The following is a 132,592-nucleotide window of genomic DNA, read 5'->3' as shown; positions in this document are numbered from 1 at the left end:
CAATAGGCTGAATTTGGTCCACAGGACAGTTTTCCAACATGTTTTAAATGATCAGGTATATAGATGCTTCAAATCTAGTTTCATTACCACTGGGGACTGAGGGAAGATACATTGACAAATGACTAGCTTTCTTTGTCAAAGCATATTTACATTTCTGATATTTATAAAACAGTCAGACTAGCCAGATGTGGCAGCATACACCAGCTACTTGGGAGGCTGAGGCAGAAGGTTGATTGTAAGTTTAAGACCAGCCTGGTCAACTTAGCAAGACCCTGTCTCAAAATAAAATAAAAAGAGCTGTAGACAAAGCTCAGTAGTAGAGTCCTTGCCTAGCATACTACAGGTTCTAGGTTCAATCCCCAGTACCATGACAAAAAATAAAAAATAAAACTAAGACTACAACTTCTTTGACATCATATGGGAAATGTTCATAAATGGCAAATATGAAGTTTTAGGTATATTTTTAAACCTCTAAAAAATCTAATTTAGGCATGGAACAAAATCTGAAAGAATATAATAGGGATGTTGACTCTCTGGTGATTTGATTCTGGGTTGTTTTGTATACTTTATCTACCTATTTGAAGTTTCACAATTTTAATTAAATGAGCATATATTATTATTTAAGTACATACATTTTTGGAAAATTAAAAAAGCATTAATAATTTTAACTATCTTTTTATAACCTTATTCTTCTCCTAAAGTCATTTATGGCATAAAGATAAAATAAATAAAATACCTGTTAAAATTTCAGAGCTGTCACCTAATGCCAATTAGGATGGATACTATCAAAAATAATAAACAAATTGAAAATATTGCTTTGGCAAGGATGTGGAGACACTAGTGCACTTTGGAGTAAGATGTGTAGCCACTATGGAAAACAATATGGCAGTTCTTCAAAATAATTAAACATAGAATTATCACATGACCTAGCAATTTCACTTCTGGCTACATGCCCCCAAGAAATTGAAAGCAAGGACTTGAAAAGATACTTGTATAGTCAAGTTCATAGAAGTATTATTCATTTGTATTTCTAAGATTTTTTTTTTTTTTGGTATCAGGGATTGAGCCCAGGAGTGCTTTACCACTGAGCCATTTTCCCACCCGCTTTTTATATTTTATTTAGAGACAGAATCTCACTGAATTGCTTAGTGCCTCACTAAGTTGCTGAGGCTGGGGATAAACTTGCAAGTCTCCTACCTCAGCCTGCTGAGCTGCTGTGATTACAGAAGTGGGCCACCATACCTGGCAGAAACATTATTCATAATACCTAAAAGAAGCAACCCAAATATTCATTACTGGCTACATTGATAAAGAAAATATGATATATACATACAATGGAAAATTACTTGGTCTTAAAAAGGAAAGATTTCTGACACATGCTATAACATGGATGCCCCTGAGGACATTAGGCTAAGTGAAATAAGCCAGTCACAAAAGGACGAAGTCTGTATGATTCCATAAAGAGGTGGTTCTCGAGCAGTCATAAAGACAGGAAGAAGAATGGTGGTTGTCAGGGGCTCAGGGAAGAGAATGTGTAGTTAGTGTTCAATGGGTACAGAAATTCAGTTTACAAGATGAAAAACTTCTGGACGTGGATAATGGTGATGATTGTACAATAATGTCACCAAACTATATGTATACTTAGAAAAGATTAAGGTCATCAATAATCTTTTTACTACAATACTCTTTTTTCACAGCTGGAGAGACCTTAATTAAAATCACTGAGCTTAAATTCCTGTATAAAATTTCATTTCAAGTTTATTACAGTTTAATACTATATAAAAAGACCACTCTTGTTTTTCAGTTGTTAAGTGCAGAAATTAGATGCAACTTCTCATCACTGGTTTGGAGGCAAAGAGCTCCATAATTAAGAAAATAATTTTCTCACCAGTGGCTCTCAACAACGGGCCCTAGGCTCTATGGAGGAGATCCAAGTGGGAGAGCTGAAACTGTCACAGCCTCAGAGGAGCACCACTGCACTGTTGGGAAGGGATCAGGAATTTAAGAATGGCTGCCTCCATTCAGTAACAATCCAGCCTCACCAAGGATGCACCTGAGTCTTGTGACTTGCATGTTGGTGAAAACCTGTTGGTAATTAACTGAGCTTGGATTTTAAGTTGGATGTACCTGAAAACTAAAATATTCTTTGCACACTTGCATGCACAGAATTCTCTAGGACTGCAATGACCATATTCGAGGGACATTTACAATTTGCTTGTTGGGGAATTTTTCCAAAAGATGGTCAAAGTTTCAGGAAATCACATTACATATAGCAACATGGATGTGGCACACCTGAATCAGGCTGCATTTGCTGTCACACTCAACATGAGCCTACAGAGAGGGGCAGGCATTCTGATCACATTCTCTCTTCTAATATGATCATGCCCAAATGTTTACATATAAAATGCATATTAATTAAGCTATCTTCTTGTATTTATATATATATATGTATATGTGTATATATATATATATACACATATACATATATATATATCTTTTTGTTTTTGTTTATTTATTTGCTTGTTTGTTGGTGCTGGGGATTGAACCCAGAGGCTGCTTAACCACTGAGTCACATCTCAGCTCTTTTTTATATTTTATTTAGAGGCAGGGTCTCGCGGAGTTGCTTTGGGGCTTACTAAGTTGCTGAGGCTGGCCTTGAACTTGCAATCCTCCTGCCTCAGCCTCCCGAGCCTCTAGGATTACAGGTGTACACCACCTCAATCAGCTTGATATTTGATTTAATGTAGGGAACGTGTGTTTAAATTACAAGTAGATTTTAGATATGACTATGGATGGGTCCCTAATTGAAGAAATTAGACAATATAGACAATAACTCGGAAAGGTGAGTCCAAAAACAACTGAGGTTAGTTGGCTATCCTTCAGAAAGCATGGGATCTGAGATTAACAGGATATCCTTTGGAAGCCTGGGAACTGATTTGATCAGTTATTTAATAAACATTTGCCTAGTTCCTGAATTCTTGTTGTTGGTGACGTTCATCAGGGCTGAAGAGGAACGAGGTCCCTAAAAGGCAGTCCTGGCTTTCTAAGATAACTGTATTAGTCAGGCATCTGCAGAGGCACATAATGGCGTATGTACGTGGATATTTGCAGAAAAAGAGAGAATTGGTTTTAAGGAACTGGCTCAGGCAGTTGTGGAGTCTGGCATATCTGGAATCTGCAGAGCAGGTCTGCAGGCTGGAAGACGATGCTGTGCTTGAGTCTAAAGGCAGCCTCTGCCTTCTGGGGAGATCAGGCTTGTTCTCTCCAAGTCTTTAATTGGATGAGGCCCACACATTTTATGAAGGGTAATCTGCTTTACTCAAACTCTACGCATTTAAATGTTAATTGCACTTAAAATACATTTTCAGAGCAACATCTAGACAATGTTTGATTAAATATCTGGGTACCAGGGTCTAGCCATGTTGACACAAAATTAACTTTCACAATAAGCTCATGGAGCTTGAAGATTCAGGCCCTAAAATTGGGAATGTGTCCCTCTCAGGGTGGTACACAAGCCTCTAAGTTTCACTCAAGTTCTTCCAACTTGATTGGGGTGAGTTGATGCCGCAGTCTGGCTGGGCACAAAATAACCGAGCCGCCACGAGGCACTTGTAGGTTCAAACAGGAACCAATTTATTGCCCGAACTCTCACCGGCATTCCATGCGCACTCCCCGGGAACTCTCCCAGCCCTCAACAGGGCTCTGCAAGAATTCAACGGGAACTCAAAAGTAGCAGGCGCCCGAGGCAGCAAGAGCTGCCCTATTGCTGGACAGCAGGGGTCTATATACAACTGAATACACAGCCTGTTTCAATCCAGCATCATCCAGTTACAGCAATTATACACAGCTTAACTTAATTATCATCATCTTAATGGCTCACAGGCGTCACCTCTCAACCATTCCTTTTGGCAAAATGCCAGGAGCCATCCGGATTGCTGTGGCTCTCAACAAGTTGATACCTGAAAATCAATCTTCTTCTCTCATGTAAAGCATTTGACATGTGTTATTTCAATTCAATCCTTAAGTCCACCCCAATAGCGAAATATATTTTTAATCAAGTTTATGAGGAAATTGAGGCTAAATCATTTGGCCAAGGTCACAGAACAAGTAAGTAGAGGGGCTAGATCTCAGATGCCGGGCATGTGATTTCTGAAGCTGTTCTTCTATCCTCTGTTCTATGTCTCCTTCCAGCAAAACAAGAATGGGGCTCTTGTCAGAGTACTGTGTATAGAGGGGAGGGTCCTGGTCCAGAACTGGGAGGAGCAGGTGGGCTGGACCTGGAGCAAAGGCTACAGAGAGCCTGAGAAGAGAAAGATAAAGGGGGAGATGTTTTAATAGCTGCAGTAAGGGGGAAATTTGGCGGAAAAGAGAGGAATCTAAGTAGAAAGTATAGAAATTCCTTTGGGTGCAATTTTGAACAGAAAGCTTTTGCACCTCTTAAAAAGGAAATTTGCAAGATCTACATTATTTTCAAGACTTTTGGAGTCAGACTGCAGCTATGATTCCTTTTCTATTCTTTTTAATGAAACACAGGACACACAATGGGCCACAGCAAGGGTTGCGTTGTTTTTTATGATTTTATGTTTGTTTTTATGATTTCTTTTTCCCTTCACAGTCTCTCTGGATGCATTTCTTCCCTTCTACCCTCAAATTTTCTTTATCTTACTGCTGTGCATTACACTAAATCAGCATCTCTTCTGATTTTCCAGCATACAACCAATGTTATTCATATCAAACGTAATCCCTACATGTAATTCTTTCTCTTGGAAACTTTTAATAACCAACTCTGAATTGTTCAGCTGAGATCCAAGACTTCCCAGAACTGAGAACTCTGTGTCAGTCAAAAGTGTCCACCACACCTTGGGGTCCTAATCTGCACATCAGCTAACATCCTGTCTAAGCTCAAAGGATTCTTGCATCCTTTGCTCTTCAACTCCCAGGACAAGCTCCATAACGACATCTCTTGCTCATGCCATTTCAATCTGGAATTTCATCCCACTAGAATCCCATGCTTTTTTTTTTTCTGGATAAAAAAATCAAAGGAAGCACTTTCTTAACTTTTGGGGCTGTCATTAGCCTGTGGTTTTCAAAATGATTGTCTGTTTGCTACACTTGTGTCAAGAAAAGGGTTTAATTGGCTGCGAGCTCAATAAGAATAGGCAGTGGAATAGGTATGATGAAAGAAAGCAAATTGTCTGGCTCTTAGAGCATGTCTGTAATCCCAGCGGCTCAAGAGGCTGAGGCAGAAGGATCACGAGTTCAAAGCCAGCCTCAGCAAAATCAAGGCGCTAAGCAACTCATTGAGACTTTGTCTCTAAATAAAACACACACACACAAAAAAAACCAAAGGCTGGGGATGTAGCTCAGTGGTTAAGTGCCCCTGAGTTCAATCCCTGGTACCCTCTCTTTCCCAAAAAAAAGAAAGTCACCATTACTTGCATCCTTTAGCTATAAGACAGTGCACACATTTTAGCAGAGAACGGCACTATTAAAAATTTCCCAAGTGGTGGTGATATAAGAAAATTTTTTTAAAAAAATTCTGAAGTGGAGTTTAAAAGGGGGTTCTTGGTATGAGGTGTCTGTCTGGCCTTGGTCTTGGATATGGTGATGGCCTTTACTAACAAAAGTCATAGGATGGTGAATGGAAAAGAAAAAGAAGGGCTTATTTTTGGAGGATGCAGTTGTCTTCCAGAAGGCAGGGGGGTAACTCTCAAAACAATTAAATTAAATTTATAGTTACATGGGCAAAAGGGGGAAATTTAAATCTCACTGAGCCTACAGTACAGGGGGGAAAAAAAAAAAAAAGAAAGCCTTGTCTGACAAGGCAAAGGGAACCAAGACTGAGCATCCCCTCAACTCTCATTAACAACATCACCCCTACCACTACCACTGCCGCCACTTCTACTTCCACTCAAGTCAGCTTTCCAAAAGTTATAGTTTGGGGGCTGTTATGGTTTCGATGTGAAGTGTCCCCAAAAAAATTCATGTGAGACAATGCAGGAATTTTAAGAGGTTAAACGATTAGATCATGAAAGCTGTAACCTAATCAGTGGATTGACCCATTTGATAGGTTAGTAATTTAAATAGATTACTGGGTGGTAACTATAGGCAGGTGGATCATGGCTGGAGGAAGTGAGTCGCTGGGGTGTGCACCTGGGAACTATATATTTTGCACCTGGCTCCTCATCTGCTTTCTCTGCTTTCTGACTGCCATGACCTGAGCAGCTTTTCTCTGCCACAGCTTTCCACCATGATTTTCCACCTCATCTCAGACCCAGAGTGACGGAGTTGGCCAACTGTTGGGGACCGCAAATCAAGTCAAGATGGCGCCTGGCAGTTTGCCAGGAGGAGTGGTTTGTGAGGCAACGCCACCGAGCCATTAAGATGGTGGGGATTCTTTATTGGCTGACTGCTGAATCTAGATGATGCCAACTGAGTCAAGCTGTGTGTAATCAGTTAGGTATATATACCTCTGCTGTTCCGCCATAAAGCGGTTCCCGCTACCTTGGGTTCCCGCTCAGTTCCTGCTGAGTTCCTCCTCAATAAAGCAGTTGCCGCTTCAACCTTCAAGTTGCTTGTCACCTCCCGGTTATTTTGTCGAGCCAGACTACAGCAGCCAACCACAGACGCAACCTCTAAAACTGTGAACTTATCATAAGCTTTACCTCCTCTAAGTTGTTCTATTTTTTTGTGTGTGTGAGATGGATGTTATTTTTTTATTTATTTTAATTAGTTACACATGATAGTACAATGATCTTGATATATCATATATTTGAATCAGATGGGGTATAATTTCTCATTTTTCTGAGTGTACAGGTTGCAGAATCACATTGGTCATGCAGTCACGTATATACCCACAGCAATAATAATGTCTATTTTATTCTGCTGTCCTTACTTTTCTAAGTTGTTCTTGTTGGATATTTTGGCCACAGCAATGAAAGGCTGACTAACACAAGGGTTACAAGCAGGAACTAATGAATTTCAGGATCACATGCTTTATAAGGACTCTCATTAAAGAGAAAGGAAGAACGTGCCTCAGAGAAATTGTCTAATGTCACCACATGCAAGTTGTCCAGAAATACAAATAAGTCTCCATAGAGGTGACCAATGACTAAAGGACTCATGGAAGAATGTGCTCTTAAACAGTATGGGCTCCATACTGAACCAGCAGGCAGTTAATCAGATCAATGGCCATAGCCAATAGAGAGGGTGGAAACCTCCCTCACTAATGTAGGGTTCATCATATAAGGGAAGGCAAAGAGAGCCCAGATGGCTGGTTCTCTACCAGAAATTACATAAAGAAATATATCTTTTGTTATCCTCTCTTGTCTCTCCTTCTTCTGTCTACACCAACACCATACAGATATTCTCCATCTCATGCACAATTTCTGGAATCTCTATATCTCAAAAATAGTGGTATATAGACCACAATATGAAAATTAAGTTTCATCCTATGAATCAAAGATCAGAACACAGGTAAGACATAGTTTTAACCCTATACATCAAAGTCAGAGTTCCATTAAAACCGAATTGTGTTTAACTGTGGTAAAAATTCTGAATTTATACCAGGAAAGTATAAATTAGATATACAAGTGTCTCAAAATCATATCCTAAAGAAAATTCAATGAAAATGATTATCTTTGACCTGAAGGTCTAGGTTAATTGTCTTCCAACATTTAAAGGGATGTCATGAAGAAGAATTAGATTTAGTTTCTGTGTTTTCAGAAAACAAAGACTTGATGTGTGAAAGGTTAAAGAGATACGAGTTTGTCTTAATGGTACAGATGGAGGAACTTCCTAAGAAGATGGCCGCACCATGTGCCACTGTGAATGGTTCTCTTACTTGAAATATTCATGGAGTGACTGAATATTAATTCCCCAGGCTGGCGTACAGGGAATCCCAGAATAAGAGCAGAATTAATCCATTATTTCCACCGCTTTCCCAACTGCTAAGATTATTTTAATGATTTCTTATGTCATTTCATTTTTAACTTAGGTCCTCCTTATCAGTTTTCATATATATAAATTTTGTTCTTTCACTTAGTAGAAAACATCCACAGGAAAATCTTCCATATATTTAATGCATAATGGCAAACACACACAGATGATCACTGTATAATGAGTTTCAACAGATTATTATCCTGTGATCATAATAAATCATCAAGAATATCTGGCCTCATCCCTTTTCTGATATTTAAACTTCCTGTACACTATTTCTCTCAGATGATCCCCAGGTCCAACCTGAACATTGCTCATCCATGGTGAACTCATTCCCTCACAGAGAGCTCCACAACATTTTGGACAACCTGACCACAAATTTCTCTGTCTCGGTTGTATGTGGCTGAGTAACAACACCCAGAATTAATGTCTTCAAGTAACAGTGACTTTTATTTCTGTGGACCGGCTAGATGGTTCCTCTAAGTTGCCTGGAGTCAATTATATATTTATTTAAAACTGAAGGGATTATCTGGAGTTGGAAGATGCAAGATGGTCCAATGCACCTGTCTGGGAGGTGGCAGGTGGTGCTGGCTGTGGCCTGGAGCACTTTCTTGGTCACTTGGCCTCTAATCCTCCTCTACTTTAGACTGACTTCATTTCTTGTCTCAGGGCAACATTCCAAAAGAATGAAGCCAAAAACTGCGGGGCCTCTTGGGACCTCGGCTCCAGAACTCATACAGAATCATTGCTGTCACATTCTTTTGGTCAAAGTCACAGCAGTAGCTCAGACACAAAGGGCTAAAGAAAAAGCCTTCACTTCTGAGGAGGAGGAAAGGAAAAGCCACATTGCACGGGGACATTCATACTGGGATGGGTGAGATGGATAGCTGTTAAACAACCCTACAATATTCAAAGAGATTACGGAGAAAATTTCCTGCTTACGAAACTTTTTATTGGTCCTTGATCTTCAGTCAAGAACATATAAAATAAGGCACTAATTTTTTTCCCAAAAAGTATATATACAATTGTCTAAAGAGAGCAAAATAGAAATTATAAGTCTTTGTTCAACTTGACTTAACGACTTAAGAATTATAGAATAAGCCCCGAAATGTTTTTATTGAATAGGAAATTCTGCAGAGTGGAGCCTAGCAGTTTGTTTCAGTGAGCTCTCCAGGTGATTCTAATACATGCTAAAGTTTGAGAACCACAGATCTTGTCCCCTTTGCTCAATCATCTGTCCACAGTCCTTAAAAATACAATTTTTATAGTTTATCTGCTTGCTTTAATTTTTGCAGCAGAAGCCATGGCCTGCACTACTTAGTACATCCTGCACAAAAACAAGAGTTTCCTATACCTGTTCTTAGTTGTTAAGAAGGTAACAAACTGCAATATTGATATTTAATAGTCAATATTATCTCCCTTTTCATTATGACACCAAAGTGTTTTATTTCCTATTTTTTTAGGAAACTGTCTTGTCAACCATGCAGTTTTGGTGGTGTAAACTCAATCTTCAGCTCCACAAATGAACTCCGATTGGAATAACCAATCAGATCATTCCATCCACCCATCCACAGCAACTGGCTCCAGAGCAGGCATATATATTCACCAAATTCAGTGATACTTGAGAGTTTGTGGAGGAGAAATGGTTACTCCACTTCCACTGGTGTTGAAGGAATAAAGATATAAATTTAACACTTGACTTATTTTGAGTAAAATGCAGAACCTGAAACTATCCTTGGTCACTGTAAGCCCTGAGAATGAAGCCCATCCCAAAATACCCCTAAACAATGGAATCCAGATATGACAAGATGGCTGATGAAAGCCGCTCCTGAACTCTAATCTACCCTTGGAATTTTCGTGTGCAATTAGATCAATGCAATCAACCATCCTGGATTGCCTGGGACTGTGGAGTTTTCCAGGAAAAGGGATTTCAGAGCTAAACTCTGCAAGTCCTGGGCAAACTGGGACGGGCTGATCTCCCGAGATGCAAGAGATAGTTAGAATTATGATACCCCTTACATTTTATCATTGGGAATAAGGTGCAAAATGTCACTTCAAAAGAATAGTAGAGATGGGGCTAGGGTTATGGCTCAGGGGTAGAGCGCTCACCTTGCACCTGCAAGGCCCTGGGTTCGATCCTCAGCACCACATATAAATAAATAAAATAAAGTTATTGTGTCTAACTACAACTACAAAAAAATAAATATTAAAAAAAAGAATAGTAGAGACTTTTTGTGACTAGATTTTTGTCTTTAGATTTTGGTTTCATTTTGTTTCCTAGAAGCCTTTGGGAATGTGATGAACCTAAGTCACAAAATTTCCATTTTCTTTTGCAAAAGATTGTAATGTGGCTTTTAAACAGATTAAACTACAAAATATATTAATCTAAATCCTTTTATCAAAATGATGAATGAGTAGGAAAACATTTAAAGCATATCATTAACAGTTTTCTTGAAAAGTATTATAAGCAAGTTCAATTCCCTAGGAAGCATCCAACTAAGGATGGACAAAACAATTAATACTAATAATTTTAATAATAAATTTAATTTGCCTATCTCACAAAAGTCCTTTCAAAACGCATGAAGAAATGGTTATGAGGCACTATGGAAGTACTAGAAGTTGGGTCTACTTGTTAAAGTAAGGGTAAAGGATTATAATTTCAATTTTTACTCTGTTAGTTTATTTGGCTTGATTTTTATCTGCATGTGGATTTCATCTGCAAGGATTTAGATGTTAAGCAGGATAATATTCATGACCTATTGCATTTGTTTACAATAAAGAAAAAAACTAGGACTGTGCACTATCAATCACAAGATTATTTATAAATCACAGTCTGACACAGTCAGGCACTCTCCTTGTCTTGACCCCTGTGGTTTATAACACTACCTTTAAGAAGTCTTTTTGGAACCTGAAGAAAAAAAGTGCAATACAACTCAAAAATATCCAGTTGCAAAACCCATTATTTTAAGAGCATGATCCTAATATAGTAGCACAAAATAAACCCTTCCCTTTCCTTTTCTGTGACACGGTTGTCAGGTGCTTACCAGGGATGTTAATTTAGTCTATGACTACTTAAATGCCAGCTGAGCAAAAGAAACTGTAGTTCATTAAAATCCATTTCTCAGTTCAAACAACTGCCAACCATCCAAGCTGCCCCTGCAATTAAGGAAATGTAAAGTGATCCCCCACAGAGAGGAATGGAGTCCAGTCAAAAGCTAGGCCAGCAAATCATTTACTTCTTACTGCTTCCCAGAAAGGCTTCTGCAGGGGACAGGACCAGACCCTGCACTATGTAATAAATAGATGAAGATTTGTTTGTATCATGCATCTGTGTAATCACTACACGAAAGTAGTTTTTTTTTTTTCCTCCTAGACTGTACTAGATTCTGGATTCTGTCCAGATTCCATACACTTCCAATAATTCTACTGTAAGCAAGTTTTATATGATTGAGAAATCTCGAAGAGACTCTCAAGAATGTCACAACATCAGGCATATCAAGGACACCCAGGTTTACTTCTGAATCCCCTTCATTATAAATTCAAATAAGCCTCCGGCAGCTACAATTCTACTTTTCCATGCATTCTCATAACTGAACTATCAATTTCTTTGCACTTAAAGTAATTCCCTTTTTTGTCTTTCAGCAGGAGAAAATAGGAATTCTATATGCAATTATTGCAAGTGTTTATTCAAAAAGTCATTCATCTTATGTCCTCCTGAAAAAACATTCATAAAAAACCATACTACTGACGGCATTTTTACAAGTCCTTAATTTTAATACCTCTCTGAGTTGTTTGCTTGATTAGTTTCAGAGAAAATATGACAGCCTAAATTTAATTCATTGTCATTAATGACTCATTTTGCAACCTTGTTTAAATCAAATATTAACAAGCAAATACAAAGTTGTTCTCTCTCAAGTCTGGCAGTTTACAAGCTTGGAATCCATGAAATAATACAGAAAAGTGGAGTCATTTTTTGCATCATTAAATGAAATCTATGGGAGGCCATTGTTCTGAGCCCAATTCCTGCACTGGGCTCTAATAAAGCAGACCAAACTGAAGGGAGTAGATTGTTCCAGATGCCACAATATTATGTCAAACCTTAACATGGGCTGGTTTTCAAAAGAACAGGAGAACCACCGCAATCAATCAAAAGGGGCTGAGTCAACCTGAGCAGACACAGTAAGAAAGACTCTGCTGATTTAAACCTATAAAGAAAGTAAATCTGAAATGACCAATCTGCTTTTCAGTTTCCTGTTTCTGCTTTGTCAGCCTTTTTCTGCCTATAAAATCTACCTCCTCGGTTCAGCTATCAGAGCTCCTTCTCTGTTTCATAGTTGAGATACGGCCTGGTTCATGAATCACCAGTCAAAGCCAATTAGGTGTCTATAGCATGAATCACAGTTTACCAGGTCACTAGCTCTGTTCCAAACCCCCAAGTTCTCTCACTATCTTCTTTTGAACATCTCTACCTCTCCCTCTTCCTGCTAGACACACTGACGTACACACTCACCTATTATTTGAGAGATTGAAATCAACTGAACAAGAAAATTGGCTGCAGAAACTTAACTGGCTGATGCCTCCTTTCCTCCTCCTTCCGTCTCTGTATTATCTTTCAACTACCTACTGTGAAGAATTGATGCAAAAAACCAATACTTATTCAACAGGCTAAAAATTACAAAGCCCCACATAGATCCCACCGTCGATAGATCTCTTTGATTTCAAGTTGTAGAGAGAAATATCACAAAGAAAAACACAAACAATGAGAGTACATCAAAGCACCTGTGTCCATTGGAGAGGGGAAAAGGGAAACCTATTATTATAAGAAACAACCAAGAAGAAGAGAAATTGCAGCCAAAGCCATATACACAAGATAAATGTCTCTATCAGATAAACAGCTCTTTTGAATTCATAAACAAAACCTCAAGAATTTCATAGATGTAAACAAAAAAAAATGTTCACCTTAGTACCTTATGCATCTCTGAAGTACCATTTTATACTATTAAATTAGTTAAGAAAATGTATTGTAAATGCTGGTGGGACTTAGATAAAAGAGAAAATTTAATACCACTAAAAATTAGTATAAACTTCCAGAAAAGCAACATGATGAAAAATGTATCTGAAATTGTTAGAGCGTTCATATTGTTGAACCAGTAATGTAACTGAGTTGATACTAATTCTCTCTATATATTTTTTTATTTGTTCTACTTAGTTATACATGACAGCAGAATGCACTTTGATTCGTTGTATACAAATTGAGCACAACTTTTCATTTCTCTGGTTGTACACTATGTAGAGTCACACCATTTGTGCAATTATACATGTACCTAGGGTAATGATGACCTTCTAATTTCACCTTCTTTCCTACCCCCAGACCCCCTCCTGTCCCCTCACTCCCCTCTGCTCAACCCAAAATTCCTCCATTCTTCCCCTGCCCCCCATTATGGATCAGCACCCACATATCATGAAAAACATTTGACTTTGATCAATGCTAATTCTAAGGAAATGATTCAATAGAAGAAAAACTGGTGAAATGTGTTCACTTCAGAATTATTTTTACAACATTGCAAAGTATAACTATAAGCAAACAATTTAACAGAAGCAAAAACTATCTTAGAAGTTGCTCACTGCAGCCTTATGGAATAAAATTGCCTAGAATCCAATTAATACCTCAACATTATAAAAGCTATACATGCTAAACTCAAGGCCAACATCATTCTAAATGGAGAAAAATTGAAAGCATTCTCTCTAAAAACTGGAACAAGACAAGGATGCCCTCTTTCACCACTTCTTTTCAACATTGTCCTTAAAACTTATGTGATTACAAAACATATTAAATTATAGAAAAGAATTGTGCCTTTTTCCTTCAAATCTTCTTAGATTTTTTAACATTTCACTTAAAATAAAAATAATGGTCCCTTTTTGTGAGTACATGCCATAGGCTCTAAGCAAACACTTTCTAGTGAAAGCAAATTTTGTGGTATATTTATTGATCTTAAGAAATTTTTTTTAAAAAGCTCTTCATGGTCACTCTATGATTCATTTTTGGCTTCGTCACTAAGTTTTTGCCAGTGGAACTTTTATGAATTCCACTTCCACGTTAGCCCATAAAACCTGTCCACATGCAAATCTGTGTTGTCTCTTTAGCTAGAGTAGCTTGATACTGACAAGCACATCAGCCTTGGAAGCCATGTGTTGAAGAAGGTACAGTCATAAGGTAGAAGGAGTGGCTCCCCGAATCACTGTTTGGAGGGGAACTGCCTGGTCAATCATTATGAGTTTGTGTTCATCTGCTGAGATGTTTGGTTATATTGGTTAGAGTAGCTGGCTTCACTCTCTCTCTAATATCCCAGGACCAGGAAACAGGATGGAACCCAATCAGAAAAAATTCCAAATTTTAGTTTCTATGCAGATAACCCTCCAATTCTATTGTTTCTCTCCCAATATAAACTCTTCCATTCTCTTATCTTCCTTCTTCCTATTTAGATTTTATTTTTTATCTAAGAAAAAGTTAATAATTTTGATTTCCAATTAGCATGCCAATAAGCACTTGGAAATACCCTATTCAATATCATAAGGAAGAAGACTTATTACTGGACTAATCTGCAATCAGTTCCACCAGGAGGCAGGTGAGCTCCTTCACAGGTGCCGGTGAAGCCCAGGGAAGGGAGCCCTGGGAGCTAAAGACTGTGGGATGCACTCACATGCCAAAAATCTGTTTCCCATGTCTCTCGTGGTTCTAGAGCAAAGAACTTGAATTCAGTGTAGGTACCAAAATATTGGCTCAGAAAATTCCTGAAGTTCAAAGTTTCAAGAAAAGGACAAGAAGCAGCGTGTATTAGCTTTGTGTTTCTGGAACAAAATAGCTGAAAAAAAAAACTTAGAGAAGGAAAGATTTATTTTGCCTTAGAATTTTACAGGTTTCAGTCCATGGTCAGCTGGCACCATTGCTATAAGCCTGTTTGGAGAGCATCGGGGCAGAGAGGGCATGGCCCCACAGAGATGGGGGGGGCCAGGAAGCAGGGGAGACTAAGGTCAGAATCCAGTCCTCAACAGCACACCCCCAAGGACCCACTCCTTTACCCAGGTCTCACCTCCCACACTTTCCACCACATTCCAAAAGACAATTCAAATTATGAGTCATTCTATGGATTAATCCATGAATGAAGCCTAAGCCCCCATGATCTCATCACTTCTGAAATCACCATCTCTGAACATGGCTGCAATGGGGACCAAGCCTTCAACAGGAGTCTTTTGGGGGGATACCTCATATCCAAACAATAATGGAGTTATCAGATTTCTGGCCACTGCCACAAGATTGAATTGTCAGGGCATATGCTCCTCAGCAGGTATGACAATATGTAGAGGACACACTCTAGCTTTGGCCATCTCCTGGGCCACACAGGTATTCCTGATAAGCAGTATGCTCTTTCCTGCTGATTTGGAATCCCTGGCACAGAATTCTGGCAGCTATTAACAATCAGTGGATGGGTGAGATGAGAGGTGGCTGTCCCTGTTACAAAGGCTGGGTATTTTCTCTAAGAATCTTGGCGATTATAGTTTAAAGCTACTACTCTCTGACATCTGGAGGGCCTTTCGGAGTTCACAGAGTGATTTAAGTCTCTTAAAACAATGATAAAAGATCAAACATATGACCTTCTGAGCAGAAAAAATAATTTTTAAATTCTAAAAAATTGCAAATCATGCCATTAACTTTGCCTAATAACACAGAGCAGAAGTATGCAAATTTGAGTCTATAAATAAATTATCAATCCAATTAATTTAATCAGAAGCAAAAGTATTATTTACTTTTACATTTAACTTGTGACACTTGAGAGGTTTCTATAAAAACAACTATTAAATTGCACCTTATTAAAAGTAAACTCTAATATGACAACATTTGCTTTATACCTCCTATCTCATTATCTGGGCTCTGCCCAAATTTCGATCCACATCTTGCACTACTTCTCATAAGATACTTTGGATATCAGCCCATACAGATGTACATAAAATTTTGTCTCAATTCATTCCTGCTGCTGTAACAAAATGCCATAGACTGGATGATTCCTAAATCATTTCTCACAGTTCAGGAGACTGGAAAGTCCAAAAGATGCTGGCAGATTTGGTGTCTGGCAAATGTTCTGCTTACAAAATAGGGTGTTCTCAGAGCGACCTCACATGGTAGAAGGGGAAAAGAGGTTAATAAATAAATAAATAAGAGCACAAACTCACTCCATTAAGAACATTAATCCCATTTCAATCACCTTCCAAAGGACCCACTTTAAGAGGGTTTAAGTTCATCACCTTGGTTTTCAACTTCCAATGTATGAATTTTGAAGGGACACAGTCATTGAAACCATGAAACTTTCCTCTATCCAACTCTTTCAGAACCCTATGCCTTTGCTCAGGCTGCAGTTGCCTCTGCCCAACACACCCAGCCCCTAAGTAAACTTCACGTAATCCTCATAAGACTCAGTTCCAGCCTGCCCTTCTCTGCAGAGTTGTTCCTAAGTCGTTTGCTCCTCTCTTGTGTTCTAGCAGCGTGTTCAAAAAGCACTTGCCACATTAATTTTTAATCACAGGTTGATTTGTCTAAAAAATAAAAAGTTAAGCCTGGTGGTGCACACCTGTAATCCCAGCAATTTGGGAGGCTGAGGCAGGAGGATTATGAGTTCCAAGCCAGCTTCAGAAACTTAGCAAGGCCTTTAGCAATTTAGTGATATCCTGTCTCCAAATAAAATTTAAAAATAAATAAAAAGGCCTGGGATGTAGCTCAGTTGTTAAGCACCCTGGGGTTCAATGCCTGGTACCAAAATAAAGCTCATAAACCTCTCGTGGGCAGGAACAACTTTCCTCTTCACACGCCCTAGCACATTTAGTTGTCTAATAAAAGTTGTTATATGATCGAGTAAATTCTGCAGCTTAGAACTGTTTTGAAAAATGATGCCAAAACCACTTGCTCACCTAACCTGCACCTCTAAGGCTTTGATTTGCTAGAACACAGTGGTATGGTCACAAAATATCATAGAAATTAGATTCGTCAAGACAAGGATTTTCTTTGTCAGTTACAATGTATAAAAGTTTACCAGAAATTCCTAACAAGCTGCTGTGCTGTATGCCATAAGCAAGCATTAACTATGGGAATATCTAGTATATGCTTCCAGAATGCAACCTTCAGTTGATAGAGTTCATCCATTCATTCAATAAAGGTTTCAATACCTACTCTGGGCCAAGCGGTTCTATGTGTTGGAGACAGAATAGAATCCAAGAAAAAAAAGTTTAAAAAAAAAAAAGAAAAAGAAACCAGTAAGCTTCCTTTATTAGTTTTTCATCACTGTGACCAAAATATTTGATAAGAACAACTTAAAGGAGAAAACGTTTATTTTGGACTCAGAGTTTCGGAATCTCAGTCTGTGCCCATTGGACTCCATTGCTCTAAGCCTCAAATAAGGAAGAATATCATGGCAGAAACTTGTACAAAGGAAAGCTGCTCAGCTCATGGCAGTTGGGAAGCATAGAGAAAGAGACAGGACAGGCCCAAGGAGAGATACAGTCCCCAAGGCCATATCCCCTTGACCTACTTTATCCAGCCATGCTCCCACCTGCTCATTGTTACCACCCAGTAGTTCATTGTATTATTAATCCAGCAAATGGATTAATCCACTGATAAGATTATAGCCCTCATATCCAATCTTGTCCCAAACGTCGCACCCCTGAACCTTGCTGCATTGGGGACCACACTTTCAACACAAGAGTTTGGGGGGGGACATTCCAGATCCAACCTTAACACCTGCCCTCGCGGCATTTCCACTCTATAATAGATTTGTACTTTGTCAAGTTTTATTGAAAAGCTACAGAATGCAGTGGCAGGACAAGCCTTGCTATCTTTTAGCAACCCTCCCATGGTTGGAATTTTCCAGGAACAGAAAGCATAGATGAGGCTGCAGCAAAATAGCAGAGAAAAATAAGACAGGACAGTAGGGGAGAAACAGGCAAGGGGGAGGACTTGGTAGGCTACCTAGAGGGAACTCTGAGTTTTACTCTGATGTATGTGAGAAATCACTACAAGGTTTGGAGAGGAGGAGTGAGATTTCACTTTCTTTCTTTCCTGGGAGCCTGTACCAGGGATTGAACCCAGGGGCACTTAACTAGTGAGCCCGGACAGTTGGTCTTCTCCTCCCCTATGGATCCACAGCCCTTTGGGAGTCTGTTCAATGCAATGTGTCAATCAGTCATCTATGTATGTATTCCCATATCTTTTGACCAATGACCCACCACCTAAGAACATATAATTTGTCTTATAAACCACATCTTCACAGCATGCAACAGAGTGCTTCTCATGATCTGTCCCCAATAAATAAATACAGTGGGTTTTAATGGTATATGGCTGCTATAATGGGAATGGTTCTAATATTGAGAAAAGATTTGTGATTGGTTCTCCCATATACACAGGACACCCATACATGTTATTTTTTTCAAATGCATTTTTATAGTCTTTTATTATTATCTTAGTCCATTTAGAACCAAACTACCAACACAATGTACTTTAAAGGTCACATTCAGACACTGTCCATAAATACAAGCTTCTCTTGAGAAATAGTTAGAAAACATTGTAAAATAAATTAAATGCTTTGTTCCTCTGAGGCCAAGACTGTTTTCATTTTCTTGGGCAAATAAAAATATATTGATTTTTCTTTTTTATTTCTGGAAAAATAGAGCAACAGCTCTTTAAAACACACTAGGCAAACTGCTTATGTGCTGCAGACGCCAGATGTCTAAGGGCATTGAATTAGAAAAATTAGTACTATATCCCATCACTTAAGGAGATCTTAAGGGAAAACTGACAAATGTTGTGCTTTGGGAACTGGAGGCTAGCTAGTTATGTTCTGTTTAGCTCTAGAACTGCCTCCAGTACTCACTTCACTGCTGTATATTAACATTATTGGTATAAATGACTTTTTAAAAACTACATTATTGCCTCCAGAGCTTTACTGCACTCCTGTATATTAAAATTATTGTTACAGGGCTGGAGGTGTAGCTCAGTTGTAGAGCAAGAGCTTAGCATCTATGAGGCCCAGGGTTCAATCCCCAGCACTAATAATAAAATAGTTATTGGTGTAGCCTGGTGCAGTGGCACACGCCTGTAATCCCAGTGGCTTAGGAGGCTGAGGCAGAAGGATCATGAGTTCAAAGCCACTCAGCAGAAAGTGAGGCAGTAAGCAACTCAGTGAGAACCTGTCTCTGCATAGAATACAAAATAGGACTGGGGACATGGCTCAGCGGTCAAGTGCCCCTGAGTTCAATCCCCGTACCAAAAAATAAAAAGTTATTGGTGTAAATGTATGTTTTCACTAGATTATAAATTCCTTGAGGGTTAGAGTCCTCTAAATCCTCATTTATAAGTATAAATATGTTTTTCCTCCAAAATCGCAATTTCCTGGAGGGCAGGAAATATCCTTTCTTTATATTCCTCAGAGCTTTAACTTACCAGAGTTATGCACATAGCATTCACTCAAGAAATCCTAAATCCACCTCGCCCTTCGATGACCACTCATTTTGACTCCCCTTTTCTTTGCTAGAGGACACTGAAGCACCCAGTTACTGCCTCTGATTTAAAACCTTGTATCACTTGTAATATAAGTTCAGAAGCTGTACCAGTGATCTAAAATTATAGTAGTTTAATTTTCAAGGGTAAGCTTCCCAAGCCTTATTCCTAAATCTGTCCTACTTGCACAGGTGGCTCTGGGGTACCATGTGTGCTTGTGCAGGATGTGCACTGTACAATCCTGTGGGGCCCTATTCACACTGTGGTCTATGGGAATGACACCCACTGGGCTAACACAGTGTACCCCTACACAGCTGCGTTCAGCAACCCTGCAGCTATTTGCCAGAGGTGCCGAGCCACACCTCTTCATTCTACTGCTCTGCCTTTCCTGAGGAGTTCCAGGCTCTCTCATGTTCTAAGATGGATGGCTGCCATCACGTCCACATTCCAAGGAGAGCCTGGTTACTGGAAGCTGCATGTGTCATTTCTATTCACATTCCATTAGCTGGAACTTAGTCACACAGCCATGCCCAGCTGGAAAAGAGACTGGAAAAATATCTTTATTCTTAGTGCCAAGTGAAAACTGAAAGGTTCAATTACAATAAAAGTAGAGAACAGATCTGGGAGACAGCTGCAAGTCTCCATTACACACCAGAATGCTACCTTTCATTTGGTGAAGATTCTTTGAATTTCTGCAGTCTTTATTACAGCCATCTCTACTCTTTTTTTCTCTGATAGCAGGATGTCTCTCTTTTTTTATTTAGGGGGCAGGGGGTACTGGGGATTGAACTCAGGGGCATTCAATCCACTGAGCCACATCCCCAGCCCTATTTTGCTTAACGCCTCACTTTTGCTGAGGCTGGCTTTGAACTTGCGATCCTCCTGCCTCAAGCCTCCTGAGCCACTGGAATTACAGGCGTGCACCACTGCGCCTGGCCCCGCCCTTAATTTCATGTCTTTGCCTTAACTGTTCTTTACTCCCAGCTCAAAAATGCCCATTCCCTCATTCATTACCCAACTCCTTTTCCTTTCCATATATTAACTTATACTACCTAAATTTTTGTTTTAATGCAATATGCATAAGGTGAAATATATATGTCTTACAGATCCCACTGAATGAATTTTTATACCTGTATATAACTATTGTGGTAGGCAAAACTTTGGATGCCTGCCCTTCACCTCCTGGTGTCATGTCTGTGAATAGGTGACAACTAATGACTCCGTTGATGAGCTATAGCTGCTTTGAAGATGGACAGGCTCCCATGAGATGGAATGCTGTGACTTGGAACAGCCCAGAGCAGACAAGAGCAGCTCTGAACTGATACTCAGCAAGGAAATGGAGAGCCTTGCCTGAAGCTGCAAGAAACTGAAGTCCACCAAAACCCAGTATGAGTGTGGAACTGAACTTTTCCTCAGAGTCCCAAGGTCAGAGTCCAGGGCAACTGATGATGTCAGTCTTGTGAGTTCCTAAGCAGAAAAACCAGCTAAGCAATTAGACCCTCAGACCTACAGAACCATGAGACAATAAATTCATGTTGTTTTAAGCTACTAAATTTGTAGTCATCTGTTATGCTGCAAAAGAAAGCTGGGATATTCCTGAGATACTCCACATCAAGATTTGGAATGTCTCTAGCACATTATGCCTCCTTAGTCAATGATTCCCCCCGACCAAAGGTCACCATATTATGATTCCAGTCATCACAACTTACTTTTGCCTGCTTTTTGAGCTTTGTTTACCTGAACTCATACAGAATGTGCTTTCTTCTTTTTTTTTAGTACTGGGGGGTTGAACTCAGGGGCACCTAACCACTGAACCACATCCCCTGTCGTTTTTATATTTTGAGACACAGGGCCTCCCTAAGTTGATGAGGCTGGCTTTGAACTTGCAAACCTCCTGCCTCAGCCTCCTGCACTCCAGGATTATGGCCATGCACCACCATACCGTTTACTCTTTTTAGATGGTTGCGTTGTCTTCAGTTTGGGTTACAGTAAAGAATGCTGTTTTAAATATTCTTTTAAACATATTTTCGTGGACATATACACTGTTTCTCTTGGGTACATATCTAGGAACAGAACTGCTGGGTCTTGGGGCAGACACATCTATATAGTTATAACAGATGTTTCTAGTTTTCCAAACTCACCCTTCTACCAGACGTACACCGAGAGTTCCTGTTGTTCCACATCTTCACAGTAAATTTTAATTTTAGCCATTTTAGTTTTCATTTCTCTGATAGCTCATGATTTTGTAGATTTTCATATGCTTACTGAAATCTGCACATGCTCTTTTGTTGAACTCTTTTTCTCTTTGACTTTATAGTTCTTCCTTTTAGATAGGAGTCCCTTGTTGGGCTTATGTACTGCAGATATTCTCCCAAGTTGTAGAGAAAAGAAGTCTGCTAATAAACAGAAGTTCCTCATTTTAATAAAGCCCAATTTGTTTATTTCCTTTTGTGCCTAGTGTTGTGTTCTGCTTGAGAAATCTTTTTATGATCCTGAGGCCATAAAGATGTTCTCCGGTGTTTTCTTCTAGGAGTCTGATTTTTAATTTTCAAATTTAGGCCTTTGATTTATATCACATTAAATTTTGTGTATGACGTGAGATAGAAAATCAGGTTCATATTTTTTTCCCTACTAGATTAGCTAGTTGGTCCAGCACTGTTATTGAGAAGATCATCTTATTATAAATAAAACTTATAATAGTTTTATTCCAGATCCTTTTTGTCCATCTTTGCTCCAGTACCATAGTATCTTAATGGCTGAAGCATAAAATAAGGCTTGCTATTTGGTTAATCTTGTAAAATTCTAGAGACTTCTTCAAGATCATCATGACTATTCTTACCCTTATACCCTTCAATATAAATTGTAGAATCTAAAAATTTATATAAATAAAAAAGTGTTCCTGGGACTTCATTGAACCTATAGATCAACTTGAGGAGAACTCTCTTAACAATATTTGCCTCATCTATGAACATGTTCTATTTTATTTTTTTCCTATTTGTTTTCTCCATTTTAACTAATTTCTGTAGATTCTATGTAGAAATTTGCCTATCTTTTGTTTTACTGCAACAGTAAACAATATTTTTATATATCATTTTGGTTGCTGCTAATATATGGAACATACTTTTGTATTGACCTTGTATTCAGTAAACAGAATTTCTAAGTTCACTTCTTAGTGCTGTTATGAATTATCTACTATTTCTACATACACAGTATCATCTACAAATAATGACAGTTCTCTTTCTTCCTCATTCTTAGACTCCACCTCACACCTTACTGCATTAGTCAGGAGACCTCCTCAAGACTGACTTCAATAGAGAAAACACTTGTTACAAGAAGAGCAATCAGTATATCTCACTCTTCAGTATGATAGCTACTATAGACTCCGTAGAGATAATAGTTTAATAGATTAAGAAAATTCCCTTTTATTCTTTTGCAGAACAGGGAAACTCTATTCAAGAGTTTAAGGAAATGAGGTACTTTTGAGACATCCAGGATCCCTTTCTAACCTCTCTTGAGGCTTCTTCAGGTGCATATGGATTCAATATCCTCTCTTACAAACTCTGGGACTCAATCCTTAGAGTATAAATTTAAGATGTTTATCTTCATCTGTGATCACAATATTTTCGTTGATTATAAATTATTATTTTATAAACATTAATCTCCCCTTCCTTATTAAAACTTTAGATTTATAAGAACAATACATTGAAGTGGAGAAGCAGAAGTAGATAACAATATATTTCATGGAAAACACAGCTAGTGTAGAAAATGACCACCAAGGCAATTCAAATGTAAATTTATGCTGCTCATAATTAAATTATTATTAAATATTTTCTTTATACAATGTTTTAGGTTTAGTGTTGACTACAAGAAACGTATCAGTTCCTCACAGGCCATAAAGATTTCCTAGCACTAGGATTAAAAAAATAACAATACTCTTTAGCACTTGTTAAATGGGTCATGTAAAGAATACTATCCATAACTCTGGAGGAAATGCAGGAGATAGCCAGCAACTACTTTCTATAGTTTTTCTCAAGGTCAACAAGCAGCATGATTCCAAAGAAAATTTCATAAGCTCCCAAATATTTAATGACATTCTTCCCCTGATAGTCTACTAATGTTCCTCGTTGACCCACAAGGCAAGGGGAACCCCAAAACTTTCTTCAAATGCATTTGTAATTCCCTCAGCTGGTATTGCTTGTTTTAAATGAGTTGTGCAATAGATATTTTAGTTGTAATTAATTTCTGGCAAAATCTTCCTCACTTCTTGTGATTGATCAAAGATTATTTTAAGTTATTTATTACTCTTCCCCTTGAGAGTTAGCTTAATCACCCCTTCCTTTGAGTGTAGGCTGGCCCTGATCTGACTAATCAATAGCAAATGGCACAAGTGATTGAAGGCCAGTTTTAGGACTAAAATTTTTTTCAAAATACGTTTATTAGTGACTTATAATTATACATAATAATTGGATTCATCATGCCATATTTACACATGCACATATCATAATTTGATTAAGGGCACAAATATTTGTAAGGGAAGTTACCTCTTCCTCTTGGGATACAGTCTCTCAGAACCCACCCACTCTGCAGAAGCTCACGCCACACAAAAGTCATGTACAGGTAATCAGTAGCAAGTCCTAGCTGAACCCCCAGATGACAGCATTAAATGCCAGCCATGCATTCAAGTCACCATGATGGTTCTAGCCCAACTGAGTCCCCAGGAATTGAAGCCTCCTCTGCAATCACTTGGAGCAAGAACACCTTCCCAACTGGCCAATTCAATTTGGCAGGAGGATGTCGAGAGATCGTAAAAAGCAGGTTGTTTTAAGCTACAAAGTTTGGGGTGATTTCTTAATTCAGTCTATATAAATAATTCCCCACTCGTATTTCAGTTCATTGCCTGCAGTCCTGCTTCTGTCACGAACACTCCCAAGAACCTGTTCTGGTCGAGTCTGCAACTGAATCAAACACTGACAAACATAATACGCATCTTTCTGTTCTTGCCACAGTGAACTTCTTGCTGCATTTGATTACTGACCACTCCCTCTTAAAAAAATTCAATATGTTCACATGGTTCAAAACTAGGAAATTTAAAATGGTGTTAATAGTGAGAAGTCTCTTCTTGATTTTTTTTTCCATGCCTGGTCAATTCCTCTCCCAATCCCCCAACCCCGGAGGATTAATAACTATCATTTTTTTTAGGAGTCTACGTTTCTACATGTATACACAGACACACTTACATGTATATCTCTAAATATATGTACACATTATATGTAAAAGTGTGTATATGTTTTTTTCCCTTCCAGTTTTTAAACAAAACATCTTATATGCACTATTCTGTCCCCCCGTCTTTATTTTTTTGCCCTTAAGAACACATTTTTATACATAGTTTTAAATATAAGGAAATCAAATTTAAAACATTAAAAAGTTTTTACCATATTGATAGTTCCAGATTACAATGCTGTATGCCCCTGTGAAGATTTTTCTAAAACATATAGAGAATATCTTTCCTTCTCCCATAATAGTGATTGGACATCTACATAACCTTGATATGAAAAAATGACCTGAAATATACAATGCACAGCATTTCCTTCAGGTGGGAGAAGACAGAACATGTTCCATGAATGCTGTTAGAATAATGTGAGATCTCTGGAGGCAGAAATAAAAGCAGATCCCTGCCTTACACAACAAACACTCAAAAATTCAAATGAAAGAAAATTACACCAGACATAAAAGAATACAATAGAAGAAAGTGTACTTGTGATTTTGCATTGTCTAAGTCTTCATAAGCAAAACATAAAATCGGGGGAAAGACGGAAAATTCTGTACACAAAATCTTGAATGCCCTCTAAAACAAAAGGCATCATAAACAAAGCTGTATTTGAGCACCAGACAGAAAACACATGACAAAGAATGCACACACACAACTTACAGATGCACCTGTAAACCACTTAAAAAGACTTGAGATTCCAAGAGAACAGTAGGTAGACATTGTGGGTGAACAAATCACAAAAAACAAAAAGAAAAAAAGAAAAAAACACAAATAACCAATAAACATTAAAATTTGTTCAATTTTAATAATCAGATAAATACAGATTGGAAAATAATGAAAACATTTACATTGGTTAGTGTACTATGAAGAAATGTATTCCCATGCCTTGCTTGTAGGTTTGAACTGATACATCTTTTTTGGAGTATAGTTTAGCAGCGCCTATCAGAACTTAAAATATGTGTTCTACCAGTGTAACTCCACATCACATACAACCAGAAGAATGGGAAATTAGACTCCATGTATGTATAATATGTCAAAATCCATTTTACTGTCATGTGTAACTTACACACACTTACACACACACACACACACACACACACACACACATATCCACCTGTACAAAGTGATGAGATACTTTGCCTGTTAGTGAACTTGACACTGATTCAGTGTCAAAATGTTTATTTGTAATAATATATATCTCATTTTATTTTAAAACGATTTAAATAATAGATGGTTTAGTAATAATGTATTTCAGTGGTCAGATCAAAGTTATATTGATATGACTCTATCACCACCATTTTATAACACATGGCTATTTTTTGGGTACCTACCAATAAACCATAAGCAAAAATGCCTATCAATGGAGAAATACGTACTTTAATATTCTTCAACTGCATGTAATTACACATACGTACGTACATTAACCTCCAAGACACTGTGAGCAAAATAGTAAAATCATAAAGTATGCATAGATTAATCACATTTATTTAACCACCTGTGTGAGTGTGTTTCCACATAAGTATGTGGGTGAAGAGAAAGAGATGAAAGAGTTATTAATGCCCTAAGAATTAGGATGAAGAAAAGAATTAAAGAGCAACACTCAACTCTGTCATTCATCATTTGAATTTTGTTTTTTCTGACAGCCAATAGAAGCTCCAATGTTCCCACTAAAACCAGGGAACTTTCAAGCATATAACCACAACAGTCAGACCATTTGACTTTGTTCTAACCAATTTAATCATCTGGTGTTTCAGATTAGGGGCAAAAATGGTAATTTGAAATCTATATTGTACATACCATCAAGGATGAAAGGGATTTACATCTACTTTTTTAAAATGGGGTCTTTGTTGTTTTGTTTGGTACTGGGGAGTGAACCCAGGGGTGCTTTACCATTGAGCAACACGGCCAGCCCTTTTTATTTTTCATTTTGAGATAAGGTCTCCCTAAATCGCCGGGATAGCCTTGAACTTGCAATCCTCCTGCCTCAGCCTCCCGAGCAGCTGGAATCACAGATGTGCCCACCGCACCTAATAGGGCCTTTAGACAATAAGCTTAAGTATTTCAGAAAATCATCTTATTGTTAATGATGGTAAATTAATGAAGCAGTTCTGAACAAGATTATTTCAACATATTCTGATTAATGAACTTCTCATTTGAGAAACCTATAAAACTTTAATATTCTTCAATTAATACCATACACACAAATTATTAACAATATACAGACACATAAAAGGGTCTCCTATTGTAAAGAGCAGTCACACACTCCATTCCTGGGACTCCTGTCAGTGGAGCAAAGGCCCCTCTTCCCTCCCAGGGGAGCCACGATGTAAAACTCTCATTTGAAAAACAGTGAAAATCATGACCAGCAGATAACATATATATACAAAACGAGACCAACTTATAGGTAGATCCTTTCCACTATTCTACTAAATAAAGCTAGAGACTTGTAATTCAAGAAAAGGAAAAGACCTGGGCTTGGTGGTGCATGTCTGTAATTCCAGAAGCTTGGGAGGATGAGGCAGGGGAATCTTGAGTTCAAAGCCAGCCTCAACAATTTTTTTTTTTTTTTTGTACTAGGTATTGAACTCAGGGCACTCAACCACTGAGCCACATCCTCGGCTCTATTTTGTATTTTACTTAGAAACAAAGTCTCACTGAGTTGCTTAGCAGCCTCGCTTTTGCTGAGGTTGGCTTTGAACTCATGATCCTCCTACCTCAGCCTCCTGAGCTGCTGGGATTAGAGGTATGCACCACTGCATCCTGCCCAGCCTCAGCAATTTAGCAAGGCCCTATGCAACTCAGGACACCCTGTCTCTAAATAAAATATTAAAAAGGGCCCCTGGGTTCCAAAAACAAAAACAAAGATATGGAAAATAGTTAAAAATAGGCAATACTTCAAATTAATGGAAGTAGGAAATACAGCACAAAAACCTGTAAGCAAAACCATCCTCCATAACTGATGCTTAATTCTTCCCAAGAAATGGGTTTGATATGATTTAAGAAATCTCACCTGATAAAAGTTGTTATAAAATCATTAAAAGCAACAATGTCCTTAATAACAACTCATACTTATTGGGTACTTATGTCGGCCAACCTCTGTGATCCATATTTATAGATGGGTCCTGCTTGCTCCTCAGACAACTGCCTTCCCCACTTTACAGATGAGGGACTTGGAGGCTTAAAACAGTCGAGTACTTCTTCCTGAATCTTACACAAGTTTCACTCCCAAACCTCAGTACATCCCCATTCTAGGACTAAGCATGGTTAATGAGAAAATTTTTAAAAACCTGCCATCCAAACCTAATATCAACATCCTAAGATAGTTTATGGTTTTAAAATTTTGTTAGTGTTTCCCAAGAAATATAGCCATATACTTTTTTTGAGGGGTGGATGGAGTTGGGGATCAAACCCAGTATTACATGTACTCTACCACTAGGCTACACCCCCTACCCTAATTCATATATATGTATGTATTTTTCCCCCAGTACTGGGGATTGAACCTGAGGCACTTTACCACTGAACTACATCCCCAGACTTTTTAAATTTTATTTATTTAAGACAGGGTCTCACTATGTTGCCAAGGCTGACCTTAAACCTGTGATCCTCCTGCCTTAGCCTCCCAAGTTGGTGGAATTACAGAAATGTGCCCCCACATCTTGCTCATTATGTTAGGGAACATCAGCAAATTCAGAAAGTTAGGGGTTGTTATGTTTTCTCTCAAACGTAAAGCTAGAGAGGAAAAGGGAAAAGAAAGATGGCAGGAGTGAGACCTCATGAAAATGGAAGACCAGTAGAGGAAACGGATCAGGAGGAGAGAGGAGAGGTGAGAAAGGAGAGATCCTGGGGAAAAATACTGACCATATTATATTGTTGTTATGTACATGTACAAAAATTGTGTGCATGTAACAATGCATCCCACTATGTATAATTACAGTACAAAATTAAAAATATGAAAAGTTTAAAAATAGCAAAGAAAAAGCTACGTTCATATCTACCTTTTGCTACCAACCTGTTACTGTATTTTATACAACTTACTACAGACAGTATCACCTCTACTGCAATAAAACCTAATCTGAAATTGGGAACGTTCTGAAATTTTAAATTTTCATGAAAGATGTAAATTACTTTTAATGCCTTGAATTCAGTTTCTCTATAAAATATCTGATACGTTAATTTTGGAATTGAAAAATGCCAGATTTGGAAACTAATGCTTCATATACAAGTAATAAAGTTGTGGCATTGAGAAAGGTTGATGTCCCAAAATGCATGCTCTTTGAGCTGAAAACTGACATTTTCTCTTCCTGAGACTTAGCGTAAATTAATATTTCCACTTCCTCATTCTTCAGATTAATTTCTGTTCTAAGGGTTTTAATAAACTTCAGTTAAAGTTTAACTCAATAAAACCAGATCCTGAACACATTAATTTAGCCACAAATCTATTTTAATCAACATGTGATTAAATTTAAAATCATCCAGGAAAACAAATCATTACTTTGTCATGAATATTTCCCCCAAACAGAAGCATATACAATTCCCACAATCTTGAATACATTCTTCTAAGATGTGTGTCTCTTGGGGAAGGCTTATTTTTAAAAAAGTACTGGAAGTTCTATTCAATTAACAGTAGCCCTATACAAAAATCTGTTAACAGAACTTCATAATAATGTCCATTATTTCATGTTATTATTAAATCCAGTACAATATAAAAGCTGGCTGGAATTTACTATCGTTCTCTCTCTTATGCTTAAGTGAATGTGATAAGCTGTATGGGCATAAAATATACTGAAAGGGCACCTAAAAAAATATCTTACTTCATAGGATGTAAATATCACGTTTCTTATTTTTTATACGTATAAAACTATAGAGCTTGTTTTGATAAGAAACAAAAAGGAATGACTATAGAAATACTGACTCTTTTCAATTCTATTAGGTACACTGACGATGGCATTAGGAAGACATCATCTCTCCTGCCCTTGACCTTTCTCTGTTGCTGTTTCTTAAGGGTAAGACAACCAAACTGCCTGCAACAGGTGCCAAGTAAGTTGCTAAAAAATGTGGATTTCTCAGCCTCAGTCATTGGTCTAAAATCTTTAAGGGAAGGACGCTGGGGTTCTCAGATGACTCTTATAAAAGTGATGATCTGAAAACCACTTTTCTATAATCATTATCCTCAAAGTGAAGCCACAGAGTGTTGAGTGGTTTTAAAAATTATTTCAAATATTTGAATTGTATAAATTGCTTAAAAAATAAAGAGTAATTCAATATCATGAAACAAGAAATAAAAGAATTTTTACAGCAATCTCAATCTTGCATTGTATATAATTTCAGCAAGACAGAATAACATGGTAAGAGTATACAGCAACGTAGAACCAAATGTTGTAGTTAAAAATTTTTAAGCAAAACCAAAGTACATTAATTAATCACAGTCTAATCTAGTGGCATAAAAGTCAATATAAAGGTAGAGTTAATAATATGCCTGGAAACTGTGTATGTATAAAGAATTTAGTGCTTTTTAAGCACTAAAAAACAGATATTGATCTTCATGTATCTGAGCACAGACATACTAATCTAGTTTAAAAAATATCCTCATGTCCTACTTCACAAACAAACTCCTATAAATTAGAACAAAAACTTTCTAATATTAAAATACCTAGGAATTGGGGCTGGGGTTGTAGCTCAGTAGCTGAGCACTTACCTCACACATGTGAGGCACTGGGTTCAATCTTCAGCATCACATAAAAAAATAAATAAATAAAACAAAGCTATTGTGTCCATCTATAACTAAAATATTTTTTATTACCTAGGTATTACTCTGAAACCAAAATATTTTTTTTTAAATTCTACAACATCAAAGTCAGCTAATGTCTTTGTTCTTAGAAAATACACACTAAAAAAACTGGGGATTATGTTTTCAACTTGCTCTCGAATGGTTCAAAACATAGTTTGGAAAGAGAATGAGAGAATGCTACAGCAAACGTGTAAAGTGGTGGGGGAATTCAAGCAAAGTTCACTTCATAAAGGCTCTACTATTTTTGCAACTTTCTTTCGTTTAAAATTATTTCAAAACAAAAAGTGAACAAAAACAAAAAAAAAAACCCTTGTAACTGAAACACTAAAAATCTAAGATCTTTAAAATATACTTTTTAAGCTTCACATCTACAGGAATTACTTATGTCTACTTAAATATCTTATAAATTTAGACTAAAGTATGAACTGAATTTTTCATTCAATTCAATGCCTTCATACTAGAAACTACAAAGCTGTGTTGCTTTTTTCTCTCCACTCTGTGTGATCCAAATCTATATGAATATGAAAGAGAAATGTCTATAAGTGTTGCATATTTATTTGAAGAAATTTTCAGATGTTGCTTTTTATAGTTTTTTTTCCTTCCACGATCCCTTAATAATTTCTCAGTCTCATAATTTTTAATTGATTTTAAGTTGATTTGAAAGTGGTTCTAAGCCAGAATAGTGTTTAGTGTTATCCAGATACACATGTAATAAGAACCCCATCACCTCATACTATCAACACATTATATTTTGTTAAAAGCATTAATAATTATTTTGCAATATGATTTGCTAACTAATGTAACCTGGTAATTATATAAAGGTTTACTGTGTAGGGTAGAGGAGAGAAGATCGGAGGAAGATGTTAATTCCCTACAAAGGTAGCTGGCATAGAGTAGGCACAAAATAAATATTTGTGTGTGGGGGAAGGATTATTGAAAGATTTTATATTGCTTGCGATGTATCACTAGAAACCATGAGATACCAAAAAGATGATTAAAAGTCTAAGCATGCAAAAAAAAAAAAAAAAAGGGCTGGGGTTGTGGCTCACTGGTAGAGCCTTGAATGTGTGAGGCACTGGGTTCAATTCTCAGCACCATATATAAATAAAAAATAAAGATTTGTAAACAACTAAAATAAATAAAATTTTAAAAAACAAAAAACAAACCAAAAAAAAAGCTTTTAAAATCTATAGATGCCAAGTAACAAAGAAAGATTTTTGGTTGAAGTGATTTTCTTACATTTATTTTGGCATGCTTTTTTGTAGGTTAAAAGATCAGGGATGCACTCTATTAATATCAAATTAAAACATTAGAACATTTCAAAAATTGCATGATACAATATATCAAGCTGTAAGCTATGAAAAACTAAAAAACAACCAGAATTTTAGCAAATACCATCACCAAATACAATTGAAAGTTGCTAGTATCAAAATTTTTTGACATGTTTTCCAAATGCCACAGTCTACAGAAAATTGAATTCAAATTCTATTTGATTCAAGCCCTGACTTGATGATTGAAAGTTGTGAAGACTGGGAGAAATTCAAAAGGACATGCCATCATAGGAAACAATGCAAAGGAATTTCAAATACTTTTTCTTTTTAAAATCCAACTACCATTTAGCATTTTATCTTCTACACAAATGACAGTTTAGAATTGGCTGAATAGAGAAGATAACCAACTAAATCTAAAGTTCAGATATGTTTTAAGAATATTAACATAGGTCAGCAAATGGTTTCATGAATTTTCACTTTTATTAGTTAATCACAATTCCTCCTTCAAGATATTCCACAACTTAAGGGGGAAATGTATTATAATTGTTTGGGGACTACAGATGAATCAGTATAAATTTTAGGAGTCTGACTTAAAATATTTTTCACAAGACAAGCGCTTTTCATAAAATGAATACATGAATCTCTTAAGCTATGTTACTAAATGGGGGAAAATGAAAAATTCTTCCATATAAAAATTGAAGATGAAAACTCATCAAGCAGTATAAGACCAGAATGAACAGTAGCGTGTTGAGACTTAGTAAACTAGTATGTACTACTCATCACATTCAGCTGCAGAGGAAACATTAAAATGTAATGTAACAAAAGAAATAGCACCTTTGAAAAATCAAGTTATTTAAAATAAGTTTGCAAAACTATTCTGAACTCCAAACTCTACATGAAAAAAAAAATTGTTAAGGAGACAGTAACACACAATCAAGCTATTTTGAGAAGTGTAATGTTACATGTGGATTGTAAATGTAAACAATATAGAATATTAAAGCTAAAACCATATCTAGATATCCACAGTATGTAAAAAGTTCCTTTTCTTTTAGAGATGTATTTATTTCCTCTAAACTTGGGTCAGTAAATCTGCATACCATAATATGAGGGAAACTTTCAAAGGACCTACTTAAGAAGTGAAACAGTAGAGAGGTATGCTCAATGTATCTTTTCATTAAACACGAAGACAAGAGCTTTATTACAAGACTTTATGCTATTCAATGGAACTCAAAATAAAGTGAGTCTGTTTCAGGTCATAATTGGTAACTGAATCATGTAAGTACCACCAGGGATCATCAGAACATGATTTTTATAAAATAATTCCATGGGATAAAGCAGACTTTCTCAATCAGAGATCTGAGCACATCATGATCAGACATTGTAATTTTTTCCTACCATGGGGACAAAGTATATACTTACTTTTTCCTAACCTCTTAAAATCCTTCTAGTTGAAAAAGTCTTTTAAAGGTTCATTCAAATTAAAAAATGCTTAATAAGCAATCTGAATGGCCTAGAAATATTTTCAAAGACTATTTCCCAGGGCTGGGGATGTAGCTCAGTGGTAGAGCACTTGCTCAGCATGTATGAGGCCCCCAGTTCTATCCCCAACATTGCAAAAAAAGAAATTATCAAACTCTGATATCCACTTGAATATTTTTGATTTTTACACTGTTACATCAAAATTCTTACCATAGTAAATGATGTTCCCAATTGAAAATATTGTTATTAATCACAAATCCTTACTCATAACTTGAAAAAATAGATCATGAGTTCCAATATATTCTTAATAAGTTACTATAATTTTGTATCTACCTTCATTTATAAATACCACACAAATGTCACTGTAGGTATCTTAACGTTATATCATTAAACTAATCTGTAGAGATTGATTTTAAAAGCATTGAGCATAAGTTGCAAAAAAAAAAAAGTAAAGTAAAAAGCCCCCTGCCCCCAGGTAATACACCTAGTTATTTTCTAAATGATCAACATCTACCCAGGAGCTCATAATAACTATACAGTTTTTTCTAAAACAATAGACTTGGCACAATATGAAGACAAATATTGGCAAACACCATTAGTCTCAGGTTATATTTTAAGAAACAATAATACATTGCATGATATTTCATGAAGTTCTTTATTCTTGTTATTAAAAGTTGGACTCAAGTAATCCTGGTTATTCTGGAAAAGCACCTTGTTTGTAGGGATCATTTAATCATCCTTTTCTACAATCACCTCTCCATGAAGCACCTTTCTTCTTTGACGTAACATATGAAAATAGAGTTGTGGAAACACTTAATTGAAAAAAGAAAACAAAGAAAGATAAGCTATTGCTTTAAATTGTTTATGCCTGAAACCTGTTAAATGTGGCAGTGTTTGGAATAAAGCATGCTGTTTATCATTGCTAACCCCCTAACATTTATGAAGCTCTAGGCAAAAGTACTAACAGAGGTCTATGCACTACAGGTCTAAACATTTTAATGCAATAAACTTTTAAGAATGTTTTTGTTTGTTTTGCGTTTAGCAAACTTAAACATCTTGAGAAATACACCTTCTTAATGATCAGGAGGGCCAAGTCTGAATTTAGAATTCAGTAACACTTTGAAATGTCATGCAGGCTCTGCTGCTGCTCAAGCCATATTACCATTAACTGGATACTGGGGAAAGCAAGGGGGTAACAGTGCAGGAACACCTTCCTCAGCCCTCCTGAACTGGCTTGCATGGAAAAATCGGATACAGAATCAGGTGAAATGCTGGAAGACAACATTCTGACCATTAAGTACCTTCTGATTTTGGAAAAACTTCAAAGGTGGAGCACTCAAGGTGTTGTCCAAGTTTTATGCACAACCCTTTAAGTGATATTCTATAGATGAAAATTTCCTCTCTCCCTGCACTTACATCAGTCTATCATTTCACTGAGAAAGGGTACATAACAACCTTATTTTTTTCTCTTCTATTTCCTGCTAGTGACTATCAAAATCTGATCTAAAAATAGATCTTATTACTATTTAAATAAGATGTTTAAAGTCTCACCAATTTATTTCAACTACTGAAACATAATGAGAGGCTAGTAAAGAGGCTGAATTATTGAAAATATTTAAAGAAATATTTACTGTTTTCTAGTATACAGAGCAACACAAATAAGACTAAAAAAGTACTCCTAGATGATTTTTCCAAGTATGCTTAATGAACAGATACAAATGATCTTAAATTTTCTTGAATAGAATGTTTAGATTCAGGTACATCATTACAAATGTTTACAAACAGCATACTTTTCAAATGATTTTTCTTTAGAAAAATTTATTGTACAAAGCACATCTATTTTTAACTGATTCTGAAAAAGCAAATACTGTGTATTAATTTACTTACCTTTTTCTTCATAGCCAGTTAAAAAGTCATTCCCCCTTCAATTATTCTAAATTATAAACAAACATGGTACTGAGCAATTTTAATGTATTTTGAGCAGTCATTAGGTTATTATGACACCTTTCTAAAATTCTGCATAGCACGTGTTAAACACAAGTACTAATAAATATATACTTACGTGGTATATATGAGGCCATGGTTATGAGAAGAAAATAATAGTAGTCAAAAGAGACATTGTATTTGTTAGGAAGTCTTATTGAAAACATTCCCGTTTTCTTCACGTACGGCAGGGCAGCATATATTGTAAGAAGTTCACCAGCAACTCCAACAGGGTATAAGATGATAAAAAAATTATACCTGGAGAAAGGAAAAAACCTCAGAGAACTATTTTCCTGGAATAATTATTGGATTTTATAACATGATACTTTCAAAATGAATGCGTTTAAACATTGAGATTCTCCTACGATAACTTCACATTAGTAGGTCCATTTTTCTGCTTTAATCATTTGCTCATTAACTATCATCCTTTTTTTCTAATGGCAGTTTTCATTCTAAATAGCTAGATCTTCTTAGTAAAATAAGAAGAGAACTTACTTCACTCTATTGAAATAGTTTTATACTTTAAAAATTTTGGGGTTTTTTTTTTGAGACAGGATCATGCTATGTTGCCCTGCTTGGTCTCAAACTCCTGTGCTTAATGGCCCAGCTGGCCTCCACCAACTGGGTAGTTAGGATGACAGGTGTGCTCCCCTGTGGCTCACTATTCAGTCTTTTAATTATTGTAAAGGTGTTTTCTTTGGTGCATGGGATCATAAGGGACTGCTTTTTTGCCCCCCACGGCTGGTTATTTAGTGATCAAATGTTCAGTGGTTAAAAACGCTGGTTTTGATCCTAGTGTATCTAAACCTTAAAATGTCCACAGCAGTTATCTTTAAAAGGTATTTAGAAAACTAATTACTACTATAGAACTAATAATTCTACATAAGGCATCAGTTAACTACTAAGGAGTGTGTTGTCTCAAAATGCTCTCAGAATAAAAGAAGACAAATTACTATTCAAAGAAATACACAGTTCTTTTGCTTAAAAATAGAACTGGAAATTTCTATTCATACTCCAAAATCACCACTAGTTCATCTGTCCCCTGGCAAGGTCTCTAGCCCAGAGAGGGCCAGGCCTTGTTTACGAGGGGAACACCCTGTTTTCTCCTGGTCTCACACAGAAAGAGCCTAGGGGTTCCAAGACAATGACACTTCCACACTAAAGAAAGTATTCATTATACAGAAGTTACCATCGAAAAGTTAGGTCAAAATGTTGATGGAAAAAGAAATCAAGTCAATCTGTGTCTTATTTAATCACTGCTGGCATTTGGAAATATTTATAGAAGTTAAATTTGATGGGTTGAAGAGCGTGGAGACAACTTAAAAATCACCTGATTCCCCTGGACCACAAATATATGAGGATAAGAGATGCGAGAGAACAACACAATTATTTGCCAAAATGAATTTATGGTGAAAGAAAAAAGATTCCCTTTCCTCTACCCATTTATCCTCTCCTTGGTTTTAACCCTGCTTTCTTACTAGTCTTGTGTAGTTATCTGTGCAATATTTAAATCAATATTTTTCTATCTCAAGTTAACAAAATTATGTAACTGAAAATTTTATATTCTTTTCACAAGGAAAAAAAAAAACCCAAACTGATTGTTTTTTATTTTACGTGGCTCTCAAATGACTTTTTGGGTAACACTGTTTTTTAATAGAAAAAAAAATCACTCCTAGAGTACATTTCTTTAAAGCCTTAAAGACAGTGAAAATGTCTAATACAACTTCTGATTCTACTTGTACTTTAAAAAATAATTACATGTCACTAAGTTCTGAGGGTAGACTTACAGGAGAATTAACTATTCACATTCAGAAAGATATTAAACACTGAAGATTCCCAATTGTCACCTCAAATAGTTTAGAGGGAATGCACTTTTGAAATTAAAATGGAAGGGAATTTGAAAACATAACCCACTGTGCAATCATCTATTCTGTGAAGTTTTCCAAGAACACCCTTGACACATAAGCAGAATCAAAATACATTTAAATTATGTCTATAGGCCAAATAGGAAGCAATTTTTAAAGTGAAGTTTTATTTGAGAACAATAGCTTCCACATTTGAACTTAAGAACTATTATTATTTTAGATTACTGAAAGAGGTTGAAATATATTCAGACAGTGGAGATTTTTAAGATTTTTTTTGGACAGGAAATGTAATTATGATTGTGATTAAATGACAAGGATTATAATAGCTCATGCATTTCAAAGATGAAAGATTTTACATTGCATCTTTTTTAACATTAAGGCAACAGACACATTCTTTTCTAAACAGAAAATTTAGGCACACAGTGGCAGTTTTGTCTTTTCTAGAAAAGCAAGACATGCAAATGCATTGCAAAAGGCACAGAGACAAACCATCAAAGACGAATGTGCATGACCTGAGGAAAATGTACAAGGTTCATTGTCACCTTCTTCAAACAAATTTCGTAAATATAGCCAATGAAAAGAGACTATGCCATGAGTTAATATTTTTAAAGACACCAGGGATCCCAAAGACTATCATGCAAAATGGTATTGATATGCATTCTAAGTCCAACTACATTCAAAACTGCCAACCCTGTAAAAGGTTCAATCATTAAAAGTGGATATATTTTTATGTAGGACACTGATAAAATCAACCAGACATCTATAAATGGTAGAGTAACCTTCTTGTGACAGACAATATATTTAAGCTAAAAATATAATCTTAAAGAATTTTATTATATGTAAAGTGATAAATCACAAATGTCTAAAAAATAATATTTTTAAAAGTCTGAGAGACAATATAACAGAACATAATCCTTGATCAGATCAGTGGTCATCCTTGTATAGAGGGATTTTAAAGTTATTTCCTTTTTTTAAATTTATATATTCTAATTTATTATATTTGAACATGTATAATACAGGAGCTATTAAAAAAAAAGAGTAATCAATTAAGAAAAAGTGTTAGGCTCTTATGGGGATCTAAAACCAGTCTGAAACTAACAAATATTACAGTTTTTTTTTTTAAATAACAGAAATATAGTATTGGATATAGGTTGTCAAAGCATTACTTATACTATCAGAAGACTGGAAACAATCTAAATTGTTTAGAGAACTGGTTCACTTAGAATGAGAATTGGTTCATTAGAATATTAAAGAAAGAGATCAAAATTTACCTGTACTGATTTAAAAAAAAAAAAGAGCTCCAAGATATAAACAAAAACCAAGTATAGTATCACCCTACTTATGTTTTGAAAACTAACACCTGTGTTTTCATATTTTTTTTCTAAGAAAGTCTGGGTAATTCTGGTTTTTCCTTCTAAAGGCAGCCTGTGGGCTGGGTAGGAACTGAGCATGTTTATTCTGTATACTTCTGAGCTTTTTACAATGAAAACATTACTTTTATAGTTCAACAAATTAATTTAAAAATGAAAATATTTTTACCCCTGTCATACTCAGAGATGGGAGTACATCTTGCACTTATCACCTCCTGACTTATCACGAACCTATTAGTTTTTTAACTTTTTGTCTTCTTCATGAGAAGACACCTCTGGTTGTGTTTGGTTCATAGCTGCACATCAGGCGTGCAGCCAGCATATACCAGCTGTTATTATGTTATTGCTGCTATACACACAACAAAAAGAATGGAATGGACAAATCTATACTGGTTTGTGACTTGTTCTTCAAAGAGCAGTTTTGTTTCTAAATATCTTTGTAAAATATTAGTTGCCCAAAGAATTCAAAAAGAACAGGAGCTGGGTGTGGTGGTACACACCTGTAATCCCAGTGACTGGGGAGGCTGAGAAAGGAGTATCACAAGTTTTGAGGCTAGTATTAGTAACTTAGTGAGACTTTGATTCAAATATAAAAAGGAATGGAGATGTGGCTCAGTGGTAGAGCAACCCTGGGTTCAATCCCCAAGTAGCCCCCCCCCTAAAAAAAATCATCTTTTTAAAGATAATTAGCTATATCTTTGTTTTTAGAACTATTAGTTTAGGATAGATATATTTGGAACTCCTAAAATATAACTTTGGTTCACATTCTAAATAATACAAATTTCAAGTAAATGTCTGTCTCCACTATTTAGAACAAAAGAAAAAAAACAGGTACTGTTATATAAGACATTAAAAATTGTGGATGTCAGATTGAATATTAAAATGATTTAAATCAATCAGATAAAATACCACATATTTAGTACAGCTTTAATGTAATTCCAAAAGTACATATCATACTCTCAAAGAAAAATAAATGACTAGTTCTGAGATTACTTAAGGATTTATCTTCTTTCAATTTCACACAAAATGCATATTAACATGATTCACCTCTGATCATTAAATTAAGCTTCTAGAATACAAGTTATAACACTGCTAATAACTAGAACAACCGCATTCTGGCATCGTGAGCTGCAACACAAATTTTAATTCTCCAGTGTTAGCTCAGCACACAAAAAGCATGCACAGGATGGTGAAAAGCTAAACTGCAAGACATCGCCACCTGGCCCATTTAATGAAGTATGGCAAGTGGTCGAGAAGACTGAATGTGTAGAAGGAATAGCGAGTGATCTCAGTCACCGTCCACGACACCAGAAAAAGCACCACACTCTCCTCATTCTGGATCTGCAGAAGTACAGAGAAATCCAGTGTCGTTCAACCCTGAACTTACTTTTCAAAAATGAGATGCATCTTAATTATTTTGATTATTTATTGTGGTTTTTTTTATTAAAATGGACTTGGGGGGTAGGCAAATGCAACACAGAAAATTTAAGGCAGTTACCATCGTATAATTAGCTATTAACATGGAAGTTAAGTACTTCCTACTCACAGGAATGGTCAACTATTTACTGATTTTTCTCCCTCATCCTTCACTCCAGCCAGTAACTTCAACCATCATCTCCTTGAAAGCAGAATGGCAACAATCGGACTCTCCAATATTCTATTAGTCATCCAATCATAACATCACACATATTCTACTGTGATACTAACTCTGTAATCTGCCCCCGGGTCTTTGTCCTGATTACCACTATGTTAATTCAGCACCTTATCATTTCTTATGCAGACTACTGCAACCATCTCCTAAATAGTTTATCCTCTATTTTCCTCATGGATGAAAATTTTCTCTTAAAAACAAAACAAAGCAAACAAACAAAAAAGTCAGCTAAATCTTAATGATTTAAAAGCTTCACTGCTCCCCTGTTGCTAAATGGGGTAAAGGGATAAATCCTATAACCTTAAGCATAATATCTAGGGTCCCTTACAATCTGAGCTCAGAAACCTGTTCAGCTTCATCTACAATCATGCAATCTTCCCATCTGCTTCTCATTGTGGTAACACTAAACTTTGTGTAATTTCCAGAATATACTCTGAATATTTGGGTCTTTACACATTATTCCATCTGATTAGAATGTTTCCCATAGAAAATCTTTCCTCATCAGCTAAAAGATTATACTACCCTCTGGAAAACTTTCCTAAGTCTCTCCTCGCACCTGAGCAGTTACTTGCTCACCTTCCTTGTGCTCACAGTATCTTGTTTGTATTTGTATATAACACATGCCAATCTGTATTAAAATTTCTTCTGGCTAATTTTAAAGCACTTAACACTAATATAATTAAATAAGCATTTGTGTTACCACTTACTTAGCCTCTCTCTTAATTTGGGGGCTCACTGAGATGGGAACTATATTTGTGTTATAACAGCCATATCCCACAGTGTCAGGCATTGAACAGCTGCAGTTAGTACCTATTCCATGAGTCAATGCTTGTTGAACTGTGCCCCCCCCACTTCCCAATAGCCAGTACCTTGACAGCTTGTATTACCTTATTTATTTTTGTAAATCCAGAAATAAGAACTCTGCTAAGTGTACCAAATGTGTTCAATAAATGTTGGATTAATTAAGAAGTGGCTGATAGGTGCCAATGGAAAACTATTATGAGACAAAAAGAAAAAGTAATATTAAGGGGCAGATTCTCTAAATAAAAGGAAGGATCCTTTTTTTTTTCCTCTTTGGAACTTGCCACTCCATAGCAGCATCACTTTAATTCCTTCTCTCTCTAGTGCATGTTGGCTTTCCTATCTTTGTCTTTCTACTCCCTCATTCTTCAGATCCTCTGTGGCCTGGAAGAGAGAGTCTAGGCTGTCTTTTATTCTAATAATGTTGTATTCCTGCTTTTAAATTGGGAAGCAATCCGAATCAACGAAAAGGCTGCCTGCCTCTCCCTGTAGCCCATGCTCACAGCTATGGGTACTGCGGTCAGTGGTTAGAGACTGGGTGGATCCAGAAAGTGGAGTGAAAGACACCAGTCAAGAGGGCTAAAAGTGTGGAGTAGTAAAAGGGCGTAAGGTCAGAGATCTGTCCCCACGCAGACAGGCGGCCAGGGAGGCTAAGAGGAAATGGAGAGGAGGTTAGGTGTCAGTCTCAAAGCACAGAGGAGACTAGAAAGGCATCTGCAGAATGGAAAGGAGGCCAGAGATCTGTCCTCAAGTAGACAGTCGGCTACCAGGGCTGTCAAGAAGGTCAGAGGGGTCGAGCAGGGAAATGTTTCCGTAGTAGGTTTAAAAAGCCCAGTGTCTTGACAGCATCAGCCTGGTATTTGTTTTATCTAAAAAGACTTAAGCCATTAATTAGACTCAGTAATTAAGTCTGTCTCTTTTCATGCTTCCATAAATAATATTTTCTCCAAGTGTTTAGACCCTACCTTTTTAAAGATTATGCTTTAATTGACAAGTTAAAATGGCACGTATTTGGGCTGGGGCTGTAGCTCAGTGGTAGAGCGCTAGCCTAGCACGTGTGAGGTACTGAGTTTGATCCTTAGCTCCACATAAAGATAAATAAAAGTTAAAAGATACTATGTCCCTCTACAACTAAAAATAGATTTTTTAAAAAATTGCATATATTTACACTGTAAAACATGGTGTTTTAAAATACGTAGACGTTATGGAATGGCTAAAGCAAGCTAATTAACAAGTGTACTCCTTCATATATTTGGCATTTATATGTGGTGAGGACACTGAAAACCTACTGTTGTTAGAAATACCTTTTAATTAACTACATTTCCCATATTGTGCAACAGATCTCTTGAACTTATTCCTCTTGTTTAATTAAGATTTTGTACCCTTTGATTATTTTTTTTAAAAACAACCTCATTTTTAATTTAGTCTTTTCCATTTGTTCAGACCCACTACATTTACTTTTTGACTGTGCAAGAATACTAATGCTAACTGAGGAAAAATAAACTGTTTATACTGACAACTTCAATTATATAATCAAAGAGAATCACTTTAATAGAAAAAAAAACTTCAATAGAAAATTTTCACTTAGGTATCTGACAGAAGATGTTAATTTTAAAAGCCACTATAAACATCAGAGAAGAGTATATTATGGGTAAAAATGTCAATAATTTGCTTGTTTATTTTTCAAAGTCAGTCTATCACAGCACGAAAACAACATAGAATGATACTTGAATTTAAATCCAATTCTTTTTTGCCTAAATATTCTGCTTTCTGAAATATGCAAATGTTAATATTTTAGACATCTATTCACTGCAGGCTCAAGAACACAGCATGTTTATGTTACTCACCGGTTTTATACTGTGAGTAATAAGCCACACCATAAAGATTCTTGAACTCACTTGGACCCCAGTCACAAGCACAGAAGTAGGCACAATTCCTTGAAGAGAAAAACAAGTCAACTATTGCCCTAAAGACAATTCATAATGAAAAGATAAAATTAGAGTAAAAACTCACCAATTAAACAGTGGACTATCTGTAAGCAAATAAAAAAAATCAAAAGTCAATAATATAAAAATAACTCCCTTTCAACACTGGTATTAAACCAATCTGTAAGTGGTAATAGCAAAATAAGATTGACACTAATCAACAAAAATATTTTCAAAAAAATATTGGAAGATAGCAAAAATAGCATGATAGAAAACTTACCTCAAGCAAGGCAAATGTCTGGAAAAATTTAAGTGTCTTCTGAATACTTTTATATAAACCTCTGTGTGTTCCTTTTTCCATATAAAAACGTACCATGGCAATAGCTAGAACCAACCACCTAGAAAAAAAGTATTTTATAAAGTTCTATTAAATTCATACCACTGAATGTTCGGGGCAGCATTATCCACAACAGTTATAAAGCAGAAGCAACCCAAATGTCCATCAATTATTTATTATTCATTAATAATAATAATGATTAAGTATTCATCACTGAATGAATAAGCCATGGTCTATCCACACAATGGCATATTACTCAGCCTTAAAAAGGAAGGAAACTCTGACACATGCCATGATGTGGATGAACTATAAAGAAACAACAATAAGTGAAATATGCTAGGGGCACAGACAATGATAATGGCTGCATAACAATGTTAATATACTTAATGCCACTGAACTGCACATTTTAAAAAGGTAAGATGGTAAATGCTATACATATCTTACCACAATTTTTTTATTTGTTCTAATTATACATGACAGAAGAATGCACTTTGACATATCATACATAAATGGAGTATAACTTTCTTCTGGTTACACATGATGTAGAATCACACTGGTCACATAATCATCTATGCACATAGAGTAATAATGTCCAATTCATTCTGTTATCCTTTCTACCTCCATATCCCCCTCCCCTCCCTTCATTCCCCTCTGCCTAATCCAAAGTAACTCTGTTCTTCTCTAGCCCCATGTCCTACACTTATTGTGAATTAGTATCTACATATCAGAGAAAACATTCAGCTTTTGGTTTGGGGGGATTGGCTTATTTTGCTTAGCATGACAGTTTCTAGCTCCATCCATTCACTGGCAAATGCCATCATTTCATTCTTCTTTAAGGCTGAATAATATTCCATTGTGCATCTACACCACATTCTCTTTACCCATTCACCTACCAAAGGACACGTAAGTTGGTTCCATAGTTTAGCTATTGTAAGTTGAGGTGCTATAAACATTGATATGGCTGGATCACTGTAGTATGATGTTTTTAAGTCCTTTGGGTATAGACAAAGAAGTGGGATAGCTGGGTCAAATGGTGGTTCCATTCTAAGTTTTTCTAAGGAATCTCCATACTGCTTTCCAGAGTGGTTGCACCAATCTGCAGTTCTATCAGCAATGTATGAGTGTGCCTTTTCCCCCCATATCCTCTTCAACACTTATTGTTGCTTTTATTGCTGATAGCTGCCATTATGACTGGAGTGAGATGAAATCTTAAAGTAGTTTTGAGGGGCTGGGGCTCAGTGGTAGAATGCTCATCTAGCACATGCGAGGCCCTGGGTTCGAACCTCAGCACCACATATAAATAAAATAAAGGCATTGTGTCAACAACAAGAAGATATATATATATATATTGTTGTTGTTGACACAACAAAATATATATGTTTTTAAAAAGTAATTTTGATTTGCATTTCTCTAATTGTTAGAGTTGATGAACACTTTTTCATATATTTATTGATCAACTGTATTTCTTCTTTAATGAACACAAAAGCAGAAAAGGCATTATTATATTGATTCTGCAAGGGCAGGAATAGAACACATGAGACCAACCAGAGAAGACATTGTCCAGTGTATTTCTGGATTCAGAAAACAGTTTTATGTACCAAAAATGAGACTATCATATATCAGTTAATGAAATTATGTGAAGGTGTCATGAGGTAAAAATCTGTCAAAAGCTGCACTTGTGTGTATAAATACATATTTTATGCAACTATGTAATATATATACGGGTATAAGTAGAAATCTTGAATAAGAATCATCAGTTACTATTTACATAATTTTCACAGAATAAAAATAGATGCTATACCACAGAAAGGGTAGACAGAAGATCAGACATGGTCTACCTTCAAAAACTTTAAGAAACCTCCCAAAATACATTAACCCTCACTTTTCAGCTTACCTTCATTTATTAAATACAGATTCTGTTCCACGAATTTACTGTACTTAAAATATATGCCACACCTTGGCCATTAGCTTTCTCATACTTCTTCTCGCTATTCCTTGAATAACCAATGAGAAGTAATTTGTCTTTTCAGAGTTTCCCTTACAAACATTAAAGCATGCTGAAATTGAAAAAAGTTGCCTCATTTGTCCTGTTTTAAAAGTCTGAATAATACACCCATGAAAATGATGAGCTAGCCTAGTCCTGTAGATCAGTCTTCAAAGCGTCCAGTTGAACAGTTTTATGAATTATGAAATTATACAGTTTTTAAGTTTTTAACTAAACAACCCTCATACCATGGACAGACAGCTTAAAAGTTTCCTGCAAAAAACTCCTGGTTGAATGGAGTGAAGACACAATTCAACAGAACAGTAAGAACAGTAAGAAGATGGCGGGATGACACTCCCACTCCTAGCATTCCTCCTTAGCATATACCCAAGTAAGAGCAATGACTTTCTTATCAGATACAACAGGAAGTAAATGAAATGATCAGACATCTGAAATGCAGAAATATTGATAACAACGATAATAATAAGCATATCTCTTAGATTGCTTTCTATGTTCTAGACACTGTTACATATTCATAATTAATTCTATAATAACCATATCAGGTATTATCCTATTTTACTGCTGAGAACACAAAATCAGTCTGCTTGGACCTAAAACTACCAGCGTCTAAAACCATCAGAGGCTCTGCTTTTAAACACTATGTTGCATTGATCTGATTTTAAGTATGTACTATATCCTTAGATAGGAGCTGATCATAGTAATTCATACTTTAATTCATACTACTGATACATCATGAAAATTATATGGGGAGGTCTAGGCTCAAATATTTTAACTCATAGTATTCTGCTTTCAAAAAAAAGTTTGAAAACCACTCTTTCTGATGAGATAATCATCATCCAGAGACATTTAAGTTATTGACCCCTAGTCTTAGATTAAGTTAACCAACAAGGCTTCACTAAAACCCCTGAGGTCTCCAAACCGCCAGTCTTGTTCTTTTTCCATTATGCAACTGCTTCACTGGATTGCACTCTTGGATTCTTCTCATGTGAATGTCAACACCAAATTCAATGATGGGCTAATCCTAGAATGCTAACTTGAATGTTTTAGGTACCTTTCAGGCTTAAAATGTTAGGAGTTCATTAACCACAATCCCAAGTCTCTATGCTTCTGATAAGAAAACAAAAAGCTCAATGAGCTTAATAAACTTAAACATTTTCCCATACCCTTGTCCTTGTTTAGGCAAACTCAACTCAGATGTCTATAAAATATAAATCTGAGATATACTTATTAATTAAAAATTAATCTGATGATAAGAATTATGCTAAGTGAAAGGATTCACTGAAGAATTAATTTAAATGGCAAGTTTTCCAAATTTTTAACAGCATTATGCAAAAAAAAAAAAAACCCATGCATTCTAATGAAAAGTTTTACTGTTGTTCCATAGGTGGCAGTATTGTACCAATAAGCATAGCAATCGCTACACTGTTCAAAATAAATGACTATACTCCAGGGTTCAAAAAAGTCATGGAACTATCTATTCTAACTACTTCTCTCTTTTTCAGTAAATAAGGCCATGATCTACTCTAAACTAATTAGAACTCACATCCTAAATGCCCCCATCAAAAGGAATGACGAAGTTTTTCTAAGGATCCTACATTTAACTAACTTTGGACGTCCTTCATCTATCAGTTCAGTCATTTAATAAAACAAAAAAATTGAAAAGTAACTAGAATTTCTGACACTAGAAATTGTTTTCTGGGATGTTCTGTTCTGTTTTGTTTGTAAATATGTCACAGCTATTTATTACCTGAACCCAAATAGAGGCAATCAATCAGCCCTTGGTAAAATAGAATCTCTGGCAAAAAAATAAATAAATAAATAAATAAGTTTAATATAAAGATTTCTTGCTTGCTAAATTCATTCATTTATTCATTCATCTTTCAGATTCAACATTTCTTGCTAAGCTGGCACTGAGCTAGATGCTAGGGAACTAGAGATAAATAGGACTTAGTTTTTGTTTGGGGGAACTATTAAATTATTAAGTGAAGATAACAGAACAATGCTATCACAAGAAAAATGTGGCATAACTTACACAACACAGAGGCCTCGTTCTCAAGCCACTATGGCTACAATGACCCTCGGAGGCCTATTGAAGGGGCACGTCTTTCTTCCAGCTATCTTCCAGGGCTTTTTTTTTTCTTCTGAGATTTCTTGGAGACTGACCACCTGTTCCCTGAAAAACTTAGTCACCTATACTTATATCTCCTTTAAGAAAAAAATCTAACATTCTGTAAGCAGTTTCAAACATATAGAGAAAGGTAAAGAATGATATAACAAACCCCTCCATGTGCCCATGACCCAGCTTCAACAGTTAATATCTTATGGAAAATCTTGTTTCATCCAAATCTCCACTTCCTTCTCTTCCCTGATTATTTTGAAACAGATATCCAATATCCAATGATTTATAAATGTTTCATTATGTATCTCTAAAATGATTTTTGGGGAGGTACCAGGTTTTGAATCCAGTGGCATTTAACCACTGAGCCACATTCCCAGCTTTTTTTTATATTTTATTGAGATAAGTTCTCATTAAGTTGCTTAGGGCCTTGCTCAATTGCTAAGGCTGGCTTTGAACTTGTAATCCTTCTGCCTCAGCCTCCTGAGCCACTGGGGTTATACGCGTGTGCCACTCATGCCCGGCAGTGATATGATTATTTTAATAAGCAAAGCTATAATATTACTATATCTGATGTTAAAAAAAAATCAATGTCATAAAATATTAAGACAAGCTATAATTTTGATTGTTTCATAATCTTTTAAAATCATGACTGAAACAGGATTCCTATACTGTAATTATTGGTTAAGTCTCTCATGACTCCTTCAATAAGTTTCCCCTCTCCATCTTGCCTTCCCTCTTATCTCTTTTGCAGTTTATCTGTGAAACACTGGGTGGTTGTTCCTGAAGAGTTACTCTCAGCCTGGATTTTGCTAATTGGATACCCATGTGTCATTTTATTATGTTCTGTCTCTGTATTTCCTGTAAATTGGTAAGTAGTTATCTTGATCAGATTCATGTTTGATCCTCTGGCAAGGCTTTCAAAGGTTGTTTTGGTTCTTCTATATGGAGCACATAATTTCTTAATGTTCCTCTTTTTTTTTTGCAGTTACTGATGTGCATTGCCTTGATCCATCATTTCAACAGTTTTTGAAATATGATATTCTAATTTGTCATAACTTCTATGTTTCTCCTTTAAAGCAATCCTTTGGAGGAATGTATGAAAATGGTCTTCACTTTCACACATCTTTACTTTCATACATTGTTCATTAACACCCCTAACTTGCCTTTAGTACACTAAATCTGTACTTTCTTTTGCAGCCAACATATGAGTGTTTCCACTGAGAGCACACAGGCACTCATGCCAATAAAAAGTTCAGCCTAAAGGTTCAGAAAAAAAAAAGTCTGATAAGCTGGACTCAATTATGATTTAGACCACTTGTAGTTTGAGAGGCACAGCTAAGTAAATGAAAGTCAAGTCACAACTCAGAGAAAATATTTGAAAATCACCTGTCTGGCAAGGAACTAAATCTAGACTATATGAAGAACTCTTAAAAAAAATCAGCATGAGGAAATCAAACAATGCATTAAAGAAAAAAAACTGACAAAATAGTTGAACAGATACTAATACCCAAGAAGACATACAAATAGCAAGTAAGCACATAAAAAAGATATGCAGTATCATTAGTCACTAAGAAAATGAAAGCTAAAACCACAGTGAGACAATATACTTACTGGATGTCTAGAGTCACCATGACAGGCCATACCAAATGCTGGCAAAGATGTACAGCAACTGCAAGCCTTATTCATTGCCCAAAGGAAGGTAAAAATGGTACAACTCCCACCGAAAACAGTTCTGCAGTTGCTTAAGAAATTAAACATGTGACTATTACATGACACAGTCACTCCACTTACAGGTATTTATCCAAGAAAAATAAAAGCATATGTCCATATACTGACTTCATTCATGCATGTTCACAGCCTTAATTATGATTGCCCCAAAGTGGAAAGAACCCAAATGTCCATCAACAGATGAATAGATAAACAAATTGGGGTAAATCCACATAATCTATCCTCCCCAGCAATAAAAAATATCTAAAAGGCATATGTATTATGTAACACTTAATAAGTAGACTATAGAAATATTTTAAATAGTTTTCTTTTTTTGCAAAAAGTGTAATTTTAAACACCGGAGTCAGGAATTCATATTTTTAAACATTAAAATATTACGTTCCTGTGCATTAGGCACCTTGCTAAGAACCTCAATTCTATTCTCTTTATTCTTTGTAACAATTTTACAAAGTAGTTGTTTCATTCCAATTTTACAGATGAAAAAACTAAGGATCAGAGACGTTAACTTGCCCAAGGTAACCCAATTAACAAAACAGTGAAAAAAATCCTTTAATTGACACTGCCCAGTACTGCTGACAGATTAAAATTCAAACACACCAGCAAAATATCTGAGGCCCTGAGCAGTGGCCCAAGCTAGGTAGCTTGGGCCATCTGCACTTCCCATTCTACATGTCAGGCCTGTTTGGTTTTGCCTCAATGGATATCTAGCAACTTCACATCACTACCCTAATTCATGTTGTTTTCTCATTCACGCCAATTAAGTCCTACTTATCCTTCAAAGCTCAGTTTAAATGCTATGATCTCCTTCACAAAATTCTCTCTGATTCTCCTTCCCTAGGTCTGTCCTCTGACATCTTTGTCAAACACTTATCTCAGTCTATCCTTTTGTTGCAATCATTGTTTATATATAAATGCTTTGGGTTACACTTCAAGGATAGGCCTAGAATATTTATCTTATGTCCCCTACTTGACCTAGGCCAATGCATTTACACATATGGTCTCAAAAGTATTTTGTTGCTTTTTTTTTTAAGGAAACAGAGAAAGAATGAATATGAGAATTGCTCATCTGCCTAGTCAAGACCCCATTATGAGCAAGTACTATGAAAATCCTTCAGAGCTTGGTTTCCACTCCTGGGAACTTATCCAAAGCACTCAACAGTAACAATGTTGAATGTAGGAAATCCAATGTAGAAAAGGGAAAGAAACAAAAGCAAAATGCCATTAGGGACATGATTTAATCTGTCACTGTACATTAATGCTACATACTTATATAACTGTGAAAAGGTATAATTATAAAAACTATATAGAAACATTTGTTAAGTGCAAACAGGAGTATACACAATAGAGCAGCTATTGTAACAACAATGCCTTAAAATATGTATACATTCATTCATTCAATAAATATTTACTGAGTATTGCCTTAAGTTTATACTCCAATGGGGACAACAATAAGCAATGAAAAATTAGTAAAATATGTGGTACAGTTACAGGTTCATATATGGGATGGAGAAAAATAAAGTAGGCAAGGGAGAGGAGTATTAACATGTAGGTTGCTATCTGTATGAAGATGCCCAGGTAAAGCTTTCCTTAGTAGGGAGATTTGTAATTTGGAAGTTAGACACTCATATGAAAGGTGATAAGGAAAAACCGAAAAGTTTATGCTAGGCTTATAGAATTAGACAAGTTCTTTTTTACATTTATATAAATATTTGTTACATTTCTTAAATACTATTTTGTTTTCAAAGTTGTTACAAAAAATGAATAAGCACTCCAAAGTTCCACTGAAAGAGAAATATGTTAAGTGAAAAAAAGAACCACCCTCCATTAATCCTCTACTACTTCATTAAGTGGATTTATTTTTGTACCAATATTGACACCACCACTTCTCCAATCCGATTTACCACTAATCCCCAACATGATCCTCAGATTTAAGACAAGGTACCAGGCTTGCAACTCATGCTTATTTCTAGAATTCATCTAACTTGAAATGTCTACCTTCGGTGTATGAATGCAAATCCTATTCTTCAAATATCAATGCATGTAGAAAGTCTCCACTAAGTCTCTTAGGGATTACTCCACTTTGGTTACCCTGGCCTTATGAAAATGCCAAGGGACCTTCTTAGGCAGAGAACAGGTAAGTTTAGACTAAGCACTGGTTTGCAGGAGATGGTAGGGAAGACAGGAATGATGTATTAGAACGCAAAGAAGAAGGCATTTAATTCTGCCACAGGGGAGGCAGAAGACTTAGAATCTAACTACAAATAGGCTGACTTGGTTAGAAGACATGGGCAAAATAAGGAGAGCACCATGCAAAGAGAGAAGAAACTGGGCAAACATAGCAAGGACCACAAAAATGCTTGGTGCTTTGAGGAATAATAGAGATTTCAAATGTAAGAAGACTGCAGGGGAAATTGGGCTTGAGTGACAGCCTAAATCCCTTAGAGTGGAGGTATAAAGTCACTAAAGGCTGGTTTTTATTTATTCGTATTTATTCTTATTTCTTCTCACTGAAGGCTTTAAAATGCAATGTCTGAAATGGTAATCTGACCTTCAAAGTGGAGAATGGACGTAAAGGGAAGAGACAGCGAATGAATTAACACAAGGCACATGTTCTAAAGATGTTTATTAAATTAATGAAATTATCCAAGAACAGAGAGAAATCTTTCAGTCCTGACTGCATTTCAAGGCAGCATCACATGGTGAGCACTAAATTGTTCTCCATTTGCTTTGAATATATTAGTTTTGTCTCCTGTCAAGATTATAAAACTGAGGTTGTAGCTCAGTGGTAGGGCACTTGCCCATCATGTATGAGGCACTGGGCTGTTCCTCAGCACCACATTAAAAAAATAATAATAAAATAAAGGTATTATGTCCTTCTACAACTAAAAAATATTTTTAAAAAAAGATTATAAAACTTAGGAAAGCACAAAGATGAAGTAGGACAACTCTAGGTGCTGTTTGTGATCTTGACCTGAGTCTCAGTTTCCTAGCCTATAAAATGTAGTATCATGTGCCTTTGCAGGATGTGAAGAACTAGAAACAGTAAATACATGTAAACCACCAGCACAGTACCTGGCACATAGTAATCCCTCAATTAATATATATTTATACACTATTTTTGGTATTCAGCATAATAAGCTAAGCTTATAATACCACACTAAAAGGTTTATTAGGAGGCTCGTTCGAGTGCTCGTGGCGGCTTCGCCGCACTGGGGAAAGATGGTGGGCCGGAACAGCGCCATCGCCGCCGGCGTGTGTGGGGCGCTCTTCATGGGCTACTGCATCTACTTCGACCGCAAAAGGCGGAGCGACCCCAACTTCAAGAACAGGCTTCGGGAACGAAGAAAGAAACAGAAGCTTGCCAAGGAGAGAGCTGGGCTTTCCAAGTTACTGGACCTTAAAGATGCTGAAGCCGTTCAGAAGTTCTTCCTTGAAGAAATACAACTCGGTGAAGAACTGCTAGCTCAAGGTGAATATGAGAAAGGTGTGGACCATCTGACAAACGCAATTGCTGTTTGTGGACAGCCACAGCAGTTGCTGCAAGTGTTACAGCAAACTCTTCCACCACCAGTGTTCCAGATGCTTCTGACTAAGCTCCCAACAATTAGTCAGAGAATTGTGAGTGCTCAGAGCTTGGCTGAAGATGATGTGGAATGAGAAACGTCAACATAATAAAATCTCAGATAAAAATGTTAAAAATTGTTAACTTGGAAGATGAGCAGCTCTGGGGGAATAAGGGCAAATGTGTTTGTTATAGACTGTCCTACACTGAAATCTACCAAAGTTATTGTTTGCTTTGTGTAGATCCATTCATTTGTTTTATTTATTTTTCCCAGTGAAAAGTGTATTTTGATAGAGCTTTTCATTTTATAAATACACTATAAGTTACCAAAATATCACAGATTTTATGTATTCCTAAGACATGCAGTTAAAGTGTATGCATGGCATAGGTTTCTTGGGCTAAAAAACAGCCAGTTCTCAGTTTTAAAAGTTAAGCAAAAAAGTGTGAAGAGTGCACATTTTTTAAGCTAGTACCTTTTACTATAAATCAGAAAATTGGATAGAAACTTCATTGTTTGTGAAAATGGAGCATTAAATCTTTGAGAGATCATTTCATCTCTGAAACATGAGGTGTGCTACTGTGCTGTGTTAACTTTACCTCCTCCCTGTGTATCAGTCCTAAAATCTTTTATTTAAATCAGTGGGCTTCTGTGTTCTAGGTATTATATCCTTATTTTAAGAATATGGGGTTGCAAATGGCACCAGGAGTTAGATCTGTGTGCACCTGGTGTCACCACATGAGCTTCGCCAGTACATGTTTGCTCACTTTCCTCATTCATAGAAGGAGAGACTGGTCTGCTGATCCCTCAAGGGTCCCTTTAGTTTGCAATTCACCTGAGTGTATTTGTGCAGCCAGGCCTTGCATTTTTTTTTTTTTTTTAGTATTCTGAATTTTGCATGCTTGCCTGAATTCGTATTTCTGAATTAATCTTTTCTAAATGGTATAACTGTCTTCGTTTTCACTGAGACTAAATAGTTTTGTCACTACTGTGTAAATTAATCTGGAACTTAACCTTTTAAGTAACTGGGATGATCTGCTTGTAAGATGATTCCTTTTTTTGCTTTTATCTTCAGTGTACCTCCTTAATTCTTCAGCTTGATTGTCTAGTGCAGTGAATGAAGTGTGATCTTGTAACTAAAGATTTGGGAAGACTGGGGCTGGTGGGACCTTTTATTTTCAAATAGTGGCATATTATCTGAGTCATGGACTCCATTTCAGAACTGAGAATAAATAAAGACTCTTGGTACTTAATGGCAAAAAAAAAAAAGTTTATTAAATCTTTATCAATCATTTTTTTCTATAAGCCCTGGAAAAAGTTTAAAATAGTAAACCTCTCCTCACATTTATATAGGTTAATAATACTTTGTGTGACACTGGGAAAAATCACTTTTCAAAAGGCGATGTAATTTTGCAACTGAAAAGCATTTTCTCACAGGTTTTGGGAACAAATTGACACAGAAGTCATCAATACAGCTCTTTGAAGAGCGAACAGTTATTGTGTAAATCTCACTTGTAAGTCACAATAGGAGCCAGAAATAAAAAGGACAGGGTATCAGCAATGGAACGTGGAGCCATTAAGATGCTGGACACAACTGTCGTGCTCTGATAAGACAAGGTTTTTAAAAAAAAAAAAAAAAACTATTCCACATAAGAGGCTCTAAGACATACGATGCTTTCAATTTAATTAATTAATGAAAAGTTACGGCGAAATTAACAGTGAAGAAAAACTGCCCTCGGATCTGCAGCACCAGGAAACGCACGCTCTGCTCCGGCGGCCCTCAAAGCGGATTCGCAGTCCGTGCGGGCAGCTCGGGGCTCCGGGGTGGCAGGACCCGGGCTTTCCTTCCACAGCAGCCCAAGGCGGCGGCAAACCGGGTGATCGGGCCGCGGCCGCCTCCCCCGCGAGTCGGCCCCGCATTCCTGCCCGGGTCTATACTTAACCTCCGGCCCGCGCCCCGCGGCCGCTGCGACGCGCCGTGCACCGTATTAGGCAATGCCCAGCAAGCAGCGCCCGGCTCCCCCGCCCGCCCCGCTCCCTCCATTCAACCCGGGCGGCGGCTGGGCAGGGCCCGCGCCCCTCCCCCATGGCCACCGCCCGCGACCCCGGCGCCGCGCCCACCCCCGCGCAGCCACCGCCGCCGCCAGCCCGCAGCTGGGTCCGCGCGCACCCCGTGCGCCCGAGCCGCTCGCTGCCGGAGCCGCGCCTTCCCGGTCCGCACCCCGCACCCTGCTCCCGGCAGGTTGGGGGGCAGCAGAGCGAGGAGGGCCTGTGGGTGGTGAAGGACCTTCGGGGCTCACGTACCCTGCGGTCATGGCGATGTTGTAGAAGGTGAGCCAGGCGGTGGCCAAGAAGCTGAGGCGCCTTCTCCTGCCAGTGGTTTCCTTCTCCTCACCGGCCTCTGAGGCACCGCCGTTGGTGCCGTCCTCCTCGCTGGACGCCATGGTGGCCGCGCTCCCGGGGGACGTGGGAAAGAGGGGCAGGGGAGTGGGAGGGGGCTCGGCGGAGCACGCCACTGAAGCGCTGCTGCCCGCTGCCGCCGCCTCGGTCAAGCGCCCCATGTGCCGCGCGCAGGGGGCTCAGCGCCGTCAGCTCTGCCGTCCGCGAGGGGGAGGAGCGGGCGCCCCCGGCCGCCGCCGACGCCCCGCCCCGCCCCGGTCCCCGCTCCCGCCTCTCGGGAGAGCGCCAGCCCGGGGGCCGGTCCGCAGGGCCTGGGCAGTGGGGCCTCTGGTCCGCGAGCCCCTGGTCACTGTTCGCAGGAGGCGCTGTGGTTTGCGCTTCCTTGGAGAATATATCGGCTTGCTAGCTGGGGAAGCGTCTTCCTAGAGAGACTCCAGACGTCCTGCGCCCTGGTGATGTGCACCTTGCTGCAAACTTACTTGTAAAGCAGTTTCTAGCCGTGGAGCCCAAAAGTGGGGTCTTCCCGCCAAACATTCGTTGTCTTCTGGGGAAGAAGCACCCCTTCGCCCCGTTTCATTTTTGCTGGCTAGATGGCCATGTAGAAGGTGAATTATTACAATGAGACTGCCCCCACTTCGGTGGATTCTACCGGAGTCGTTGAGATAGCTGTTCAGCGCAGAATGATGGATGGTTTGGGGAAGGTAGAGGAAAAGAGGACATGAGAAAACACCCAAAAAGAAAAGTTTGAATCGGACATGATAGAGCACTCCTGTAATCCCACCGATTCGGGAGGCTGAGTCAGGAGGATCACAGGTTCTAGGCCAGCCACAGCAATTTAGCAAGACCCTATCATAAAATAAACAATGAAAAGGGTTGGGCAAGTATCTTAGTGGTACAAGCGCCCCTGGGAGCAATCCCTAGGGCCAAGTGAGGAGGGAAGGGGGAGAGTTTGAACAGATAATAAGGTAGCAGAGTCCTGAAGCTAATCAGAACTCTTCCCAGCCAGCCAGGAAGACTATCCCACTATTAGTATCCTACTATTCTCTATTCTATGTATCTCTTTCATTTTTTTTTTCTCTCCTTCTTCCTTTTAAGATCCGTGCTTTCTCCTGGTAGTTCTTCCTTCTTTCCCCTTAAAGCACATGGTTTAAGACGACAGGCTCTGGAGTCAGGTTACTGAAATTGAAACCCTAAATTCCTGACTCCACCTGTCTTATTAGCAGTGTGAATGTGAGCAACTTAACCTCTCTTTTCCTCAGTTTCCTCACTGAAGGTAAGAATAATTTAAAAATCTATCTCACGGAGCTGTTTGTGAAAAACATGCACAGGCCCCCAAAGAATTTGTCACCTGAAACTAGTGTGTTTGCCACCATTCTGGTGACACATCTCCCTTAGTCCAGCGAAACAAATTCTGCACAAACCTACAGAAGCTATCAGCAAGTTAAGTTTTCCTGGATTGCTTCCAAGCCTAGCCATGAACACCAGGGAAAGGACCACCGTACCACCCCTAGACGCCAATTTAGGGGCTCCTTGGCTTGTTCGGTCATCCCAGATCGCACCCAAAGAGAGAAATGCAAGACCCAGTATGGTTTGGTCTCTCTCTGAGAGCCTCGCCCAGGTGGCATTATCTGCCCACTCTGGGGAATTTAGAAAACTTCCAGGAAGACCAAAGGAAGAAGAAAGCCATAGGGTGGGACCAAGGCATGTATTGGAAACAAACGGCTGAAAAATTATTCAAATTTGATGAATACCATTGAACTCTATAACAAGGCTATCAAATCAAAAAGCAGGAAATACAACCATGTACTTACAAATAATAACATTGAATAATTAGAAGAATAATTAGGAGATCCTTAGGATCCTAAGGGAAAAAGCTACTAAAACTAGGGACAGGAAACAAGGACAGTGTGACAAAAATAATTATTGTTCTATATACCAGCAAAAAAAAGAAAAAAGAAAAATTAAGTTTAAATCCATACAATATTTATTACCATCCCCAAACATTAACTATATAGGGATAAATTCAACAAAACATGCCCTACACCTGTAACTAAAAACTGTAACTCACTACTGAAAACCATAAATCACTGCTGAAAGAAATAAACAACTATTGCATGTTACCGAGTTGGAAGACTCAGTACTATGAAAATGTCAATTCATCCCAAATCCCTTTTAACTTGGCAAGCTAACTTTAAGAGTTATACGGAAATGTTTGGGAAGAACAAAAATGGAGCAGGTACAGAATTAGTTTTAAACCTTATTCTGAAACTACAATTTTCAATTCAGTGTGGTAGGCATAAAGAGAGACATAGATCGATGAAACTGAATCATAAGAGTCCAGACATAGAACCATCTGTATAGAGTCAACTGATTTCATTCAAATAGTTAAGATAGTATCCAGGTGCAGTGGCACAGGCCTGTAATCCCAGCTTCTGGGGAGGCTGAGGCATGAGAATCACAAGTTCAAAGCCAGCCTCAGTAAAAGCAATTCAGTGAGACTCTGTCTCTAAATAAAAGTGCAAAATAGGGTTGGGGATGTGGCTCAGTGGTTGAGTGTCCCTGAGTTCAATCCTCAGTACCAAAAAATTTTTTAAATGATAAGAAGAAGAACTAAGGTACTTCTATGTAGAAAGTATAATCTTTTAAATAAATGGAACAATTGGATATCCGTATAAAAATGAATCTTGACTCTATATCATAGGCAAATATTAGCTAGAAATGAATGATAGAGCTAACCATAAAAGCTAAATCTATGAAACTTCTAGAAGGATACAACAGAATCTTTATGACCTTGGAGAAAGTAAACATTTCTCAAGTACAAGGGGGAAAAAAAGCAATAATCTAAAAATTTAAAAAAAAGATTGAATTCATCAAAAACGTAAAAATTTACTGTTTTAAAAACAACATTAAAAAGTGAAAATATTCACAATACATTTACCTAAAAAGGAATTTGTATCCACTTATATAACAAATTCTTATAACTCAATAGAACAATCTCATTGTTTAAAATGAGCAAAAAGTTTGAATAGATACTTTACAAAGAAAATATAGAAGTAGTCAACAGGATACGCAAAGGTGCTTGATCTTATTAGTCATTTGGGAAATTCAAATTAAATCCACAATGATATGTTACTACACCACCACTAAAGTGACTAATGTTTCAAAATGTTGGCAAAGATGTAAAACAACTGACATTCTCATACAAGGGTAAAGAGAACACTGATTTGGAAAACAATTTGGCAATTTCTTGAAAATATCCGTATGTATACCTTTACCATATGATTCAGCAATTTTGTTCTTGATATTTAAGAAAAAGAAATAAAAAAATATTCACACAAAGACTTGGATACAAATGTTCATAGCAGCTTTAGTCATAGCACCCCAAACTAAAAATAACCATGTGATTAACATGTGATTAGACAAAGTTTAATGCAATCATACAATAGGATATTACTCAGCAATAGAAAGGAATAAACTACTGTATGTGCAACATGAATAAGCCGCATAAACTTTATGCAGAACAAAAGAAGCCAGACACAAAATATTACATAGTATATGATTACTTTTATGTGGAACTCTGAAAAGGGAAAATCTAATCTGTAACTACAGAGTTGCCTAGGGTTAGGGATGTTTGTGGAGAGAATAGATTAAGAATAAGCACAGGAATACCTAGGGCAATGCAAATCTTCAATATGTTGATTTTTGGTAGTTATATAGGTATAAATATTTGCCAAAACATCATATTGAATACATAAATTTAATTCACTCCATGTGCAAACTATTACTTACAGTTGATTTTTAAATGTCATGAATAGCAAGTACTTTAAAGTAAAAAATTCATCATATTATTGATATGTTTAACATAAAACCTCAATATTGTGGCAGAGAGAGTTTGTATTTTGTGGTTAATACTTTCTCTTTCAAATATGCCTTTAACACATTGAATCTGACACAAGATGACCTCATTTTCACAATGGTTATGTTTTGTACAAAGTTTGATATAATAACATTTTGAAAAAACTACTAAAGACACTATGAATAAATAATATCGGCAGATTTGTAAAATTGTCCTTTAAAAAATGAATAAGGTGCGATGGTGTACCAGTTATCCCAGTTACTAGGGAGGTGGAGAGAACACTGGACTGAGACTAGCATTAGCAATTTAATGAGATCCTGTCTCAAACTAAAAAAAGGCTGGGGATGTACATTAGTAACAAAGTACCCCTGAGTTCAATCCTTAGTACCACAAATTAAAAAATATACATAAAATAATAATTTACTGTGCATCAGTTATAGATAGGTGATATCAACAGAAAAAGAAAAATGAGGGCCTATCCTAATGAAGCTAACTGTTTTATAGTGGATAAAAAAATCTTCCAAATAAATGTATTCCAAGATGTGTTAGTAATATACTGATGTGCAGGCAGTCAGCTCAATCTCTTTATTTTTTATTTTTTTTTTATTGATGTGAAAACTGAGACTCAGTGAAGTCCTTTGAGAGCTTATCTAGAATCTCATTTAGAACAGAATTAGTCATACAAATTTTAGGTACTAAATCTTAAAAATCAAGACTTGAAAAGACTGTAAGCAAAATCTTCTGTTTTGTAGATATATTATTATAAGAACTTCATTTCAAAAGAACCACTTTATACCTACGAAATTGATTATGAAAACAAACTATACTCACATGCAATTATAAACATTAATCAGGCTGGGGCTGGGACTCGGTAGTAGAGCACTTGCCTGGCATGTGTGAGGCACTGGGTTCCATTCTCAGCACCACATATGAATAAATAAAATAAAGGTCTATCAACAACTAAAAAATATTTTTTAAAAAATTAATCATGTATGGTTAAGCATAAAAAATAGTATTTTAAGTGCTCTTTTGAAGAAAATGTCCTACAACAGCAGAGATATAGTCCAGAGAACTTTAGAATGAAGATGCCTTTTATCTTCCTGTGAATCTCCCATTTTCTTTATCCATTCATCTGTGGAAGGGCACCTAGGTTGATTCCACAACTTAGTTTATTGTGAATTGAGCTGATGTAAACATTTCCCTGTGCTAAGCTTTGAATCATCTTTAAAACAGAAGTTTGAAAAGTCTTTGAATGGCAAACACAGGGAAGGAGCGAATTCCTTGGTGAGGTTTTCCATTTTCAAAGATTCTTTTGAATCATGCCAACTGCAGACTGAGTCAGAAGAATCACCATAACCCCAGACCAGCTGGTAACTAATCCAGTTAACCAGTCGGTGGCAGTTATTAGGTGCTAGATATGATCTTTATAATTGGGAAGGAGGAAAAGTGGAAATTTTGAGTTGAATTGCTATAAACTATTATAAAAGTACTTATAAAATATTATAAAACTATTGTTTGTTATGAAAAGGCTGCTTGCCATCCTGGCAATATAAAGATCAGTTCATCCTTCTGAAAGAAAAAAAGATGTCAAACCATTCTAGAAGAAGTAGCTGCTCCAGAATCTCTCTCAGGGGAGAGGAGGCAGCCTAATCTAGTTCCTGAGGAATGGTGTGAGACTGATTTTCAAACATTTTTGCTTTTCTGAAACACATACTTTCAAATTTTAAATGATCTCCAAAAAATTTTATCATAAGTACAAATGATTGCAAAAGGCGTAATTTCTGGTTACTTTTAACAGCTTTGTTGAGAGGCATAATTCACATACAATATCTGCACATAGTTAAACTGAGTGATTTACTAAATAACAGTATGTACATCCACAAAACCATCACTACAAACAAAATAATGAAGTCAGAGTATCTTCCTTTCCACTTTCCCCCGTTTTAATAACCAGTGAAACCAGCTAGGTCTGTAGTTAACTTTGTTGAAAGTTTTTAACAAGAAATGTAATTCTTTTAATAGAAACAGAGACACTCATGTTAAATGAGATTTAGTGGTTGTGCCTTTGAAGGAATTTCGCACTTTTACCTGTTGTCCAATTTATGGGTATTGTTTCATCAGTTTTCTTTTCCACATCTGTGGCATCTGTAGTGATGTTACTTCTCTCGTTTCTGACATTGATAATTTGTGACTTTTCTCCCCCCTTCCATAATCTGTCTACATATAGATTTATCAATTTTGTTATCTTTTCAAATAAATAGTATTTAGTTTCATTTATTTTGTGTTTTCCTTTTCATTGATTTCTATGCTGATGCTTGTTAATTCTTTTCTTCTGTTTGCTTTGGGTTTCTTTTGCTACTTTTTTTCTGTTCTTCTGGGATGATACCTCAGATTACTCATTTGGGACCTTCTGTCTATTCTACTAGAGGAGCTCTTTTATACTATAAAAATATCTCTACATAGAGCTGTAAGTGCTTCTCACAAATTTTGAATACGCTGTGTGTTTCTTTTTCATTCCATTCACTGCATGTTTACTGTGCTTTGATGCCTAGGTTATTAGAAGTATGCAAATTAGCAGTAACGTATGTAAAACCAGTAACCTGTATCACATATATGAAAAATATATCTGGCCTCTGCCCCCATTTCCTGGCACACAGCTTCTGAAATCTTCAGAACCTATGATAATATAGATATCTTTTTAAATCTTAAAGAGATGTCTGGCAGCTGGGAGTTCCTGGATAATCTTAGGGTGGGGCCTGATTGCCAGGAAAAACAACCAGCAAAGAGTAGAGGGTTGGTACCTCAGGCCCCACCCCTGGACCTCCAGGGAGGGAACAGTGTCTGAAGAATGAGTTGATTACCAATGGCACACAATTTTTGTTTTTCAAACCAAAATATCACTGTGATCAGAACTTCCTGACCACTGTGAGGCTTTTAATCTTTATTTATTTATTTTTAATTTAAATGGCTGACAATTTAATCAATGATTCCTGTAAAGAGAAGGACACAAAAACTCAAAGGACAGGGTTTAGACAGAGTTTGGGTAGTTTGAATATGTGAAGGTGCTAGGAGGATGGTGCCCCTTGGGGATCAAACCCTGAGCCCTGAGCATGCTAGCCAAATGCTCTACCACTGAGCTACACCTGTAGCCTTCCCCTTTATTTTTGAAAGTTACTCTTGCGGTGACAATTTTAAAATTTTAGGATTTTAAAGGTAATGTTTTGCTCTTTTAAAAAATGTTCTATCAAGTAACAAGTGTTGGCGAGGATGTGGGGGAAATGGTACACTCATACATTTCTGGTGAAACTGCAAATTGGCGTAACCACTCTGGAAAGCAGTATGGAGATTCCTCAGAAAACTTGGAATGGAACCACAATTTGACCCAGTTGTCCCACTCCTTGGCATATACCCCAAAGACATAAAATCAGCATACTATAGTGATATGGCCACATCAATGTTTATAGCAGCTCAATTCACAATAGCTAAGCTGTGGAATCAACCTAGGTACCCTTCCACAGATGAATGGACAAAGAAAAGGCGATACATATACACAATGGAATATTATTCAGCTGTAAAGAAGAATGAAATTATGGCATTTGCCACTTGGTATTTATGGCATTTGATGGAACTGGAGACTGTCATGCTAAGTAAAATAAGCCAATCCCTTAAAACCAAAGGTTGAATGATCTCTCTGTTCAATCCCATATGTGAATGCTGACTCACAATGGCGAGGGTGTGGGGATGGAGAGGTGAAGGTTCACCCAATTGGACAGGGGGCAGTGGAAGGAAGGGGAGGGAGAATGAGAATGGAAAGAACAGTAGTAGAATGAATCAGACATAATTTTCCTATGTTCATATATGAATAAATGACCATTATATCTCCACATCATGTACACATATGTCCATGTTTCCATGTATGTATGATATGTCAAAATATATTCTACTGTCATGTATAACTAAAAAGAATAAATTAAAAAATTAAAAAGATGTCTTTTTTTCATCTTTATCACTGATTTTCAGTAATTTTTTCATGTTATGCTTTGGTATCATTTTCATTGTTGTTGATTATAGTTGGGGTTTACCTACTTTCTCAAATCTATGGGATATAGTTTTATTAAATTTGAAAAAATTTGGTCAAGATATTCTAAACCATTTCTCTCCCATTTTTTGTTTCCTAACTACACACATGCTACACTGCTTATATTTTCCTACAGATCATTGAGTTCCTGTAAAAGTAATTCAGTTTTCTATGTGTTTCAATTTATGTACTTTCTATTCTTGTATCTTCAGATTCATTTTGTTTTTTGGTACTGGAGGTTTAACCCAGGGGCACTTAACCACTGAGCCACATCCTCAGCCCTTGTTGTTTTTTATTTTGAGTTAGGGTCTTACTAAGTTGCTTAGAGCCTCACTAAGTTGCTGATGCTGGTCTGAAACTTGCAATACTCCTGTCTCAGCCCCCCCCCCCAAGTCTCTGCAATTACAGGTGTGTGCCACCATGTCCAGCTTCAAATTCACTTTTCTACAGTAGTGCCTAATCTGTTAATTCTGGCTATTTTAGATGTAATCTTAAATATTGTATTTTTCACTTCTAGAATTTCTATTTGCTTCTTTCTGGTGTCTTTTATTTCTCTCCTCTTTATATTTATCTTTCTGTAAATTCTTAAGCATTATCAGTTATAATAATTGAATCATTCTATGTTAGTTGAATTATCACTTTAACCTCAGGGTTTGTTTCTATGTATCAACTGCTTTATTTTCATTTGTTTGTGTGAATTCAAATTTCCAAGTGATAGCCTATTCCTTTCAGCTGGATAAGTTTGTTTGAACACCTCTCATTGTGTAGGTTTTTGGCCACATTCTCCCGACCCTGTCAGTATCAAGTTGTTTTTCTTTTTTTTTTAATTGGAGTCTGGCCACTGTAGATTTACATTTTTCAAATGCTATATTTCTTCTGGGGGTTGCAAAAATTTGGATCTCAATTGTCCTTCCAGAGGTCCGTGTGTTAAAAGTCTGGTCTTCACCAGTGGCACTGCTTGGGGGTGGAGGGTGAAAACCTTAAGAGGAGCAACTTACTGGGAGGTCTTTTGGTCATTGGGTTTGTGCCCTGAATGGGATAGTGGGACCCAATCTTTTGTTCCCTGGTCATGGGGTGAGTGGTTTGTGCTCTCCTACATGCTTCTGCCATGCTTCTTACCCAAGGCAGCAGGGCTAACCCATCATGGACTGAATCCTCTAAATTTGAGCCACAGTAAACCATTACTCTATGTAAGTGGATTATCTCAGGAATTTGTTATAGTAAAGAAAGCTGACTAACATGAGAGAGGGAATTCCTTTAAGAGTTTCAAACCTTGTTTTGCCTTTAACATATGTGTTGCCTAGTGTAATCTTTTCAAGAGTTACTTTTTATGTTCTTTGAGAACTAATCTTTCTCAGGCTATTCATCACTACCAAAACATTGCCCTTTTGGGGTACTTATTTAACATTGTATTCATATAGTTCTCTTCCTTCTGGCTCTGAGAATTGAAAGGACTCCCAGATTAGTATGAAGTTTGGGAATGTTCAGGGTTTTGTTCCCTGTTGATTGTTCTTTCCCTATACTTGGTGGGGCTTGTGTATCCTGACTAGATTAGCAGTCAGCCAAAGTCTTGAGATTTCTGTGCAGATATGTGGAGTTCTCTGCATAGCACTTTCCTAATATTTCCTCCTTCAACTTCTAGTTTCTTGGTCTTCCCAAACTCTGATTTTTATCTGTTCAATACAATAAGCCTTTTGGGGGACTTTTTGGGGGTGGGTGGCTTCCCCCTCCCCATGCTTCAGTCCAGAAACTTATTCTGGGCAGAAAACTATTGGCAATCATAGGTTTACTGCATATGTTTCCTTTCTCCTCAGGACCACACTCCAGGGATGTCTGTTATCTTACATTTGAAATAAATTGTACCATGTATTTTTGTCCACTGTTCTGTTTGTGTATGGTGAAAAGGTAAGTCCTAATCCTATCACCTCCTTATGGCCAGTAATGGAAGTATGCCATTTTAATAAATATTTTTTATTGACTGCATTTAACAACAATTTATGGAACACCTACTGTGAAGAGCCTATAGATAAGTGACCCCAAAACTAATGCCTATGTAAATAAAATAAAAGTTATAATATAGTTGTAGCATTTAAACATGGCTCCCCAAGTTGTTTCACACTCCTTCTTCTGACATGAATTTTATTTCCTCTTCCATTGAGTGTAGATGCTGTGACTGCCCATCCAATAGACTATAACTGAAATGGTGGTGTATCCATTTCCTAGCCCAGATATGAAGAAATTGGTAATTTCTTCTTCTTGTCTTTGGTTTACTCAGATTTAAATCTGTGTGATACAAGGAGCCAAAAAAATACATGGGGGGGCATATTGTTATAGTTTAGATATCAGCGGTCCTCCCAAAGCTCTTGTGTGAGATAATGCAAGAATGTCTGACGTGAAATGATTATCTTATGAGAGTTTTAACCTAATCAGTGGATTAATCCATGGATAGGGATCAACTGAGTGGTAATTATAGGCAGGTAGGATATGGCTGGAGGAGGTGGGTCACAGGAGCGTGCCTTTGAGGTTTATATTTTATCTTGGGTGAGTGGAGCTTTCTCTCTGATTCCTAGTGGTCATGTCTTAAGCTGCTTTCCTCCTCTGAATGCTTCTACCATGATGTTCTGCCTCACCTCCGGCACAGCGCAATGAAATTGGCAGTCTATGGACTGAGACCTCTGAAACCATGAAGGCTAAATATAATTTTCTTTTTCTAAAGTCATTCTTGGTAGGTCTTTTGAACACAGCAGCAAAAAAAAGCTGACTAAAACACATGTAGTTGTTCTGATAGCTTTAATAATCTTGCTAATTGTCAGTATCAATTGCCAGACATATAACTGTGCAAATTTTCAAATACTGCTGCCCTAATTGTAGAGTCATCTAAGCCTTTCAGCCAACCCTGCTGACATTGCGTGGAAGGGAGGCAAGCTGTCCCTGCTGAGGTCTAACCACATTTCTGATTTGTAAGTAAAAGAAATTACCCTTTCCCCTCTAAGATGCTAAATTTGGGTTGGTTTTTAATGTAATAATCAATACCTGGACCAAACAACAAACCATTAAGTGTTGTGATAGAGGGGGCCAATCAACCAATTAATTAACAAATATTTATTATATGCCTGTTACTGGTCAGGTAATGAGTTAGGAAATGCTTTTGGGAAGTGAAGACTAAGTGGAATTTAGAAAAGATCTAGATCTATCCAATAGAATAAGAGCAGATAAAACAGAAAGTTGCTTGTTTTGAAGTCATGGAAAGTGCCTGGACTGCTGCTGGTAGTTCAGAAATACTTGAGAGTATGTGGAGAAACTAAAGAGATGAAATTCTAGGGGATCAGTTCATAAGGATGTAATAGTAAAGGGTGGTTAATATGGGGACAGGAGACTGCATATTTGTAATTAGGCAGTAATCTAATTATTTAATGACTGTCTTCCCAAAAGACCCCTAAAAGAGGCTAAGTTACACAAAGCTTATATCCCTATGATATTTCCAGCATCTAGAATGGTACTTGACAAACATAAGGAGTTTATTAATGAACAGTTAGTTACTCAATGACTGAGTGACTGAAGAACTGTATAAGAATTTTAAGGGAATAACACAGTCATTGTAGGTTAGAAAAATCTTTCTGTTAGTAGAGCTTGGTTTGAAGACAGGTTGGTGTATTAGTCATCATGAGCTACCATAACAAAGTACCACCAAGTGAGTGATAAAACAAATTAATTTTCTCACATTTATGAAGGTTGGGAAACTGAAATCAGGGTGTCAGCATGGTTGGGCTCCACTGAGAACTCATCCTTGCTTGCAGACAGCTGCTTTTATATTATATCCTCACATGCAGAAAGGGAGAAAGGGCAAGCAATTTGGTGTCTCTTATAAGAAAACTTACAAGGGCCCAAGTCTCATGACTTCATTTAAAACAAATGAGTTCCCAAAGGCCTTATCTTCAAATAACATTACACTGGGGTTAGGGATTTGACATAGGAATTTGGGGGATATAATTCATTCCATAGCAGTAGGAAAGTAAAAAATATATTAGGAGATAAATATAATACAGTATTACAATCTTTACTCACAGTGGACATGTTCCAAGACCTTTAGTGGATGCCTCAAACTGGATATACTCAACCCTATATATACTGTTTTTTCCTACACATACATACCTAGGATAATGTTTAGTTTATAAATAAGGCACAATAAGAAATTAATAATAACTAATAAAGAGGGCAATCATAATATACAATAATAAAAAATCACGTGAATATAGTCAACCTAAATATAACTAAATGGCTACTAAGTTACTAATGGGCAGTAGTATATACAGCATGGATATACTGGTCAATACTCATGTCCTGGGCTATAATGAACAGAATGCTGCCAGATTTCATCATGTTATTCAGAATGGTATGCAGTTTAAAACTTGCTCATTTGTTAACAATTACCACTTCATATTTTCGGACCAAGATTAACCACAGATCCTGTGGACAAGGGGAGATTCTACTTAATTCCCTGAGAAATGGTGAGAGTGGGAACAAAAGTAGTGACAATAAGCTTAGAAAGGAAGGGCTGAGTTGGAGAAATAGTAATCATTTTACTCAGTTGGGATAATTTAACTGCTAACTTTCCTAAGATATTTCTTTTCCTGAACTTTTTAATTATAGATTTTTTAATGTCAGTATCACTGCTTTTAATATAGAATTTTCAAAATGAAATACTAAAAGTGAAACTTATGTTTTCAATATTTTAAAGGAATAAAGGATGTTAATCTCAACATACAAGCCCATTCTGCTTTTTATATGTGAATTGTAAGTTAAACATAACAGTATTATCTATTTTATTTTTAAAATGTTTATTTTTAAGCATATTAATCATAAAGACGCTCAGGAGCTAAAGTCACTATTCTAGATCAAAATTCATGGATAATGTTCTCACTGCTAATGTAATTCCCAATGTTCAACTATTGATAATTAAGGCTTGAACAATTTGTTTACTGGCTTACTACTGGTAACAAAACAATTCAGTCTCATTTCTGAAACATAGAGCATGTTCAAATACATTTTCATAAATATTGGACCCTGCTACAGGGCAATTATGATAACAATCCATGATACTGCTCTGTAACTTGAGGTGGAGAAGTTGTTGTCATTTGATTCCCTAAAGCTAGTAATAGCAGGTTTTGAGAAACAATGGTCTATTTCTTCTATTAATAGTGGCATTTTGGAAAAAATTCTTGTCATAAGAAAGCATAAGCAAATTTTTCATATTGGCCCTTCAAACTATTAAGAGCCTGGTGATATTAACATATCCCATTTTTTTGCTTTGAAAGAAAAACAACGGGATATGTTAATATCCATTAAAATATTTGGAAAATATAAAATGTATAAAGAACAAGAATATAATCCAGAATCTTACCATTCCAAAATAATCAGATCAGTCTTCTTGAATATTTCCTTCCCGATTTTTAAAATTGTAGGTATTTGTCATTTTACTGGTTTTGCTACCTTTTAAAAACTTAAATACTTCGATATTTATGTAAATACAGATGTATAATATCATCTTAAATGTCTATATAGTTTTTACATCACAGGTGCTGGAACTTAACCAATACTAATTTTGATTGTGTGCACTTATTTATTGCTTACTATATGCCAGGTGTTATTATAAGGGTCTTTCTTGTATTCATCCACTTGATCCCCACAACCCTTAATTATTTCTGCTTCTTACAGATCAGGAAACTGAGACACCAAGAGATGGAAGTAATTTGGCCAATCTCTTAATGTTGGACATTTTAGTAGTTAACAAGGTTTTGATATTATAAGCTATGTTGCCATGCATATGTATTTTAATTCTTTCAGAAGAACATCTTTAGGAAAATCTAAAAAAAAAAATAGAATTGCTGGGTCCAAGGTTATTTGCATTTTCAAAACCTTACACACATTCAAATATTTCCCTGAGGAAAATTGTTAATGTACACTTCAATCAACAATATGTGAATACACAGTTCCCTCACATCTGATTCTCTTATCTTTATCTGCTACTCTAATTTTTCATTTTTCACTTTCTGAAGTGGGACTTCATAGTAAATGGAGTTTTGTAAGCACAGTCTGTATACTGTGATATTATTCCTAGTGCTAACATGTCAGTAGTTGTTTCCATGCTACATTACGAAGTGTTGAAATTCGGGTATAATTTACATAATTTCAATTTACGTGCAGGATGAGCTTAGTGAAGTTCCAAATGGGACGCGAAATCTCTAGGAGATGCCTTAAAACTTCTACGCGACGTACAGGATAAAATTTCATTCCCTCATACACTTACAAATAAAATGATTAAACCAACATTTTGGTTGCCAGGAATTGGTAATCCATTTCTAGCTCAATTTTTCCGAGTTCCTTTTTTGCTCAGCTCAGGGCGGCTATCTTGGGCAGCGGAAGACTCATCTTCTAATCATCACAGCTGCTTAATGACTGCACCGTGAGTCGCGAGGTGCCCACGCCTTACAACAAAAGCTTTCACAGCGGGGCTTGCAGGGACTCCAGGGAAAGAGCCAGCGTTACCTAAGCCTCCCCGAGGCAGCTGCGTGCCCTGACACTCCCCTCTTTAGGGACTGGAGCCAATTCCTTCAGCTCACATGACTTCATCCAAGCAAGTTTCTTGTCACCTCATATAGCAAACTGAACTCACAGCTTTTTTACTTAAAGGGCGACCCAAAGGAATGTCCATTCCCGCTCGGAGATACTGCAGCGGTAAGACCAACAACCGAAGGAACAGAAAAGAAAAGGAATTCACTCGCCCTAAATCCGACCCTCTTTCTTTCTCCTTAGTCTGTGATTCACTCGTGGGTCATTAGTCGACTTCGGCGCGCCTGGAGGACCCTGTCCTCCGGAGACTCCTGATCCAGGGAAATATAGAAAAAGCATCCACCAATCATACTTTCACATGTCTATAATCAAAAGAGAAGGCAGCCAGAGGGGAACTCCCTGGGTGGAACTGTGCTTGCGGGGAATGTTTTGGGCAGGTAGCACCGAGGTCGCCTAGATTCCCGAGATGCTCCGCGCGGGGGCCTGCGCAGCTTCTGTGCTGTTGCCGCCGCCGCTGCTGCTGCTGCTGCTGCTGCCGCGGTTCCTGGGGGTGGAGGAAAGGAGGAGCTGTCTTGGACCCTGTAGAATCAGGTTCTTGCTGTCTTTGCTCCATCCCACGTCGCACCGTGACTCCCGTGCTGTCTAGGGGGAGTCTCCGCGGGCACTTCGGTAGGCAGTAGAGATGCCTCTCTTTGCCACCAATCCCTTTGACCAGGATGTTGGTAAGTGTTTTTTTTTTTTTTTTTTTTTTTTTTTTTTTTTTAACTGCTCCCTGTTCGTTTTCCACCGGACTAGGAGCCTCCTCTGTCTGCGTCCATTCTGGACCCCAGGGCCGTGACCACGCTCTTCCCCATTCCTGAGGCTCTTTTTAAGAAATGAAAGAAGGTTGAGGGCTTGGCGCATTCTATTTGAAAGAAATGGGATTCAGAACCTCTGAGATGGGCCTTGAGCTAGGACTGGGTTTCGGAGGAACTGCTGAAGGGGTTGGTGTAAAAGGCCTCAGAGGAGCAGCTGGTGTAGCATCTGGTGCTGGGACTTTGCTACTGGAAGAACTAGGACGGAGGCATATATATCGGTTAGGGTAGAGCTGTAAGTCCTACAGCAGCAGTGTTACTCTGGCAAAATGTTAAGTATCTGAAACTACGAGAGCGTGTTTTAGTTAAGGTTCCTCAGGTTTTAAAAATCTCTTTCCTAACTTAGGTCACTGCAGGAGAAAGCTCTGGTTGAGGGTAGACCCCAAAATGTTGGGAAACATGAGGATGAAATACTTGGCAACAACTGAAACTTAATTGAGGGCCTGAGTCTTTTGGGTTGCCTTTCTTAGATTGGGTCTCTGCATTGTAAGAAGCATGAAAGAAGACTTTGAATCTGGGAAGGCATCTGTAATGTTAAATTTGTGTGTTTTCGGAATCATTGGTATTAGTTGTGCATCATACCAATTCAACAAGTAAGCCCCCCCCCCGTTTTTTTTTCTGGTTTAAAGGTAATAATTGCGGGATTTGGATTTCTGGGAAGAGAATTTTGGCGTTAGTTGGATGCACTAAGAAACTACCTTGGCACACAAGTGCTAAGGAAAGCAAGCCAAGTACCATATCCAAGTCCTATAAGGCAGAATTTAACAATTATTATAGTAAAGAAATACAAGGGAAACCTTATAGAGTTACTTTATACATCTGTGTATATTTTAATTATGAAAGGTGAGTTTTGAATTTTTTTGGGGACTCTTACAACATGTCACTGATGCTTGGAAATTTGAGTTAAAACTAGAAAAGAGTTCCGTCCTATCTCTGCCTGTTCCTAGCTCACAGTGAAGTAATAAAGTTAAATTGATTTCCAGTGTCCTTACCTTTAAAGAAGCAAAAACACATATTTCTGTTCTGTGATTAAATGAAATAGTATATTTAGAGAGCCTACCACAGTGTAAGCAATTTTATATAAAGTATTGTATCAATCTGTAGAACAAATGCTTAAAATAAAACACTAGCCTTTCCTGTTTTCAGCACCTTTATCTAGTTTTAATGGTTTCATTTGATGTAACTATCAACTAACCAATCACCTTTCTGTCCCATTCACATTGTTTGTCTTTGTTGTGGTGTATATTGAACTCAGGGCCTCTTGCATACTCCTGCTGATGTTTTGAACAGGTTTGCCTTGGATTCAGACAAACTTCTTAATGTCAAACCTGTTCCTTACACCTGCACCACCCAGTTCAAACACAGGTTCCTTCTTGCCCTTATGCTTTTGTTTCTATAATTTCTCCTGTCTTTCTGTGTATCTTCCTTTTATAGTCCAATTTAGAATCCAGCCTGAATTATTTCCTGATAAATATAGCTTAGGGTTTCTTAGTAGCAACATATAGATAGTTTAGAGTAAATATCTTTATGAAAGTCTATACAATACATTTGTGGTCTTTACTCATGAGATGCCAGTGGCATTCCACTGCCAGTAATGTTTTAAAAAGTCTTAAAGCATGATTAAATGCCCCCTGGGGTGTCAGAATAGTTCTCCATTGAGAACATCTACTATATAGTCTATTGTAGTTTCCACCTTTTTCCAAAATCCTGCAAATTATTTTAGCATTTTTTCTTTACAAAATTATTGAGTAGTATTGAGGTAGTTGTATCCTGTATTTTGTTCTGTAATTATTTTGGTGGTGCTAAATAGTAGGTGTTTAATCTTTGTTGAGTTGAGAATGTTGCGGTTCTCACAAGACTTCTAGACAATAAGCTTCTTGAATGTAGACACATTGTTTTATTCTAGAAAAGCTACTTTTAAAAATTTTGTTAGGTTTTGGCGTTTAGATCAATTTTTTCTCATATGTTTTGAAATATTGTGAAAGGTTTATCTAAGAAGACCTCTCAGAGATTACCAGTTTAATTATCCTTGAACAGAGTCCTATAGAGTTCCTTGTTTAATTTTTCATTAGTAGCATATAGAATGTAGTATGTAGAATGCTTTTTAACAGTATTTCTTCTTACCTTGTCCATCAGTGTTTCAGCTATATTAAAGTACTACTTGATATGATTATTAATATGATATGATATGATATTATTAATCACTTAACAATTACATGCATTTGCACTTCAAAATTGTGTTCAGTTTTATTCACACACTGAAACTGTCAATCTTATATATAATATAGAACTCCTTTAATGCTAGGATTTTTGTTTCATTTTTTCACTACTATACCCCAAGCATGTAGACCAGGGTCTAGTGCTAATAAACATTCAGTATATATTTACTGAATAAATGAAATTCATTCTGGACAATTCATTTCTTCTAGATTCAACTCTTGAATTAAAAAAATAACTTGCTCCATCAAGTTTTTATTTCAAAGTCACTACTGACTTCCATCTTGCCAAATCCAGTGGTCTGTTCCTTGTCCTTTTCTTTGGTGATCTCTTAAATATTTCTCTTAGATTTACTTTATTCATGGTTTTTCAGGACATCAACCTTTCTTTTTTTCTGCTTAGCTCCTTTTTAACCTTTTTTTCTTCTTTTCTCATTATCCAAATGTTGACTGCCCAACGTCTCTTTTTCTTTGACATTTTTTTCTCTTAATGTCTTAGGGGACAGCTTAACTTAGTGTTAAGATTTCAGTCTCCGTGGAGTGCCACTGTTTTTATTCAGATCTCAGGCTTGCTGCTTAACAACAGTGTGACTTTGGGTCAGTTGGTCAGATATTCTGTTCTATTTTCTTATCTTTAATGTCAAATGTAGGGATAAAATAGTTCTTTAATATAGAGGACTGTTTAGAGAGTTGTTAGTAGTTGTAAAGCCAGTAGAAAAATTTCTATGCTTTTTATTTATAAAGTAAGAATATAATAAAAACTAATCTCTTAGCTTTTTAAAATTTTTTTTGTTATTCTAGTTTGTTGTTTATGACAGCAGAATGCATTACAGTTCATATTACATATATAGAGCACAATTTTTCATATCTCTGGTTGTATACAAAGTATATTCACACCATTCGTGTCTTCATACATGTACTTAGGGTAATGATGTCCATCTCATTCCACCATCTTTCCTACCTCTTGCCCCTTTCCTTCCCCTCCCACCCCTTTGCCCTATCTAGAGTTCTTCTTCCCTTGCTTCCCCTCCTAACCCAACTATGAATCAGCCTCCTTATATCAGAGAAAACATTTGGCATTTGGAGATTGGATAACTTCAGTTAGCATTATCTTCTCTAACTTCATCCATTTACCTGCAAATGCCATGATTTTATTCTCATTTATTGCTGAGTAATATTCCATTCTGTATACATATCACATTTTCTTTATTCATTCATCTACTGAAGTCCATTTAGGTTGTTCCACAGTTTATCTATTGTGAATTGTTCTGCAGTAAACATTAATGTGGCTGTATCTCTATAGTATGCTGTTTTTAAGTCTTTGGGTATAAACTGAGGAGTGGGATTGCTGAGTCAAAAGGTGGTTCCATTCCCTGTTTTCCAAGGAATCCCCATACTGCTTACCATATTGGCTGCACAGTTTGCACTCCCACTAGCAGTGTATGAGTGTGCCTTTTTCCCCATATCCTCACCAATGCTTATTGTTGTTTGTATTCTTAATAGCTGCCATTCTGACAGGAGTGAGATGAAATCTTAGAGTAGTTTGCATTTCTCTAATTGCTAGAGATGTTGAACATTTTTTCATATATTTGTTGATTGATTGTATATCCTCTTCTGAGAAGTGTCTGTTCAGTTCCTTGGCCCATTTATTAATTGGGTTATTTGGAGTTTAGCTTTTTGTTGTTTAGCTTTTTGAGTTCTTTATACATCCTAAAGATTAGTGCTCTATCTGATGTGCAAGTGGTAGAAATTTATTCCCAAGCTGTAGGTTCTCTATTCACCTCACAGATTGTTTCTTTTGCTGAAAAGAAGCTTTTTAGTTTGAATCCATCCCATTTATTAATTATTGATCTTAATTCTTATGCTATAGGAGTCTTATTAAGGAAGTAGGGGCCTAATCTGATATGATGGACATTTGGGCCTTCTTTTTTTTCTATTAGATGCAGGGTCTCTGGTTTAATTCCTAGGTCCATGATCTATTTTGAGTTGAGTTTTGTACATGGTGAGAGATAGGGGTATAATTTCATTTTGTTGCATATGGATTTCCAGTTTTTCCAGCACCATTTGTTGAAGAGGCTGTCTTTTCTCCAATGTATGTTTTTGGTGCCTTTGTCTAATATAAGATAACTGTAATTATGTAGGTTAGTCTCTGTTTCCTCTAGTTTGTACCATTGGTCTACCAGTCTATTTTGGTGCCAATACCATGTTTTTTACTATTGCTCTGTAGTGTAGCTTAAGGTCTGTTATAGTAATGCCACCTGCTTTACTCTTTTTGCTAAGAATTGCTTTAGCTATTCTTGGTCTCTTATTTTTCCAGATGAATTTCATGACTTGTTTTCTATTTCTATGAGGAATGTCATTGAGATTTTGATTGGAATTGCATTAAGTCTGTATAATGCTATTGGTAGTATGGTCATTTAGACTGAAACATAAGAACCATATGATCATCTTAGTAGGTTCAGAAAAAGCATTTGAGAAAATACAGCACCCCTTCAGTTCAAAACACTTGAAAAAACTAGGGATAATAGGACCATATCTCAACATTGTAAAAGCTGGAACAAGATAGGGATGCCCTCTTTCACCACTTCTATTTAACATAGTTCTTGAAACACTGGCAAGAGCAATTAGATGAAAGAAATTAAAGGGATACGGATAGGAAAAGAAAACTCATATTAGCACTATTTGCTGACAATATGATTCTATACTTAGGAGATCCAAAAAATTCCACCAGAAAACTTCTAGAACTAGTAAATGAATTCTGCAAAGTAACAGTATACAAAATCAACACCTATAGATCAAAGGCATTTCTGTATATCAATGACAAATCCTCTGAAAGAGAAATAAAGAAAACTACTCCATTTACAATTTCCTCAAAAAAATAAAATACTTGGGAATTAACCTAACAAAAGAGGTGAAAGACTTCTACAACAAAAACTATAGAATGCTAAAGAAAGAAATTAAAGAAGACCTTAGAAGATGGAAAGATCTATCTAAGGCTCGTGGATACATAGAACTAATTTCTTACCTTTAAATACCATGTATATTCATCATACTTAAATTTTTGTACTTAGCCTCAGCCTGAGTTCCAGACTTAGATACCCATATATTCAACCTCTCCACTTGGATTCTATTAGGAGTCTTAAAATATGCTTCAAAAATTTTAATTCATTTCATTCTCCAATACCTTCTTATTCCTTCACCATTGCCCATCTTAGTAGATGATACCCTTATTATTTCCTACTATTGAGATTTAATATCTAAGGTTTATCATTGATTCTTTTTCTTTCACACTCCACATCCATTCTATCAGTAAGAACAAATTTTAATTCATTTCATTCTCCAATACCTTCTTATTCCTTCACCATTGTCCATCTTAGTAGATGATACCCTTATTATTTCCTACTACTGAGATTTAATATCTAAGGTTTATCATTGATTCTTTTTCTTTCACACTCCACATCCATTCTATCAGTAAGAACTGACTGTACTTAAGAAATATATCCCGAATCTCATTACTTCTTTCTACTTCAGAACTGTTATCATGTCATCATAATCTCTTTCATACTAAAGCAAGAGCTTTCTGGTACCGTTTGTTACCACATTTGTCCCCTATAATCAGTTCTCATTTACAAAGTCCAGTGTGATCTTTAGATAGTGTTACTTACCTGCTTAAAACTCTGTAGTAGCTACCTATACCACTTAAAAGGGAAATGCAAATTCTTTATGATGGTCTGTAGTCTGGCCCCTTTCTGGATCTCTGATGTGGTTATGACATCCAGATTTCCTATCAAGCCAAGTTTCTTGGATCTGAACACTACAGGTTCATTTCTGCCCCTATAGCTATCTGTCTTATGCCATTTTCTTTGCCTCCAAATATTAAGGTCTTGATGTTCATTTTATCATTCGGGAGTAGAGCTGGGGTTTTTAGCTCAGTGGTAGAGTTCGTGCCTAGCATGTGTGAGGCCCTAGGTTTGATTCTCAGTACTGCATATAAGTAAATAAAATAAAGGTCTATTGACAACTGTAATAATATTTTTTAAAAAGTCACTTTCCAAGAGAGGTTTTTTTCTAGTTATCTACTTTTTTTTTTTAGAATTTTAATTTTTTCTATTTTTTAGTTTTCGGGGGACACAACATCTTTGTTTATATGTGGTGCTGAGGATTTAACCTGGGCCGCACGCATGCCAGGCGAGCGCGCTACCACTTGAGCCACATCCCCAGCCCCTCTAGTTATCTTCTTTAAAAAAAAAAAAAAATCCATCTTTACACCCTTACTGCTTCTTTTCTTCATTTTTCATTATAGCACTTATCTACTTGATGTTAAATTAATTTATTGACCATTTCTTGTATGGAACATAAACTCCATGAGGATGAGAACTCTTCCTTTCTATCCCCAGTACCTTAGGGACAATGCCTGTTACATAGTAAGCACTCAGTTTATCCAATAATTAATTATTAATATTTTCTAGATTGTCAGTATTCTGTTTTTATTTGGTCTGTTGCTATCACCTAAATAGCAGTCTTTCAGAAAACCAAACTTGTCTTTCCCAGTCTGGTTCTTCATTCATTCTTTGGTAATTCCATGTTCTAGTTGTCTTGGCTTAAAGCCCAAGAGGCATCTTTGAATCATTCCTGTCTCTGCTAAGTCACTCATGTCTTTGTTTTTATAATAGGGCATTTTGCATTCCTAGTCAGACTACGTGGGACCAGTTCACATCCTACAGATTTTTTAATCCATTCAGTGTCATAAACCACAGCCAGATACGTTTTCTTCTGAAATGTGCTTTGATGAAAAGACTGTAGCTCTGGGCTTAACTTGCACCTGTTGGTAAATGGGTAGTTGAACAGGTACAGGTACTTGAGTTCACTTACCACTTTTGTAAATAGGTATGAAATATATCTACTCATGGAATTGCTGCGAGGATTATTTGTAAATACGCTTGACATTCTGCCTCTTCCCTGGAGTTGAAAATACCACAAATTCAGCATGGTCAAAAAACTATATTGAGGAGCTGGGGATATAGCTCAGTTGATAATTATCGAGTGCTTACCTCACATGCACAAGGCCCTGGGTTCAATCCCCAGCACCACCAAAAAAGAAGAAAAAAATTTATATAGAAACTTTTTTTCTAAATAATTCTTTTCCTCTGTTTTGCTGACTCATACATCAGTTGTTTACTTAGTCACAGAGATCAAGAGCCTGGGAGTCCTTCTTTTTTGGGGGTGAGGAGTAGGGTACCAGCAACTGAACTCAGGGGCACTGGACTACTGAGCCACATCCCCAGCCCTATTTTGTATTTTATTTAGAGACAGGGACTCACCGAGTTGCTTAGTGTCTTGCTTTTGCTGAGGATGACTTTGAACTTTTGATCCTCCTGCCTCAGCCTCTTGAGGAGCCCCTGGGATTACAGGCTTGTGCCACTGCCCTTGGCCTTGGAGTCCTTCTTGACTTCTATAGTTATAATTCTCTACATTCCAAAAAATAAATGTATGTTGTCTAATATGTGCCTGGCAAAATGAATATGTCCCTCAAGAGTTCCAGTGTTGCTGTAATCTGTGTCCTTTAAGTTCCTAATAGTACTTGAATTCATCGTTCTATTTATGTAACTGCTTAGGCAGGTTTATATCACTGCTCTCTTAGATTACTACAGTAGTCTCTAACTGTTCTCTGCTTCTAGTCTGTCCCCGGTCATTTCCAGGTTGCTGATAATGATATTTTTAAAACACAAATGTAGTCATATGGTTCCTCGGAGTGAAATATTTATCCGAATCTAAAATCTTCAATTAAGTTGAACTTCTTAATGTGACATATAAGACATCTTAACTTTTGGCTTCTTTTTAACTCTTCAGCCTTACTTTCTATTTCTTTTCAGGTACAGATCCTCTTGCTTGACATATTCTTTTCTTTACTTGTTCAAATTAGGGTGTTGGGGTATTTTCCCCTCCCCATGTGTTTTTTTTTTCTTCTTTTGGATGCTGGGCATTAAATCTGTAGCCTCATGCATACTAAGCACAAGCTTTTTCCCTGAACCACAACTCATTGTCCGTTGGCAGCTTTTGTAGTAATTGTCTTACCAGCATTTCTTTCCTCCTCAAATGCTTGACAGTCATAAATTTTGAGAAAATCAGAAGTATCTGCTTATCATAAAAAAAATTCTCCAATTCATTGAGAAAATTATTGAAATTTAGTTGGGTTTCTTATGTAGGATTTTCTGAGTACTACTAAGCAAATTTCTTTATTTCCTCTTTTTTGAGTATGACCATAAAGATCTGAGGATAAAATCAGATCATTATAAAGCTTTGAATTTTTGAGGCAAGTTTGCGTTATTTTTGTCTCTTTTCCCTTTTCCCCAAATCCTGTTTTTGTCTTAGAAAGTAAAAAGTTTAACTTCAGTTGCTGTTCACAAAACCATGCTGAACTGCTAATAGTTTATATTCTTCTGACTTAAAAAATATTTGTTCTTTTGTAACTAGAAGAAATGTGTTAATGATTTTGTTGCTTTTGACGCAACATCAATAACTGATATGAAAATTTGAAGTTCTGAAATTAGTGCATTTCTTATTTGTGTATATAATGTTGAATCAGATCTGACCCTGTATAGGAAAGTAAAGAAAGTAGTTCATGGGTGTTCGATATCATGGGTGTTTGGTATATCTGGAAATGATTGTACTACACATTCCTAGATATACCATTAATTTAGGAATTATAAGATCATAATTATGATCATAGTTTATATTTGATCAAATAGAGGCCTGTCATTTTTGGTTAACTATTAACTTTGTAATAAGTTTAGTTTTAATGCATTTAGCTGTTGTTAAATAAGATGGTATGTTTTAAAATTTAAATGTGTTTCTTTTCTTTAATTCATTTTAGTATTTTAAAAAAAGAAGCTTACTTGGCTTGGCTACTAGTCAGTAAGAATGATGGATTAATTATTAACATGCACTACCAGATCAAAGTAATAACTGATTTTTCTTTTCTAAGATTAGTAAATGTTAGCTTTAGGGATATTGTTCAGGACGACTCGAATCTTCTTGGACTTCAAAGTGCTTGAAAATCTTAAAGGGAAGGGCTACCGGAACTTACAAGCTTTGTGTTTTGGGCTCTTTTTCATTTGTTTAGCTCGTAGGCTGAGGGCCTGGATTTTCAAAAAATGACTCAAAGTAGAATTTGCTCTTATTTTCAAAAGATGTATAATGTATATGGATGCTTGAACAATTACAGGTATATTTAAGACAGTCTCTTAGCTTACTCTCTGGCCACAACAAAATTGAATAGCATTTTAACATATGCATCCTAAATAACCCACTTAGTTACCTGGACAGAAATATTTTCTCATTATGTTTCTCCTTTTTCCTTTTACAAACCGGTTTTATATATTAGCAGTAGATTGATTTTGTTGTTGTTGTTGTTCAAAAAGCCCAGATCTGATTGGAATTTTTCCTGGTTCAAAACTCTTCCTTGACTCTCTGATGTTTCCTGAATCAAAATAAATAACTCTTCTAGTATTTTAGGTCTTAGTATGGTTGTACCTGATTAACCCAACTTTTAGCATAGTAGTCTATATTTCAGCCAACATAGATATTCTTTTTAAAAAATATTTATGTATTTTTAGGTATAGATGGATACAACACAATGCCTTTATTTTTATGTGGTGCTGAGAATTGAACCCAGGTCCCACTTGTGCTAGGCGAGCACTCTACTGCTGAGCCACAATCCCAGCCCCAGATATTCTTAATTATACCTTTTCCCCCTCTTTTTATAGCTTTGCTTCTTTTCTTTATTTAAAGAGAAAGAAAATAATTCATTACTCTCTTCTCCTAGTTTCTAAAAGTATTCAAAAGCCTTTCCTAATTCTTTTTTTCTTTTCCCCCAGATTCTTTGCCTGTTTTTCAACTTGATTTGGGCTTTCTAAACTTCTATGACACCTTTGCTATCTTATATTTAAGCTATCTGAGTTTCTTTTTCTTCTTTTTTAAGATTATAAGTCATTTCAGATAAGATCTGGCATTCTCTAGAAGCTCATTTTCATTGAATATGTATTCAAGTTTTATAATTTTTATAATAATTAAGTGTAGGAGTGGATTAAGGGGAATGATTCTTTTCTATAAAGAAAGTTGTGATCTATTCTCTATATTGTAACAAAAGACAAGTGAATGAGAAAAAAGCATAACACATTTATTTTATCAGTCTTACCTGACATGGGAGCCTTTAGAATTAAAATCCACAGACCCAGGGTGAATTATACATTTTTATGCTTAGGTTTGATGAAGCATGGGCAGCCATGTGGAAATGTGGTTGGACAAAAAGAGGAGGAACTAATGGTAATAGATTGTGTGGGATAACCCTCAAATGCTTATCTGTTCAAGTTTTTCTTGATCCCTGAGATGTAGCATTTCTTCTTCCTGGATATGAGGCCAGAATCTTCTGGAATGAAGTTTTTAATTTTACGGCTGGCTCCTAGACAGAACGTCAAGGGAAAATTAGCATAATAATTCTAGTTTTTATAGTTGTCTATGGGGAAAAGGGGTTCTCCTTTCTGTGACCTACCTTTGAGAAGTAGGAATTCTGGTTTCTGTGGCTTACTTCATGGAGGAATAAGGGATGAGAGATAAGAAATGAAAGAGAAACTGCTTATGAGACTTTTATCTTGGGATATTGCTTTCTTAGCCCCAAGCCAAAATCACAGATGTTTTGGACCATTTTTTTTTTAATTACACGAACAATTCATTGTATGTATTCATCTGCTTTGGTTACCTTACTAAGGGTTTAAGTATGTCCTTGAAAGGTTCTTGGGCTTGAAGCTTGGTTCTCAGTAGAGGTGGTGTCTAGTAGGAGCTAATTAGTTCATTGGACACATCATCCTTGGAAGAGATTAATGTAGTTTCCATTGGACCCTTCTTACAAGAGTGTGTTGTTAGAAAAAGAATGAGCATGACCTCTGAATCCCTCTGGTTTCCTGTTTCAGTACCAAGGTCTCTTCTATAGGTACTCTCACCATTGTGATGCTCTTAGCTACCAGACCCTTAGGGGCTCAAATGATGCGGCTGCTTGATCTTAAGACATAGCTTACAAAACTTGGGCTAGGGGCTGGGGATGTGGCTCAAGCGGTAGTGCGCTCGCCTGGCATGCGTGCGGCCCAGGTTTGATCCTCAGCACCACATACAAACAAAGATGTTGTGTCCACCAAAAACTGAAAAATAAATATTAAAAAATTCTAAAAAAAAACTTGGGCTCAATAAACCTTTTTAATGTAAAGTACCCAGTCTCATGATTTTGTTATTCAATAGACAAATGATAATATAGATAGCTAGGCATAGGTATCCTGTATGCAAGTACCCGTACGTTATCAGTACTCATTGGTTGTCATCCACTACTTTCTTACTAGATGATTATTACAATTCTCAGTGTTAGTGATCAATTGGTAGATGATGCTGTAACTCTTAGGGATGTGACATAGATCAGGTATTACAAGCCTGCAAAGAATTTGGACAGAATTGGCTACTTTCTATTTTCTGCTTTTGTACTTGCTGTGACCTATCTCTAGCTCTTATTAGTAGGTCAGGCGGGGAAGTGAGTATTCTTGCGATGCAGGCAGCAGAGCATTGAGAAGAGAAGTGGGAATTTTATTATCACAGAATTAAGACCAACCATTACAAATATGAATCTTGTTATGGGTTACTCCATCTCAGGTTAAAAAATGAGTCTGTTGGGGCTGGTGTTGTAGCTCAATGGTAGAGTGCTTGCCTAGCATGCAGATGCACTGGGTTTGAACCTCAGCACATATAAAAATAAGTAAAATTAAGGCACTGTATCTATCTACAACTAAAAAAAAAATCCAATGCTAAAAAGGAAAATGAGTCTTGTTATTGGTGATTTAATCTCTCTGTTCTCTGATGAGATATAGTGCTCCAGTAAAGACTGGTTGTCTTCTGCGCATCTATAATCTTGAAAGGTAGTATTTTTATGAAGTTTTGCCTCCCATGCATTTTATTTCTCCTAAATTGCTTTGTTGTTTTTTTTCTGTTTTCTTGCCTCCCTCCCTTTCTTTCTTTCGTCTTTTCCTTAATCTCTCATGTTAGAATATTTTTTACTTGATAATTTTTGCTTGTCTGCCCATGGTTAATACTTGAAAAGCACATTGGAAGCCCTGATTGTGTGGTTAGGCCTTCTTGATTTTGAACTACATTGGTTATTTTGTGGGCCATTTACTGTGGAATTTCTTCCCCTGCCCTCAGTATTATATTTTTAGTATCTGTAAGTCTTTCCTTTTGGGCTGAGCTAGAGCATTCAGTTCTAGTCTTTTCCTGGAAGGTTAAACCAGCTGTTGAACCAGTTTTACATAGCTATGATAAATCTCATTTGGTCTTGATGTATGGTTCTTTTTATATATTGTTGGATTCAGTTTGCTAATATTTTGTTGAGAATTTTTGCATTCATACTCATGAAAGATAATGCTGTATAGTTTTCTAGCAGTGTTTTCTGGTATGGGTATTAATGTAATGCTGGCTTCATAGAATGAGTTAGGAAGTATTTATCTTTGACAAAAATTGTAAAGAATTCCTTAAATGTTTGGAGAATTCACTGGTAAAACCATCTTTGGTGCTTTCTGTTTTGGAAGGTTATTCATTTTTTTTGTTCAGTTTCTTTAGTAGATAACAAAACTATTCAGATTGTTTATTTTTATCAGTTTAGGCAGATTGTTTCCTCAGACGTATTAGTCCATTTCATCTAGATTATCAAATTTGTGGGCATAGAGTTGTTCATAATATGTCTTTGTTTACAATCTTTATGCCCATGGGGTCTGTATTGCTGCCTTTTCCTTCATTTCTCATATAAATTTATGTCCTCTCTTTTTTTAAATTAGACTAGTTAGAGGTTTTTATTGATCTTTTAAAATAACCAGTTTTGGACTGTATTTATTTTCTGTTTTTCTCTCCTATTTTCAGCTTTATTGGTTATGTTCTCATGTTTGTTTGTTTGTTTTTCCTTCTGTTATTTTGAATTTAATTTGATCTTCTAGTTTTCCAAGATTACAGCTTATATTATTGATTTTAGGTATTTATTGTTTTCTAACATTATAGCATTGAATGCTGTGAGGTTTCTTCTAAGCAGTGCTTTCATTGCATCCCATAGATTTTGATAAATTGTGTTTTCATTTTCCTTTAGTTTAAAATATTTTAAAATTTCTTGAGACTTTTTGATATGTGTTATTTAGAAGTGTGTTATTTATTTCTGCGTATTATGGTGTTTTCCAGCTGTTTTTCTGTTATTGATTTTCTAGTTTGACTTTTTTGTGGTCTGTGAACAGACATGGTGTGATTTCTACTCTTTTCAATTTGTTTTGGTGTGTTTTATGATTCAGAATATGGTCTATCTTGGTGAATGCTGCATGTGAGCTTGAAGAAAGTACAAGTTCTGCTGTTATTGGGTAGTCTGTAGTTGTCAATTATATCCTGTTGATTGATGGTGGTATTGAGTTTAACTGTGTCCTTACTGAGTTTCTGCCTGCCTGATATGTCCATTTCTCCTGGAGGGGTATTGAAGGCTCCAGCTGTAATAGTGGCTTGTCTGTTTCTTCTTACAGTTCTGTCAGTTTTTACCACATATATTTTGATGGCCTGTTGTTAGGCATATACACATTAAGGATTATTAGGTTTTTCTGGAAAATTGCCTCTTGTTATGTAGTGCTCCTCTTTATCCTTGGTAACTTTCCTTGTTCTGAAGTCTTCTGTGTCTGAAAATAACTACTCTCACTTTTTGGTTTTCTTGCCATATATACACATTTCTCGGCTCACATGGGGTTGTGTCCAGATAGACCCATTGTAAGTTGAAATATCATGTCAAAAATGTATGTAACAGCATACTGTAGTGCTATATGAATATTGATATGTATAACAGTGAAAAATAGACAAGTTTTTAGACCAGCCTAAGTGTCATTTAACAGATGAGTAAGTAATTAAGGAAAATGTAGTATATACATACAATGGAGGTTTATTTTAACATTTATTTTATTTTATATTTTTAGTTGTAGTTGGACATGATACCTTTATTTCACTTACTTATTTTTATGTGGTGCTGAGGATCGAACCCAGTGTCTCGCACCTGTGAGGCGAGTGCTATACCTCTGAGCCACATCCCCAGCCCCAACAATGGAGTTTTATTCAGTCATAAAGAAGAATAAAATCATGCCATTTTCTAGTGAGTGGATAGAACTAGAGAATATGATGCTAAATAATAAGCCAGACTCTGAAAGTCAAGGGTCAAATGTTTTCTCCATATGTGGAAGCTAGAGAGAAAAATGAATAAAAAAGGACCTCATGAAAATGAGAGACCAGTAGAGTAAGAAAGGGATCAAGCCAGAGAGAAGAGGGGAGGGAAAACGAGAGGTGGAGGGGAGGTATGTTATGTGCATGTACGAAAATGTCACAGAAAGCCCAATATTGTATACAATTATAATGCACCAATAAAAACAATGAAAAATGTACTTAATTCAGCTAACTTACTGAACATCATAGTTAGAAGCACAGTACACTGTTGAGTATCAGTTGTTTACCCTTGTGATTGTGTGGAAGACTGGGAGCTTATACTTGTTGCTGCTGCCTAGCATCATGAGAGAGAGTTGTATGGACATGTTGTAAACTCCATAAAAAACAAAAATTTGAATTGCAGTTAGTACTAAATGTGACCAAAAGTTTAAAAATTGTAAGTTAAACTTTTTTTTAGTAAGGGACCATCTGTATCTCTTTCTCCATCCTTTTATTTTTAATTTATATATGTCTTTATAAAGTGAGTTTCTTATAGACAGAATATAATAGGGTATTGTTTTTTGATCTATTCTGATAGCCTTTTGTTTGGTGTAGTATTTACACCATTTAAAGTGACCAGCCTAATTCATCAATCAATATTGATGAATTACTATTTACCATGTTTGTTACTATTTTCTTTTTGTTGCCTTTGTTCTTCGATTCTACTTTTGTTTTCCATACTTTTTTTTTCTTTTTGTAGTTTCCTTCCTTTCTTCCTTCCTTTCTTTTTTTTTTTGGTATCTGTCATTGATTCCAGGGGTACTTAACCACTGAGCCACATCCCCAGTATTTTATTTAGAGACATGATCTTGCCAAATTACTTGGGGCCTCACTGAGTTGCTGAGCTTGTCTTTGAACTTGCAATCTTTTTGCCTCAGACTCCTGAATGGCTGGGATTACATGCACCACTGCGCCTGGCACCTTCTATAGTTTTAATTGTGTTTTGTGATTACATCTTATCTCTTTTCTTGGCATAGTTATACTTTCTAGACTTTCAGTGGTTGCTGTAGAGGGTGAAATGTACATTTACAACGAATCCAGTTTTATTTTCAAATAACATGGTATAACTTCATGGGTAGAGCAAGTGCCTTATGAAAAATACCACTGTTTTCTCTCTACCATTCCTTGTAACATTGCTGTCATTTATTTTACATATCTATAATCATACTTAAGGAGATGTATATGTGTATATATATATATATATTTATACTTATACACAGGTACATAAGGAATACATTCCTGCTATTTTAAATAAATTTATGTCAGAACAATTGAGAATAAGAAAAATTTTTTTACTTTCAGATATTTCATATCTCCAATGCTATTTCTTTCTTGAGGTAAATTCAAGTTTATGACCTATTTTCCATCTCTGCAAAAAAAAAAAACATACTCTTGTAAGACAAGTGTTGGTAACATATTACTTCAGTATTTGAGAAACTATTTCTTTCACTTTTAAAGAAAATTTTAGAGTACAGGATTCTAGGTTGGCAGTTATTTTCTCTAAACACTTTAAATTTTTATGTTACTCTTTGTCTTGCTTGGTGATTTCTGAAAAGTCAGGTGTATTTGTTTTACTGTCATAAGGCATTTTTCCCCACTGGCCTCCGCAAGATTTTTTTTTTTTTAAATCTTTGATTTTTCTGCAGTTGGAATGTGCCCATGTGTAGTTTTCTTGACATTTATTTTGCTTAGTATTTCCAGAGCCTCCAGGGTCTTTTTGATGTCTGACATTTGGGAGAAATCTGTTCTTTTTTTCTCCTTCTGGTGTTCCCGTTTTTGTTCTTAGATATTCTGTCCCCCTACCCCCCCCCCCCCCGCCCCCAGTCTTTTTGGTTTTAGTTTTCAGTTTTGGAAATTACTATTTACAGACCAAACTCAGGTTGTAGTCTACTAGTGAGTCCATCAAAGACAGCCTTTATTTCATTTGTATAATTTTTGATCTCTAGCATTTCTTTTTGATTCTTTCCTAGAATTTTTGTCTCTCTGCTTACATTTATTTTTGCATGCTATCTACTTTTTTTCATCAGAGCCCTTAGCATATTAACTATGGTGTCAAAAATTCTTAGTCTGATAATTCTAACATCCCTGCCATATATTAATCTGGTTTTCTATGCTCTCTTTTCAAACTGTTTTTGCCTTTTAGTATGATATGTAATTTTTTTTTTTTTTGAGGTGAGGTGCTGAGGAACTCAGGGGCACTTAACCACTGAGCCACATCCCCAGCCTTATTTTTTGTATTTTATTTAGATACAGGGTTTCACTGAGTTGTTTAGTGCCTTGCTAAGTTGCTGAGGCTGGCTTTGAACTTGCAATCCTCCTACCTCTGCCTCCTGAGCCTCTGGAAGTATAGGTGTGGGCCACCACATCAGGCGATATGTAAATTTTTGATGTATGGAAAATAGAAACTCACTTCAGACATTTAGATGGCTCTTAAATAGGCCTTAATAGTTTGGTAGTAAGATGTGATGGGAGCAGAAGTGTATTATATTTCTATGATTAGGTATGTCTTTTATTGAGCCTGTGCCTCTGGACTGTGAACTTTACAAATGCTTTTCAGTATTTCCCCCACATAGTGAGGGTGTTTCTCTTTCCTCAGTTAGAAAGGTAGAGGGGACTAGAGCTGGGAATCACTCTTACCTTAATCTCTGGTAAAACTTTGTTTAGTTAGGCCCTAGTAAAATAGTTTGTCTTCAAAGCAGTCCTTGTTGAGAAGAGCAAAGTGCTCTGGTGTGTTTCAAAATGGTTCCTTCTCTCCCTTTCTTGCCACTAGCACAAGAAGATTTTTCTCATATATTCACTGTGAAATCCACTCTAATTCTTACAAAGATATGGGGATTCCCTTATGATTTGGTTCTGCTGGATTTTAAACTCACTCTTGTCCTGTGAACCTTCAGCAATTTGTCGGTTTACATTTAGATTTTCCAACCTGGCTTTGATTCCTGTGGGACTTAATTCTGCTTGTGTTAAGTTGTGATTCTCTGCATCTGCTTGTCTCTCTAATTTTGGGAGTCATTGGTTTGCTCTGTAAGCTTCTTCCCAGAAAGATCTAAGAAGAGTTGTTAGTTTTTCAATTTGTTCAATGTTTTACTTGTTGGGAAGGAGTGATGGCTTCCAAGCTCCTACATGCTGGATTGGAAACCAGAAGTGCTTCCTTTATTTTATGTGTCCATGTCTTTACTATGCATGGTGTTCACTAGTTCAGAAAAGCTTTGCTTTACTTCTAGAAAACACACCTTCACTTTTTTTTTTTTTTTTTGCTATATTTGGGGAGAGGTAGTTGCAAGTGGCCTTCTATAAGGAAGATGAAGTAGTGAACTACTACATTTCAAAGAGCTTTTATTGATTTTTCCTAATTTTAAGACCTCTTTCTTTACTTTCATTACCATTCTTTCTGCTAACCATTTTCCAGCCTTCTGAGAATTCGGTGGTATATGGAGGCTAGTTATAATAATATATGATTATGTGATTCATATAATATATGATTCTCCCCTTTGGGTCCTCTATATAGATTATCATATATATGTGTTGTTATAAAGCTTTTGGGACATAGTTGCTATTAATCACATCTCATGTTTTCCATGTGCTTGTGTGTTTGTCTTTTTAAAAATCTTTTCATAATTAAGGGAGAAAGCTAAATTAGATGATTGTGTTCATTATACCATACCTCTGTTGATGTTTTTAATATGTCAAGTGTTTAGGAAAAATATTTGCAGTTTTTTTTCTGTCATTTAGTTCCCTCTTCCACATTCTCAAAAACAAAACAAAAACAAATCAATAAAATTAGCCAAATAAATTACATGAAACATTTGGATAGAGATCTGTGCCTAACTCGTGTCCCTTCATTGACAAGTAAAGCTAAGAATTTTTTGATAATGAAAATAATGTTTCTTACTTTAGTCCTTCTATTTGCAGATGGGGATAGACCTGTATAAAACTTGCTTTAATAAAGAAAAATAATGTTCTATTTTAAGTGAAAAGCAAATGAAATGTGAATGGGGAAAATTTGTGTTAGTAAAGGTGCTCCTTCCTCTTTTAAAGGTAGACATAAAAATCTTACTAACCAGACTGCTGGCAACTATTTGGGTTTTTTGTTGATGCTTGATTATACCACAATTTGATGATTTGAATATAATTATGATTTTAAAAGACATTTAAAATAATGTTTCTGTAATTCCTTTTGCTATCTGCAGAGAAAGCAACCAGTGAGATGAATACTGCTGAGGACTGGGGCCTCATCTTGGATATCTGTGATAAGGTTGGCCAGTCTCGTACTGGGTAAGTGTTCAACATTTCAAAAAGTTTTTATTCATTCTTTTTTGTAAACATGAAGAAAAGGATCAAGAGGTAAAATATTAAAAGTTAGTTTAAAAAGAGAATGTTTTTACTAGAAATATTTGAAGTCTCATCCCATTAAGGTTTAACCAGTTAGACTGACATGAGTGGTAAAAAATTGGGTTCAAATTTTGGTTGTAACTACTTAGTTACATCACATTGGATAAGTAACTTGCCCTCCTGGCCTACCTTTTGTAGTTTACCACATAGAATTGAAAGTAGTATGTTCTTCATGGGGGGATTGTTGTTCATTTGTGAGATTAATTAATATATAAAGTGTTTCTAATAGCGCTTGGCCTGTAGTTAAATGTGTATAACTCTTTCTGCTTTTGATTAAAATCATATTTTGCTCCATTTTGTCTGTTGAGGCCTGGGCATGGACCAATATCTCTGTATGTTTTAGAGATAAAAGTTTATCTAATATAAACATAACAGTTGCAGAGTCCTTCTCTTTTCATTCTGTTGGTTTTCATTTTATCTTTACTTTGGTATTTTTTATTCTGTAAATTTTTTGGGGGGGCTGTAATAATTTGGTCAGTTTTTTAAAATCAAAAGATAAACTCCCTTTTGTTACCAGAAATAATCCATTTTTTTTTTTTTTAGTAAAAAAATAATTCATAAGTGGACTTCAGGGTGCATGCCTATAATCCCAGTTACTTGGGAGGTTAAAGCAGGAGGATCACAAGTTCAAGGCCAGCCTGGAAAAACTTAAACTTTGTCTTAAAAGAAAAAGTGCTTTGGGGGGGGAGCTAGGGCTGTATCTCAGTGACAGAGGCACTGGGTTTGATCCTCAGCACCACATAAAAATAAATAAATAAAGATATTGTGTTCATCTACAACCCCCAAAAATATATATATTAAAGATTTTAAAAAGGGCTGGGGATGTGGCAGTAGTGGTAGTGTGCCCATGGTTTCAATCCCTGGTACCAAAAATCAATGAATGAACGAATAAATGAATTAATTAATTTGTAACCGATATGAAATTCTATATGATGTAGAATAAATGTCAATTTGTTTTTCTTCATGTTAGCATTATTATACAAAGAAGTGTTCATTAGATATTCTTTTCCATATTTTTTTTCCTCACATATTTGAGATTTTGGAATTTGTAGATGTAAAAAAAATTCTTTTGTCTTTTTGCATTTTGTTTTTATCCAGTATCAACAAATTTGGATAAGTCTTCATTTTTTAATTTTTTCAAATTTATTTTTAGTCTGCCTGCTTTTTTCCCCTCACGATATTTTTTAAAATTTTTTTTTGTTGTAGATGAATACAATCTATTTATTTATCTATCTATTTATTTATTTATTTATATGTGGTACTGAGGAATGAACCTAGTGCCTGACTTGTGCGAGGCAAGCGCTCTACCACTGAGCTATAGCTGCAGCCCTCATAATATTTTTTTAATATTTGAGTTATACCATTGGGGATTTTAATTGAGGTTATACTAAATTCATGAATTTACTCAGGAAATATTTTCAACTTTTGTAAGTTACATAATGAGGGATGGTCTGTTTGTTTTTTTGTTTTTGTTCTCCTTTATTTCCTTCTTTCTTCTTTTTTCTCCTCCCACTTATTTTTCTCTTAAGAGTTATTGGTGCCTAGCTTGGCACAGTGGTGCCTACCTGTAATCCCAGCTGCTTGGGAGGCTGAGGCAGGAGGATCATGAGTTCAAAGCCAGCCTCAGCAAAAGCGAGGTCCTATGCAACTCAGTGAGACCGTGTCTCTAAATAAAATACAAAATAGGGCTGAGGATGTGGCTCAGTGGTTGAGCATCCCTGAGTTCAATCCCCAGTACCACACACACACACACACACACAAAGTTACTGGTGTCTAGTTCTTTTAAATCCTCATTAAGTTAATTTCCAAACATTTATTTATTTGTTTATATAAATGGAATATCTCTTTGTAGTTCTTGTTAAAAAAGAGTTGTTTGAAAAGAAATAATGATACCATTTTTAATTACTGAGGTTTTTAAAAATGTCTGGCCCAAATTGTTCATGTAGGCGATTTTTCTTTAAGGTTACTGTTTCGCATACATATCCAATTATCTTTCTATTTTCTTGGTGTACCTGGATATTCTCATATTAGGAAGTGGAAAACTTAAGAGCTACACTATGACTTTCCTGGATTGTAGGCATTTTTGCTTTCAAAGGCTCCCTTAAAAAAAAAAAAGCACGAATGCTTTATTATAAAGAAAATATATGTATGTTATATATTAAAGCATGTTTTTTGATGCAAAGGGTTTTTTTGTTCTTATTTTAGAATAATTTAAAACATTTTTGTGTGCTTCTAAAATTATTGTGAGCTCTAGAAACTGTGCCTACATGCCTAATATATAAACATTACAGAATTGGCTTATAAATTCCCATAAGAGTTTAATAATACAAAATTTTAAAGAATCTTTTTAGCACTGTACTGTGGGATACTTTTATTCTTAATATGTTACTTGTTTTCAATTCCCTTTTTGTGATATATATAAAACACACGCATATAATAACTTACCTTTTTACTCTTCTAAAGTGAACAGTTCAGTGGCATTAAGTACATTCACACTGTGCAGATGTTACCATTATCCATTTCCAGAACTACTTCATCTTAAAGTGAAACTATAATTATGCCCACTAAAGAATAACTTTCCCCGACGCCAGTCTTTTTTTTACCAGTTGTAAGTTTTAAATCATGTTGTAATTAGTGTATATGGAAGACTTAATGGAGATCTGACTTATTTAGGAAGTTGTATAGATATGTTTAGATATGGGTTGCTGATGATAGCATAAGAATATTAAACAGTACTATAAGTTGTAAGTGAGATATTCTAGATGCTTCTTGTGCTTTAGAGGAGACCGGAACAGGAAATTGCATTTTCCTAACATATTCAGTTTAGGGTAGTTTGAAGTAGAGGGAAGTTGTGGGTTGAAATGCGGTTTATAAGGTAATTGAGTATTAAACAATAATCTGGATTTTAAAAAGATTATTGTTGCCCTTTAATATTAGCTTGAAGTTTTATAAAATACAGAGAGATATTTAAGAAGACCACTTCAGGGATGATAAAGGGACGTAAGGGAAAGCATTTCTTTTTCAATAATTTTCTCTTTTTAATAAATAATTTGTAATGAGTGATATATAGTAGAATTATTTAAAGTCTAAATAAAAATTAAGTACTTCATATTATTTTAAGCTTTTTCCCTGTATTTTTCTCCCTAATCTCACTCCCAGCCCTCTTTGAAGCTGCTTTTGAACTTTGGTAATTTAGAAAATATTCTCAGGTATAGTGAGGGAGACAACAGTCATTATTGCGAAATTTCATTTAAAGTATGTATCCCCACTTCCCTCTTTTTTTTGTGGTGCTTGTGCTGGGGAATGAACCCCGGGCCTTGTATGTGCAAAGCAAGTACTTTACAATTGAGCTACACTTCCTCCACTCCAGTGTTTAGTTGTGTTTTAGATAGCATTTTGCTCAGTTGCAGAGGGTAACTTTGAATTTGGTGATCCTCCTGCCTTAGCTTCCTGAATTGCTGGGATTATGGGTATGCACCACCATGCCTGTATGATGTATTTTTTTAAAAATAAGTATATATTCACATGGCTCAAAAATTAAAATAATTAAAAAAATATGAAAATTAACAAATCTAATTTCTGTTTCTGTTTCCCATTCCCTATAGATAACTACTTGTATTTCTTTGTGTTGTTTTTTTCCTAATGTGAATACATTTTTCCTCATTCATATAAAATAAGCATATTGTATATACATTTATTACTTAATTTCTTAATATATCCTGTCAATATTAGAAATGTATTTCTTTTAATGTCTATAAGTATTGGACAAATTTAGAAATCATTTTTTTAGTTTAACATCAGTTTTGGTTAGTGCCATACAGGGTTTTTTACATACTTCAATAATTATTAAATAAAAATTATTAAATACAAATTATTTAATAATTTTTGTCATTATGTCAATCTCAAGAAACTGAGTAGATGTAATCCTTATTTGCTTCATATAAGTTATAGTTTTTTTCTTTTAAAGCTTGAAATATTTGATTGTGCTGAACTGAAAACTTTTAAAAAACATTCTGAAAAAATTTTCAGACTCCTTAGGGTATTCACATGATTTTTGGTGTGCAGTTCCAGTTTATGAGTAAGTAGTGAAGAATGCCAATTAGATCATATGATGAATTGAACAGTCTCTGTTTGTTTAGAATCGAGAACCTTCAGAATCATAGTAGCAATTTTCTTTAACAAGTCTTCACTTAATAAATAGCTTTATTTTTCTGTTACTTTGGATCGGTGTATGATTTCATATGCAAAAATAGATTTTTGGGGGTAGGTATTAATTATCCATAATAATAATAAGTTGAGATTAAAGTTGTGTAATTGAACTCTTTATTAAGTTCTACTGTTTTAAATGTTAACTGTTTTTACTTAGTATTAGATATAATTGACAAACGGTGGAAAATATAATATAGCTCTTCTTTATTTGCCTAGTGGATGGATATGTTTGGTAGTAAATCTTTGAATTATTCACACAGAATTAGAAGGATAAAATCAAAGTTATTACTGATATTTTGTGAAACATATAAATGCAAGTCTTTGGGGAGAAATTTGTTAAAGAATTTGTAACTCTGTATTGTTTAAGTTGAACTATAACTGTCTCTGACCTTCAACTGGATGGTAATAGAATATTTTTTGATTTTGTAAGGAAAACATAGTCTCTAATCATCTTAGAGTTGCAAGGGCGACATCAGGTAGAGAAACAGATTTAAAAATTCTTTTTTAGGCTATGATCATATTCTTGATCTATGAGGCCTCAATTTTCAAAGGTCTTCTAAATGCTCTTTTAAGAGTAATGAGTAATGTCTGACATTTATTGACCACTTATTATTTGCCATGTACTGTTTAAGTGGCCCTGTACATGTTTAATCATCACAGCCATTGTAATTTAGAGTAATTAAATTTAGAGTAATTTAGGTTTTCCCATTTTAAAATGCAAAACTCAATTCATATTTAGATCTCTTTAATGTCATTTAAACGATGGGAAGGGTCCCAACAAAAGTAAAATTAAAGAATTTGTAAAGCATGATCTTGATTTCCATTTTTCATTCTTTTTTTTAATATAATGGAATTTCTTCCATTGGTTTCATTTCTTTCTATCAACTGTTTTTTTTTTCTTTTTCTTGGTTTTTTTTTTTTTTTTTGACAAACACTTTTGAATACTCAATATAGTGGTGAATAAAACAGGCATAACCTTTGCTACCAACAATGCTAAGACCATTTTGGTAGAAGATAGGAATAAATAGGTAAGTAGTTTAGAAGGGTAAACAACATGCTATAATGGAGAGCAAAAGGAGAGACCTACTTAGATTTTTCAGGGAAGGGCTAATGTGAGGGCTAATAATTATTAAGTTAGTAGTATTTGTGCTATGATTATAAAGTTCAGAAGACTTAAGAGCTGAAAGCAGTGTATCCTAGGCAGAAACAATAGCATGTATGTAAATGTTGCCAGATAGAGAAAACTTGTTTGTTTTTTCTAAGAACTTAAGATACAGAGTAGCTGAATCTGAATCCTAAGTGTGCAGAGTTGGATTATATCTGGATAATTGAAGATATGTCCTTTCACACTGGCTTCATTCAATTAGTAACATGCACTTAAGGTTTTTCCCTGCCTTTTCGTGGTTTAATAGTTTCTTTTTTATTGCTGAATAATATTTCGTTGTGTATATCTGTATGTACTACAGTTTGTCTACTAACCTGCAAGGCATCTTGGTTGCATCCAATTTTTGATCATTGTATCATTTATGTTCAGATTTTTGTGGTGATATAGGTTTTCAGTCCAACTGGATAAATATCTAGAACTTATGATTGCGGATTACAGGTTCTTACTATAAAATTGTGTTTAGCTTTGTCAGAAGCCACAAGCCTGTCTCTCCAGAGTTGCTGCATGGTTTCATTTTTTACATTGAAGTCTTTAATCTGTTTGGGATTTATTCTTCTAGGCAGTATGAGGTATGGGTGCAACTTTATTCTCTTCCTTTTATCTAACCAGATATCCCAACATCATTTACTTATAATTCTATCTCATTTCCTTCATATGTTATATTCAAAGTAATATGAAATATTACCTTCATATGTTATATTCATGTATGTATTTGGGTTTGTTTTTGGACTTTCTTATTCCATTTCAAATGAGAAATGGAATGTATATGATTATTCATGTGCTGTTACCTTATGGTTTTCATTATTAAAGCTTTATAATATGTTTTAACATTCTGTAGGACTAATCTTTTTTTTTATCTAGAGATTTTCCAGGTATTCTTATTCCTCCCTACTGTGCTAGATAAACCTTAAAATTGGCTTGACTTTCTTTTTATATTGGCTTAGTTTTAAATTGACATATGTATGTCTTTGATGTTGAATCTTCCTGAGAACATAACATATACTTTTGTTTGTGTTCTAGTTTAATATTTTAAATTTTTTCTAAGTCCTATACATTTTTTACATTTTTTATGAGATATTTTGTCTTTTGTGTTGCTATTTAAGCGAGGTTTTCTTTCACTGGTTGCTTGATGGGAATTTGCTTTTTTATTCTCATTTTAAGCTTTCAAAGGTTTTTATTAGGGCATTATAGTTATAATATAGTGGGGTTCATTTTGACACAATACATGTATAGGATTTTCTTTAAGTTTTGTAATTACATCGTCTACATATTTGGAAGAGAATGTTCTACTGTGTGTGTGGGGGGTGAAATGATGATTCAGCAGAGAATGGGGTAGTAGAAGGAGCCACGCAGGGGATTGGAATCTGATTTTTCTGTCTTTACTTGTCTAGACAATGATTTTTCTTTTTAATTTTACTTTTAAAAACGCTGTTTATTTTGTAGAATGAGATCTATAGAATCCTAGTGATCATAGAGATTATTTTACATATGAGAAAACTAAAGCACTGCGATTTTAATAGGACATGTTGCTGTTAAGCAGAGGTAAAATTAGTTTACTTTCAATTTTATGTTTTTTCCCACTTTACTATTCTGTATCCTTATGTGCCTATTTGTTATTTTTTTAAAATCATTAGTGAATACATACAAAACTTATATTCAAGTTTTTACTAGTTCCTCTCTCTTTCATGCATACGACATTGTATTTTGCTTGGCTGAAATGTACCTTAGTGTTGTATTGTCTGGGAAACTCAAAATATCATTATATTTAATAACTGTTACTAGCCTTTCATTAATCCATCATATTTAGTTCAGTAAGTAGAAGTTTTAATTTACCTCCTTTTCTAATGAAGCCTTTTGGGACTTCATGAACTTATATTTAAATATTTAAGTAACATTATAGTGTATACTTATTTATAATTTCATGTTCCATTGTGTATCTCATTAGAAATTTTTATTTTATAAACTCAAAATTGACAATAATTTGATATTTATGCTGTATATAAAATAATTTTATATTTATGTTGAAAATAATTTGATATATATTTATTTATTCACCCCTTTTTCATGTGTTATGTAGATTGTTTTATGAAATGTGTGTTATAAATCAGATTGGCATTTCAGTATGTGCTTAAGAATTATTATTCATTTTGTTCTGATTTAAAAAAATTTTTTATATTAGAACTTTCATAACAGTTTGTTTAATGCCTTTACACTTTTAAAAATATCCTCTAAATTAGGCTCTATTCTGTAGTCAAGGATGGTTTATATTATCTATTTGTAAATGTGTTTGGTTCATTTAGCAAAGCTTTGAGTTTCCATCTCTTTTAGTTATTGTGAGTCTCCCAAGTACTGACATACTAAGACCTATGAAAGTTATGTGTGTACATACAACCTCCATATAGATATTCGTGTGTCCTTAAATGGTAAGCCATAATAAGCCATTTTTTGTAGCATGTAAAATAAAAATGTAAAATTTATTTATTTATTTATTTTTTAAGAATTTTTAATATTTACTTTTTAGTTCTCTGCGGACACAACATCTTTTGTTGGTATGTGGTGGTGAGGATCGAACCCGGGCTGCACGCATGCCAGGCGAGCGCGCTACTGCTTGAGCCACATCCCCAGCCCCAAAATGTAAAATTTAAATCACTTAACTAAATTTGAAAGCTACAGTTACAAAAGTAATGATAAAGAATGAGATATTTGTGTTTTCTAGAAGTAATATCATTATTTCTAAGTCCCTGTCACAATTCTAGAAGTATTAACACACTGATAAGGAAATACTAGGAGCATGCCCTCTCATAACCTCTCCCACATCCCTGTATACCATTTTTTCTTTTTTTTGCCCCTTTTACCTTTTTAACGGGTGAGGTCTATCAGATTCCAAATCTTTTTTTTTTAGTTTATCAACAGCGCTACTTCTGTTTAGCAGTGGTTCTCAGTTAGGGTGGTATTGCTTGATGAAGGATGTTTTTGGGTGTTGCATGACAGGAGGTTGCTGCTGATTAGGCAGGGACCAGGAATGCAACATGCCCTAGAGTCTTATGCTACAAAGAATTTTTCTGAATACCAATTAATGTTTCTATATAGAATCTACTGCCAGTGTCTTGGTACTTTTTCAGTCCTATTTAATAGACAATTGAAAGTTAACAATGATAACATGTCCATTAATAGTACTTTTCATTATGATTACTAATTAATTTTTAGTATTTTCTGCTTACACTTAGAATACTTTCAGGAAAATGTGCTATTTTTTTCATTAGGACCCTAGGGAGATAACGAAAAGGTAATATTGTCATTTAAAAAATTGATCTAAAAATTTTTGATGGATTTTGTAATAGATGCAGGAATTAGAATGTAAACATTTTCAAATTTTTAATTTTTAATTTTTTGTCTTGAAATTTTTCTTTTCAGTGGTAATAATTTCCTTAGGAATATAAAACCTCTGGTCACAGTATATCTATATTTTTCATGATACTGAAGTACTTTTCAAATAGTGTCAAAATGGGACATATTTGAACTACAGGGCTTGTCAAAAGTTTTAGAAAGCATAAAGTGTCATAAATCTTGATTATTTTTTTTTTGTACTGAAGGTTGAACCCAGAGTGCTTTACCGCTGAGCTATATTCCCAGTCTTTTATATTTTATAAAAGGTCTTGCTAAATTATTGCAACTAGCTTCAAACTTGTGGTCCTCCTGCCTCAGCCTCTGCAGTTGCTGAAATTGCAGGCATGTACCAATGTGCCTGGCAAGTTTTGACTTCTTTTTCCAACAGTAACACTAAATATTCTCGACTTCCTTCAATATTTTAATGGAATTACCTTTTCAAGTAATGTAATTGGTGAATGTTAACTTAAAAATTGCTAAAGTTTAATGTTAAGCTGTAAACCTCTCAGCAGCAACATGCTTGCGAGTAGGCATTTAAAAAAAATAAAAAAGAAACTAGTGATGTTGGAAATTTACTCTGGGTCATTAAGAGAGATTACAAATTTCATTATTCTTGAAGAGAAAATGCATCAGTGCAAAATTAGTTTTACTTTTCCTTGATCACTGATTGTAGAATTGAACTGCATTATGTGCATGTTAAACTTATTGAATTTAACTGTATTTTTTGAAACTCTTTAATTTTTTTCCTAAAAACTTACGCCTGCCATTTCACTTAGTGAGTTTGTGTATGCTGTCATACAATTTCAGTTACTTCTTATCTTATAGTGTAAATACTTTGCTGCATTGACTATGATTCTTGCTCAGAGAAGGTATATTCTACACAGGTGTATGTGTCACCTGCCCAGCTGTTTATATGAAGTTTTGAGAACCTAAACAGATTTCTGTTTTTCAGGTGTGGTTGCTTTGCATAACTGTTAATTTTAATAATCATATAGCATACCCATGAAGTGCATGTTTGCTACATTCTTCTGCCATTTAAAGAAAAAGTTGTTTTACTGAGATATAATTTTTCTATAATAAAATGTATCCCTTGTAAGTGTACAGTATGATAGTTTGGCAAGTTTTTGCAAATAAAAAAAAACACTTATATAATTACCACCATAATCCAGACAGAATTTTAATTACTCTCAAAAGTTCCTTTTACTCTAGGCAACTAAGGGTAAAACTTATTATTATAGATTACATTTTCCTTTTTTAGAATTTCTTAAAATGAAACTGTGTAGTTAGTATGGCATTTCTAAGATGAATTCATGTTTTTATGTATTAGTAATTCTACATATTGCTAAGAAGAGTTACATTGCATGAATGTTACTTTTTGTTTATCTCTTGATAGATGTTTAGATTGTATCCAGTTTGAGCTCTTATGAATAGGGTCTCTATTAACATTCTTGCACAAAGTGTTTGATAATGTGACTTGTTTTTATGTCCTTAAGTGAAATTATGGTTTTGTGATTTCATTTGACATAAATATTATTGAGGGATGTGTTGATTTCCAAATATTTGGGGTTTTTTTTTTGACATTTTGTTATCAATTTTTAGTTTAATTCTGTTGTAGTCATCAAAGAATGTTCTTTGTATGACGTTAGACCTTTTAAATTGGTTAATATTTATTTTGTAGCTCAGAATGTACTCTACTTTGAATTTTCCATGCATTTAAAAATGTTTATTATGCTATATATGGTTGGGTTGTTTTATAATGTCTGTAAGGTCAAGTTGTATGATAGTGTTGTTCAGGTATTCCAAGTCTGTGTGTAGGTGTGTTTTTGTCTAGTGTTTTCAGATTATTGAGAAGGGTATATTGAAATTTTCAATAGATTTGTCTCTTTCAGCTTCATCAATGTTTTCTTTGGATAATTTGAAATTCTTTTGCACATAGTTATGTGCACATTTAGAATTGTTATGCCTTCATGATGAAATCATTATATAATCTCCCTCTTTATTATCCCTGAGAGTATTCCTTGTTCTGCAGACTACTGAAGTAGTTTATTGTATAGTTGGATTGAAAATCTTAATCTACCTCCTTTTAAATTATTTTTATTTATTTATTCTGTTTTTTAAATTTATTTCCATTTGTCTTTTATGTGTCAGAGATAAATTTGTACAAATTTGATAAAAATTTTATGTATCAAATTGAATTTTTTTATGGATTTGTTTTATTTTCATTTCTCCTAAAAATAATTTTAGTAGTGGCTCCTTTTTAGTGTTTATTTGTTATTCTTTCCCATGGTAATTCAGTTCAGATGCTTTCAGGATATTTGCATATCTGATTTATTCTGTTCAATTAATTTTTCATTATTATATTTTTCATCTATAGACTTTATCTGCTTCTTTTTAGATACCATTTTCCTTACATTTATTTATTTTTTTTACATCCTTGAGTATCCTTACAATAGCTTATATAAAGTCTTTAACAGCTGTAATCCCATCATCTCTGTTTTTTCTCCATTTTCAATTGACTGAATTTTCTCCTAGTTATTGTGTCATAATTTTCTGCTTCAGATCTTATCTAGTGTTTTTTTTACAAAGTGTTTGTAGTTTGAATTTTATGTCATTGAGCACTAGGTTTGTTGTAATTCAGTTAAAAAGAATGTTGGGCTCTTTTTCTTTTAGAAGTTGTTAAATCCTTCTGTGACTTATTTTTAAGTTGTGGTATGAAGAATTTAGGAATAGTTCAACTCCACTGCCAGGGACTAAACCCTCTGGAGGCAGTGATCGCCCTGGATATTCAACAAGGATTCTTCACTTTGATGTAAGCTCTGGAAACTATATGAACTTCAGTAAATCTTTGGCATAGTCAGTCACTTTTGCCCAGCTTTATGGAATTTTTCATACATGGCATTTTCTACAGCAGACCTAAATGAGTCCTTCTGCAGTTGTCTAAAACTCTTAACTATGTATAACACTTTCTACTCTAGCCTGCATATTCTAATTTCCTCGGGCCTCCTGAATTCTTATTGATCAACTCAGATTGCTATTATTATTTTGATTGCCATGCTACTGGCACTGAAATCCAGATGTTGCCTTTAGGCAGAATGTATGCACTAATATTTGGAAAGTATCTGTAGGTAAAGAGTTTAAGCAAACCTGTGGATTATCTCATTCGTTCACTTTTGGGACTTACTTAGTACTGCCTGTGTAGCCTAATGTCCCTACTTACCTCAATATATATTTTAAGTTTTTCATCTCCAACAGATTTATATTTTTCCATACTTTTTATTGGTGCATTATGATTATACATAATAACGGGGTTCATTGTTACATATTCATTTCTGCCATGATATGACAATATAATTAGGCCAGTATCAGTCCCTAGTATTTCTCATTTCCCTTTTTTTCTCCTGTTGCTCTTTTTCATCTCCTGTACTGATCTCCCTTTAATATTTGTGAAATGCTACCCCCTCATACTTTTTCCCTTTTTTCTCTCTAGCTTCCATTTTATATATATATATATATATATATATATGGATAAGTATGTGGCAGCTCAGTGGTTAAGCACCCCTGGGTTCAATAATTGGTACAAAAGAGAGAGAGAGAGAAAGAAAGAGAGAAGAAATTCAATGAACACATGAAAAAATTCAGCATCATTAGCAATTAGGGAAATGCAAATCAAATCTACTCTGATATTTTGTGAAGAATGGTCATTGGTATTTTTGATAGTGATTACATTGAATCTGTATATTGCTATTGGTAATGTGACCATTGTAACAATATTAATTCTGCCTATCTCTCAACAGTGAGAGGTCTTTCTGTCTTCTAAAGGTCTTCTTCAATTACAACAGATTTATTTTTTAAATAATTAGACTGAGGGGTACAACATGAGAGAGAGAAGTATGGGGTAAAAAATTAATACACATGTGGGCGGGAGATGTAGCTTAGTGATTGTACAAGGCCCTGAGTTCAATCCCCAGCACTAGAAAATAACCTAAAAAAAAAGTAAGTTATTTTGTCATTTAACCTCCCTCCCCCCAAAAAAAACAACACCCCCCCCCCATAAAACTTTAGTTAAAGAGAACTCTGTGTACAAAGTACAATGAAGTTTTATGCTTAGCAAGGCTGTAGATGTAGATGTTTGTTTCTGGTATCTAGAATTTAGGCCCTACCACTTCTTTTTGTATGTATTAATGGGCATATGACACAGCCCAGGTTTTAACCAGATTTATAGCCACTTGGCCTACGTAGAAGTAGGTGAAGTATTTGGTTTCATGTGCCACATACCAAAGTTCTTCCTATGGTACTGTACCTGGTGGGGTAATACTTTTTGTTAAACTCTCTATTTGGATTAATTCTTCATCAGGAAGATCCATACTGGTGTTCCTGTACCGTTGTAAACAAAATTTTGACATAGGCCACAATGTTCTCCCCTTCTCTGCCCTCCCTAGGGTATAGGGGATTGAACCCAGGGCTTTGTGCATGCTAGGCAGGTGCTCTACCACTGAGCCACACTTCTACACTGCATTGTCCTTTACTTTTATATTTCTCCAAATGCCTGAGTAGTGTACTTTTGATTATCTCCTTTGTTGCACATGGTTACCATGACTCAAAGCTGTCCTGCTGCAAGGTCTCCTGGGGAGATGCTAGCATAGCACCCAGAGGGAGTTGCTGTTACTACTGAAGCTGTAGGATGCATCTCTTAATTTATATTTATTTTAAACATTTTTTTTTGTTTTAAAATTGTTTACAATAGAAATATAAATTTGGTTGCATTTATACTGTCATGATGGAAAGTGGAAGTTTTGGCCTACCATTTTATTTTCAAAATGTTTTTCAATCAGCATTAACCCCAAATGCCTGTTTATGCTTGGTAAATAAGAAAGCTCGTTAAATTTGCTTAAAGTTTTAAAGGAACTAGTCAATGTGGCATTTTTCAAACATGTCCTTAATAAAAAATAAATGTACTTCACCGTACTGTTTCTTTTGTATAGTAGTCTGTTGCCTACAATTGAAGGTGGGTGCTGGATATATTATTAATTGCTTAATTTCTCATATTTTAGGCCTAAAGATTGTCTTCGGTCTATTATGAGGCGAGTGAACCACAAAGATCCCCATGTTGCTATGCAAGCTTTGACTGTAAGTGGTTTCCTTTTGAGCTTTGCCACAACATTACTTACCAAAATTGAACCCTTTTAATTTCTGATTGTGTGCTTTTAGCTTCTAGGAGCATGTGTATCAAACTGTGGCAAAATTTTTCATTTAGAAGTATGTTCAAGAGATTTTGCTAGTGAAGTAAGCAACGTATTGAATAAGGTAAGGAACACTACTGCCAGAAATTAAGGCAGTCTTCTTCTTGTATTTATTGTTCATTTCTTAATATTTTATATCACAAAGGACTATTCTGTGTTTCTCTTCTCTACATTATACCTTTTCTAGACTATGTCTTTCTGTTATACAAATAAATACTGTTTTACGGAAAGACTACAAATCTATGTAATTATTAGAGTTGGTTTTTTCAAGTCATATTGAAATGTATTTAACTTTTTCACTCTCATTCCTTCATCTGGTAAGAAAATATGTATATCTATAGCTAATGAAATATTGCCAGTCTATTTTAGGCACAGGTTTTATAACCATTTTTTGTAGGTTCCCTAAAGTAGAACCCTTCAGGAATACTGCCAGAATGTAGGGCACTGTTGAATTTTCATCTTATATAAATAAGGTCACTGCTTGGCTATCTCAGGGTTTTAATAGGGTACTGCTATTTTATCCAACCAAACTGGCAACAAAAGTGGTGGCAGGTGATTTCCTACTAGGGACTGCCTCAAATCATCAAGAGATGGGGTCAGATGTAATTCCAAAGAAAGAATCACCAAATGCCAGGGTGATCAGTCGAAATCATTTGATATTCGAACTTAAGTCGAACTTAAAGTATAAGTTGCAGTGTCCAGTGAGAAAAGAAATGTTTTATCCAGATACATCTATAACAAGCGGGTTATGTTATAGAGTAAATATGTGAGTTTATAGAATTTGGCTCAGGCCAAGGCAGGTTTCTGTGTATTTACAAACTTACTCAGTCTTTAGTGTTTTGAACGATTGCTTGAACAACTTTTTTTTTTTTTTAATATTTATTCTTAAGGTTTTTTTTAGGTGGACACAGTATCTTTATTTTATATTTTATGTGGTGCTGAGGATCCAACCCAGCGCCTTGTGTATGTTAGGCAAGAACTCTACCACTGAACCACAACCCCAGCCCCTTGAACAGCTTTTTTTTTTTTTTTTTTTTTTAAATCAATGCCTGGGAATGTGCAAAGCCCTGGCTGGGGTTCAGGCCTATAGATGAAAACATGCAGCTGGATGGGGCCCAGAGTGCTTTGTTTCTTCATGAGGACTAAGAAAGTGGGAGTTTGGGGGACCCTACAACTGTCTGCATATTTGAATGTAAAGTAAAAAATTAAATCCCCCAATTCAAAGAAGTTAAAAAATTAATAAGTACGGTTTGAGTTTTTCTAGTAAAGAATTATACATTCTGAAGATAACTATTTCTGGCTTTAAAAAATTTTCGATATTATATATAAAAACTATCAAAAGGGTTGGGCTGGGGTTGTGGCTCAGTGGTGTAGCACTTGCCTAGTATGTGTGATGCACTGGGTTCAATCCTCAGCACCACATAAAAATAAACAGCTAAAAGAATTGTGTCCATCAATAACTAAAAATAACTATTAAAAACTACCAAAAGGGGAAATGCTTCTTTGGGGAGGGGGACAAAAATTAGTAATTCCAGATTTTAGTAGAAAAAAGCAGCGTAGAAATGTCATAAAAATTTAAAATTCTGTACATTTCAAATATGATTATGTGATAGATCCTTTTCTGCTTTGTTTAGCTGCTTAGTTTAATTTTTTTCTGTTAATTAATAAACATTGTCTTTTGATGTCCTGAATGTCGATCAAAATGTACAAAAGAGATTCTCTTCTCATGTTTTCTATAATTTAAGTGAAGACGTACTATGAAAACTTACATATTCTTGTAATCAACTATTTTGAAAAGCAACTACATATCACAGAGAAGACTTTATTTTCCAAGTGTTTTATAATTTATATCATCAGTTTTATACTTAAGGAGGGGTTTTTGTTCTGAAAAAACGAACTTTCCAAGATGATTAACATGTAATTACCTCAGACCAAGCCTAAGATAATTAAACATTGTGGTAAAAATACACAGTTAAGAACATTAAAAGTCAGGAATTAATAAAAGGAACTGTATCATTCTCTCCTTACAGTCTTTAAAAATTGTTGTGCAAAAAGCAAAACAAAACTATTTTTGTCTTCCTGACATGCTTAATTTGCAAAATACTGGAGTCTAAGTCCTATTGTTCTGATCTCCAGAGTGTTATTAAGTATTTAATACATTTCATTTTTGAAGTGAGATATAATGGCATATTCCTTTTTTTTCCCCCCATAGTATGAAATAATATGTTTTTTCCCCAGTAACTGTTCTATTTCAACATGTATAGTCCAGGGTAGTTATTTCACATGTATAACTAGGGGTGACTTGTGATTGAAAAAGAGGTCTACAATACTTTTGCAATTTTTATATTTAAAGTGTCTGTACTAAGTAGTTAGCTAGGAAGTTGGTATTTTTTCATTAAATTTTTTTTTTGTTTCTTTCTTAGGGTCATCCTAAAGTATGTGAAAAATTAAAGGCTCTTATGGTTGAATGGACAGATGAATTCAAGAATGACCCACAGCTTAGTCTAATATCAGCAATGATTAAAAACCTTAAGGAACAAGGAGTTACGTTCCCAGCTATTGGCTCTCAGGTAATATGTGTGTGTGTGCTATAGTTTGTTTCTATAAAATAACTATGTTCAGTTGAAGTTTTCTTTTCTTTGTCCATTTTCTATGTAGTTTTTACTATTTCAGAGAAATTTTTAATAAGAATGATGGATTCAAAGGTGCCAGAAAAATGTTGTAGTGAAATATTAATGTGCTCCAACCTCCACTTTCTCACTGTCTTTTCTTTATAAATGAATTTGTTTAATATTTTGTAATTTCTAATTTTTTTGTGTAGTTTTAATGTAGACAAAATTGTTTGGGTGAGGTCACACTGACAGTCTTATTATCCTTAAAATTTAGGGATAAGGTTATGGCTTTTTTGATTAGGAAGTTTATGAACATCTGTATTGAAAATAGTGTAGTGATATGAGGGTTGAATGAAAAGAGAAACACATTTTTCTTAATATGAGCTAACCTATATACCTGAGTCTTTTCCCTTTCCCCTAGTAGATGTGACAGACTAAAAGGGTTAACTTCCCTCTTATACACACGTACAGACACACAAACACATATACGCATAGCACACAAACACATGGAATTTTGTAATGGGATCATCTCTGATTTATGTAATGTAGGGAAAAAAAAATCAAGGTGTATTTTTTGTTTATTCCCTTCCTGTATTTTTCTATTCTAGGTAACCATCTTTTAGGATGTCCAGCTAATCTAGGGGGCTTAAAATGTATGGTAATTTAGTATACCATCTTTGCCTACTGTGTAGATCAGGCCAAAATATAATGAGAGGCATGAAATCATCAACAGAACATACTCAGTTGTGGAGGGCTCACCTTTGGGCTTTTGACTGCTTACAGATGTCTCCTAGATTCTCATCCAAATCTGTATAGATTTTCTTCCCAAGGTATTTCCATCTTATCTGAGTGCTCTTGTGATATGAAGATCCAGAAATATATCTGAGAGAGGAAGCAAACAGAGGACATTTTCCTTCATAATTTAAATTTTTGGTATTTGATTAGTTTTTACAATGCTATGTCTTTGAGAAGTTATTTATTCATAATTGCTATCTGGCTTTCCTAAGAATAATTGCAAGAATCTGTATAATTAAGCAATAATTTTATGTAGAGTAATCCAAGATATTATCAATTTCTTGACGAAAAAACAGTGCTTGTTTACCAGTGAATAAACTCAGTGTAGAGAACCAAAAGAACACAGATACATAGTGGAATTACATTTTATTTTTTCTTTCTCTTTTTTTAAATATATATTTTTTAGTTGTAGATGGACACAATGTCTTTATTTATTTTTATGTGGTGTTAAGGATCGAACCCAATGCCTCACACATGTGAGGCAAGTGCTCAATCACTGAGCTACAACCCCAGCCCCTGGAATTACATTTTCTATACTTATTTTAGAACTTGGAATTACATTTTCTATACTTATTTTAGAACTTGTTCCTTGAAATGTGATTTACTGGAGAGCATCATCAGCATCACTTGGACACTTATTAAAAATGCAGCCTCTCCTGTGGCACTGCATACCCGTGGACTCATTTTCTCCATTTAATGAAATTCCTAGATGATTCTATGAACATACTGAAGTTTGAAAAGCAAAACTCTAGAGTAGAGGTTTCAGTGCAAGTGAAAACAACCTTTCACTCCACAAATGGACTTAATCTTATAAGAGAAAGAAGTAATGATATATTTGACATGTAGCCTTGCTTGGTTAAGCTAGAATCTTAGCCATAGGAATAACTTAAGGAATGTCTAACCTTTTCTCTCATTTTATAGATGAGGAAACTGGTACTCAAAATGGTTAAGGCACTTGTCCAGGGCCACAGCTAGTAGTTGACAGAGCTGGAACTAGAACACAAGGATAATGATTTTCAGTCCAGTGATTTTCTCCAACCTGATCTTATCTTCTGTTTGATAGTTTAGTGGATATGTATCTGTCCAGATTAGGCTTCAAAGCGCAAAGAAATATAGCAAACACTGGCAAGGGCATTATTTTTTGATTGACAAGAAAAATCAGATGATTCTTTTATTCAAAATATTTAGGATATAGAGGACCAGTAGCAAAATTAAAACTGTACTTCTTTTGATCTAGATGTTATAAAATATCCCAAGCTAATTTTGTTATACTTGGTATATTTCAGCTACAAGAAATGTATTAACTAGATAAAAAACAAAATATGATAAAAGAATAGTGGATTTTATTTATTTTTATTTTTTTTAATGGTTCTGAAAAGTTTTTTATTGGAAACCAAAGAGTATCATGTTTAATGAAAAAATGGCTCATCTGTGTTCAGCTGCAGAATTCCCTCTAGATTTTAAAGCTAATTAATTATTTAAGTCATTGCTACAGTTTTATCAGGTTAGCTTTTTGTCGTAGCATACTTAACTAAAGTGCCTGAAAATATAAAGATTTTTCCATGTTTATTTTTTCATGCAAGTACAGAAGAAAATAATGTAAAAATGTTAAGAATAGTCATACTTCAGATACCCAATTCATGCTGATAATTTCTGTTAGCACTAATTTTTAATGTACTGATAGAATTAAGTCTAGCACTCTTACTATATTAGATTATTTAATACGACAAGTGTCATTGTGTCACTAAGAACTATAGAGTATCACTGACCAAGTATACTTACAATTTTTCAGAAGTAAATAATGAAAACATTATCTAAATAAGTTTACAACTGGAGATGGGTCAAAATTAAGAGTGCTTAAAGTTGTATTCAAGTGAATTCCAAAAAGCTTTTTTCGAAATTTGCTTTGCTAAAAGTAAATTCTTGTGCTTTTTTTTTTTTTTTTTTAATTTTTTTGGTACTGGGGATTGAACCTAGGGGTGCTTAACCACTGAGCCACATCCCAGCCCTTTTTAAATATTTTATTTAGAGACGGTCTTGCTGAGTTGCTTAGGGCCTTGCTAAGTTGCTGAGGCTGGCTTTGAACTGTCAATCCTCCTGTCTGAGCCTCCTGAGTTGCTGGGATTACAGGTGTGCACCACTATGCCCAGCCTGTGCCAGAGCATTTGACAGTATGAAATACATCGAGAAATAAGAGTAATATATTTTGCTCTAATGCTGAATATTTTGGCTTTTTTTTTTTTTTAACACTCAACAAACATTTATCGAGTACTTGTAATATTAGGTACTTTTTCCCAAGGAGCATATAGTCCAGTTGTGGAGAAAGAAATGTAGTCAGATAATTATAATAGAAGCTGAGATTTATTGCCTATACTGTGTTCCAGCTACAGTTCTAAGTGTTGTGGGTATGATAATTTGAGTTCCAGTTTTCTTCCTGATTGCTCTGGGGAATTACAACATCTCTCTATTACTTTTCACAATCTGTTTGAATTAAAACTAATATTGTATCATTTGCTGTAAAAATATCAAAATCTTAAAAACAGTGTATGTCTGTTTATTCCCTGCCTCACCATGCTAGTGCTATATTTGTTAGGTGAATTACCTCTACATATATTATAAACCCCTGGAGGTGATGTTATATTTCTGTTTTAAACCCTGAATGATCCTCATCTCTTCTGATTTTGCAGGCTACATGTGTTAATCCTCTAAATGGGCTATGAGGTGCCCCTGAAGTGCAGGTGCTATTATTATTCTCATTTTATGGATGGGGAACTTGTGCAAAGAGCTTAGTGCACCAATATCAGACTGCTAGAAAAGTGTTAAATTTGTAGAATTTGACCTATGTTGGCCTGACTCTACAACTTTCCTTCTTGTCCACCCATACCATAGTACCTTGATTAAAAGTATTATCAGAGGAATATAGAAGAAAAAGTTTTTAGTTAAGAAGTTTAGGATTGTTTCATTGAGAAAGTGATATTTTAGCTGTTTACTGACTCATGAGTTGGATGTGACATAAGGAGCCACTGAGAGAGAGAATTGTTAAGTGGAGCAAAAGTGTGTCATAGGTATAGAAGTACCAGTCTATAGACTGCTCAGGAACTGCTAGCAGTTTCTGGTAACTGGTAGAATGATTGAACATGAGGCTGGTAAAATAGGATGGATTCTGATTGAGTGGAATGTACATAAACTTAGAAGCCATGGAAACATAAGGCTTAGAAACTTGTAATTCCAGACATGTGAATCATTTTTCATATTTGCTTACTTGTACATTGCCTTATCTATAAAATATATAGGCAGTAATATACAGTCAAAATTAATTATTTGTATTTTGGTTTACAGTGGGATTTCATAAGCATTTATGTTATATATAAATTTCAGTTCCTGAAGATAACAGCCTGGCTTTTGATCTAAAGGAAGCAATGAAATCTAATAATGGAGTAGTATTACATTTTTAAAAATCTATTGTTTTTAAAATAATTGTCTACTTTCCTCTCCCAACCCCTTTTCTGGTGTTAGAATTTTTTTTTAATTAAAAAAAATATTCTCTAGTCTCTTCATGCCATTTTTCTGTTTTTAATTTAACCTCTTTTTATAAATCTTTGGGAATGTATTGGCTCTGTTTACCGTAAGTGTCCAATTACTCTCAGTGTCTTTCTTCCAGTTCTGACTATTCTTTCTTCCTTTCAAAGTGGAAACTTTCAGTTTGAACGTCCATCATCTTCTGAAATCTATAGTGGGCTGATGAGAGGGTTCTTGCAAGCTCTTTAATTAAGTGTAGTGGGAAAATTTGAGAACAACCCTCAAATATTGGTTTCTTTATTTTTAGGCTGCAGAACAAGCAAAAGCAAGCCCAGCTCTAGTAGCCAAGGATCCTGGGACTGCAGCAAACAAAAAAGAAGAAGAAGATTTAGCAAAAGGTGCATTTTTAAGTTCCTGAAATATTTAAAGGAAATAGAGGACTTTATATCTAAAGCAGACATCTACTTTGTCTGTCTTCTTCAGAGGCAACTATTATCATGATTCTTTTCAGTCTGTTTTTATAGTATTTTCACTTCTTTGTATATCCAGAAAACTATATGAGTTACTTTTTGCTATCCAACAAATTCATTTTTCATAAGCAGTACACTCTATCATCTGCAGCTTGCTTTTTCATGTATTATGTTTGAGATTTTCACGACACAGACGAATCAAGTTCATTTGTTTTAAGTACTGTATAAAATTCTAGTGTACTAATATAGCACACTTTTTCTACAATAGGCATTTGCATTGTTACTATTTTTTTCACTATAACAAATAGTACTGTGATATCCTGTATGTATTCTCTTTTACATATATGTGTGACTTTATCATGTGGCACTAAAAATGGCATTGTTGGAACATGAGATAGGTATATATATCTTCACTTTTCTAAAGGGTTGCATGATTTTTTTTTTCCATTAACAATGTATGGAAGCTGTGATTATTTTTTAATCTCCTCACAGGAGTTGGTGTTGTTAGAGTTTATTTTTTTGTGAACCTGATAGTTTCAAAATGATGTCCAGTTATTTATTTACCTGATTTACCTGATTAGTGAGGTTGAGTCCTTTTTTTGTGCGTGTAGTGGCTGTTCTGGTTTCTTTTTAGGTGAATTATCTTCCTTTTGAAGTTCTTTTTTTAAAATAGTGATATTTCTAAAGATATAAATATTTTAGGTATTTATCTATTGCTGTTTTATATGTGTAAACATCTACCCCTGCCTTTTGTTTTATTAACTTTGATAATGACATGTTTTACCAAATAAAAGTTTTAGGGGCTGGCTCAGTGTTAGAGTGCATACTTAGCATACACGAGGGCATACATTCAGTCCCAGCTACTTTCCTCCCCTCAAAAGTTATAAATTTTGATGTTAAATTGCTTTTCTTTTAGGATTTTTACCATTTTGTGTGTAGGATGCATTCCCTTCCCCTCGTTCTAAAGTTTTATTTTCATATTAGCTCTTTATATCACTCTAGAACAGGGGTTCAGAAAGGGTTATGGTTCCAGTTGAAGGCAGGGTAGTGAGTACATTAAGATTGTATTGCAGAGTAATCCAGTTACATAATTGTTTCTGAGAGATGCATGGTGAGGATGATCTGCATTGATGGAGTAATGGTAGAGATAGAGGAGATACATTTAAGATTTTTTAGGTGAGTCTTCCCACTGGTTACAAAAGAATGATCTTTGTAACAATAAAATCCAGCTTCTTAGATACTGCCCTTGAGGCTGTAATTGTGATTAAGCAGTTCTGCAGTGAGGCATGGTACTCTTGATTTCTCATGTGATTTTGATATTGTTTTGGGAACTTGCTATAGAAAAATATTTAAAAGTTAAAAGAAAATGCAAAATATTTGCTACTAAATTTCATAAAATATTTAAGAATTTATTTTTTTAATCCCCAATAATTTTAATTATATCTGTTCAATAAAAAGTCATGAATTTTACATATTCAGTTGTGCTTATATGAATATTATTGACAAATGATTTCTGTTCATTATATTATATTAGGATATGTTCTAGTTTCCAGCTATATTTTTGAAAAAGTAATACTTTGTTGAGATATCTTTTGGTACTTCTTTGGATTGTGGCTATATTAAAATTTTGAATATTTTAAAACTCATTATTTTTCAGCCATTGAGTTGTCCCTCAAGGAGCAAAGGCAACAGTCAACAACTCTTTCCACTTTGTATCCAAGCACATCCAATCTTTTAACTAACCACCAACATGAAGGCCGAAAAGTTCGTGCTATATATGACTTTGAAGCTGCTGAAGATAATGAACTTACATTTAAAGCTGGGGAAATTATAACAGTTCTTGATGACAGGTAATGGTTAATCATTAATTGACTATCCATGTGAAACGATGTAAAATCCTTTGTGTTTTACATTGTTTCTATTGAATTCAATTACAAAATATAGTCAAAATATTGACCTTTTTGTGTGGAGGATAGATTCTTAAAAGTTTTAGAGAATACACTGAATTTGTAAGACATTTATATAGTTTATTGATTTATTTACATAGAACAGTCAGTGTATCCATGTGGATCAAAATAACTTTACATGGAATTAGATATTTACATTATCATAGGGATAGTGTTACAATGCATCTCTCTTTAAAACTGCAGCTATGGGCTTGGGATGTGGCCCAAGTGGTAGCTCGCTCGCCTGGCATGCGCCGGGGGCACTGGGTTTGATCCTCAGCACCACATAAAAATAAAATAAAGATGTTGTGTCCACCAAAAACTAAAAAATAAATATTAAAAAAATTCTCTCTCTCTCTTAAAAAAAACAGCTGCAGCTATATGATGCTGTGCTTAAAATGAATTGTTATTGATAATGAAATATTATCAAATTTGTTCAAGGTTATTTCAAGTATCACTTATTGTTTTAGTTCTTTTATGCTGCTATAACAAATTGCTGTAGACTGTGTGACTCCTAAACAACAGAAATTTTTTTTCACTTAGTTCTAGAGGTTAGGAAGTCCAAGATCAAGGCATTTTCAGATTTTAATGTCTGATGGAGGGCCCTCTTCCTGGTTCATAGATGGAAGTCTATTCACTATGCGTTGTTTTTCTCCCTATATTTTATTGGTGCATTATAGTTGTACATAATAGTTGGCTTTGTCGTTATATATTCATACATTCACGTGATATAACAATATAATTTGGCCAGTATTGTTTGCCAGTGTTTCCCCTATGTCTCCCCTTGGTCCCTTGCCTCTACTATACTCATTTCTCTTCTCTTTTTATGAGCGCACCCCCCTCAAACACTGCCTGCCTTGCGTTTCCTTTTTCCTTTCCAAAGAAAACATGGTTCATGACTTTCTGAGTTTGTTTTATTTCATTTAAAATATTAAATGCTTAAAATGAATTGTTTTTTTTGGAGAGGAGGTGGAAAAAAATTCTTCAGTTCTATCCATTTTCCTGCAAATGATGTGATTTTATTATTATTTATGGTTGAATAAAACTTCATTGTGTGTTTGTGCGTATGCTCACATGTTCTTTGTCTATCCATCCATTGATGAACGCCTAGGCTGGTTCCACAATCTGCCTATAGTGAAATGTTTTGCTAAAAACCATGGATGTGCATGTGTCACTCTAGTATGATGACTTTAATTCTTTAGGATAAATACTGAGGAGTGGTATAGCTGGGTGTTATGGTGGTTTCATTTGCAATCTTGAGGAACCTCCATACTGATTTCCATAGTGATTGTACTAATTTATAATCCCACCAACAGGGTAAGTGTTCATTTTTTTCCACCTCCTCTCCAGCATTTATTATTGTTTTATTCTTGAAGACTCCCATTCTAACTGGATGGGATAAAATCTCAATGTAGGGGCTGAGGTAGTGGCTTAGCTGTGGAGCGTTTGCCTAGCTCGTGCAAGGCCCTGGGTTTGAGCCTCAACACCACATTAAAAAAATAAATAAATAAATAAAATAAAGGTATCGTGTCCAGCTACAACTAAAAAATAAATATTAAATAAAATCGCAGTGTAGTTTTGATTTGCATTTATTTCCCTAATTGCTAATGATGTTGAACATTTTTTCGTATGTTTAATGGCCATTTGTATTTCTTTTGAGAAGTGACTATTTAGTTCATTTTCCCATTTATTAATTGGGTTTTCGGAGTTTTTTTTTTTCTTGTTGTTGTTAAGTTTATTTGAGTTCTTTATATATTCTGGATATTAATATTGTCAGAAGAGTAGCTAGCAAAGATTTTCTCCCATTCTGTAAGGTCTTTCCACATTGTTGATTGTTTTTTCCTTTGCTGTGCAGAGCCTTTTAAATTGATGTGATCCCGTTTATTAGTTCTTGGTATTATTTCCTGAGGTTTAGAAGCCCTATTGAGAAAGTCATTGCCTGTGCCCGTTTGTTGGAGTACTGACCCTCTGTGTTTTCTTAGGTGTGGCGTAATTTTTGGTCTACTTAGATCTTTGAGCTATTTTGAGTTGACTTTTGTGCAGGATGAGAGGGATATAATCTTATTCTACAAAATGATAACCCAGCACCATTTGTTACAAAGGTTGTCTTTTTTCCAAAGTATGGTTTTGACACCTTTGTCAAGAATTGGATGACTCTATCTGTGGGGCTTATTTCTGTCTTCTAGTTTGTTGCATTGGTTTGTGTCTGGTTTTATACCAGTGCCATGCAGTTTTTGTTAGTATAATTCTGCAATCTAATACTTTAAAGTCAGATATGATGACACCTCCAGCATTGCTTTTTTGGTTTAGGATTACTTTCATTTTTCTGGGTCTTTTATTCTTCCAAATGAATTTTAAGACTTAACTTTTCTAGTTCTGTGATGAATATCATTGTTACTTTGATAGGGATTATGTGGAATCTGTATATTGCTTTTGGTAATGTGACCATTTTAACAATATTAATTCTTTCTATCCATGAACAATGGGATGTCTATCTTCTAAAGATCTTCTTCAGTCTTCTTTAGTGCCGTCTTCAGTTTCTTTTTTCAGTTTTCTTTATCGTAGAGGTCTTAAACCATGGATAGAATTTATTCCTTGCTTTGTTATTTTTTCTAAGTTATTGTGAATGGTGTTATTTTCCTGATTTCTTTCTTAGCAGATTTATTATTGGTGTAGAGGAAAGCTATTGATTTTTGTATGGTCGTTTAGTATTCTGTTCTCACATAGCAGAAGAAGTGAATGAGCTCTTTGGAGTCACTAATTCCATTCAGGAATGTTCTGCCCTTATGACCTGATTGTTTCCCAAAGACTTTACCTTGATACCCTTGCTCTGGGGGTTAGGATTTCAACATAAGAATTTTAGAAGGATAAACGTTCTGTAGGATTTTTATTTTCATATGATTTCTCAAGGAAGAAAAATCATGTAAACTTGAGACAGTTAACTGGAAATTGTACCTTGGTCCTGCATTCCTTCAAAAAATCTTTACTGAAGACTTGTTAGCTTTTCATGTACTAGGCAGTGGGGATACAGTGGTGAATGTGCGTACACATCAGGGAGTGTGTTTCTTGGAAAGTTGTGCTGTAAAAGGTATCCTCTTATATGTCTTCTGTTGGAGAAAAAACTTGCTGATGTGTATTAGAAAGAAAAATGATTTAGGAATGAAGATTTGGATTAATGAGCCTACCTTTATGCTAGACTGAAAGAACTCTTTGAAGTTGACAGTTTTTAACTATAAATAGGGCCTCTTTTGGGGAGAGATTTACAGCTTTTTATTCAATTCCCAAAACTCTCTTGGCCCTTAAAAAGATAAAGAACTGTGTAATAGCTTTTTATCTTCTCTAATGCCTCATTTCTTATTTTTAATGAAGATATTCTTTGGCTCCTTTATTTGGATTGTTATAAATTCTAGTTTAATAAGAAAAGTTGTAAAAAATGAAGATTTATAGAAATAAAAGTCTTTATTATTACAAAGTATTCTTTTTTGTTTATCATAGTGATCCCAACTGGTGGAAAGGGGAAACCCATCAAGGCATAGGGTTATTTCCTTCTAATTTTGTCACTGCAGATCTCACTGCTGAACCAGAAATGAGTGAGTATTTTTCATTCTGTCAACATATCAAAGATAATTTGTAATCTTCTCAATGAAATTTGAGAAATTACTTTTAAATGCTGATGTGTCTGAGGTGGGTATTTAAAAGTACATTTATTTTTTATTTACCAGAAGAATAATCTAAGAATTCAAACCCTGACTATTAAGATTAATTTAACATAGACTATGGATTTTTCTTTATTATATTTATATATCTGCCTAGATGCCCTTATAAAGTGTAAAACACTTCCATTAAGAAGTGTTATGGAATTTATTCATTGTGTTAACCTGTTAAATAGAAACATATGCCCTACCTAGCTTGTTTTGTTTTAGAGATGTAGTAAGATTGTGAAAACATTTTTATAGTATTTTTTACATAACACACATATATGTAATATTAGTGCCTCTGAGAGAAAGGGCTGCAAACTTGTGCATTGTCAGCATATGAAGTCGGCCATGTGTTGTCTCATGAGTAACAGCCGATGCACTGCTGTCCCAGCTTTGTACTTGTTAATAGCTCAAGATATAAAAAGCAAATATGCCTGTAGCAGATCTCTTTTCCCCCATGGGGAATCAATCAGTTGAAACTTTCTTTTTGTATGGTATAATTTTGCTTTATGGGGTTTGAATGGGATAAGTATATTTCTTATGTTGGAATTTAAACCATTTCTGTTTAATATGAAAGCACATAAGACAAAATGCTTAAGTGATATGATTACTTGTTCTCAGAATAAAATTATAGGCCAGTTTCCACTGGTATGGGCTAATAAAACAGTAGATTGGCATTCAAATCAAAGCCTGCCATTTATTAGTTTTCTTTGTTGAAGAGTTATTAACCTTTCTTAACCACCTTATTTATTAAGTGGGCATATATCATAGTATTGTTTTGGAGATTTGCTGGGGGATGTGTAATATTGTATTAAGTACATCTAATAGTTTAATAAATACTACTTCCTTTCATTAATTGTGCTGCTGCTGGCATATCCCTATCTTAATTATTACCATTCCTTTAAATTTTAAGTGACCTCATTGATATAAGGATAAATAATACAGAGGAAGTTCAAACTGGGAGTAGTGGCTCATTCCTCTAATCCCAACAACTCAGGATGCTGAGGCAGGAGGATTATTAGTTTGAGTCCTTCCTTGGCAGCTTAGCAAGACTCTGTCTCAAAATTTAAAAATAAACAAACAAAAAGAGTTGGGGATATAGCTCAATGGTTGAGTGCCTCTGGGTTTAATCTCTAGTATTGCGTGTCCCCCCTCCCCAAAAAAAAGAAAGAGAGGAAACAAAGAAGGGAGGAGCTCATTCCTTTAGAGGTTTACATGCCTCTTAGTATTATTATTTGGAGTTTGCCATATTCATAACAACCTTGTATTCACATATTTACAAGTTGTATTAAATGATTTTTAAAAATTGCTTTGGTGAACAAAAGAAAAAATGTGCTTCTGACCAATGGTTTTCGGATCTCTTGATGACCACATTTTCATTTTAAAGTATAATGTGACTAGAAAATATAGGCTGATTTGTTGGAAAATTTTTGCCAAGACCACTGACTAAAAGTTCTTTTGCCTGGAGGTTGTCATTCTCTTGGTAGAAATTATGAGTGGCTGGTCAGAGAATATATAGCTATTTTCCTATTTGGTGAAAAAGTGTGTGCTTCTTTTCCAAATGAGATTTTTCTTTGAAGCCTCAATAATTTAAAAAGGATTTGTTTTTAAGTTGAAGATTTTACTAATGTGATTATAAAACTTTTTTTTTTTCCTGAACAGTTTACTGAATTCTCTTAATGTGATAGCTGAATAATTTTCATTTCAGAAATAAGTTACTTTTAGTGGTCTTTTTCATGGAAAACAAAATTTTTAACAAGAGAATATTAAGAAATCTTGACTGAATTTTATAAAGTACTGTTATATCTTTTTGCCTAAATCTGCAACCCCATTTATTCCTTAAATTTCTCAGCTTGATGGAAATTAAAGAAAAAAAATCTAAATTTTCTCTTAGAACTTAAAATCCTTAATGTAATTTTAAATATATCATAAGGAAAAGATAATTTTTACATATTTTACAGTTAAAACAGAAAAGAAGACGGTACAATTTAGTGATGATGTTCAGGTAGAAACAATAGAACCGGAGCCGGAACCAGCCTTTATTGATGAAGTAAGTGATTTCCTTGGTAATAGTGGTTGGTACTTTGTACTGAAATTGGAATTTTTTAAAATAATTAATTAGTTGAGTAATCTATTTTTTTGTTATAATAATAACTTAAAGAACAGAGACAAAACAGAGATCGCTTTTGAAATTTCCTCTACCCCCGCCCCCCGCCATTTTTAATTCTATCAGGACCTCATTATTTTAGGTTCCTGCTTTATATTTCATGGATATACTCTTGATTTATTTAATTCCTCAACTGATGGGAAGTTTCTAGCTTTTCTTGCTAGCACAAACAGTGACATTTTTTCAACATTTATCTTGGTGTTTCTTTAAGATATACAAGAATTGAATTGCTGAATTGAAAGATCTGTGTGTTTTACATATTGATACTGCCAAATTTTTCAGCAAAATAGGATTTTTACACTCACTGATTTTATGCAAGAGTACTTGTTTTCCAATTTTACCCAACAAGCATAGTAAGATTGTTTGCACATTAGTGAGAAAGGCACACTTACTGAATGAATTTGTTGAATAAGCCAAACTATTGTTTCTAAAGATTAAATTGTCAGTGGGATAAACCATGGTTTCTTCTTGTATTGAACACATTTGAGCTTTTGGGAAAAACTTATGCTAACTTTATGTTAAATGTCTCCATGTCATTGTTATTATCTGTAACAATGCTTACTTTCAGTGACTTGTTTGAAAATGCAGTGTCAATTTGGTGACAGTCATTTTTGGAGCCAATAATAGTGCCTAAACTTGTATTATTAGGATTTAAATATAGGCTTTTTAAATCACAATATCCTATTTACATAAGTTTTTGCTGAATTGAAGGATCTGTGTGTTTTACATGTTGATACTGCCAAATTATTCAGCATTGTTTAGCATTCTTTTAGGGAAGACGGGAGCACTAAATTTGAGGTGTGTTTTTAGAGAAATGGTGAAATTTCTGTTATTACATATAAGAAAAAAAGATTTAAATTGCTCACTTTTTCAGCTTTAAGCATGTTTGTGGTTGTCTTTTCCTGTTCAAACTTATTAATGTTATTTCCTTTTTTTGAAAAACTATTAACATAGCTGTGTTAACTTAATAGTACAATATTAAATTATGGAGCTTTCAAGCCATATAGAATATTATCACCTGCTGGCCAAATTTGTAACACATCTACATTTGTTTACATATTTTCTTTTGTTACTTTTTCGATGTCATGGAATTGAGTAACCTCAGTAGAAATAATATGGCCTGCGATGCCTAAAATATTTACTCTCTGGCCCTTACAGAAAAAAATTTTCTGATCCCTGGGTATAGATCATTTTAGAAGAATCTTTTCAGTTCTTTCTTATTTTCCATAAATACTGTTTCCTAAAATTTATCAAAGTACTGACACTGTAGGTCATTTCTTTTTCTCCTCTCCTTTTATAATTTTCCTTTGCCTTTGTACTTTGTACAGAAGAAAGCCTTAACCCTGGCTCATCTTGAACCTTACTGTGGTGCATTGCCTTACAGTATAAAAATTTACAGGGACCATTTCAAATATTGGAGTTGGTGTTAAGAAAGTAATGACAAATGACTGAGTAAAATAGATCAGATGGTTTTATATATTTTGCTACAGAAAAAGAAAAAAGTGGGAGGAACAAATGAATTGTCAACTAGTAGATAATTAAACATAATTTTTAATGATAAGCCACTATAATCCCTGGTGTTAAATGCAGAGGATACTATAAGGACTTAATGATGATGCTGTAAAAGCTTCTATTTTATGAATAAATATTTTTGTCACTTCTACCTATAAAAACAAAAAAATAAGAGTGGAATCAGTGCTGATTGCTGGATTATTTTATTTTCTAAAAGTTGAAATATGTTATTTTGACCCATAGTAATCATTAACTCATACAGATGAATTTAATACTTGGAGCATTGTCAGTTTATATACATAATTTTATTGCGAGGAAATTTGATATAGTCATACATAAGTAAATTACTTTCAGTTATACTACACTAAGATAAAAATTTGTAGGGATAGGGCCCCAGGTTGTGGCTCAGTGGTAGAGCACTTGCCTAGCATGCGTGAGGCACTGGGTTTGATCCTCAGCACCACATAAAAATAAAAATGAGTAAAATAAAGGTATTGTGTCCATCTACAACTAAAAAAAATTTCAAAAAAAAATTTTGAGTGGAAATCTGATGAGTTCAAAGAGAAAAATAAACAATTTGAAATTCCTAACAAAGATGGTTTTATTTATTTATTTTTATTTTCATTCTTTGTGGTGCTGAGGATCTAATCTAGGGCTTCATAGGCAAAACACTTTAGCCCTGAGCCACATCCCCAGCCCCAGACTGTTTTTTAAATGCATATATGTAAAAGCAGAACTGTTTTATTTAAGATGCCAATATTTAATGACCTGGCAGTCACATCTTTTGTATTATTTTAAACTTGTGAAGAAAATGAAAAATCAGCTCTAAAAGATGTAAATGTATTTATAGATAGTTTAGCATTCTTTTAGGGGAGACAGGAGCACAAAATTTGGAAAGTGTTCTTTTAGAGAAATGATGAAGACTGTACTAACAAAAAAGAATCAGGAATAAAATTGTCAGGGGGAAAAAAGTGAAAAAAGGAAAACACAAAAGAAATCCTTAGAGCTCTGCTTACAAGAACAGTTGTAATAGAGCTGAGTGAAGTATTCATGACTTGAGTTGTTAGTCATAACACCCATCTTGAGAGAGAGATTACACCTGCCCTGTGTGTCTAAGCTGCAGCAGCTACAAAGCAAAGTAAAATCCTCTATCATGATATAAAAGATTGAAGAACTCACACATTTAAGTTAAATGTGGTTCTGTTTCTTCTAATTTTAGAGAATATCTGTTAAAATACATAGGAATAGCGCTCAACTGTTTACACATGGTTATTAAAGATAATACATGGGATACTAAAACATAAAAGCAAAATTGAAGTTTCTATAACTTAATGATGAAAGTTTTATGTCCCTTATCTAGTTAAAGAAGTGAAAACATAATGTTTCATAAAGTTCAGTTGTTTTTTATATTAACTATTTAATTCCTGTAGGATAAAATGGACCAGTTGCTACAGATGTTGCAAAGTACTGACCCCAGTGATAATCAACCAGATCTACCAGAGCTACTTCATCTAGAAGGTAAACCTGTTTTCTGTTTACCTTGCAAAAAGAATAATTAGAGGTTCTATCTATTGTTCTGTTATGGATTTATTTTTTATTTTTTTGGTACTGGGGTTTGAGTCCAGGGATGCTCAACTACTGAACCACATTGCCAGCCCTTTCTTATATTTTATTTAGAGACAGGGTCTCACTGAGTTTCTTAGGACCTTGCTAAGTTGCTGAGGCTGTCCTTGAACTCACCATCCTCCTGCCTAAGCCTCCTGACCTGCTGGGATTACAGTTGTACACCATCTTGCCTGGCACTGTTATAGAATGGTTTTTAAGAATGATTTTAAACAAAACATTTCTCAGTCTTACTGTTTTTTTGGTGTGGTACTGGAGATTGAACCCACTGGTGCTCTACCACTGAATTACTGAGCATCCCCAGCTCTATGTATGTATGAATTTTTATTTTTGAGAAAATAAAAAAAAGTCTTTGTAAGTTTTTGTAGCAGACCTCAAACATTCAATCCTCCTGTCTCAGGCTTCCTGGATCACTGGGATTTCAGGCTTATGCCACTGAACCCAGCTTTACTCTGACTCTTTAAAATGCAGTTTAAACCTTGGGTGAAGTTTGAATTCTCATACTTTTTATCCAAATTAAATTTTTAATTCAATATTCTAGAATTTTATGAAATGAAAAAATTCTTAATTTTGAGATTAGTATTGTAGATTAAGTTGTCACTGTCATATTCTGAGAAAATGAGTTTTGGATTCTGTTGACTAACGTTAATTCATATAAAGTTTATTGCTCCAAATTAAATCTTTTATTATTAAAATTTTGTAATTATGTATCAATGGTTCAGTTTCTTTTATTGCATTTTCTTATTTCTTCAAATCTTGTTATATTAGCAATGTGTCACCAGATGGGACCTCTCATTGATGAAAAGCTGGAAGATATTGATAGGTAAAAGAACATGGACTATATCTGTATTGTGTATATTTGTCCTTAAAACTGTCTCTATAAACTTCAGAGTGAGCTCTATTTGCTTTCACAGAAACCATTCCTTATTCAGTTGTTTTCAACTAGATGTGAGGAATTGGACTCATTTGCCCTTTTTAAAAGTGAGGATTTAATTGACTCTCCCTATATTCTTTTTTTTTTTTTAAACAAATAAGAGTTAAGTAGCCTAGTGCAGTCATCTTTGCTAAAATGGCATTACCAGAGCCCACAAATGACTCATTTATTAATAATTGGAGAAATCTTAAGTATTTCAGGGTACCGTCAATTGTAATAAATTGTATTTCCCCTCAGCACAGTACCTAAATCTTAAACAGTTTTGGTTGCCTTAGCACTAAAATACAAGATAATTTTACATAGGTTGAATCTTTAATAATGTCTACCAATATTAATTTTTACTATTTTGATATGTCATAGTTTAGAATATTTTATCATTTAAGTAAGCAGTTATGTTTCAAATTATTGTGTAATGTTTCAGGAAACATTCAGAACTCTCAGAACTTAATGTTAAAGTGATGGAGGCACTTTCATTGTATACTAAATTAATGAATGAAGATCCCATGTATTCCATGTATGCAAAATTACAGAATCAGCAGTATTATATGCAGTCATCTGGTGTTTCTGGTTCTCAGGTATGCTTTTAAAAGCTCAAGAATATTGTTTTAACTTTTCTAATGCATTTGAAATTGCTGTGATAGCTGTATTTTTGTAAAATATGAAATTTTCTAAAAGTAATGTTTAGAGTGAGAATAAAGTTTAATACAACTTTTTACTTGATATATGCAATTTATAATATATTAAATATACCAGTAGTTGTATTGCTCTTATATAGCAATAGGCAGCAAAACCAGCCATCAATCTTTTTATTTTATTTTAAATAGTTATTTTGGTTCTACTCTAGACCATTGAATAAGAATCTTTAAAGTTGAGGACCTAATATCTACATATTTTCAAACTTTGTATATAATGATTTGGTTAAGAACTGTAGTTTTATCAGTTTTTTTAAACTGTAATTTATTGAGTCAAATTTTTAATTATTACTAAGTTTTTCTGAGTATCTACTATTTTTATTTTACAATGACCTGATTATACGAAGTGTTCTTTCACAAAAATAATAGAGAGTACCAGGAAACTTTTGGATTGTTGCATGTTCATTGCATAGATTATGGTAATGATTTCACAAGTATGTACTTATCGCCAAACTCCTCAAATTGGGTACACTACATATATACAGCCTTTTGTATGTATTATCTCAATATTGTATTTTTTTTAAAAAACCCATAAATTAAAATGTACCATTTTCAGAGATGGGAAAATTCTCTTAAATATCTAATGACTTTTAGCAGTACATAATAAATGCAGTGGGAAAAATGGAATTGAAAAACTGTTAACCAACAAAATGTAATATTTTCATATGTTTTTACAAAGCTGCTTAAAAGGGATTTCCCCCTTTTTCACATAAAATGCATATAATGCAATGTAGACCCCCTTTTTTTTCTTTTCATCTGAAGCAACTGTTTAAGAGCTCCTTTTCCATAAATTCAGCAATTTCCAGGTATAAGGAATAATCAGCCAGATTCTTTTTTGTTTACAAAGATTTATCACAAACTTTGTTCAGATTTTTTTTTTTTTTTAAATAGGCCATTTTCTCTGAGATGAGGGTCTAGCACTACCTGGAACTAACAGCCAAGCCCTAGAAACATAAGGCTAGATGATATCTTCTCAAGGGTCTTTAGTAATAGTTTGAGTCAGGCAAAAAAAAAAAAAAAAAACATTCATGCAAAGAAAAAAGTAAAATAGTTATAGGAGCTGGTAGAGCTATGTTTATAATGAAGACCTTTTGGATTCTGATGTGGTATGTGTTGTGGCTTAACAGAAGTCCAGGATGATTATTGTCCTTGCCTCTTGGTGGTTGTCATATTGATTTAACACATAGTAACAATATTCTTAATATATTTATTTATTTATTTATTTTTATGTGGTGCTGAGGATAGAACCCAGTGCCTCACCTGTGCTAGGCGAGCACTCCACTACTGAGCCATAACCCCAGCTCACATAGTAACAATTTTATTACAAAGACAGAAGTTGTCTTTTAAAAAGTGAATATTATAGAATATTGATAATTCCATGTTTAAAACTTTTGATATTTAAAAACGTCAATCTCTTTAGACTAAAAACAGTACAATTTTTTAGATATAGTAGTAAGCAAATGAATCTAGCCTGCCTCCTGTTTTTGTTGTTGTTTGTTTGTTTGTTGTTTTTTAGATAACTTTTGTTAAAACATAGCTATTCTCATTGTCTGTAGCTACATTCTATCCCTGTAGATTGTAGTTGTTGTGACAGAGGCCATATGACCTACAATCCTAAAATATTTGCTACCTGGCCCTTTATAAGAAAACATGCTGACCCCTACTTTAGAAAGTTAACTTGCTCACCCTTGCTTTAGAAAGTTAAGTTGCTCCAGATTCAATAAATTGCAGTTTAGGAAATTTATATTATAAATAGAATTTATGGCATTGTAGTCTCCTAAAATGTGCCTCCTAAATGTCATTTTGGATTCCATATTATTATGCAAAATATTAAGTCTATGAAATAGAATTATGTTAGTATAAAGTTTCAAGGTAATTTCCTTTAATGCTTCTGTATTGCAATAAATAAGAGTTCAGGTAATGTTTAAAAACAAAATCCTCAGCTGTCCACATCACTAAAAAGTGTTTTTTATAAAATGCTTATTGATAGAAGTAAGTTTTTAAAACATGATTCCAGAGAAATAATATGTGTTCTTTTTGTAGCTGAGTGCCTCTTCAGAAAATGTTTGGAATGTGTGTGAAAGTTTTACAATCAAGTATGTTTTCTCAATAACCATCCTAGGTATATCCAGGGCCTCATCAGAGTGGTGCTTACCTGGTTGCAGGGAATGCCCAGATGAGTCATCTCCAGAGCTACAGTCTTCCTCCAGAGCAACTGTCTTCTCTCAGCCAAGGAGCAGTCCCACCATCTGCAAACCCGGCCCTATCTAGTCAGCAGACTCAGGCTTCTTACTCAAAGTAATTTGATACATTGACTATTACTTGTGATTTTGCTGTTAAAATTCTTTAATTGCCTCCAATCATCAGCAAGCATAGATCTGAATAAGAAATCTGAGCTAGAGATCATCAGTGTTTCCAGACAGCCCCATTTATGGTGTTGAGTGGATATTATAGGAACCCATTTGATACTACAGTATCAGCTACAAGCCAGTCCATTGACTGAACAACTCACTCAACTTCTGTATTTGGGGGGTAGTTTTGTATTTTTTGTATTCCTCTAAGTGGAATATTTTTGTGATTTTGAATCTACGATGATATTTGATAATTTATTTAAAAAAACTAATTTGTAACTATAATTTATCATTTTCCCACAAATTTTATGTAAAATCTAAATTCTGTTATTGTTTTGGAATATAAACCCTGGGCTATCTCTTTAAGAAAGCAAATATTTCCTTATTTTTATATTATATTGGAATTTAATTTTCATTAAAGAGAGTGCACATTTGAAAAGAAAAGATGAAAAACATGATTTGCCTCTGTGGTTCTTGAGGCAGATAGCTAACTGATTATGCAATGACAGAGGCCCAGTTCTTTTGGCATTTACTTATATTCTGTGTCATGTAGTTAAATCATTATGAATTTTTAAGTATTTTCTGTGTGTGCTTGCTTTATTGGGAATCTAAGCAGAATTCTTCCCCTTGAAACAAATATACTTTAAGAGTTTACTAGCATGTAGTCTACAAGTCATGATATCCTGACTTGTGTGACAGACATTTCTAGGTTACCCAAGCATAATTTCTAGAAACCTTTCCATCAGTGTCTATAGATACTCTGTATTACCCTCACTATTGTAATATTCATTCTCAAAGAGTCACATATTGGAGAAGCCTGGAAATTTTAAGGAATTATCCTATTGTCACATCTAGTATTCCAGAGTCACTTAAGAAGGCATGGGACGTTTAGTATCTGCCAAGCACTATGCTTTATGCTTTATATATATTGATTCATTTGCTTCTTGTAATAACTTAGGGGGAAGCTATACTAGTATTTCTCATTTATAAAAAGGGAAACTGAGACAGGGAGAGGGTTCTAAGGTCCTACTAACTTCAATTCAAAGCCAGGCCTTCTGCTCCAGAGCTTAACACACGTGGCCTCTATACTGTGATAGTGCAATATTGTGGTTCCTATTGGTGTAAAAAATTTGACTTACTGTAATATAACTATATATCACAGTGTAATGAACTAATAATGAGTGATACATATAGCAAACTAGCACATACTAAACATTTCAAGAATATTAGCTTTTACTGTATTTATTCTAACTATGTACTTCCTTACTTTCAATTTAAAGTTTCACTGTCTACCCAGTATCCTGGAACAAAACTCTACAATTCACCCAATATTTATTTTATGTCTGCTCAGCACTGTTCCCCTATCATAATACCCAACATAAAATTATTTGCTAATTTTCTAAGTAACTCTTCCCTATTAATATCATCATATCTTGCAGTTAAACACTATAGAATTTCCTGCCTAATCTTCATGGTTCTTTGGCTTCTAATCTTGCCTCTGTAAATTCATCTATCCTATTTCCATTTAAAAGTTCTTTATGAGCTTTCTCAGTATTAAGAGTTAAGCTGCTTAGCGTCCTCCTAGGACTACATGTTCTTCAATCCTTGTCAGTATCTCCAATCAATTAGTAACAGGGTGATTCCCAGCACACATCAGGCTTTCACACTTTCCATCTTTGCTATACCATGGGTACCATGCCATTCCATTCCACCATTATTCGAACATCTTTCTTACTTTTTTCTTCCCCTTCTGATCTAGAATAACGCAACTTGAGTATATTTTCTTGGAAAACTTATTCACCTCTTTAAACACCTAAAGAACTGTGCATATATCTTTATTTATAACTTATATTGTAATATAAACTACATATTTTTATGTTTGCTTTTACTAAATAGGAAGCATTTCGAAATTAAGAAACTCTAAGTAATGTTTATATGTCAGATGTCTGCCATACATACACTGATTTATCCATGAACCTCAGGGTAGGAGAAGCAAATTGAAAACAGCAAATAAACAAGCTTTGCTGTCCTTATATCACTTTATATCACTTTAAAATACTACCATCTCTACAAGTAACTTTTGAGAACTGAATCAGTGCTACCTTCTCCAATGAATAATAAGATTGCCCAAGAATGACAGAAGTCTGAAAAACTGAACTCTGAAACCAAAATTATCTGTAGAAAAATTTTTAAAAAGTCTTTTTAGATGTGTACTGAAGATCAAGGAAAACAAAGAAATAAATCCTGCCTGTCAAAAACAACAAAAAATTCTCATTGTCCATAATTTGCAACTAGAAAACTCAAGTCAAATATGTAGTACACTTCAAGCAAGTAGACTTCTAACCCTGACCCTCACTTATTCCAATTTTGTTATATTACATTTGCTCTGCTATCATTTTTCTTATTTCTACACTGAAACACTAGGCAAACACATTTTTGTATGTATACTTATGTATATATGTATATATATGTGTGTGTGTATATATATATATAGTACATTTATATGTGTATGTGTGTGTGTATATATATATATATGGTACATTTATACATAGATTCTTAAATTGACTCAAAGTTTTATGAAACCTTTATAAGGAATAAAGAAATACGCCTCACTAGCTTAATATAGCACCTGAAATTGTCATAATTAACACTTAACCATTTATTTTCCAAATATTTAGCAAGTTCTTGTATAAAACTGTGTCCTGTGCAATGTGACTCAGTTCCAATTCTTAAGAAATTATAGGTTAGTATAGATTCATACAAGTAAAAAGGAAACTATCAGAGAATATACAATGATAGTTATATATTCAGGGTCCTCTGATGGTACACAGGAGGAACCATGCTAGAAAAGTGGGAAATCAAGGAATGTATCCTAGTGAAAATGAGGGTAAGCTAAGAATTAACTAGAGAATAAACAAATGAGCCCAGCCAGGAAGGCAGCTAATGTTTCAATGACATGTTCTACAAAAAAACACCTGTTGAACATGTATTCCTTCAGAGGTGGCATTAATAGCGATACTAAAAATTGATAGGGTCAGACTCTGTATTAACAGTTTCACATATGGATATCAGATCTGAATAGGTAATGGTAGAGTTGATAAATGTGGTGGGGTGGTATATAGGTGGTTTCTTTTATTCTGTATTTTTAAGAAAATAAGAGAAATGAAACGATCAGTCTTTCATTATCAGTAGTCCATTGGAATTATTCTTGTTAGGAACACCAGTGATTTCCATATCACCAGATCATGGGGTCAATTTTGTTTTTGTACCCAATTTTACAGTTTATTATTCTTTTTTGAAATACTATTATAGTTGGTCATGACCATTATGACAATTAGTTTTCTTTTATTCATTGCTACTACTACTCAGTTTCCTTGGCCTTACTCCTCTTTTATTATCTTTCAGATGTGTAGGGCTGACCAGATGGACTGCTTTTTTCTCTGTCCACACTCTATAGGTTAGCTCATTCAGCTCTGTGACTCTAAGCACCATGTATATGCTTGATGACACTCAAATGTTTTTTCTACTCTTACCCTCTCCACTGAACTCCAGACTTGAATATCTGACTACTTAGTGTATTATGTTTTCTTGTATATTTTCTAGACTTCTCACTTAACATGTTTAAAACCATTCTTGATTCTTCTCCTCTTCAGTGAATGGCCATTCTGCCAGTTATTTTTACTAAGTATAAAATAAATACTGTAAATTTATCTCTCCTATTTATCTATTCTATCCTCAGGCATTCCCAGTTACTTTGTCCATAATTATATTTTGATGACATGATCTTCAAAATATGTGAATGCCCTTTTCTTCCTTCTCCACACCCTAGCTTTGACTGCCTGTCAGCTCTCACCTGGAAAAATCTAATAGCCTCCACTGTTCTTGCTTCTGTCCTAGTTTCAGGGTGAATCTAAGTGATATCACATTACCCTCCTGCTCAAAACCAACCAATGTCTCTCCATCTCATTATAAGCCAGAATCTTTGTGGCCTTCAAGGTACTATATATGCTATGGCCCCTCAATTCTGCTATCATATATCACTCTTACCTGTGCTTACTTGGCCATAGGCCTCTTTGTCCTCCTTGCTGTTCCTTGAACATGTGTGGTGTTTTCTCTCCTCAAAGGCTTCTTTTTTCTCTACCTGAAACAAACTTTTCCTAGATAATTGATATGGCTCCTTCCCTTCCTTATTTTAGGTCTTTGTTTAAATACTTCTGTTTTAGTCAGCTTTGTCTCATTGTGACCAAAAGATCTGACAAGAACAATATAGAGAAGCAAAAGTTTATTTTGGATCATGATTTCAGACGTCTCAATCCATAGATAGCCAACTTCCTAGTTTTTGGCCCCAGATGAGGCAGAACATCATGACAGAAGGGCATGGCAACACAGAAGCAGAGAAGGAGCCGTGCTTGCCAGGGACAAAATATAAGCCCCAAAGGCATGCCCCAGTGACCTACCTCCTGCAGTCACACCACACTTGCCTATAGTTACCACCCAGTTAACCCATATCAGTGGACTAATCCACTGACCAGGTCACAACTCTCATAATCTAATCATGGACCTCAAGGCATTCTTGCATTGTCTCAAACAGGAAAGGCACCACATATACAAACCATAACAGTTGCTCTATCTGAAAGGCCTTCCTCTACCACCATACAGAAACTAGAATTACTTGCTTCAGGACTTTTAGTCCTACTAACAGGCTCTCTTCCTTCTCACAGCACTTATAACCCATTGGCTTCTCCTACTAGAGTGGAAGCTCTATGATGGTAGTGATTTATTTTTATTCTACAGCGTCCCAGTGCCTCAAATAATAATGTCTGGCATCTGTGTCAAATGTTTAATAAACAGTTATCAAAAGAATTTAAATGGGGGCTCAGCCGTAGAGTGCTCACCTAGAATGTGTGAGGCCCTGGGTTCGATCCTCAGCACCACATATAAATAAATAAGTAAATAAACAAACAAATGGACGAATGAACAAATAAATAAGTAAATAAATAAAGTCATTGTGCTCAAGTGCAACAACAAAAAAAAAAGAATAAGAATTTAGATGAATGAGTGTTTAACAAATGGCTTTACTGTTTCTCTCTTAATGGCTATATTTTGGTAGTTGGCTAATTGGATGTTTTTCTCCCTCCACAGTGCAATGGTTCAAGGAAATACATATCCCAACCAGGCTTCAATATATAGTCCTCCTCCCACTGCTACTGCTGCAACTGCTGATGTCACTATATACCAGAATGCAGGAACTAATATGTCCCAGATGCCAAACTACAATTTAACATCGTCAACCCTGACTCAACCAGGAGGCAACCATCAGCCTCCTCAGCCACAGCAACCATATTCTCAGAAGGCTCTGCTATAGGACCCAGTGTTCCTGTTTGTAGCAGATATCTGCTAAATGCCACTGACAATGTTATGAGATTCGTTAATTCTTAAGATTTGTTTATCCTCAGCTTATAGGAATCTATCTTGGTCAACAAGTTCAAATATTCAAGAAGGTAGAACTCTCTTCAATTTGCAAGGACTTTTTAGAGGGTCACCCCTCCACCAGAGGAATGAAACTACTTAACAATATTTGATTCCTTTCATAATATGAAGAGTTGACACAAGATTATTTGTCTTGTAAAATTACCTGGTCTGCAAAATGTCAAACTTAACAAAAACTGTCGTGGCAAATGTTATGTACATATATTGATATGTAACTCTATTAGTGGCCATTTGAATCACAATGGTGATCATGTGAATATATTTAACACTGTGTTAAATTAATTTACATTGCTATTTTATTTTAATCATGAACAACTACCTTGTTTCCTAATGTTTTGTGTAAATTTAAGATATTTACACTGTCCTTTTAAACTGCAAGAGAACAAAGTTGCAGCATATTTACGTGAAGTCATTGTTGTCTGTGTTTCAGTTTCACATTAAACTGAACCTTCCTTTTCCTAATTGTGATCTAAACTTGTGTAATTATGTCTTTCTGTAGCCTCTGCATACTACTGGCTGTCATCACACCAGCGTACAGTAGCTAAATTTTTGGTGCAATTATAGCAAGTGATGATGTTCCCTTTTAGACTTTTACTTTTTGGCATGATATTTCAGATATGTGGGACCATGAGACAAAATTAAGTAGGATTACATTCTTTACATCTTATTTTTAAAGAAATAATGTTGTTTTACTTTTTCCTAGTTGAAGATAGTAATTAGGTTTCTAAGCTGTATACTGTGTTTATTGGTGGCAGTGACACCAAAGATAGAGGCAATGGATAGAAATTTTTTAACTGGAAAGAAAACACTACATTTTCAAAGTCTCTTGTAATTATTTAGGATACAAACAAAGTTTGATTCACCTGTCTTATCCCACTGCTAGACTTTTAAATATGTCTTTAACATTGTATCCTTGAATTCATCATTAAAATGGATATAAGTAGCTGTTTCAAAGTAATTTTATATTCCTGGCTTTACTTCACATTTTATGTATTTATTATTACCTTTCAGACTAGAGTTTTTAGTTGTTTTCTGTCTTTTAAAGTTCTAATGAGTAATTTTGGCTTTATATTTGGGAGTATTTTTAATACATTCATACAAGGAATGTTTCCACTGACGATTTAATCTTAAATATTTAAAACTTAACTGGTTTTACAGTACTATAATTTAACAATATTATTTAAATACCTGTTGAGTACATTTAATGAATTAAGAGGTTTCATACTATAAGTGCAAATTGGATTTGTACTAAAACTATTGCAATCAGGTAACTGGTTTGTTTGCTTGTTGACAAATTTCTCCATCACTGGCATATAATTTTAATGATGATTAATTCTACAGGTTCCTATTGAAAGCATCATATTCAACTTAAATGTTTCACTCTGGTAGTGTGTTTGAGTTTAGAGTGTGTTGCTCTCAAATAATAATTTTCAGTTTTCAATTTCAACTTCACACTTTAACTATTTTTTATAAGTT

At 35.1% G+C, this 132,592-nt stretch overlaps 3 protein-coding genes across 4 annotated transcripts; 2 read left to right on the top strand and 1 right to left on the bottom strand.

Annotated features, from left to right (window-relative positions):
- Nucleotides 1-25,528: 25,528 nt before the first annotated feature.
- Hacd1 (3-hydroxyacyl-CoA dehydratase 1) lies at nucleotides 25,529-55,467 on the bottom strand. Its single transcript, XM_078023353.1, has 7 exons — nucleotides 54,936-55,467; nucleotides 43,163-43,280; nucleotides 42,971-42,989; nucleotides 42,805-42,893; nucleotides 39,725-39,846; nucleotides 35,350-35,528; nucleotides 25,529-34,099 (listed from the first exon to the last, which is right to left on the bottom strand). The coding sequence occupies exons 1-7, from the start codon at nucleotides 55,190-55,192 to the stop codon at nucleotides 34,017-34,019; spliced, it is 867 nt and encodes a 288-aa protein (XP_077879479.1). The 5' UTR covers nucleotides 55,193-55,467; the 3' UTR covers nucleotides 25,529-34,016.
- LOC101963137 (mitochondrial import receptor subunit TOM20 homolog) lies at nucleotides 52,250-53,196 on the top strand. Its single transcript, XM_040277467.2, has one exon. It carries the CDS (start codon nucleotides 52,291-52,293, stop codon nucleotides 52,726-52,728), a length of 438 nt encoding a protein of 145 aa, XP_040133401.1. The 5' UTR covers nucleotides 52,250-52,290; the 3' UTR covers nucleotides 52,729-53,196.
- A 14,553-nt stretch (nucleotides 55,468-70,020) lies between the features above and the next one.
- Nucleotides 70,021-132,074, top strand: Stam (signal transducing adaptor molecule). 2 transcript variants are annotated; one of them, XM_078023352.1, is made up of 15 exons: nucleotides 70,242-70,257; nucleotides 89,105-89,189; nucleotides 97,202-97,314; nucleotides 103,119-103,194; nucleotides 103,276-103,371; nucleotides 105,731-105,877; nucleotides 110,541-110,631; nucleotides 112,361-112,553; nucleotides 116,145-116,239; nucleotides 118,309-118,397; nucleotides 121,457-121,544; nucleotides 122,418-122,472; nucleotides 123,005-123,158; nucleotides 125,398-125,573; nucleotides 130,769-132,074. In XM_078023352.1, coding segments are annotated over exons 3-15 (1,485 nt in total). In that variant the 5' UTR covers nucleotides 70,242-70,257; nucleotides 89,105-89,189; nucleotides 97,202-97,312; the 3' UTR covers nucleotides 130,992-132,074. The 2 variants fall into 2 exon arrangements, with proteins under 2 accessions (XP_005325857.1, XP_077879478.1); XM_005325800.5 differs by lacking the exon at nucleotides 97,202-97,314 and having other exon boundaries at nucleotides 70,021-70,257.
- The last annotated feature ends 518 nt before the right edge of the window (nucleotides 132,075-132,592 follow it).

The sequence above is a fragment of the Ictidomys tridecemlineatus genome, chromosome 10 (genome assembly GCF_052094955.1).
Source record: "Ictidomys tridecemlineatus isolate mIctTri1 chromosome 10, mIctTri1.hap1, whole genome shotgun sequence".
In the NCBI taxonomy this organism is placed as follows: domain Eukaryota; kingdom Metazoa; phylum Chordata; class Mammalia; order Rodentia; family Sciuridae; genus Ictidomys; species Ictidomys tridecemlineatus.
Note: the sequence above shows the minus strand (reverse complement) of the source record. Positions and strands in the feature narration are given on the sequence as shown.

Coding starts and splice junctions, on each gene's coding strand:
- LOC101963137 (XM_040277467.2), top strand. CDS start 52,291: ATGGTGGGCCGGAACAGCGCCATCGCCGCCGGCGTGTGTGGGGCGCTC.
- Stam (XM_005325800.5), top strand. CDS start 70,218: ATGCCTCTCTTTGCCACCAATCCCTTTGACCAGGATGTTG. Junction 110,632..112,360: donor AGAAGAAGATTTAGCAAAAG/GTGCATTTTTAA, acceptor ATTATTTTTCAG/CCATTGAGTTGTCCCTCAAG. Junction 121,545..122,417: donor AGAGCTACTTCATCTAGAAG/GTAAACCTGTTT, acceptor TTGTTATATTAG/CAATGTGTCACCAGATGGGA.
- Hacd1 (XM_078023353.1), bottom strand. CDS start 55,192: ATGGGGCGCTTGACCGAGGCGGCGGCAGCGGGCAGCAGCGCTTCAGTG. Junction 39,847..42,804: donor TTACTCACAGTATAAAACCG/GTGAGTAACATA, acceptor GTACTTCTGCAG/ATCCAGAATGAGGAGAGTGT. Junction 35,529..39,724: donor TACTTCATTAAATGGGCCAG/GTGGCGATGTCT, acceptor TCCTTTCTCCAG/GTATAATTTTTTTATCATCT.